Source organism: Lethenteron reissneri, chromosome 52 (assembly GCF_015708825.2).
Source record: "Lethenteron reissneri isolate LAM-NWPU_2019-01 chromosome 52, ASM1570882v1, whole genome shotgun sequence".
NCBI lineage: Eukaryota > Metazoa > Chordata > Hyperoartia > Petromyzontiformes > Petromyzontidae > Lethenteron > Lethenteron reissneri.
The window spans coordinates 2,409,888-2,532,531 of record NC_083830.1 but is presented as its reverse complement, the minus strand read 5'-3'; the positions used below and the strand labels follow the sequence as shown (position 1 = coordinate 2,532,531).

The following is a 122,644-nucleotide window of genomic DNA, read 5'->3' as shown; positions in this document are numbered from 1 at the left end:
TACTACACAAACAAGGGCCCAAACATTTCCTCCATATTGCCGCCCCCCTCCCATCCACTGACTCTGAAACTGTCAGTTTATCTGCGGCCCATCTCTCCTTTGTTTGGTTTTAAGAGGACCAAAATGTGCATCCGATCCTACAGCTGACAGAAGAGAGACAAAGAGATAAGAATAATGAAACTGCAAATAACAACACGAGCCCAAGAAAGACCACACATTTTTTTTTGCACTCCTCGCCTAACATTTTCTTCTCAAATCTCTTGAATTCAGTGGCCGCCCGCTTTTTGTAAATGACAAACGGGTAAGTGGAATCGAAGCTTAATTGCCAAAGGCAAGTCTGATTAGCGTCAAGTTTACTGTGCTTGTTCTATAATTTGAATCTTGAGCTTGTGCACGGCCAAAAAATTGCGTGGGATTTTTTTTTCGCGATGGAATTCAAATTGAACCCAAACGTGGTCATTCGAAGCCAACGCGAAAACACCTGGTCACGTGTGAGCCTCACATAAGCCACGCTAAATGTTTCCCATGTGTGAAAAATCACATCTCAAACATGAGTCACACGCCACCACGAGCTGCCACATGTGTACACTTACGGGTCACTTGGTATTTTTATTTATTTTTCCCTCTCGCACACACCAAGTGTAAGGGGGGCAATGTAGCAAGTACATTGTTGTAGTGTACTTCTATGCTCAAAACGTCCCCCAGGACCCGCACGGCGTGCAGAGGCCCTCATCCAGCAGTGGATTAGCCAAATCTCATCTGTTCGTTAAAAATAAGGACGAATACATTTTGTTCAAGAAATACAGCAACAGCTACGGTATCATGAAGGGCAATTTACCCTTTTATTAAAGAACAGAATGTCCCGTGCATGTAATTGCATGGCACTAGTTTGGTTCATTGGTATTGGTTAGCGATCTTAAATGGTGGATTGTTCCCCCCTTTTTTTTTGGTCAGGAAACAAATTTTCCGTTCAAAAACCTCAAGCAATTTTCTCCATTATAAGATTATTGCACACATATGGGGGGGGGGGGGGGGGTGGTGGCTTAAAAACACTGAGCTATAGTCTGACTTTTTTGCCGTGAATTTTATACAAATCGTCACCCCAAAATGTTTTCACTTTAGCGTTAAGGTTTTATCAATAACAAGTGGTGCAGTGGACTTTATGGCTTAATGTGAATATACATTTTAAAAGTGTATAGCGCAAATATGAGTGAATTGCCAAACACTTTAATGTTATTTATTTTGAGTTTATAATGTATTTAGGGTTATACATTTTTTTTACACGGGACACTTTATGGCTTTAAATATATAAATATTTGCTATTTTTCCAATTCACAAGGATATTTTCACATTTGGTAAGTGTTACATGGCAGGCCAATAGGAAGTGGTTATCTAACCCAAAGGGCGGAGGTCATGGCACAGGAAGTGATCCCCCTTGTCATGTCAAAGGTCACGCCCATCATCACCCACCCCAGTCAAACATTTTTTGTGAATAAGAAAAAAAACCGCCATTGTGCACACTTCTAAAACACAACTCGCAGAACGTTTGAAACACTGTGCCACTGATCGCCCGAGATCGTACTCGACAAATAGCAACAACCACTAATAACGCAACGAATTCATAAGGTGATCATAAAATGATCTGTACTACAACAACATCATTCTCGCGAAGTTTCTTTTCAGCCGGTGTCCTCTTTCACATGCTTGAGCGCACTGTCCCAAAGTTAACCCTTAAGATGACCCGGCCCCCCCCCCCCCTAACTCCCTCCCCTTTACAAGGGATGCACACAGAGCCGGGTCCACAATGGGATGCCCTATGGCAGCTAATTGCAGTGGCCTTGTTTTGTGAGCACTTGACGCCACTGCTAACCCGCCATGGCCCCAACTCTTTAGGAGTTTTTGTTCCATCGTAATCATCATCGTCGTCGTCGTCATCATCAATAGCAGCAGCATCGGTGGTGGCGGATATTTGCCGGTCACGGGGTCGGTTGTTTGACCATACTTCACCCACGCTGTGCCATCATGCTCACCGCGCTTAATCGACTCGCATATCTTGGGATCGGGGCCCACTACTGCAGTCACGAAATACGCGCGTAATAAATATATGCTCGTGATTGTGTGTACATTTTTAAAACTGTTAATGTCAAGCAAAGGGGTAACTTCCGCGTCAGAATGTTCAACAGTCTCGTCATTGTGTTTCGAAGACGTGTTTTTGAAAAGCATTGGGACACTTTTTTGGCACGTGGCGCTTTTATCAATTGGATATTCTCTTGCCGCCACTCTCGTGTCGTCGTAAATGAGACGAGTTGACCTTAAAAGAACGGCGAGCTCGATAAATAGGCAAACGAAAAGTTTTCCCCACACAAGTTCAACCCATCAGCACTCGTGTCAACAGCGTTTTCAATTTTAATTCCTCAAAACACGCGGGCGGAGGAAGAGAGAGAGAGAAAAACCCCAGGGTTTATTGCATTTTAACGGGTTGCCTGCAGCTGTCAAGACTCGCAAAGCATGTTCGTGTTATAAATTGGGGTTGATGGCGATATACACTTAACCGGGCTAATTAAGTAAAACAGCGCAGAGGAAAAAAAAAATAATCGATGGGGGTTTGACTCACAAAGAGGTGGGTTGGGATAGGGGGGGGGGGTAGAAGGAGGGGGTATGGGGTGGTGGGGGGCAACCCCCCCCCCCAAATAATTCAGAACAGATGTAAAGGAGCATGCTGTTTGTTGTTTGGTAATTCCACGCGTGGCCTGTGACAGCCATGAGGTCGGTCCATTGTGAGGTGGGGTGAGGCCCGGGCGGTGGGTTTGGTGCGAGGTGGGAGCTTTGGAGGGTGGGGAGAGGGGGGGTTGGGTGCTGCTGCTTGGGAGATGGTGGTGGTGGTGGCTTACAGGAGATGCTGCTGGGTAGCGGTAGCGATGGTGGGGGTGGGTGTTGCCGGAGGGAGATGGGTAAAGAACGTAAGGAAAGGGGAATTTGCTGAAAAGACGGTTGTGGTTTTGGAAGCGGTAGAGATTGAGGGTGACGATGACGATGGTGATGGCGTTTTTTGTTGAGTTACTCCGGATGGGTGGGATTTGATTTTGTTTCTTCTTCAAAGTCAGATGTGAAAATAAAGAAGAGGAAATTGCCGCTGCTAACTTGCCGCTTGAAGAAATAAAGCGCATCAATTAAATGTAATAGATCTAGTCAAGTTTAGATTAACAACACACGTCCCGCTGTTCAAAACTTTCCACGCGGTTTTGTCTTCGTATGCATTGTTTACCTTTCACTCGTCTGCACTTACCGTCAGGGTGAAGTATGGTCAAAACAGCTCCCGTGACCGATATGACGTGAGAAAGTGTCGATTTAAAGCTTTCGTGACTGCAGGGATTCATCTTCTTGGTTCTTTCGGTAAAGTCACGTAGAAGGGAAGTAATAAAATAATAAAAATAAAACATAATAAAATAATTCTCACGACGTTTCGGCCACAACGCAAGCAGCCGTCCTCAGGTGAAGACCAGGTCTGTCGGGGAGACAGCGTCTTCACCTGAGGACGGCTGCTTGCGTTGTGGCCGAAACGTCGTGAGAATTATTTTATTATGTTTTATTTTTATTATTTTATTACTTCCCTTCTACGTGACTTTACCGAAAGAACCAAGAAGGTGAGAAAGTGTTTTGACAAAGGGCTGTGAATGATATACTGTATGTCTTAAATGACAGCAACGTGGCAGCAGGCCATACTTTCACACTGCCATGTGTGTGTGTGCCTGAAGTGAGTGCCCCATACATAGTTGTTATAAATCGGTACATATTGCAGATGCGTCTCCTCAATACCTCGGTGACTCATCTTTGAAGCCACTGTTCATCATTTAATATCCACAGCCTCTCCGAGTTTCTTTTTGGAAAGGTGGCGTGTTGGGGGGGGGGGGGTGTTTTTCATAAACATCATCAACTTTTGGTCAATCCACTGCCGGATGAAAGCCTCCCCAAGCACGATTTCAGACTCGGGATCTTTACTTTTCCTCGAGAAATCTCATGAAACTATGAAGCTCGCTCTTTGTCGCAGATGTCCAATTAGGGGCAGGTCAGAAGGTTTTAGTTTCCACGTTTCATAACTGTGAATGAAAGACCGAAACAGGAGGATTTCTCCACAACTCTGGCTGTCCGCCTGATGATGCCGGTTGTAAATTACCGGCGAAACGTCACGATACTCCAATTGTAAATGTTGTCGTGGGTGTTTTACTCTCCAACGCATCACGGATAAAGCAGGAACGGCAGCAGCCACACGGTGAGCCTGTGTGAGAGATTTCTCAAGCTCTGTTTAACACGTAAGCTTTGCCGACCAATATTATCCATAAGAGGTTTTGCTTTTGGTTAGATCGCGTGAATATGAATGTGTCGTTAAACCTCGAATTGTAAATATAAGTGTTGTGGGTTTAGTCTCCAAAACACCGGTGTGCTGTACTAGTAACAAATTGTCATTTTTTTGTTTACGTGACAAACCTTACTAATCGGCTGTGTCGGATGGTGGCGGGTTTCACGACACATTTATATTTACGCGATCTAACCCCAAAAACCTATATTATGTGAAGGAAAGACTTTACTTATTTAAGAGGAGCTTGTGGAACGATGCTGCCTAATTGATTAAATAGTCGACGTAACGATGCCATGGGAATAACTTTTTGGTTCTTTCGGTAAAGTCACGTATACAGATAAAATAATAAATTAAATACTAGCATATGACGTTTCGATTGCAACACAAGCAATCATCATCAGGTATAAATTAAATAGAAACACAAATCTAGTATTCTTAGAAATGTAATGTAATACAACGGAGAGTCGGATAACATAACAGTCAACACCCTATCTGGTTGATTACGTTTTTCCTGAGAATGCTAAATTTGAGAGAGAGAGATAAAACACAGAACCAGAGACATATAGACAGACATATAAGCAGATAGATATCACAGAGATACATAGAGAGAGAACAAACATAGGCACACAGAGAAACCACGCCTCTTGGACGTCCTCGTCACTTGAAATAGCTTTCGCAATTTGATGCCGTTGTCTCGAATGCCCGCGGTGTTTTCCAGGACACGTGCATTTTAATTGCAGCACTACCCCCTTCTGTGCGTGATATTCGTTCATATTTAGTTGGTGTACATTTTTATATTTTAAAAAGTTAACATTTTAATCCTATTGACTGATCCATGAGTCGCGTGAAAAGTGTGTATGAGCTTTTCATGCTAAATTTCGAACGGAAAATGTAGTCAAGAGACAAACTTTCTTTGAGTGTGATAATTTGGAGGTTGGTATATACCGCACGACATTCTGCAGAGACATTAAATGGAAACGATGGTGCCGGCGGCTTGGGGAGGCCGTCATCCAGCAGTGGATTGAGCATGGCTTATTGATGATGATGGTGTGAGACAACAGCGTCGAGGCCCGCAGTCGTGACAGCACCAAGTCGCGAGCAGTTCACAGTTCAAGTGAGTACTTGGTGGGGAGTCAAAACCTCATTTCAGTCGAAAGGCTTCAAGTCGAGTTGCGTGGCGATATTTATCGCTGTAGCAATGTCCGCGGCAGTAAGGAGTCGGTCAAAATGTCCGTAGTGCCTGGTGTCTCCCGCTCTGCAGTTGCCGAATCTTCTTTTGTTTTCCAGGGTTGTTTATCTTAAGCCATCTGCCGGAATGCCCCATCTGTTCAAGTGCCATTAAATCTCTGGCCAACTTTGGGGTGTTGTTGTTTTTTTCACTTTTTGTTTTCTTTTTGAAGGACGGCGTCCCAGTGCCAAGCCGGTTTATGGCATTTGAGCAATGCGCCCATCTTTCACGGGCATCGCTACCTCGCTTTCTACAGTCGGCCGTCTAGGGCATCTCGTTAATGGGCAGTCGAGATTTGAGCCCGTTGCAGTAACACCTATACGCACACACAAAAATAAATATGAGAATGGTCTCGTGTGTGTGTATGTATGTTGAACTTATTTCGCATCGTATACGTAGCCACTCGTGTTAATCGGAGGTGCGGGGAAATCGGAGGCACAAAAACCCTGACCTAATTGTATTCAACTTCCAGACACATTTTATTTATTTATGTGGGATGGAGTGGTCATGCGGTGGTTAGTTTCTCGACACCGCCAATGACATTTCACTTTTTCTGTCATATATACACGACGATGTGTCAAATGTACACCGTATGCTAGAGACATAGTGCCTACACAGAGGAACGTAGGATTCTAATGCCAATCGCTCACGATGCGAGTAGTCGGCTTTGCAATGTCAAATAATGCTTTACAGCTGGGGATCACCGCTGTAAGCATTCTCTGCTGATGATACTTAATAGGGGTGAAGCTATTATAACACAGCTAAGACAGTTAAATTGCTACCGCACAAAAAAATGTGTGGTAATGATCGTGGCTGGAGAAATACCTTTTGGGAAAACTGTGGCCCACAAGTGGTTTTTGCGCACAACTTTTATTTGAGTCCCCCCCCCCCCCAACCGACGGCGTCTTGCCTCCTACGCTTGCGTTGCGGCGAAAGCGCAGCCCTGCAAGTGCTTCTCGCGCTACTGCTGGCGAGAAGCACCTTCTACTGCAGGGAGCCTTCCCGAAGAGAGCCGATCAAGGTATTTTTTTATTGGTCCACTTTTCCGCACTGCGCTGGCCAGACACCATGCCCCACCACACACGACCTGTGCACATCGACTAACTGGCCTGCCCAGTTCTCCTGCTGGCTGGACAGAGGTGGATGGACATCAGAATGTCTATCTGTATTCATGCTGGAGGAATGCGATGAGCTAAAATCTATTTTTCAAAGATGTCCAGCATGGGCGGGTCAGAATGTCACAACAACAAACAATACGAAAGCACGATAGGCGTGCAAAGTGTATGAAAGGTAAGCAATTCGCTAAAATAAATGCAAATAAAAAGACACTTTAAAAAAAAATACACTTTAAATTTTACCAGGTAAATCCCACTGAGCTACTAGACATTGTGTTTCAACCGCCGCGCCGGGAAATCAAACCGAAGCCGGTGACCTCTGCATCGCAGGTCCAAGTGTCGCTGTCCATTCATTACACCGCTGTTGGCAGCGTCCGAACGCCGCCGTGTGAAGGCGTCGTTGTTGCAACAACAACGACGACGCACGCACGCGCGCGCATTGTCCCGCGGACCCGCGCCGCTGCCGATTAAAGGGCCCCAGCGACGAGTCTCGAGCGAGCACTTTTTTGACAGCACGCCACATCGTGTCGGCTTCTACTACACACGCGGTCCCTGCCTCTCCCTGCCTGCCAACAACAACAAACACACAGCGCTGCCACACGCAGTTACAGTTTTGAAGGGCATCGCGTATATACACAAGCGTTTCGCACTTTCATACTTCAACTTGTCCACTTTGTCAAGCCGGAGGCGACTTCGAAAGTGTGCGCACAAAAACGTGGCGATTGAAAGAAAACGAGGGACCCTTCCCTTCCTTAAATAAAAGTCGCCGTAAATTTGGTGGAGTTTTTTTTTAACTCTTTAATGTTTTTTTTTATCTCTCTCCCCCTCTCTCCCTCCCTGTGCTGGCTCCCTTTTGTGAATCCCAAATCTTCCTTGCCCGCCCGCCCCCCGCCCCGCGTGGAATTTTACATCACACAATAGGAGGCGACTGCACTGAAAGCAGGAAAGATTTGATTTGAATAAATATGCATGCGAGAGCCGGTGGCATTGATATGCCCCCTTTGAACTGGTGGGCCTGTTACATTCCAGCCCTGTTAGACATCATCACAAATTTTACATGCCAACGTGTTAGCACAATACAGAGTTTTTTATGCGTATAAACATATACATAATTTAAAACCTTGTAATGGCACAAGCACAGAATTCCACTGGGCAGACTTCATTTTAAGGGAATAGGTGCTCAGAGTGATATGTAATTTATTTAAAATAGTGTTTGTGTTGGCGAAGCTTTGGACAAAAAAAGTAAATCGTATCCATGCTTTCCGATGGCAAATGTCTCCCAGATGCCAACGATTATAATTACAAATAGCACCCAGAGTCTAAAAGGACGCCGACTCTGTCAATAAACCTAAACAATGGAGACTTCTACAAAGTATGGTGTCTTCCCTTCTAACACGTATCCGTATCGCCAGGAGCAGACAATTATGAATAGCCGCATGACTTCTCTGAGTTGCGGGTTTATTTTTTTATTTTGTCTAGCACAGTGGCTGTAAAATAAATAAGGCTGGATACAAACCAGGTACGGTGCAGACATCAGAAGAGAATGCCATACCAGTTTATGGACCCTGAGGTTCAGTTTGACGTTTATTGGTCTATCCATCATTTAACCAGCCACTGGCTTTCTTAAGTTCTTTGGGACAAACTGGGTCTTAAAAGGCAAGAGGGCATTTCTCAAACGGTCTGAATAAATATTTTAACTTCCTGTGCCATTCTCTGTGGAAAAAAGGAAACAAGAGAAAGAACAAAAAGAGATTTGAATCTCTTCTTCAGTTGCGCCTTTCTAACAAACAAAAAAACCCCAGAATGAGGGCATATCCACCGGCTGCTTGCCTCCGTGGTGTCTCTCTTTGCCCAGAGTGTTAAAGTTTATACACCGCTTACTTCTGCAGTTTCTTATTCAAGTTTCTTACACCCCCCCCCCCTATCACCGCCTCTGTCCACCCAGCAGTATAAATGGGTGCAACCACAGTCGATCAGCAGATCAACGAATGGTGGGATAAAGTGTAGGTACTGTACTCTCACCTCTTAGATTATGTCTGGCCGGCGTGGAAGAGGAGACAAAATACACGATTGATAGGTCTCTCTAGACGTGGCCTCAATATGGCTGTTATCTATCCAGGGACATTTACGTAATTATCAGCATAACAAGTCTGTCGGGAATGCTGCTGCGGTGTTATGTTTGGCACACGCTACTTGCAATCCAGAGGTCGCTGGATTGATTCGATCTCCCAGCGCGGCAGTTGACTCAATTGGGCACGTTTCTTAAATCCCCCCCCCCCCCCACCGCATTTGTCCACCCGGCAATACAAATAAAAATGGGTACATTCTAGATTTGAAGTTTTCGTGACTGCAAGGATCCATACTCTTTGGTTCTTTCGGTAAAGTCACGTAGGTAAAAAATAATACAAGTTAAAACAAATTTTATTTCATTTTTTTACTTTTATTATTTTTTACCTACGTGACTTTACCGAAAGAACCAAAGAGTATATAATGGGTACACGCACACTTAAAGACGATCGACAAGTGACATGTGGTGGGGTGAAGCGTGGGTACTCTCATATCTTCAAAGACGTTTGACCAGAATGGAGGAATAGGCCGAAGAGCTTATTGTGGGGCTATCTAGAGCTCCCTCTAACGGAGGGCCTGTCTGCCAGCTGTGACGTGAGCAAGCAATTGCAGGGGCTGCACCTTGGCATGGAAACGTATTGTCTTATGCATTTGGGTTCGTCAACGTGCCTGAGTTTTGTTTTTGATTGGCCAGCAACAACAGTTCCGTGCGTTTTATCCCGGGTCGGTGGCCAACCCTTCATTTGTGGAGCTCTGTGCGCGGTCCGTGATCTGGAGACGCCGAGGTGTATGGTGAAGAAAAGTTAAAATGCGCGCGTTACGTAAGGACGGATCAAGTCGTGCACACAACGCACGAGCGCGCGCGTGTATATATATTCGCGGGTCGAAACGGACAATTTATTGGACGGACGGCCGGACAGAGTGACAGACTGGACGGAAGAAGGCAATGATTTAAGAGCATTAAGGATTAATGGCTGTGGTTCAACGGTGATAAATATTTAGCAAAGTGAAACACAGCAGGAGGTCTGGGCGCATTGTATTTGTTGATTTCATTCTTTTTTTATAATCGGCCACTAAGCTCCTTTGCACAGGCAATTAGCCTGCGAAAACAATTACGAAGAATCTGGAGTAACTTGCGCGCAAGCCAGAAGACAAAGATTTGAAAGAGACACATTTACCAACTTCGGGGGAGAAGTGGTTGTGTGCTTGGTGTATTAGGCTAATGAAACTCGGACACCCGAGGTTGATTTCGGGCCATGGTTAACATTAAGTGGCCTTCATCCAGCAGTGGATTTACAAATGGCTGCAATTATTTTTTAAATAATCTTTACCAGCTACGAAGACTATAAAGTGGACTTTACAATGCGACATTTCTTTTTACCTTCTGTGCAACTGAAATAAATCACATTTTGTTTCTGTAAGTCAATATCCAAGCACCATGAGCGTTGATATAATTTAAGAAGTAATTTAAACTCCTTCATCAATTCACTGCTGAACGATGGCCTCCCCATAATGTGTCGGTCAAGGGGGTCGATTGGCCATACTTCAACACGCCAGAGGCAGTATAACGAGAAGGTCCAAGAAGGGCAAAGTGTAGAGGGGGGGAGTTTGGCTTATTATTATCTGCATGGTATGCATGGGGCCTTCTCCAGACACCACCGGCTCCCTTCCACACAGAGGGAAACGCCAGCAGTCGGCTTAACTATCCCAGCAAGGTGATTTCTTACGCCTCCAATAGAGGACACACACTAGAGAGCCCCTCTAGATGGCATTTGGCCTACTCTTCCATGCTGGTAGAAGTACCCACACTTTACCCCGCCACACGCGACCTGACGATCGACTAACTAAGCACACTATGCTGCACCCATTTATACTGTTGGGTGGACAGAGAAACTTGCCCCGTTGTTTCAACTGCCTCGCCAGGAGATCGAATCTGTGACCTCGGGCTTGCAAGGGTCAGCGCGTGAACCATGACGCAACCACTTCAAGAAAATATGTCTTTATGCAAGCTGCAGCGGCCGCACACCACGCAATTAACCCCCTGACCTGAGTTTGATTCCTGGCCACGGCTGACATCGGTGGCGAGTTATATCCGAGCCAGACTTTACCCTCCCACCTCTCCCCCGTTCTCCAAGCGACCCTGAAGTATGGTTAAACACTCCCACTCACAACTGCCACAGCATGGGGAGGACTTCGGCTATTAGTTAATTGACAAATGTCTTTAATTCACCGAATGCGTTTTAGTAAATTATTTGGTGATGCTGCGTTGGCAGTGGTGCACACACGCACAAATAACAACAACAACAACTCAACACATTCCGTGACAGTAACACTGTGGCCTTGAAATAAAAAGTATCTTATTTTTTTTACATAATTATGTTTTATTTTTTTTATTTTATTATTTCCCTTCTACGTGACTTTACCGAAAGAACCAAGAAAATGAATCCCTGCAGTCACGAAAGCTTTAAATTGAAAAATAAAGAAGTATGTAAACAGGTGACGTTTCGGACAATTGCCCCTTTTTCATGGCACGTAAATGGAAGGCAGTGTCGATAGGCGTTGGAGGCGGCACGTAACACCATGGGTCCTGATGATAAATCAAAGTGTTTTCTGATTAACAGTTTTTAAATAACATATATTAAGTAACAGTGACACCCTAATAATTAAAGAACCATTTAACAGACATATACAGTATATAATGCTGAATGCATAGCTCTACTTTTTAAACTATTCATATGCCTATTTAAAAAATGTTCATCAGAGAAAATTTTGAACATTTACTTATCATCCGACCACATGGTAGGTATTCAGCACAGTCTCCAAATGTTAACTATTCATCTGCTATACAGAAGGGCCATTACCCTAAACGTTACGTATTATATATTGTTGTTTCTTTTAAGGCCAAAGTGTCTTGTAACGAATGTTATCGTACATATATATTATTATACAGTAGCGGCGTTACCATTCAATGGATGGATGGCACACAGCGCGACTCCCAGGCGTTGGTCTATGGGAATTTGTTTCAAGTCCTGGGCATTCATTGTGAAGTTGTTGAAACGGGAAAACCACTTTAAGGAGACGTACATGCGTATTTACACACGTCGCCATGGATTCAGCTCAAATAGCCACCCGCTCGTTTGTGCCGTTCCCTGTTTGCGCATATTAATCACGGCCTGAGAGCAAATGCCGAGCAAACAACACCGCGTGCATGTGCCCTCTCTCTCATGAAATAGGCACATCACAAATTTCCACATGATGATATGCGACTTCATTGGGCTGTCATTTGTGGCCAGGTCGCTTCTGAAAAAGAGCTATACAGCTCAGTGGGCCTTACCTGGTCACAAACAATTGAGTGGATAAATCTAAAATTCAACTTTAATTTGATGTTATTAATCCATTCGAAAGAAGAAGAAGATCTGGTAAAGTGTAACGTTTTCGTTGATAACACAACTAAACGGTTATACATATGGGCTCGTCCTCATTCGTACTTCTTACACGAAACACGCGTTTGCTGTGAATGGCAGGATTAGGCGTTGTCTCAATATGGGTTGTGTTCACCCAGGGCGATTCATGCAGTTGTATAAAACGGTTAAAGGGAATGCTGCGAGATTCTACGACTTCACGTGTGTGCGTTATAACGCCACCAATGGCAACGGGCGGGGGGGGGCCGTGAAGAAATTGTTTAGCGCAGTGGACTTGCTATCCAGAGGTTGCCGGTCCAATTAAATCTCCTGGCACGGCAGTAGCGCTTCATACATCAGCCCTGCCACCCTCCTGTCTCTGTAGTTTGCGTGTGGTGGGGTAAAGTGTGGGTACTTCCACCTCTTCTAAGATTGCCTGGCAGGTATGGAAGATTGACCAAACACCCTCTTTGGATGGGGGTTTCTCGGCAGTGGCGTGAGCAGGAAATTACAGGGCTACTCCTTTATCTGTAAGTATGAAAATGTAAAATACGAAATGCAAGTTTCCGCTCCTAGAGATGTGAGCAAAACGTGGACACATTGAAAATGTGTTCACACTGGAACCAGAATAAACTGATGGACAATCCACCAGTTTGATAATGTCAAAACTGAATTTGGTAATGAACACTAACTGGACAATGTACCGAAAGAGGAATGTTTTCAACCAGTGCACATTACCCGCGATGTCATACGGATCAGAAACAAACAAAACACGCGTGCAAAAAAAAATCAAAGGAGGGGCAGAGGCTTGGAATTGCACTGAGAGGCAGAAAGAGAAGAAGATAAAGCATGGATCAGGCGAACAAAGGCAAATTAGAGGCACGGGTCATCGTGGTTACAGGGGACGATGGGCAATGGACGAGACAGATGAAAGAATGGCAGTAGAAGGATGGAATACTCCCAAGAGGACGACCACCGCAGAGATGGATCAATAAGATCGCTTCGGTAGCAAGATGCGTCGTGGCATCATAGAACCTGCGAGAGATGGCGACGGCATGGAGAGGCCTTCATCCAGCAGCGGAGAGAAAATGTATATCGCTAATGATGATGATGAATATCGGAACGTTGAGCCCAGGCACACATTAATATTTCTCCATCGATAACAAGATAACTTGGTTTCCAACATATTACTTCTCCCAACCTTAGGTTTAAAAGTAGTCAGCAAACTAACCGCCGGGTGCGGAGACGGCGTGATCCAGCAGTGGACAGAGAAAGGGCTGCACACACACCAGAGGTCGCAAACGGGTTTTGATTCCTTACCCGTACCCGGCCGCACCAGGGTCGCAAAAGGGGACCCGTGCCCGGCCGGGTACGGGTAGGGTACGGGTATCGGGTACCTGATTGCGACCTCTGGGATGAAGCCATGTTGCAGGCTTGGGTGGGTTGATTCTAGGAACTTGAATTGTGAGAAGAGACAAGACGTTGGGAAATGAGTGACAAACGGTTACTCACCAGTGACTCACGGTCTACCCGTACCCGTACACGGCCGCACCAGGGTTGCAAACGGGTACCCGTACCCGGCCGGGTACGGGTAGCCGGGTATCGGGTAGGGTACGGGTATCGGGTACCCGGTTGCGACCTCTGACACACACAGACAGGCCCATTACTGCTGTCCCCTCGGTGTGAATGTCTCAACGCCAATGAATAATGGACGGCCTTGGTCGGGATGTTTTAAAAAGCAACGCACTTACATTCCGCGTGTGTTTAGGAGAAAGGGTATAGACTGCCAAGTGGGGAGGAGCGGTGGCGCAGTGGTTAGCACACTGCACCGTTAACCTTAGCCGCACACGTTCAATTCCCGGCCGTGGCTAACATCGGCGGCAGTTACATCTGAACCGCTTCTCAATGGGTCCGCAGCCACCAACAGTCGAGTTTTGGAGGGGAAAGGAGCCCAGCACAGCAGCCAGCCAGGAAACTCGATGCTTAAATTTTGTTGTTGTTTAAGAGTACAGGAGGTATGATCGTTGATTAATATGTGTCACATACACCGCGAGTGGGCACATCAACGTTCGATGATCATATTCTTAGGTTTTTTCGGTAAAGTCACGTAGGTAAAACATTTAAATTTAAATTAATAAAAGTAAAATTAAAATAAAATAAAAATCACGACGTTTCGGAGGCAACACAAGCGTCCGTCTTCAGGTGGAACCGTTACAGCACGATAGCTGTATCAAGTAAATGTTGCCTCCGAAACGTCGTGATTTTTATTTTATTTTTATTTTACTTTTATTAATTTGAATTAAAAAATTTTACCTACGTGACTTTACCGAAAAAAACCTAAGAATATGAATACTTGCAGTCACGAAAGCTTCAAATCTAGAAGTTCGATGATCATTTGATCAGGCGAAGGAGTCGCGATGGCAGGCGATAGCCGCGTTGGGATCCATCACCCCGCGCCCTCCAAGTGGATTATTTTGACAGCTGCCAATCTCAAACAGGAATGGGTGTCACGCTGAGAGCGATAATTACTCTTTGCTGCAAAGAAGCGCAACGTGCAGACATCTGCTCTTTATTGTCTATATATCCCGCGTCCCCGCGGCATACATTCCTGGGGGCGGGGGGGGGTGATGGGGGTGGTTGTGAGTGTTTGATATGGGGAGGGGTATATGAGGCAGGTGTATGGGATACATGCACACGCATTCATGTGCACACAGGCATATGCATACCCACTGATATGCGTGCAAAAAAAACAGAGGCAAAGATCCCCAGTGTAGCTTTAACAGACGGCTGGGGCAAGTGCTGTTCGCGAGCATCTGATGAAGGCCGGCACGGCACACGAGGGGGTGGGTGGCCAGCACCACGCCCGGCCGCCTTTGTCTCCCCAATGCCGATGCTTACAGACTGCACATTTCAAGGCTGAGTTTACCGTAGTTTTCCCTTTGGGGTAAAGCGATGGCCAACACAGAGGATATATATTTATTTACATTTTAGTTAATCCAAGCAGATAAGGCCCACTGAGCCATGGAGCTGGGTTTTTGTTTTAAAGCTCCCTATCCCCAAATTAAGGCTTAACGAAGTGGCTTATCATCATCATCGTGTGGACAATTTATTGCAGTCAGATACCCTGAACGCGAAATACGCCCCGCGTTTAAAACGAACAGGGAGCGCAACCGACGGGCAGATTTGACGGATAAACGAACGGGTTCAACCTCAGGTTGGAAAACATGATAACTTTTACACTCAAATAATAAAAAAAACCTAATTTTTATCTGGATTTTATTATGTAAACTATTCAACTGCTTAATACTATTAACTATTTTTTTTTATTTTACCCACTGAGCTATACAGCTCTTTGTAAGAAACGACCTCGCCACAAATGGTTGCTCAACGAAGTGGCTCATCATGTTGAAATCTACAGCAGCCAAACAACTCTTAACGCGTGGCGATGTCGATTCTAAATGTGGACAGGGGAAACCCGGAGAAAAATCCACGCGACCTCGGGGAGAGCGACAGAGAGAGACACAGAGAGAGAGACACACGCCAAAAACAAATATACAACAGGCGTCAGGATCGGAATGGAAACCCACGGCCACTCTACTCTGTGTTTTTTCGGTAAAGTCACGGAGGTGAAACAAACATTTGTTTCATTTTTATACAAAAAAAATAACTAAATTAGTAATTTTCATTTTTATAGTCACGAAAGCTTTAAATCGAAATTTAAATGAGTTATTTTCATTTTTATATTTTTTATTTGATTTTTTATTTTTCCCTACGTGACTTTACCGAAAGAACCAAAGAGTATGGATAATTGCAGTCACGAAAACTTCTAATCTAGAACCCACGGCCACTCGTCTAATACCAGGCGAGGCAGAGTTAGCTTGTGGGTGCCACCGTGGTGGTGGTGGAGGAGGAGGACACGTGCGTAGAAGCGTGGCTTCTAGATTTGAAGTTGTCGTGACTGCAAGGGTCCATACTCTTTGATTTTTTTCAGTAAAGTCACGTAGGTAAAAAAAATTAAATTAATTAAATCACGATTTTTTTCGGAGGCTTCCGTCTTCAGGTGGAACCGTCACAGCAAAATTACTGTATCACCTGAAGACGGAAGCTTGTGTTGCCTCCGAAACGTCGTGATTTAATTTATTTCTATTTTATTTTTTTACCTACGTGGCTTTACCGAAAAAACCAAAGAGTAAGAAGCGTGGCTGCCAATTTTGGGTACCGCACGATGGGTCGCTGTTGTTTTCGGATGTCGGGCAATGGACAAGATGAGAGAGAGAGAGGGCCCAAGATGAGCCAGGGTTTTTGTTGCGTGCCGAGGGGGTAATTGGACATGTTTGAGGATGAGTGCCATGCCCCTTTGATGTCGGGTCGCCAGCAAATGCACACAGCAGCAGCAACATTCTCGCCCAACTGTTTCCACGCAACTTTCACATCTAAAGCAGCATCGCACGGATTGTGAACAAATGTGTTTCATGGTCGTCACCATCATCAACATTAGCCGGGTGATGGCCTCCCCAAGCCGCATCCGTCTCTCACAAGCTTAAGATGCAATAATTATCCACCCAGCTGCTGTACACCAGCTGAATGCATCGCTCCGTCTCCTCTACAGCACGCACACGACTACAGTACACACTACAGTACACACACAACTACAGTACACACACAACTACAGTACACACCACTACAGTACACACAACCACAATACACATCTACAGCACACACATAACTGCAATATACACTACAGTACACACATAACTACAGTATACACACCTCTACAGTACACACCACTACAGTACACACATCACCACAGTATACTCACTACAGTACACACATCTACAGTACACACACCACCACAGTACACACACCACTACAGTACACACACAACTACAGTACACACACCACCACAATACACACACCACCACAGTACACACACCACTACAGTACACACACCACCACAGTACACACACCACTACAGTACACACACCACTACAGTACACACACAACTACAGTACACACACCACCACAATACACACATCACCACAGTACACACACAACTACAGTACACACACCACCACAGTACACACACCACCACAGTACACACACCACCACAGTACACACACCACTACAGTACACACACCACCACAGTACACACACCACCACAGTACACACACCACCACAGTACACACACAACTAAAGTACACACAACTACAGTACACACACAACTACAGTACACACACCACTACAGTACACACAACTACAGTACACACACCACCACAGTACACACACCACCACAGTACACATACCACTACAGTACACACACCACCACAGTACACACACACAAAACCACAGTAGACATCTACAGGTACAAACAGTAGTTTTTATTCGTAAGTCTGGCCACTGTTCATTGCGTGTGTATATCACTACAACGAAAGTACGGATTTTGTAACATTCTATCCAAGCTGCGCTATGGACAAGTCAACGTTGGAGTTCGATTCCCATTCACGGCCAACAGCAATCATCAGTGACGCTGTCCTGGGGTCTGTCCATTTCAGCAGCCCGCAGTGACCAGCGTGGTGAAGTATGGTCAAACAAGCCCAGTGAGCGACACGTGGTGTGTGCCATGCACACGACCAATGCTTTGTGTTGTGTGGAGGAGGGTATACGGCACAAACCATTGTACAGGGTGGTCCAGATGTCTTGTAACCCCCCCCCCCCCACACACAATTAATTGACCCCATAACATTGTTTTCCTTTTAATATATCTGTTTTAGATAAACCTTACTTATAAAAAAAATATTTCGACTTACAGCTTTTGTGACTGCAGGGATTGATATTATGTTTTATTTTATTATTTTATTATTTCCCTTCTACGTGACTTTACCGAACGAAGTAAGAATTATTTAAAAAAATATATTACGTTTTACAAAATGAAATGGGGGGGGGGGGGGTCACAATCAATCTGGACCACCTGCAGGACTCATACGATTTAAGCCCCCACCCCCAAGATCTATGGAATATAACGACGATGTATAAGTACCGTACACATTGTTTCAGAATAGCAGAAGTTATTTACAGATTCTAGTGCAGCATTAACTTCACTTGAATGATTACAAATCAAAGTCGCGACTCGTGTCATTTGTGTGTGACCGCTTTTACGACAAATATTTATTGTACCGATGAACGAAACAAGTTAATGTGGCCATTAGGCGAACGATGCGTAACATTTATGGCGCCCGAAAGAGAGAGAGAGAAAGACGTGCACACGTTTGTTCACGCGGGCTTTAGTGTTCAGCGGGATTATTTTAACCCCTTTGTCTTACGACTGCCATTGTTTCATAAAAAACACAGATGCACCCACAGCCCCACTCCCCTCCAAGATTTAAATGCAATGATTAACCCAGATTAGGGAGAAGCAAAAGTCCTTTATAATAATTCGGAGTTACTGTTGCAATCGCGGACCCCCATTCATATTTGCGGTCCCCATTGTCCAACCCCACTCCTCCTCCCCACAAGACAAACCTGCCCCCCCCCTCTCTCGTTCCCCACTGTTCTTCAAAATTAAATAATTATCCTTTAATCCTCCCAAAAAGAAGAGCGAGGAGAGAGAGAGAGAAAAAATCTCCCCCTCCTCCCCGAGTCATTAATAACCACGTGCGTTCAGCCTGGGGGAGGGGGAGGGGGAAGGGACACTTGGGTTGACTTCTGAGACCGATTTATCTCCAAGGAAACTATTGTTTGAATAGATTCCCGCTAATTAAGATGCGCCCTCACCAAAGGGGAGTGGAGGATGGAATTACTCTTACTGTCGTGACTTGTGGCAAAGAAGCTTGCGACGTTTCCCGATATATGGCGATGCTACATTGATCCATGCACCATACGATAATCGCAATTATTTCTTTAAAATATGTTGCATATGAAATAATAGTGATAATTAACTTTAACATGACCTCGCTTCCCGTAGGCGTCGAGGAGGTGCCGGGCACTGGCTTGGTAGCAGAATGCGTTACAGCGAAGTGTGGCCGAATCTCCATCTGTTCCATCTGCACGGCGTACGAGTGTTGATTTACCCCTCTTCCCACTTAATAAATAATAAATACACTCGTCATTAATTAGCGCTACGCTGCGCTACGAATACGTTGACCCGAGTTGGATTTCCACTCACGGCCACCAACCGGTCCTGGGCCTCCTCTAGGTCGACTCAGCCTCAAATGAGTACCTGGTGCGGTGTGTAAAAACATCGCCACTGGGGAGACAAAGGCGGTCGGGCGTGGTGTTAGCCACACCTACACCCTCGTGTGCCGTGCCGCTCTTCATAGGTGCTCGCCAACAGCACTTGCCCCCACAGTCTGTAAAAGGCTATAAGGGGGCTCATTGTATTTGTGTGCGGACCTCGGCATGTTTTGCGTATTGTGCGATGAACGTTGCGTGAATGCAGCTACAGTACCATATAAAACCTCTGCCGCATATGACGACGATGATTATCAGCCCATTAGGATGATCGGAGTTCGTGCAGGGAGCACACAACCATCACGCGAACTCCGATCACTCTTCGCTGCGGGGATTTGGCTGGGCCATCAAACAAAGACGGTCACCGCATCGCGCGTTGTCACGTGCGCTTCCGAGGCCCTCTGCAACGCTCTTCCGATATTAGGAAGCCACTGGAGCTCTTCACTTGTAAATCCAGATTATTATTTTTTTCTTTTCTTTAGAACTGCTTTTCTTCTGTGTGGTTCGTTTTGTTGTCCTTCCACCGCACCTCCGATGGGCACGTTTGGCGTGGCTACTACGTGCGCTGTTGCTGCTGCATTGGCATTGAGCAGATGTTGGGCAGGCACGTGTCCCCCCATGGTAGGATAGAAAAGTGTAATTGTTTGTTAAGGATACGCCACCTCAATAACGACACCACGTACCGATAGTCTCGCAATAAATTTTAGAATTGACCAATCACTTGTTTTTTTAAGTGTTGTTAATTCGAGTAAAATATGTGAAGTCGGCCAGATGAATTATAAAATGTCTTATGAAAAAATACATAAACTATACTGTATGTCAATCCACTTTTGTAGAGTTGGGGATTATTTGACCATACATCACCACGCTGGTCAATGCGAGTTGGTGAAGCGGTGGGGCAGATCGGGAGTGGGAGGGGAGTTAAGGAGGGGATCCGATTTAGATGCCACTCGCGATTGATGTCACCAGTGGCCCGGAATTGAACTTAGGTAGCCAGGTTCACGCAGCCTAACAAACTCAAATCCAAGACCAAGAATCGCAATCAACTTTGGTATTAAAAAAAACATTCATTTACAACGCAGTGACTCGGAAAATATGTAAACAGTCATATTTGATTTGTTTAAGTGGAATAATAGTTATACGTATGTTTAGAACCCGGTGTACAACTCAAGGAGACATCCACAACAACGTACGTCTACAACGCGCCGCCGTATCGCACCGCAAACATCCGACAAATCACGGTCGAAGAGGAACATTTCAAGACGGAATGAAGAGGCAGACGGTTAAAAAGACTCTGTGATGGTTGAGGGCGGAACACCGACATTAAATGAGACGCGGAATGTCGCCTTCTTTGTTCCCAACCGGCCACTCTTTTTGAACATCTGTGCAGGTAAGGGAACTTCATTTTTCCCGGCGTGTCGGTCACGTAATCTACTCGAGTCGTTGTACGTCTTGTAGCTTTATGTCCCATAGGGGATGGAGAGGAGTAAGTAAGTTGTACGTCTTCCAGTGGAGGCCTCGTTCTCAGCGGAAGAGGGAGGCGGTGGGACTTTTTTTCCGGATTGAATTAGAAACATTGACGGACCTCTCTAACCTTTGACCCGAGTTTAGGAAAAAAGAAAGAACGCGTGACCACCCGCTTAGGGCACAATAAGCGGTGTGCGTCCCCTGCTGGACTGACACTTTTCTTCTTAGACTCAGTGACGCCACCTAGGCAGCTCTGACAGGGTACTGGTGGAAAGCCGCTTTCATCGTGTCTCCTGTCCAAACTTACAGAGTCTTTGCCAAATATTATGCACAGGCCACCGCTTCTGGTGTTGGCATTGGCAAATCTTGAGGAGTGCATTGTGGGTGCTGCAGGGCATCTCGGGAGATGAGCCGTGATTTGATTTTCCTGACAAGCACATTGTTGAAGCCCCATAAATCATGAGAGAGTTGCATCTGCGGAAAGCCGATGATACCTCGGTATGTCGAGGACCGCAAAGCTTGGGAAATTGTTGGCACCGGCATCATCGCAGCCATACACCGCTCCCATACCCCTGACGCAATCACATATGGCTCAACCGCCATCGGTGTAAATGTACAGGGTGTTCTAGATGTATTGTGACCCCAATTTAATTCTTTACAACTTAATTTTTTAGCAAGGTTTATGTAAAACAGACATGAATATGTAAAGGGGGAATTTTTTTTTGCCTCACTTGATACAGTAAATCTAGCTGTGACGGTCCCATCTGATGACGGAGACTTGTGTTGCCTCCGAAACGTTGTGATTTATTATTTTATTTATATTATTACTTTTATTAATTTTAATAAATTTTTTTACCGACGTGACTTTACCGAAAAAAACCTAAGAGTAGGTGAAGGAGACTAAAACCGCACATGTTTGGCAGAGCGCGGTGGTGGGTGACGGCGCCGAGTGGGGCGATTAAAACGTCGCATCTCTGATTTAAGTGGCTCGGGGCCTTTAAGAGAGGGAAGCCTCAATAGGTGCGGCACGCACACCGCCCGTACCTCTGCGATGAGCCCCACGGGCTGCTGCTGCTGCCTCCTCACTGCTTGACCCTTCCCCCGCACGCGCAATTATAGCCGCGTGGAGATTTCCCCTCCACCCCCCCTCCCTAGACGTTATCTGCTAAAATGGCAAATTGCTTCCAGGTGCGTTTTTGTGTGATGACGACATATGTAATATTGCACGTCAAGTCCTCCTGGCGAGGTGGGTTTTTTTTGTACATCTTTTTCCAAAGCAGTAAATTATAGTAATAATAAACATATAATTCGTAGACGCAAACATCGCACCTCCAGGCTTTGACATTCCTACTCCTCCTCCTGCTCGGAGACACGGGTGTTAACATCGGGATCAGAATGTTTATTTATACTGCAGGGATTCGATGAGCTATGAAGCTCTTTTTCACCAGATGTCCAGTGAGGGCACGAGGTCAGAACGTTCCAACAACAAACAATGCAAAAAAAAACACGATAGGTAGTGCAAAGTATAGCAAAGGTAAACAAATGGCTTCAAAAAATACGTGCAAAAAAATATTGTTTATCTTACTAGGTAGAGCAGACGCAGCAATCATTTTTTTTTCAGAGGCGACTGGCCACAAATGATAGCTCCACGAAGTGGCTTATCATCAACTAACTCACCAATGAACTCATCGACTCACCCAACTAATCAGCCACCTACGTGCTCTGAAAAAGGGTCACTGCCAAAAACGTCGCATATTATATTTGTTTCCTCGTTAGGCCACAGTGTTGTGGACGAATGTTTTGAGTTTATTTATTTTTATATACATAAATGTATTTTTACGTGGCATACATGTAAACTATATAATGTGTACATTTTTTAAAATGTGTTTTCGAGTGGTGGCTATGCGTGCGTCAATTACAGACTGGACACTTTTCAAACAAGAAGTTCCAGCCCAAGGGGTTATCCAGATAACATTTTAATTATTTTTATGTAACTTATCCCCCGGCAGAATGTGTTTTAAAGAACTATTGTTCTCCAAGTTGTATTTGAATGTGCAAGTAGTTCAATGCATTTACAACCTTTGTCTCATATTCGTCAACAAACAACAGAGAATGGATTTTCTTCCGAGCAATTAAAAGGGCTTAATGATAACAAAAGATAAAGGCACAAACAGAAAACTTTAAATGATAATAGAACATTATTTTGGATTAATCTGCGGCGTTTTGTATTTTTAAACAGAAATGCAAAACGTCTGCTGCATAATCTAGATTTGAAGCTTTCGTGACTGCAGGAATACATACTCTCTGGTTCTTTCGGTAAAGTCACGTAGGTATAAAATAAAATCAAAATAAATCACGACGTTTCGATTGCAACACAAGCAATCATCATCAGGTTGGAAAACCACTGCAAGAAAAAAATTCAGCAATTTTTTCTTGCAGTGATTTTTTTTTGTTGCAGTGGTTTTCCCACCTGATGATGATTGCTTGTGTTGCAATGAAAACGTCGTGATTTATTTTTATTTTATACCTACGTGACTTTACCGAAAGAACCAGAGAGTATGTATCCTGCATATAATAAACAATACGAAGTAGAAGTAGCTCTACATTCTCTCTGCTGCCACTGAGACATTAAGAGCCACTCTCAACCCTGATCCCAACAACACCACCACCACCACCACCACGTGGAGGTAAAGGTTGTGGCAACATTTCCTCCATTATTGGAACGATCACGGACTCCACCAAACTGCAAATGCGGCGAAATGCAAACCATCAGGCGTTTATCACCGACGACTGCCCCAATACAGCCAAGCGTACTCTGGTGGAGCAAGCAGAGGATTGACAAAGGGCTATAAATTATAGTGATTATTAAAGCCCAGGTCACCCATGAGAAATATATTCCTGATCGCAATGGATTTTTGCTGGCTTGTTAAGGGTCTGACGGCTGCTAACCACTTCGTATCGTGAGATGGAGGCGATGTTGATTGTAGGACGTCAGATTCATTTGAGTGACGTTCAGTAGTAGGTGGACAATAGGAAGACCCTACGAATGTAAGGGCACTCCTTGAACGTAAGGGCATCAACAGCGATCCTATAAGGAGGACACTTAAGGCCAGGTGATGGGACGTGGTGGCAAGGGTAAAGGTGCAGCCCTGCAATAGAGTCCTCTCGCACCTCCGATTAGCACGGTTGGCTATGTAAGGTACTTACACCTATGCAAGAGGGAGCTCTACTGAGTATTTTCAGAAGTTCGTCTACTCTTATACGCCAGACATATTGGAAGTGGTGGGAATACCCACATTTTACCCCACTACATGCCAACTGCCGATCGGCTAACTGTGGTGTATTCTTTGACACTGGGACAGTGGCAGTGGATTTAAGAGACTTGCACCATCGTTGCAGTTTTGCTCGTGTGCTTTTTTCCCCTCTCCACCTGTTTGTTTTTATCTTTTCCGGCTGTCGTGAGAAGCTGGGAGTTCTTCTCGGGTGATGGTGGTCTCTGGGTTTGAGACAACCACGTGGTCTATTTATAGTTTACTTTGGCCGTTGGTGGGGTCCGTGGGGTGGGTGGGGTGCGTGGGGTGGTTGTGGGGTGGGTGGGGTGCGTAGGGTGGTTGTGGGGTGGGGTGGGTGGGTGAGGTGCGTGGGGTGGGTGGGTGAGGTGCGTGGGGTGGGTGGGTGAGGTGCGTGGGGTGGGTGGGTGAGGTGCGTGGGGTGCGTGGGGTGGGTGAGGTGGGTGGGTGAGGTGCGTCGGGTGGGTGGGTGAGGTGCGTGGGGTGCGTGGGGTGGGTGAGGTGGGTGGGGTGGGTGAGGTGCGTGGGGTGGGTGGGTGAGGTGCGTGGTGGGGTGGGTGGGGCGCGTGGGGTGGGTGGGGTGCGTGGGGTGCGTGGGGCGCGTGGGGCGCGTGGGGTGGGTGGGTCCGGTGCGTGGGGTGGGTGGGTCAGGTGCGTGGGGTGGGTGGGTGAGGTGCGTGGGGTGGGTGGGGTGCGTGGGGTGGGTGGGGTGTGTGGGGTGGGTGGGGTGCGTGGGGTGGGTGGGGTTTTGTGCGTGGGGTGCGTGGGGGTCATAGAGCAGACGTGAGGTGCTGGGGGAATCCGTTCCGTCTGGCGCTCATCTGGCAGGACTGCGGTGGTGCTGCTGTTCGGTGTGACGTGGTACGCGATTAAATAGTGAAATTACTCACAGATGAGAGTGGAGGTTCAATCCCGATACAGTGTGTATGTGGCGGACCTCGTGTTTGAATGAGGGGGGTGGGGTGGTGAAGTGGCACAGGAAGAGCCCAAGGTTCTGAGTTTGCCAGGGGGGTGAAGGAATTAATTGAAGGAATTAATGAACCTCATTCAAGCCGCCAATTCATCAGCGGTGCAGCATGGGCTGTGAGTGGAATTATTAATAATTAGCCGGATTAATTCTTAACCGGTGCAGAAAATCGCGTGCATTGTATTCAAAACAGGTGCAGGCTTTAATTTTTATTTGGAAATTAACCAATGGACCGTGCCAAAACCGAGCCCAAATTTCACATCCTGTACAAGGTGGCCCATATGTCTTGTGACCGCCATTGAACTCTCCAAAACTGAAGATGTATCTTAAAAGTAGGGTTCATTTAAAACACAAATGAACATGCAAAGGGAGAACTAATTTTAGGGGTCAATGGAATTGGGAGTCACGACATCTGGACCACCCAGTGTAAGGGAATCCCCTCCCACACAATTAGGACGTGGGGGGGCGGGGAGACCACAGCGACAGGTACACCAGCCACGAACATCTCTTGGCCAACATCCATCTAGCAGTAGAGAGAGGAGCGAAGCCGCGGAGGAGAATAGCCAGGCCGAACGCTGTCAGCGACGTTGCATCACAAGACGCTGGGTGGTCAGATCATGCTGAACGTACGATTTGTGTAGAGTCACACCACCAGGGCCGCGCATTAGTAGCACCCCCTGGGTGGGTTTCAGTGGTTGTCTGGATCGGTGATCGGAGAAGTGCACGAGGTTAGAAGAGGACACTCCATGAGCGGGGCGAGCGCAGGCAGGTCCGCCCCGAGCGTCATCGTGCGGTTACTGCTCGATAACTGCACTTGCCCCGAAAGCTTGTTCAGATTATACACGGAGCGGTGGGGAGGGGTGATTCTTTGTCTTGCACAGGCCACGTGTTGCTGGAATGCGATATTTGGCCATGCGGTCGAGGCAGACGGATGGAGTAGGCAAGCCCGAAGGAAAGAACGCGATCGAGAATGAGTTCACCGCGGACGATGGGAGCGATGACATCGGATCGTGCGCGCGAGCCAGATCGAACTATTTTTCTTGTTTTGCCAGGTAAAGCCCACCTGAGCCATTGGAGCTCTTTTGCAGAAGCCACCTGGCCACATGATAGCTCAACGAAGTGGCTGATCGTGTGGACATTTACAGCAGCCCAATATTCTTAAGCGCGTGGCGATGTTGATTCCAAATGAGGAGGGAAAACCCGGAGAAAAATCCACGCGACCACGAGGAGAACGTGAACAATCTAAATATTCCGCAGGCTTCAGGGTCGGGATTGAACTCACGACCTCCAGTGGATTTTCCCTCCACATTTCGAAAAGCGCGTTTAGAGTATTTGACTGCTATAAATATCCACGTGATAAGCAACTAAGTTGAGCGATCATGTTTTAGCCAGGTCGCTTCTGAAAAAGGAATATTTAGTAAAATAACAAGTTTAGTAAGATGCCGTTTGAAGTGGCGCCACCGTGTGGAAGAGTGCAGGGTGACTGGCCCGCAATTCAAGACCCGCAAGCCTGGTGATGATGTAATCGTGTCGCCTCAAGTAGAAAAGTTGCCTCCCACTCACACGACCTCACCCACCCACCCATACGAGCACTCGTGAGCAGGCTAACCAAAAAAATATCACCGTTACGCCGGCACCGATTTATCGAGTAATCGATTACAAAGTGCTGTTAGCCAGTAGCAACCTACGAAGGCCGGCACAGCACACGAGGGGGGTGGGTGGCCAGCACCACGCCCGACTGCCATCGTCTCTCCAGTGACGATGTTTACACACCGCACCAGGTTCAGATATTCCTTACTGGTATTCTTAGGTTTTTTCGGTAAAGTCACGTTGGTAAAAAAAGTTAAAATTAATAAAGGTAAAATAAAACTAAAATACAAATCATGATTTTTGTTTTATTTTTATTTTACTTTTATTAAATTAAATTTTTTTACCAACGTGACTTTACCGAAAAAAACCTAAGAATATGAATCCTTGCAGTCACGAAAGCTTCAAATCTAGAATTAATTCCTTACCGGTGCTGGTGGCCGTGAACGGGGAATCGAACTCGGGTACGCCGGGTTCAACGCGCGGCGCGCTAACCGCTGCACCACCGCTCCCCACGCAGCAGCAGGCCACGTGCTCTTGCTGCCGCCTGCCGGGAGCGAGGAGGTCACTGGGCTGCTGCGAGACGAGGCGAGGGAGGGCATCCTCGGGTTGCTGCTGCTGCCCCTGCACTCTCTCGCTGCTGTCAGGAGCTCAGCTGTTCTCTGACCACCCACCACCACCTAGCAACTCGTGTTGCCTTGTTCCTCCTCCTCCACCACCACCACCTAGCAACTCGTGTTGCCTTGTTCCTCCACCACCACCACCACCTAGCAACACGTGTTGCCTTGTTCCTCCTCCACCACCACCTAGCAACTCGTGTTGCTTTGTTCCTCTCCCACCACCACCTAGCAACACGTGTTGCCTTGTTCCTCTCCCACCACCACCTAGCAACTCGTGTTGTCTTGTTCCTCCTCCATCACCACCTAGCAACTCGTGTTGTCTTGTTCCTCCTCCACCACCTAGCAACACGTGTTGCCTTGATCCTCTCCCACCACCACCTAGCAACTCGTGTTGTATTGTTCCTCCTCCCCCCCACCACCACCTAGCAACTCGTGTTGCCTTGTTCCTCCTCCTCCACCCCCACCACCACCTAGCAACACGTGTTGCCTTGTTCCTCTCCCACCACCACCTAGCAACTCGTGTTGCTTTGTTCCTCCTCCCCCCCCACCACCACCTAGCAACTCGTGTTGCCTTGTTCCTCCACCCCCACCACCACCACCTAGCAACTCGTGTTGCTTTGTTCCTCCTCCCCCCCCACCACCACCTAGCAACTCGTGTTGCTTTGTTCCTCCTCCCCCCCCACCACCACCTAGCAACTCGTGTTGCCTTGTTCCTCCTCCTCCACCCCCACCACCACCTAGCAACACGTGTTGCCTTGTTCCTCCACCACCACCACCTAGCAACTCGTGTTGTCTTGTTCCTCCTCCATCACCACCTAGCAACACGTGTTACCTTGTTCCTCTCCCACCACCACCTAGCAACACGTGTTGCCTTGTTCCTCCACCACCACCACCTAGCAACTCGTGTTGTCTTGTTCCTCCTCCATCACCACCTAGCAACACGTGTTACCTTGTTCCTCTCCCACCACCACCTAGCAACTCGTGTTGTATTGTTCCTCCCCCCACCACCACCTAGCAACACGTGTTGCCTTGTTCCTCCACCCCCACCACCACCTAGCAACTCGTGTTGCCTTGTTCCTCCTCCTCCACCCCCACCACCACCTAGCAACACGTGTTGCCTTGTTCCTCCACCCCCACCACCACCTAGCAACTCGTGTTGCCTTGTTCCTCCTCCTCCACCCCCACCACCACCTAGCAACACGTGTTGCCTTGTTCCTCCACCACCACCAGAATATGAATGTACACCGGAGGAATCCGATGAGCTGTAAAGCTCTTTTTCACAGACGCCCAGTTGGGGCGGGTCAGAACGTTACAGCGACAAACGGTACAAACACATCATAGGAGTGCAATGGAAAGGTAAACAAATCACTAGAAATATAAATATAGAAAACTAACTAATTTTTATTTTCCCGTGGGTGGTGTTCTTGGGTAATTGTTGCTGTCTGCTAAAATGTGCTTACGAGATGTCATTTCCACGAATTACACGAAACAAAAGGAAACGCATTTATTATTTACTATCGTTTTTTCAACTGCTGCTCTGGGAACTCCAAATCAAGTTCCAGCGGTCGAACCATGCGGCAGTAGCAGCAGTAGTCGTAGTAGCAGTAGCAGCAGGAGTAGCAGCAGCAGTAGTAGCAACAGTAGCAGCAGCAGTAGTAGCAGCAGTAGTAGTAGCAGCAGTAGCAGCAGCAGCAGTAGCAGCAGGAGTAGCAGCAGCAGTAGTAGCAAGCAGTAGCAGCAGCAGCAGTAGCAGCAGCAGCAGCAGTAGTAGCAGCAGAGTAGTAGCACGTAGCAGCAGCAGTAGTAGCAGTAGCGCAGCAGTAGCAGCAGCAGTAGTAGCAACAGTAGCAGCAGCAGTAGTAGCAGCAGCAGTAGCAGCAGGAGTAGCAGCAGCAGTAGTAGCAACAGTAGCAGCAGCAGTAGTAGCAGCAGCAGTAGCAGCAGGAGTAGCAGCAGCAGTAGTAGCAACAGTAGCAGCAGCAGTAGTAGCAGCAGTAGCAGCAGCAGCGTAGCAGCAGCAGTAGTAGCAGGAGTAGCAGCAGCAGCAGTATCAGCGCGTCTGTCCATGTGACGTTCACGAGGGTACCCTCGAGAGAGCAGGCTCGTGTTATTGTGAAATGAAGGCGAGGGGCATCAGAACGTTTTTTTGTCCAGATGTTTATTTTCAACCACACAATGAGGATAACAACCGCATGCAAAACACAAACTATCCCCGAGTGGTACCACTGTCACCTCCAACCAACGAAGAGAATAATTTCTAATGTTTAACCATTGCATGCCGTCGTTTCAACATCTGGGATTCGTAAGCTTGAAGCGATGATTACCGCAAAGCGCTCGCTCTAGCACGGCGGTGTGCCACGCGTTACAAAAGTTGTATTTCGATTTAAAGTTTTCGTGACTGCAGGGATTCATCTTCTTGGTTCTTTCGGTAAAGTCACGTAGAAGGGAAATAATAAAATAATAAAACATAATAAAATAATTCTCACGACGTTTCGGCCACAACGCAAGCAGCCGTCCTCAGGTGAAGAAAAAATAAAACATTAAAAAATAATTCTCACGACGTTTCGGCAACAACGCAAGCAGCCGTCCTCAGGTGAAGAATGACCTGAGGACGGCTGCTTGCGTTGTGGCCGAAACGTCGTGAGAATTATTTTATTATGTTTTATCTTTATTATTTTATTACTTCCCTTCTACGTGACTTTACCGAAAGAACCAAGAAAACAAAAGTCGTGTCGCGTGTGGCACGTGCTGTTCGCTTGCCGGCTTGCACGGTGAATAATTATATACCAACTGTAAGCGCGTGTAATCGATGAGCATCTTTTAGCAGGAATATTCATAATCGTTGCTTATTCTACGAAGATGGAATGGCAAATCCTTCCTCTCTGTCCCCGGCCATGTGTCCATTTGCAGGTCCCCGGCTCAATCGCCACCCATCCTGCCTCATCGCGAGCTTTCTTCGCTTTGCCGCACGGCGTCTTTCTCCAACCCTCCTCCCAAGTTGTCCAGCAGCATCGATCCGAATATTTATTGTCACGGGAGGAATCCGATGAGATGTGAAGCTCTTTTTCACGGCAACTTTACCTTTCCCGTCTCTTGGCCTCTTTCCCAGCATCCTTCATTCCGGAACTTCCTTTGTCAAACGTTCACCGCCTCGAGTGGCCAATCCACATGTTGCCATGTTTATTTAAATTCTCATTCAGCTTCCTTCCTCCCCTCTCTGAAGCTGCTCTAAAAAGTTCATTGTGTTGTCTCTCCATTGCTCTTGTTGCTCAACGCGACACTCAACTCGCATCTCAAGATACTTGCAGTCCTCGCTCTTTCTTTTCTCCGAGTCTCTTAAGTTTCTACCTCATGCAGAACTACTTCTCCACGCTGAAAACATCCTTCCAAAACTTCCAAAAAATCCTTCTCAAACGCACCACCCAGGGACTGCTCCCTCAAGGCAAAAATTAATCTGTTGCCGGTTGCCGTGAAAGCCGGTCATCGCTGGAACTGCCCCGTGGTTTAGGTCACTGGGCATGTCGCCTGCTTGACTACTCTTGAGTGTTATGTTTGTGAAACCGTACATAATAGCGGGTCCTCTAACTACAGTACTGTAATTCTAGATTTGAAACTTTCGTGACAGCAAAGATTCATATTCTTAGGTTTTTTCGGTTAAGTCACGTAAGTAAAACATCAAAATAAAAATAAAATAATACAGTACTGTAGCAGAGACAAACACGCACACACACACCAGGGCCAGATTCATATTTTGCCGATACGGTCAAATTGCTTCACCTTTACCGATTTGACCCCGTTGTCACTTGGCAGTCACGCGGTCTCGGACGTACGTTTTAAACGTATACAAAAAATCGAGTATCTGTTAGTATAATCATTAAGTGGCTTTTTTCACTTTGGATAAGATGTGTCGAACAATTAGGACTCGGAGATAAATGTGTCCGCCTTTTTTGATACGGGAGAAATGTTTGAAAAATGGGCGTCGGACGTACTAAGACGAAATTACTTTTTGGAGTATTTTTTTATTTTTACGTCGTCTTAAAATATTTTTTGTTATTGACTGAGGTCGTTGACCGATAATAATTTGTATTTTTTATGGAACTGCCCCGGTGGTAATGGAGACGTGGGTACGTCGTTGTCAAGAATTGGACGGACGGGAGGCTTTCTTTGAATGTAGCCCCCCCAACCCCCGCTTGCTTGCAGATGCTCCGCTGAATCTTCTCTCTGGAGCCGCTGGTCACTCTTTACTCGTCGTGTTTCTGAAGAACAGAGGTTGGGGAACGAGGAAAGAATTCGGTTTGGTTTTACATTTAGAAAAAAACATTTGCGACCTCTGGAATGCAAGTTGCGTGTGCCCACCATAGCATTCCCTACAAACTTGTTATGCGGATAATTACGTAAATCTCCCTGGATAGAAACCATGCCTAACTCTGCCGGCACAGCAGGACGTGTGCTTCGTGTAAGAAGTCACAGATGTTCCTACTGGACATCTGGTGAAAAAGACCTTCATAGCTGATTGAATTGATAAATATTCTGATTCTGAAGTACAAACGAGCGCTCGCCGTTTTCTCCGCAGATGCATTTAGTTGCATCGGAAAGGAGAGACCCGTACACTCGATTTCAAGTTCGGTGTGCTAAACCATAACACACCACTGCAGTATTCTCAAATCATTTTCACCATATTATTTCAGGGAATCCTCTAGTTACGAACATTTGACTTACGAACTTTCAGAGATACGAACAAACCCGTCCAAATGTCCATATGTCCAGTTGCCTGTTCAGACCAAGAGTCTAAAGTTCCAACCGACATGCAATAGATGGCGGTGGTGGCATCTACATCTGCAGAACGTGAAGAACCAGTGGCATCTACATCTACAGAACGTGAAGAACCAGTGGCATATACATCTACAGAACGGGAAGAAGCAGTGGCATCTACATCTGCAGAACATGAAGAACCAGTGGCATCTACATCTGCAGAACATGAAGAACCAGTGGCATCTACATCTGCAGAACGTGAAGAACCAGTGGCATCTACATTTGCGTAACATGAAGAACCAGTGGCATCTACATCTACAGAACGTGAAGAACCAGTGGCATATACATCTACAGAACGGGAAGAAGCAGTGGCATCTACATCTGCAGAACATGAAGAACCAGTGGCATCTACATCTGCAGGACATGAAGAACCAGTGGCATCTACATCTGCAGAACGTGAAGAACCAGTGGCATCTACATTTGCGTAACATGAAGAACCAGTGGCATCTACATCTGCAGAACATGAAGAACCAGTGGCATCTACATCTGCAGAACGTGAAGAACCAGTGGCATCTACATTTGCGTAACATGAAGAACCAGTGGCATCTACAGGAGATTATACAACTGTTAAAGCCATTCCCCGTGTTTAGTGTCCACGCCGTACAACATGTTTGGAGTCGATGGGAGTAAAGTTGTACTTAGGACCAAATCGACCTACGAACAGACCTCTGGAACCTAACTCGCTCGTTTAGTAGAGGAGTCCCTGTTACTGTAAGAACAAAACAACCTCAACTCTGGTGTGGGCTCACCTTCGTGACCACGTCTCGCGATTTGCTGCGAATCTTGTTGACCTGCGTCTCTGCCATGTCGGCTCGCTCCGCCGCGTCGTCCAGCTCGTGCTGCAGCTTCCGATACTTGGACAAGTTGCTGTTGGCGATCTCCTCCTGGAGACGCAGCCAACGTGGCACACGAACACACAGAGGGGCCGGCCGCTCGGTTTCACGCGAGGTCCACCCGGGCTCGGGATGATTATTTATTTGCTTCCCAAACGGCGGCCCAGACAAAACGACTGATATGGCAGCAGGAAACGTTACACGGGTGGCGGGGGAGGTGGAGGGTTTACGGGGGTTTGCATAGAACCGGCCGGTACGACGGCAGCCAGCGCGTTACATGGGAGAAGGGAGGGTTCACAGGCGTTGCGTAGAACAAACGTCGGGAAATGTTACGAACGAAGAATTACGCACAATGGAAAAATCCTGGCTAGGGATCGAAATATCATGAAGTATTACACTCGTGAGAAGAGCGTAGTGTGTGGCATTTAATATAGCGAGGGTCAGAATGAGTTGGGGGTCAGGCGAGTGGTGAGTGTCTGATGAGAGGTCGGGTGGGGAGCATCTCGGCACAAGGTACTCACAGCTTCTTCGGAATGCCGCTTGTAGCTTTTCACTTTATGCTGCAGTTTTTCGATGAGGCCTTGCATTCGTGACAAGTTTTTCCGGTCCTCTTCAGCCTTAAATTGGACATTGCGTCGGTGATTTAATCGGCAACAGGGTCGTGATTATAATGAAATGTACAGGGTGATCCGTTTCTAGATACTCCACTAATATATATTGATTGCAGAAAACACCTTTATTTTAAAAGCTTCTACAATCTCAATAGGCTCATTCGAAAGGAGAGGGGGAAAAATACGCGGACTCAAATGCTTGTGAATTTTATCTGTGGCGGGGGGGGGGGGGGGGTGATTGGTGGTGTAGCGGTAAGCGCTACGCTGCGCTACGAACCTGGCACTCCGAGTTCGATTCCTGCTCACGGACAACACCAGTGACGATTATTTGAACCGGTCCTGGGCCTCCCCTCGGTCGACTCAGCCTCAAATGAGTACCTGGTGCAGTGTTCAATCATCGCCACTGGGGAGACAACGGGAGGCGGGCGTGGTGCTGGCCACCCACCCCCTCGTGTGCCGTGCCGGCCTTCATAGGCGCTCACTAACAGCACTTGCCCCAACAGTCTGTTAATGACTATATGGGGGATCTTTGTATTTGGGGGTGTCCGGACCCACCCCCCACCCACCCCAGAATCCCCGCGGCGGCTGTGCCCATGGTGACGAGGGCAAGTACCTGGTAGGTGAGCTCCTTCATCCGACGCTCGTACTTCCGGAAACCCTTCAGGGCTTCGGCCCCTTTCCTCTGCTCCATCTCCAGCTCATTGTCCAGCTCCCGCACCTGTGGGATGGAGAGCGGCTGTCGGTAAGCGCCTATGAAGGTCGGCGCGAGGGCTGAGCTTCTCGTTTAATATCCCGATGATGATGATCCTAGAAGGCAATCTCCAGCGAAACATCGTGCAGAACGGCGGTGGAAATGTCGCCTGCTCTTCAGCATTCCTCGTCCGGTTTCGCTGATGAACCAAATCCGATTGGCAAATTTGTCCACGCGATGACTTTATTTTTCATTGGATCTGTCGGGTGGTGGAGGTTTACAGTTAAACATTTGGGGTATTCCTGCTACTACCCACGAGTATATTATGGATGAGGTAGGCCTAGTCCTAGTCACTAGTTAAGTGACAAGGCATTCCTTGACGCAGGCCATCCATTACCAGTCAGTCGGCCTGTCGCTCGACACGACGCGTCGCTCATCAAAAACGCTGTCGCGCGGAAGCCTTTCTGTTCCGCACATATACATCGTGCGTGGATTCGGAAGCCGTCGCCGCCGCCGCCCGACCCTCAGTCTCACCCTGCCCTCCAGCTTCTGGATCTGCTTCCTGCCGCCTTTGAGCGCGATCTGCTCGGCCTCCTCCAGCCGGTGCTGCAGGTCCTTCAGCGTCTGCTCCGCGTTCCTCTTCACGCGCTCCAGGTGAGCGCTCGTGTCCTGCTCCTTCTTCAGCTCCTCGGCCATCATCGACGCCTGCCCACGGACCGTCGTCACACGACGTCGCAGCAACGTCACAACGACGTCACAATGTCGTCACAATGACGTCACAATGTCAGGCGCAGACCTCCCCCAGTTACCGAACAAACGGGGCCCATCGCATAAAATTTGGGTTCGCGCTGACATTTGGCTAAATTCCAGCACTGAATTAAATACAAATCCTTTTCAACCATCGTGCAGTGGAACATCACTCTCATATTGCAGAGCAGGTGAGTAAATGCTGCCGTATTTTGTCTTTGGACCAGAGGTTACTTTTTATTTTGTTTTTTTCCATCAGGTAAGGCCCCACTGAGCTATGTATCTCTTTTTCAGAAGCGACCTAGCTATCACAAATGATAGCTCAACGAAATTGATGTATCATCATGTGGAAAGGTATAGCAGCAGCCAAATACTCTAAACACGTGATGTTTATTCTAAATGTGGAGGGAAAAACCGGCGAGGGAGTTAACATCCCACCACCGTGGCGCCCAGAGGTAGCTCTGTTACGTCCGCTTCCACGAAGGGGATTCGTGCGCCCAGCGACAAACCCCCAAAACGGACTTTCTGTCTCCCGACTCAACGTCGATGAACACGACGGTGATGAAACCGACGACCAAGATAATTTAAGAGCAAACGATGCTCGTCGCGTGAAGCGGTGGGGGCGGGGGGTGTGGTGTTTTGGGGGGGGGGCACTCACGTCCGTGATGGCCTTGTGGGCCTTGTCCTCGGCGTTGCGACACTCCTGGATGGCCTCCTCCAGCTCGCCCTGCAGCTGAGAGGCATCCGTCTCCAGCTTCCTCTTCTGGCCTATCAGGGACGTGTTCTGCGGGCCGGAGACACGCGCAGTGCTCGTGAACGGCAAATTTGGCGGATTACGAAATTGGCCTTGGCAAATCCTTTCTTTTTTCTTTCTATGAATTACCTTAATGAAATAAATATGTAAATGCGCTTTTGAAATACTTGACAATTACTATAATAACACCGCAAAAAATTGGTTATAATAAACGTTAAGTAAATAAAAAAGTATTAAATAGAGGAGCGGGAGGTAGGCAGTGGAGGGTGGGGAGTGGGGGGTGGGGGGGCGGTTGGGGGGTGGGGGGGGCGGTTGGGGGGTGGGGGGGCGGTTGGGGGGTGGGGGGGCGGTTGGGGGGTGGGGGGGGCAGGGGTTGGGGGGTGGGAGGTGGGTGGGCCGGCACCTGCGAGTGGAGGAGGTTGACGCGCTCGGTGGCCTCCAGCAGCTCCTGCTCGGCGAGGCGGCGCCCTCGCTCTGTCTGGTCGAGCGCCGAGCGCAGCTCCTCCAGCTCGGCCACCAGCAGGGCGCTGCGCCGCTCCACGGCCGCCACCTGCTCCTTGTAGTCCTCGCCCTCCCGCAGCGCGTCGTCCAGCTGCACTTGCAGCTCCTGCACGGCCGCACGCGCGGAACCGCCACGGCCGCCGTCACCGCCAACGCCGCCCCCCTCGTGAGAGTCCAGGCGACGCAGGAGATCCCTGGGCGTCGATATCCCCCGGCCTGAAGCTCACGGGGCCGCAACCCCTGAACCACTGATGCGGATAATTTAAAAACTCTCCAGCAGTCCGTGACGACTGTGGTCGCCACCCAGAACTGACCGTGGAACGTTTGACGACTCGATGCCCGATACATAAATTTGAAGGAGGCCTATAACACCTTAATATACAGAGGACCGCAGAGCTTGAGAATCCATAGGTTTTTTTCGGTGAGATCACGCAAATGTAAATGTGTCATTAAACCCGCCACCACCCAACACAGCCAATCAAAAAGGTTTATCACGTAAAATAAACATGCCAATTCGCTACTAATACAACACACCGGTGTTTTGGAGACTAAACCCACGACACTTTGATTTACAATTCGAGGTTTAACGACACGTTTATATTTACGTGATCTAACCCAAAAAAAACCTCTTATGGATAATATTGGTTGGCAAAGCTTACGCGTTAAACAGAGCTTGAGAAATCGCTGCCGTTCCTGCTTTATCCGTGGTTCTTCATGCTTCCTGAGTCGTCGCCTCCTCTCTCGAATAATGTGCGCTTTAAAAGTCCAAACGATCATCGGAGTGATGCACCACTCCGCTACTCGTGACGCAATCATCCGGCTCGAGCACCTCCAAGTAAAACGATAGCCGCTGCTCTACGTCCACATCGGCCGTAGCTGGAAGACTTGGCCCCTGTTGCGTCAATCCGCTGCTGGATGAAGGCCCTGCCTATCTCCCCGCATAGTTGTGAGCAGCGTGGGGGGGGGATTGTGTGGGTCAAGCGAATAAAAGCCCTCTCGAGGTGCCGTGCCAAGTTCAACTCCTGATCGGCGGAGGTGGGGAGGGGGCGGTTGTCCTCATGCACACCCCTTTTGTGTCCACATGCCGTGTGAGGTCGCTTAAACCACATTTGACCGTGCTGCCAGTGATGATTGTTGCTGTAGGCTGCCGTGCAGTCACGGTCGCCCATCCCCAGCGCTACCCAGGCTCAACTCCGCTCCCCCGTCTCCCGACCGCCGCCGTTACCTTCAGCTGGCCCTGCAGGGCACGCGTGAGCTTCTGGAACTCGACGGCCTGGCGGTTGGCGTGGTCGAGGTGGATCTCCATCTCGTTCAGGTCCCCCTCCATCTTCTTCTTGAGGCGCACCGCCTCGTTCTTGACCTTCGCCTCCGCATCCATCGCCGTCTGCATGGCCTCCACCGCCCTTTGGTGGTTGCGTCTGCGGGGAGCCCGCGCCGTGGTAGGGGAGCGGTTAGCGCGCGCTGCACTACGAACCCAGCGATTCCCGCTCGCCGGTGAGGATTATCTGAACCGGTCCTGGGCCTCCTCTAGGTCGACTCAACCTCAAATGAGTACCTGGTGCGGTGTGTAAACATCGCCACTCGGGAGACAAAGGCGGTCAGGCGTGGTGCTGGCCACCCACTCCGTCGTGTGTCGTGCCGGCCTTCATAGGTGCTCGCTAACAGCACTTGCCCCAACGGTCTGTTGAGGCTACACGGGGGAATCTTTGTCTTTGTAGCCGACCATGCTATTACGTATGTTGAACTTCTTTTCGCACTGTACGTAGCCTAACCGTGCTTATTGGAGGTACATTAAATTTCGAATGTGGTGAACAAACAGTAAAACATCGAGTGAACAGCTGCTCACTGAAATGAACTCCGCATCTCCTGGAAGCGTTTCACTGGGTGTCAAAAGTTAGCATCACAATGTGACGTTGCTGTTCGTCCATACGATATCATCACTGTTGGTCACCGTCAGTCACCGACAACCACCGTAATTCGAACGCCCCGTAAAGATTTTATCAAAGTCCTCGTCTGTGGGTTTCTTTGTAATAATTCTCTCAGTCGAGTTGGACCAGAGGCAATAAACATTTATCCCCCTTTTCGACAGCCCTGATCTTGACCTGAGGACGGCTGCTTGAGTTGTGACCGAAACGTCGTGAGAATTATTTGATTATGTTTTATTATTATTATTTTATTATTTCCCTTCTACGTGACTTTACCGAAAGAACCAAGAAGATGAATCCCTGTAGTCACGAAAGCTTTAAATCGAAATTTTACATTTATCCCGCTCCATATCGTCAGGTCGGCCTATAGATATTTATCTTTTGACGAACGCCGGCACCTCAGGTTTTCGATCTCCTCCTCCTTCTCAGCGATCTTCCGGTCGACGTCGCCCTTCACATGGTTCAGCTCCAGCTGCAGGTGCAGGCTCTTGCCCTCCTCGTGTTCGAGAGCGCCCTGGGGAGGGGCACACAACAACAGCGCCCGGTCGGTCGTTGTTGTTGATAATGACGAGGGGGGATGGTGGGAGAGAGGGGACACCGGGGGAAAACAACTTTCTACAACCGAGATTGCGTCGTGGCCAAACGAGGACCTTTGGTCGCGTTATGCTACAAATGCCGACATCGATGTTGGTGCAGACTCGGGACGGTGCCGCACCTACTGACGTTCGTTATTGATGCGTATTTATGCACGTTGAACTTCTTTCGCACCGTACGTAGCCAACCGTGCTCATCGGAGGTTGCGACTTGCTGCCAATGTTGTTGTGGTACGCTGGCGTTAGCACACCGCGCGATGAACATCGTGCCGATTACTACCAACCCGTCACTGACCGGCGTGGTGAAGTATGCTCAGAGAACCCCCGTGATCAACGAGGCAAAGGATTTCCTTAGTCCAACAGTGGAGTGAGTGCTGTAAATTATTGTTATGAATTAATTTGTATTTAATTGTGGTCGTGAAGATCCTGGTGATAATGCTGCTGGTAATAATAACGCTGCTGCTGCTGATGATGATTGAGATGCTCCTAGTTGTCATGAGAGCGATGACCGCGGTGATGAGGATGATTATTCTTATTCCGCATCACCTCTGCCTCTTCCAGCGCTGCTTGGACATCCAACTTTTCTTGCTCTGTTTGTTTTTTCATCTTCTCCAATTCGTGAATGTTCTTTCCGAGTTCCCCAAGCTGCTCCGTGAGGTCTCCAATCTCCTCTATAAACAAACAAAGACTCGCGGCTCAAAGCGCAACGGAGAGAGCGCTCGCTCGCGAGCTCCTCATTCGCTCGCTCCCATGAAAGGGGGCTTTCAAATATCAAACACATGTTCGCGTAAGGGGCAATGCTTTTCTTAAAGCCACAGAAATGTGATTTGCACGCGTGACTAATACCAAACTTTAATTAACAGTGGGTGACCACGTGGCACCGTGGGAGGTCAGGGCGCTGAGCGGGGCCCACCGCCGAGGCCCTCGGCAAAGAATCGGGAATCCGATTATTTATATATTTATATACTGGAGGAATCCGATGAGCTGTAAAGCTCTTTTTCACGGATGTCCAAATGGTAGCCAGCCGCCAGCGATTTAAACCCGGGTGGTCGCGTGTAGCCGTGTTGATGGTCTCAACCCAGAAGGATTTTTTTTCAAAACAAAATAAACCAGCCACCATCAATTTCAATTTGGTTCTGCACTGAATCTTCCTGCCGTCCAGAATTGAGAATGTCACCAAAAATTCCGTTCGACTGTCGTGCAGCGAACGTTGGCTTCGTCCTATGGCTCTGTGGTAACCTTTCCGGGTCTTACCGCGCAGGAAGCTTCTTCGGGAACGCGAATCGAGGAGAGCTTGCTTTCTTTCCCCTCGATTGTGGAGCGAACCGTCGGACATCGCGCCGATCGACATCAGCAACGACATCGAGTGGCGGTTACGGCCAGAATTACACACCGCATCGCAGAGACGCAGAGCACAACCGCGAAAACCCCCCCCACCCAACATTAGCATCACCATCATCAGCCTCATCAGCACCTTGCAGGTTCTTGTTCTCACGCTTGACCGTCTCCAGGTTGTCCAGGGCCTCCTCGTACGCGTTCTTCAGCTTGAAGAGCTCCGTGCCGAGACTGCGAGCCTCCTTCTGCGATCCCTCCAGCTCGCACCGCTGCTCCTCGTGCTTCTGCCTCCACTCGGCGAGCACCTTGTCGAAGCTGCGCTGCTTCTTGTCGAGGGCGGCCGCCACCGCGTTGGAGCGCTCCACGTCCACCATGACGTCCTCCAGTTCGTTCTGCAGACGCTGCTTGGTCTTCTCGAGCGACGCGCACTTGGCGTTGGCGGCCTCCACCGCCTCCTCCGCCTCCTGGAGTCGGGCCGCGAGCTTCTTCCTGGACGCGCGGGCGGGTACAAAATGAAACGAAAGCGGCCGTCGTCGTCATCGGCCTCGGTCGATTCCCCGCCACCCTGCCGGACGAAGGCATCCCCCGAGCCGCTGCTCGCCCCCCACCCCCTTACCCCCCTGTCCCCCCCCTACCCCCCCTGCCCCCCCCCCCCCCCGGCAGCGCCTACTATGTGTGCCCTCACTTGGCCTCCTCCAGCTCCTCGGTGCGCTGGATGGCGTCCGTCTCGTACTTGGTCCTCCACTGCGCCACCTCGCCGTTGGCCTTGGACAGCGCCCGCTGGAGCTCCGCCCGGGCCTCCTGCTCCTCCTCGTACTGCTCGCGCAGCAGGTCGCAGTCGTGGCGCGACGACTGCACCGCGTGCGCCAGCGCCGTCTTGGCCTGCGTGCCGGCGGGCGGGGGGGGGGGACAGTGGAGGAACGAGGAGATGGTGGAGATGCATCATCATCATCATCGTCACTCAGCTTGATACCGCACGCTTTCGCGAGTGGTCAAACAAGTCGAGGGCACGGTTGAACGCGTCACGCGGGTCGTAGCGCACGTCACGGCGGCGTCGTAACGCGACGGACGATTTAACGAAGCGCCCGCCGGGGTGTGCGTGGAGCGGATGTCGCGCGTGCCGGCGGCGGCGTCGTGGTCGTTGTGTGCTTGAGATGGGGGGTTGTGCTGCAATTTTCAAACTCTCTCAAACCCCCACCCTGCCCCTTGCCCCGCGTGTGTGATAGATTTCAGATGAAACAATGTGACCGTGTGGGGGAGCAGATCATGCTCCTCAGATTAGCACGGTCGGCTACGTACGGTGCGAACTAAGTTCTACCCTCCCCTCCTGGAAATCTGGTAAAAAAAAGAGCTTCATAGCTCATCGGAGTCCTCCTGGAAAATAAATATTACGGTTCTGAAAATACTTCCATACATTCCATAGCTGCGATGCAATCGCAGGAAAGGCCCTGTCACCGCCATCATCGCTACCGCGATCGTCCTCGTCGTCCTCGTCAGCACCGATCGATCCGCTGCTGGATGAAGGCCTCCCCAAGCCGCCCCCCCGCCCCCGTCCCCTAAATGCCTCACCTTGATTTCCTCCTCGAGGTGCCTCCTGAGTTCCTCGACTTGCTGAGTGAAGGAACACTTCCCCCTGGTCAGCTGGCTCACCATCGCGTCTCTCTCCTCCAGCTGTCTGCCCATCTCGCCTGTCGGGGAGCCGGGCGGTTAAGAGCAGCAGCAGCAGCAGGTCGGAGTCAACGCAATCGTCATCATCGTTATCGTCGTTTGTTGTTGGAGTCACAGTTCAGTCGACGACGACATGTGGGGTTTTAGTGAAAGCGGAGTTCACGCAGTCATTCTTTTAGTTCGGTCAACGTATGCGGTCACGCATTCAGTTGGACGCTCTTCGTGCATAGAAGTTGACGTGTGGGGAGTGCAATAACCCCCTACGCCAATCGTTGAATTGAGTCAAATATGTACTGATAACACGTGTGTCTTTTGAACGTGTCCGTCAATCCCAGCCAGCCAGCAAAACTTTGAATCATATATAGAGCCCTATTAGGAAGCCACTGGAGCTATGCACTTTAAAATCTAGATTGACAACTCATTTCTTTAGAACTGCTTTTTGTGTTTAGTTTATTGTCCTTCCCCCGCACCTCCGATTAGCTCGTTTGGCTACATACGGTGTGGAAGAAGTTCAATCATACACATACATACAAAAGTACGTAAGACAAAATAACCATTGTTATCCACCCATGACGCTCGCAATTCTCCTGTTTACTTATGTCGGTGGCCATGAGCCCTTCTCCGGCGATAGGAGTTCAACGTGCATTCGTACGTGCGTGAGACACAGTACGATAGCGCCGATGTTACCCTTCTCGTTGTTCTCGAGCGCAGTGCTGTCCCTAGTGAGTGTACTCGGGGTGGGGGCGGAGTGGCCGTGGTACCGTTTTCGGTCTCGAGCTTTGCTTTCTGCGAGGAGAGCTCCGTGACCTGACGCTGCAGCTCGTCCACATTCGCTTTGGCCTCGTGCAGCTGGTCCTCGAACGTGTGGGCGAGCTTCTCCGCGTTTGCCTGCGGGGCGAAACGCGACGCGCGCCACCAAGCGCCACCAAGCCCGCAGAGAAGCGCGTCGCCTCGGGGTCTCTCCTCTTGTTGGTGTTGGTGTACGGTGATTTTTTTCTGCAATATTTTGCTGTCTTTTCTTGGATTTTCTGTTTGCATTTAGTCACATAGTCACTTTAAGATGTTTTTTGTTCCTGTTTTTGTTTTTTGTTTGTTGCGGTTGCACCCGATTCAAGAGCCGAGTGGCTAACAGGGCTACACCTAATACATGAACTTGACCTTGTACCACCCCCTCGCGCGTCGTGCCCACCGTTTGGTTTGCCTTTTAGTTGTTGTCTAGTTTCGTTTTTTTCTATTAAATTAATTTTTTTACCTACGTGACTTTACCGAAAAAACCCAAGAGTATGAATCCTTGCAGTCACGAAAGCTTCAAATCTAGAATTCAAATCTAGAGTTTCGTTTCGCTCGGCGTGCAGCGATCCAGACGGTAGGTGTGAGACGTGCAATACATATGAGACGGTAGAACAGAGCGAGCGCGGAGGCCCAGGACCAGTTCAGATAATCGTCACTGGCGTTGGTTTGCCATGAGCCTGAATCGAAATCGGGTCGCCGGGTTCGTTCCAAAAAACAAAGCTCCCCCGTATCGCCTGAGCAGACTGCTGGGGCAAGTGCTGTTAGCGAGTAGCACCTACGCACTACCGCGCGCGCACGCAGCACAGCGGACGAGACGGCCATCCTCACCTTGCCCTTGGTGACCTGCTCGACGTTGGAGGCCAGGTCGTCCACCTCCATCTTGAGCTCGCTCCTCTCCTTCTCCAGCTTCTGCCTGACGCGCTGGAGGTTGTCCAGCTGCTCGCCCAGCTCGGCGGCGCCGTCCGCGTGCTTCTTGCGCAGCGCCGCCGCCGTCGCCTCGTGGCACAGCGCCGCCTCCTCCAGCTCGCGCCGCAGCTTCAGGAACTCGGCCTCGCGCCTCCTGGCCACCTCGAGCTGCAGGGCGCTGGCGCCGCCCGCCTCCTCCAGACGCTCGCGCAGCTCCTCGAGCTCGCGCGCCACCTCGGAGCGCTGCTTCTCCACCTTGGCGCGCCCCGCCCGCTCCGCCTCCAGCTCCTCCTCCAGCTGCTCGATGCGAGCCTTGGGGGGGGGGGGGGGGCGGTCGACGGAGAGGAGACGGTTGGCCGGCGGTGGCGCACAGGTTTGGAATACGTGAAACATTTTTGAAATTCGTGGGCGTCACGGTGGCTCGGAGATGTTAACTACCTCGCCTGGTATACGGTACAGAAATTGGACTAATCTCCATCTGTTTCCATCTGTACGGGGATTGAGTGTTGCTCCCCTCGCACGCGTGGGTTGTCCCTGGGCACTCTTGGTTCCGTCCCACGTGCATGAATGCTCAATTTAGCTCGAAACATCTTGGTACAAAGAGAACTGCAGAGCTTGGGCAATGCTTGGTAGTGCCGCCGGCTCACCGCCGTGTGGCTGCTGCCGCACGGCTGTGGCTCTTTGTGCTTCTGAGTCTCTGTCTTTGGGAGCGAGCAAAAAAACCTGTGTGGCAAGTTCCAAGCCTCAATAATTGTGATGATTGATTGTGAGTCAAAATGGACACCTGGAGTTCCTTGATCTTCTTCTGCAGCTGCCCAGCCAAGGCTTGCTCGTCATCCATCTTTGAGTTGAGCTGCGAAATTTCAAATTCTTTCCTGCAGGGGAAACGCAACACCAAATTCGTCCAACACATTAACACACGCAATATTACTTATTATATTTTAAGTGCGGCGAAGCACAGCAACAACTTAAGTATCAAGATGCGAAATGCAATTCCTAAGCTCCGGGGTAAACTTTTCCGTCACGACAAACCGTCGCGATCGCGACCACTTGACGTGGCCTCGCCACGTGAAACGTTGCATTGCACAATTGGGGCAGGCTCACTTCTTAAGCTTCTCATCCGTTTGTTGTTTGTCGTTTTCCAGATCCACGACGGATTCCTGCGTCAACTTGAGGTCTCCCTCGAGCTTCCGTTTGGCTCTCTCCAGCTCCATGCGGACCTTCTTCTCTTGCTCCAACGACCCTTCAAGCTTTTAAACAACAAACAAAAGCGTCAACCAGAAAGCCAAACAACATGATCTTAGCGCCAATTTATGAACCAAAAACAGTGATGGTGATAATAATAATAATGATGAATACAAATCATCTTTGCGTTCATCGGGCAATTAAGTATGATTACTTCCAACTTTTCCGAGACGTCTGGCCGCCCATGGAAGAGTAGGCCAAATACCCTCTCTGGAGGTGCAGGGTCTTCTGCCAGCAGTCGCGTGAGCAAAACATTTTCACGGCTGCGCCCTTACCTTTTCACCTAATGTCACGTTATTAGAACCTTAAAAATGAAAAATGAAACAGAAATACCCATACTCACATCATCCACCTGCTGGTCCAGCTTAGCTTTGGCCTTGGTCAGGGAGTTGACCTTGTCCTCCTCCACCTGAAGGTCATCCAGAGTCTGCTGGTGGGCCTCTTGCAGGGCCTTCTTCTCCCTGATCAGCTTGGCAATGACCTCGTCCAGGTTTGCCATCTCCTCCGTGAGGTTTTTAACCTGCGCGGTGCCGCACGACGATGATGCCGTCAATTCCTGGACCGTCCTCCATTTCCCCACGAGGCAATCGCTCAACACGCGCCGTGGCCTAAGCCAAGGTCTAGAAAATGCTCAGCACGGGACGGGGGGCGCGGGGGGTGAGCCTGGATAGAGCACGGATTGGGAGACCGCCGTGGTGCGTGAACGTTGTTGCAAATCTGCTGCACGGCGATGCCGGGAACGGCAAACGCCGTGCAAGCAACGTCGCCCATGCGTCTGCTCTCCCACGTCCCCTGCTGCCCGACCTTCGCCAAACGGCATCGACCACCGCCGTGGTTGCGGACGGCGCAATAACCCCCGCGAGCCGCGCCGCATGCGGGGAGGCCCTCGCCCGTCGCTGAGTTGCACGAATCTATTACTCAGATTAAGTGCGTGTGTGTGTTGAACTTCTTTCGCACCATACGTAGCCCACCACGCTAATTGGAGGTGCGGGGGGAAGGGACAACAAACTAAATGCAAAAATCAGTCCTAAAGAAATTAGTTTCTGATCTACTTAAAGTGCCTAGCTCCAGTGGCTTCCTAATATAGGAGGAAAGAGCGTTCCAGACGGCTGCAGGAGCGCATCTAAAAGTGCAGCGATGCGGTGACCGCCAACTTTGTTCGACGGCTTGCTATGTTCAACATACACACATACGTACATACTGCTTCAACAGTGCCACTGCTGGTCGCTTGACACCTTGGCCCAGTGCCCTGCAACTGTGATTAAGAAAATAAGAGAGGGGCCGTGCATTAAGACGGTGGCTAAGCATGCCAGCGAGGGATGGTGGATTGCACAAATGTTTGCGAAACGCCCCTTCCTGTCGAGCGTCGAGTTGTCACACCCCGACTTGCCAGGGGAAGGCGGAACGACAACAAGATATGGACGTCACCCATTTCTGTCTCGACGGGATCGAGTGTTTCCCCCTCGCAAGCGTGGATTTTCTTCAGGGAGCTCCGGTTTCTTCCCTTAATATATAGAGGATGGCAGAGCTTGGCGAATTGTTGGTGCTGGCTCGCCGCCGTGTGGCAGCTGCCGCCTCCCCATTCATCTGTGGTTCCTCCTTACAGCCTCTGAGTCGTTCCCTCCCACTCTACCAAAGCGCTCCTCCCTCAAATCTCACTTTTTTTACCCCTAGCTCACCCCAAGACCCCTTAATCTCTCCCCCTTATAAAAACTTCCACCGTTCCCGCTCCCTCTTTACAATCTCATTGCATGGCTACCACTCATGCCCCATCCATCCAATCCATTCATCATCATTTTGCTCTCATCAATTTTGCTTTCGCCTTAATTGACGCATCATGGGTTCGCCCACGACTTGCTCTCATCTATCCTAATTCGCCTCATCTCCACCATTACAGAGTATTATCAATGATACGTACGAATGTAACGGACCTTGGTCAAGGCGCTTGTACAACTTACGTTGAGCTGAGATGAGAGAGCGAGCGAATGGCGGGTGGTGGCGGCGGCTGCAGCGTCTCGTTACAAGTTGGCATCGTCGTCGCTAATCTTTGCTGCTATGGATTTTTCCGCAAGATGAGCCACTTTATCTCGAGCGATCATTTGCGGCCAGGTCGCTTCTGAAAAATAAGTGAATGCCTCGGTGGGCTTCGCCTGGTAGGATGGGGATGTTTTAGTGTTGTATATGTTTTTTTTTGGGTCATTTGTTTACCTCTCTTGTACTTTGCACCACTATCGTGTATTTGTATTGTTTGTTACAAACGTTCTTATCCCGTGCCGATACAGATTCTGATTATCCGTAGTTCCTCTTCGCCCCTCTGAGTCGTCCTCTCTCTCTCTCTCTACCAGATCGAGCGAATGGCACGCGGCAGCTCGTTACAAGTTGGAATCGTCGTCGTCATCGTCGTCGTCGTCGTTGTTGTTGTTGTTCGTACGCCACCTCCCGCTGCCCACTTGCCTTGTTCTCCGTGGCGTGCTTCTCCTTCTCCACCTTGGCCAGCGTGAGCTCCAGGTCGTCGATGTCCTTCTTGAGCTCGGCGCACTCGTCCTCCAGCTTGCGCTTCTTGGAGGTCACCTCCGAGCTCATCTCCTCCTCCTCCTCCAGCCGCTCCGTCAGCTCCTTCACCTTCGTCTCCAGCTGCTGCTTGGCCTTGATCAGCATGTCGCAGCGCTCCTCGGCGTCCGCGATCACCTCTTGCTCCTGCGGGGAAGAGCGGATCGTCATCGGGACGGGGGGTGGCTCGTTCACTCGCGCCGCACTGGGCGCCTGCGGTTTCGTCCGAATGCTGAAGTTGTATTTTTTGACCGCAGCTCTCTCTCTCTCTCTGCGGTGCGTTCACGCAGAGATGTTCCCGGCATGTGGAGCGGAACGTCAGACGATGTGCTGAACAACTGAACAGCAGCAGCAGCAGCACGGCGCTTCAGCACAGCGTTGTGATGGCGAGTTCGACGTTTTACTGGTGATCTCAACCTGCTTCTTTAGGCGATTTGTCAGGAATTGTCAGGATTCTGACAAATCGCCGAGGTCGTTATTCTAACCCAAACACCTTTTATTATGAAGAATAATACGCAGCCACCCGATTGTTGGCATCCGTCTTTTGGCGTTCTCTGGTCTGACACTGCTCGTGAGACTAGGCCATGAAGAAGGTTGTCTCTGGTGTAGGCCAATCAGTTTAAAAGACATTGCATATATTATGAGAGCCACGTGTTTTGTTTGCATGCTCACCACAAGTACGTGTGGTTCATGCAGTAACTTGATTCCTTGCAAAAGGTTTCTATTTGGTGTTTGAACATCTTAACACCTCCTGTTTTATTGCCAGAAAGGCTAAACATCTATTCTTATTTTTCATACTTTGATACTGGTAAAAACGGTCCCAGGACAGAGGTAACATTAAATATATTTTCTTTTTTCAAGCAAAGGGACTTTGTGGCCAAGCTGCGCGCCCCCAACACATACATGTATTTATTTCAGGAGCATCACGGTCGTGTGACGTTATCTTCCCCGCCTGCTGTGCAGGGCAGGGGTTCGATCCCAACCCTGACGCCTGCTGTATTATTAAAGTTTCCCCCCCCCCCCCCCCATATTTAGAATAAAAATTATGCGTTTTGAGTATTTAGATTATTTGGCCGCTATAAATGTCCACGTGATTAAGCCACTAAGTTGAGCTATCATTTGTGGCCAGGTCACTTCTGAAAAAGAAGCTAATAACTCAGTGGGCCTTAATTGGTAAGATATTTTTTTTTTTGTAAAATAACATTTTAAGTGATTTGTTCACCTCTATACTCTGCATTCTGATCGTGTTTTTGCATCGTTTGCCATTGTAACGCTCATCGGATTCCTCCAGTACAAACACATTGATTCTGATCAACCCTGGACGCACGGCCTGCAGTTGGAGGCTGAGATCGTTCTTCTCCTGGATGAGGCCGACTTGCTTCTCCTCCAGCTCCTTCCTCCGCGCCTCCGATTTGGCGTAGAGCTCCTTGAGCCTCTGGAACTCCTCCTTGATGTTCTGCATCTCCTTCTCGGTCTCGGCGCTCTTCAGCAGCGGCTTGATCTTGAAGAAGAGATTCATCCAGGCCCAGTTTTTGACGGCCATGAAGGCCCTGATGTTCGCCTGGATGATGGTCAGCGCGTCCCTGTTGGCGTGGCGGAACATTGGAAAATCTCGTCTTAACGTAATTTATGTAGCGCCTCGACCAAGGCCGCTCTAACAGAGAATTAACGACGGTGCGCACGAATGTGACGGTGAGGACGAGGTGAAGAGAATAGATGAGAGGAGGCGATGGGCGAACCTGTGATGCGTCAATGGGGTTTAAAGAAAAAATTACGAGCGCAAAAACGATGATGGATGGATTGGGTTGACGGATGAGTGGTAGCCGTAGAGAGAGATTATGAAGAGGGAACAGGAAAGGTGGTGGTGGTTATTATAAGGATATTAAAGGGGGTTCGTGGGGTGAGGTAGGGAACTCAAAATTAGAGCGGAAACTAAATGCGGAGACTTGGATCTCAGTGCTGGTGGAATGGGAGACATTGAGTGGGGGGGGGGGGGCAGGTTGGTGAGTGGGTGGGTGCGGGGGTGGGTGGGTGCGGGGGTGGGTGAACATTTATGGGGAGTGGTGGCATAGTGGTTAGCACACTGCGCTATAAACCCCAGTGACCCGAGTTCGATGCCCGCTCTCGGCCAACACCAGTGATGATAATTATAATTTTCAGATAATTATCTGAACTGAGTGATATGTGGGTGGGTGAGGTGAGTGTATACGAGGTGCGTGTGTTGTTGTGACCTGTGGCGGCTGCGCACAGTGTGTGAAACAGTCTGCTGGCCGAGTCCCTTCCGCGTGGCTGGAGGCGTTAATGAGCAAAGTTCACGGGAACAGTGGCCACACGATAGGCAATGTCCTTCACCTGTCTGTGCCAACGTGAGATTCTGTCAGCGAGCACTTAGCCGTCAAGGTAAGGGCCGCTTGCGACCCGTCGCCATGCTCGCGTGTCTGACCTTCGGTCGATGATCTTCTTGAACTCCAACCGCATGAGCATTCCGCGCACCCTCGCTTGGATCATGGTTAATATCTTCGCCAGGCGTTCGTCCCTCATCTCCTCCAGTTGCCCGAGCAACCCAGCCTTGAAAATCACCTGCGGACGTGAAAAAGGCGAGTGAGACACACAACAGCAGAATATGTTTTAAATACCGTTACAGGGAGGGGAGGAAAGATAACGTAGAGGTGAGACTTAAAATGGATTGGGCACGTGTTGAGAAGAGACACGGAAGATGTGATTAGAAGCACCATGGAGATTAGAAACCCATAGACTATCAGAGAGCCAAAGACTCAAAGACTCAAAGGGAACCATAGACCCACACAGAGACTCACAGACTCATATAGAGACCCATAGACTTACAGAGAGCCGTAGACTCACATAGAGACCCACATAGAAAGCAACAGACCCACATATAAACACAGGCTCACATCGAGACAGACCCACACAGAGACCAAAAGACCCACGCAGACCCATAGAATCCCTTGACCATGTAACGTTTGGCATAACTCGCAACCCTGATGACACCTTGAGATGTCATCACAATATTCATGCAACCAAATCCGCCTATTTTTTTAAAGCGTCGATGGGTTTGAGAACAACATTCTGGGTCAGGACTCGCCTTGGTGTGCCCAAACTTGTACTGGCTGGTGTCAATGTCCAGCGTGCCCAGAAGCCTCTCGGAGGCCTTGCGGCTGTCCACAAACTTATCTTCCGGGATGGCGTTTGGGTTGAGAATGCGATACCTGGAGAACGCCGTGAGCATGGCCGCACAGGGAACGATGCATTTTACTCGCTTGCACACGAATTTATTCATTCATTCGTTGGCCAAACCACGGCATTGGCTCTGTGCAGTACAACCCAATATCACATTCTCTTTGGCAAGATCATTACAATCTATAAAAAAACTATCAACTTTTTTTTAAGAAAAGAGAGACTGGGCCCTGTACTCACCGGTGCTTGAACTCGGCGTAGAGGACCCTGTTGGGGAATCCCTTCCTGCAGATGCGGATCCCCTCCAGCACGCCGTTGCAGCGCAGCTGGTGCAGCACCAGGAACGGGTCCATGATGCCTGGGTGCAGGAGACATTCATTGTATTATCACTACGCTGGCTTACCCAGGAAAGCGCCGCCGTGTCTTGTGTCTCCTTTTCTCAGGAGATCGCTGCCACGTTTTCCCAGTCCTCATCACCATATATGTGTGTACGCAAGAGATGCATTGCGCATGTGTTGATTAAAGTGGTTGTTGACGGTTTCCGCAGAGTCCTCACCCACCCACACACTCTCTGCTTGCTCACCAGTATCCAGCGGCGTGGAATTAACCCAGGACGGCTGGTGGTGGGTTTGCTGCAGATTATTTATTGGGGAGTGACTTGTCCGGGACAACCTTCCGTGGCTAAAGAGCCCCCATCTGCCCTCTCACTGGAGTTGGCTTATTAATTGAATTAGCTCATCCACCATTTGATGGCATTTCCTCTATCAGGGTCATACATCCCAACCCAAGTACTCGTCAACCCTAAGCACTACTTGGCGGGGGACGGGTTCATTGACCCCCGCCCGATTTGCGGGAAGTACCGTCTACTGCCATTACGGTAGCAGGATCAAGGCTTGACCTGACACACTGACCCACAATGATCCACAGTGGCCAATATTAGGCCAGTTGCCAACATTAGGCTATAGTGACCCAAATTAGGCCACATTATGCCACACCAACCCACATTAGGCCACAGTGACCCACATTAGGTCACTCTGACCTACAGCAAACCCACACTGAACCAAGGTGACTCACAGTTATGCCAATTAGACAACAGCAACCCACACCGTGGACCCACATCAGGCCACAGCGGACCCAACACACAGAGCAAGCCCTCGACAGCAAGGAGACATGGCGATCCAATGATAGGCCACAGCAAGGGCCCACAACGAACCCTCCCCCGCCCCCCCCCCCCCCCCCCCCACCAACGGTTAGGCCGCATCAATCACAACAGAATGGGTTCTTGTTGAGAGTTGTCTCATGTCAGGGGGACGGTGGAGGAAGAGCCGGGCATAGCACCATCAACACCAATACCGCCACACTGCTAGGCCGTGAAGGCCACCCATGTGGTGGACTGTAGCCCGCGGCGGCCGCCGCCTGCGTGGTGAGTAACTGCTGCTACTGTTGCTGCAGCATGGCCCTGCGCCGGCAGCAGTGCAGTCTGCTGGACCAGGATTTGGTAGGCTTGAAAGATCATGTGGTGGTGCGCCAGCAGCTCCGGGTTCACCGAGGAAAGGCCCATCGAGTCTCATGACTCTGTTTTTCAGGAGGGTCCTGCCACGTTTTCGCCGTAGTGGCGTCTGAATGAATTGTGAGCATCGTGCCCATTGAGTAATTTAGAGGTGTAATTTTTCTCATTTGCCAAATTCGGATTGTGACGCCATTGCGCGGTGCACTTTCCACACTCTAACTCGATTCCTGCGACTTATTTTGAGTATTAATATCATTTTTTTTTATATATATATAGATTTTAAAAGAATTATGTGCTTTTAAAAAGTATAGCTGCATTCTTTCGGTGTGATTTTTTGTTAAATATTTATTACGTCTTGGGGTGGGAAAGTGTTCCACCGCAACACATCTCCAATGACACAATGTAAGTGAATGGTCATGTATACGGCATGGCAAGGGTAGGAACGGAGATGTACAGTGGATTAACGGGCATGGAGGGGATTCCCGCCAAAAGAAAGAAGACAGCGGGGGTGGGTACAGGGGAGAAGGGGAGGAGCAGGTGAGATAAAGGAGGAGGTCATCGGGGGGGAGGGGGGGGGGCATTCTGGCGGGGAATGGATCGGGAGCGGGCTATGGGCAAGTGTGTGCTGGGGGTGTGAATAAAGGACGGACTTCCCACCCCAGCCTTGTGTCGGCTCTACTTTACAGTAATATAGGATTCAAGAAATGGAATTTCGCTTTCTCCGGACACCCTTTCAGGAGCATATATCTGTTCCATATGTAGCGACATCGTGGGTGTCACTATGTAATGCCGGCCCTAGAGAGGCGCGGCGTGCGATGTGACGACATCGCGGACTTGGATGTGGGTGCAGTACCGGCCCTAGAGTGGCTCGGTGAGCGCCGATCGATAGTGCTGGATGGCACCACGATTGACGTGCAGTGCTGGCCCCTACAGGATAGGGTGTGGGAGTGTCGGCCATGGAAATGGGGTTGCTAAGGGCCGTGGCACTCTGGTTGACCTCAGAGGACACGTGACCGGTTAAGTCTACACAGGGGCCCCAAGTGGGGGCTTAGGGGTGATCATGTGTCAGGGTCGAGATCCTGATCGAGAATTCTGGAAGGTGGGCGTGGCCAAGGGTGGAGCCAGCCATGCCACAGAGGATATAAGCCGGGTCCCCAGAGGGACCGGCGTTGTTGTTCATCCTGAACAAACCTTCGTCTATGTTCTACGTTCTACAAGTCTCCAACACGTGGACCTGGACCCGAGCTGTTGGTCCTGGCCCATTGTAGCTAATTACATTGTAACTAGTGTAGTTAGCCTGGTGGTCACCACCATAGGTTGTTATTCTGTGAAGGGGCAGTTACCCCGTGTGTTGGTGTTAAATAAATGTGTTGCCTCCAAGAGTACGTCTGCGACTCAGTTGAACCCACTACACATATAGAGGAACTCCTCTACTTACGAACGAGTTAGGTTCCAGAGCTCTGTTCACAAGTCGATTTGTTTGCAAGTCCAACTTTACTCCTGTCGATTACAAACGCGTTGTACGGTGTGCTCACTAAACACGGGTGAATGGCTATAAAAGTTGTATAATCTCCTGCAAATGTAGATGCCACTGGTTCTTCACGTTCTGCAAATGTAGATGCCACTGGTTCTTCACGTTCTGCAAATGTAGATGCCACCACCGCCAATTATTGTGCGGCGGTTGAACTCACGACTCTCGGTCCAAACAGGCAACTTGACATAAGGACAGGTTTGTTTGTATCTCTGAAAGTTCGCAAGTCGAATGTTCGTGAGTAGAGGAGTCCCTCTGTATATCTCGGGATCTCCCGCACGCAACTGAGAACAAACCGGGATTTTTAATTTCCAGGGAAGACGGATTTCCCAGGAGAGTGATCTCATTGACAGGATGTCCACCGGGGAAAACCAGGACAGGTGGCAACCCTGGATGCTTGGGGACTAGGAGCCTCTCAGTGAGGGCAGGGTATTGAGGCCTGGGCACCTGGAGTCTTGGACTCGTTGGGGATGATGCAGCGAACGAAGTGGGGAGACGTCAAGCGCAGGTTGGTCATCAGCTTGTTCAAGTTCTCCTGTTCAACAAGAGCAGAGCGTTTAGCCAAACGTGTCCATCGATCATCACCGTTATTAACATTTCAATGAATGGATTACAGTACGTACAGATGTATGTAAGTTAAGCTTCTTTCGCACCGTACGTAGCCAACCGTGCTAATGGGAGATGCGTCTGTGCTGAGATAAATTGTCATCGTATGGCTATTTCTTGCTAGATTTGGAACTCTATTTCCGGTTTCGTAGGCCCTATATAAACCAACGTTGCACCAACGTTTGGCTGTTTGCTGGCCTGGTGGATCTGCAAGTTGCTTTGGAACGGTAAAGTGGTGCTCGAAGTGCCGGCTGTCTGTGCAAACGTAGCGCGTGGCGCAATGAAGATTCTCTCACCCTGTGAAGGGACGACACCAGTTTGGAATGACGCTCCTTTCTTCCTCTTCTTCTCCCCTCCACTCTTCGCCTGCTCCGCCGCTGACGATGAAGAACATGGAAGAACCACTTTTAAACCCTTTCGCGTTCCGCGACATCTGCAAGTTGCAGGGTGGGGGTCCCGTTCACCGCTGAATCTCGGAACGCGCAAGCGGTTAGGGTTAATTTTATTTAGAGAGGCGTAGCGCCGCTGTTTTTAAAAACATTGTACTCACCGCAGAGAACTGTAGCGACACGACCACACTCTGCGATAGTTGGCGTCAAACTGCCACACTCCCTCACGCATGGCCTTGCGGGAGCCTCAATACCGATAAAATTGTCTTATTTTAGTTTTTCTTCCGGTTTGATTTTTATGATGTAACACATACGTCTTCGGAACAGAATCGTAAGGAAAACCGTTGACGCACACGTACGTCATTGGAACGGGAAAAGGTATTGCACCCAATTTCACGTAAAAGTACTGCACAATATTTTTATTAAGCACTGTATAGGTACAGCCCTGCAATTGCTTACTTATGCGGTGTGCGTAATGGCGCTCTCACCTGCGTCGCAGCTCACGTAGTTTTCGAAGATGGCCCCCAGCAGCTTGTTGGACGCCTTCTGGAAGATGCCGACCACCGTCTCATTCAGCAGATCTTTGTTCTTGTCCAGCCAGCCAATGATGTTGTAAGGAACCTGAATTTTGTAAGAAGAAGAACAACAACAACAACCAAAACGTCCGTAGGATGATGTGTGTGCGTCGCGGACGGACGTAGAGGGCGAGCGAGCGGTGGCACAGCGCTGAGTGCCACCGCGCCATGACGCCGGCCATTCAGGAGTTCGATTCCAGACCGCTGTGGTCAACATCAGTGGCGAGTGATCTCTGAACCGATTCCTGGACACTCTCCCTCCTTTTTTTTACATTTTTATTTGGCAACCCGCAAACTAACCCAGCGTGGTGAGGTGCGGTCAAACAAAGCCCATAAGGTGTGTGGAGAGGACTTCATCCAGCAGTAGATTAACAAAGGGCTCCACTATCATGTGTGTGTGTAGGCGATGAGACTATTAAGCTATTAAAGTTGTAATTACTGGCGGAACGTCATACTCAGATTGTAAATGTTGTGGCTTTGCTCTCCAACACACTGGTTAGTGCTGTACTAGTATACTACACTATACACTACACTATACACTACACACTAGTGCTGTACTAGTGACGAATTGGCACGTTCTGTTGACGTGACAAACCTTACTAGTTGGCTGTGTCGGGTGGTGGCGGGTTTAACGACCCAAAAAACCCCGTATTATGGAAGCAGTTAAACTATTTTTTATTTCATCTTGCAAGGCCGACTGAACTACACAGCTCTTTTTCAGAAGCGACCTGGCCACAAATGATAGCTCAACGAAGTGGCTGACCACGTGGAAATTTATGTTGATTCTTAATGTGGAGGGAAAAACGGGGGGGCCCAGAGAATAATCCACGCGACCACGGGGAGAGAGACACGCAAACTCCAAATATATAACAGGCGTCAGGGTGGGGATCGAACCCACGACCTCTTGCATACCAGGAGAGGTAGTTAACAGCAGAATTGGTGTAATACGGTCACGAGCAAATATGATACAAAAATGTATTCAGTCAAGTCTCAATCATGAAAAAAATATTAAAATTAAGAATATGTTTTACCCTTTCTGCCAATAAAACAGGAGGTGTTAAGATGTTCAAACACCAAACAAACCTTTAGCAAGACATCAAGTCTGCATCAACCACACGCACTTGTGGCGAACATGCAAACAAACGTGCTCTGATAATTGTACGCATTCTCTTTGAAACGGATTGACCTACACCTATTAATATTTTTTCTTCTTCATCATTTTGGATACTGCCAAAAGAAGGTCGCAGAGACACGCTTAACACATTCGACAATAACACGCACTGTGGCCTTTAAAAGTAAAAAAAATATATATATGAAAAAATATGATAATTGGTAAAAAAAAACAATTATTGGTAAAAAAACAATTATCATATTTTTTCTTCCGGCAAATGAGTTTCCAATGGTGTAAAATATATCTATAAACACATCGGGCAATGACTATTCCTCTTACTCTCCCTCTTCACGGTGCGTCGGGTGCAGTGTGCCACCCGCGGTGGTGCCACCCGCGAGAGGAAGGACTCACCACGCCGGCGTAGTGGACGAGTTCGAAGTGTGCCTCGCACTTGTGCTTCTTGTCGGGCCGCGGCTTCTGCAGGTTGGGCGACTTGCCCAGGTGGTTGTCGTACAGCTTCGCCTTGAACGTCATGTCAGACGCCTTGGGGAACATGCACTCCTCCTCCAGGATGGACATGATGCCCATGGGCTGCGCACGGGACACGCGGCAACGCTCAGGGCGCAACGGAGCTGTGTGTGCGTGGTCTTTTTTTGTGTCGGTGGCAGAGCGCCGCTCTGCGGACCTGGCGGCCCGAGTTCGATTCACGGCCAACACCGGTGACGATTATCTGAACCGGTCCTGGGCCTCCTCCCCTAGGTCGACTCGACCTCAAATGAGTACCTGGTGTGATGCGTAAAACATCGCCACTGGCGAGACAAAGGCGGCCCGGCGTGGTTGCTGGCCACCCACCCCCTCGTGTGCATTTCCAGCCTTCATAGGTGCTCGCTAACAGCACTTGCCCCAACAGTCTGTTAAGGCTATACGGGGGATCTTTGTCTTTATTTATGTGCGTGTGTGAAGGGAATCCGATGAGCTACAAAGCTCTATTTTTTCTGCACGTGTCCAGCCGGGGGCGGGTTGGTTACAACAAGCAATACAAAAACAAACACCGATAGGAGTGCAAAATAGAGAAAATGGTAAGTAAGTCACCAGTAACGAAATAAAGCAAACAGGTATAAATACAGATTGCATAAGTACATCAATTCCTGCCGAATTGGCAACACCGAATGCAAACTCGGGACGAGGCAGCAAAAGGACAACAGCAAGAACAGCCCCAGACCACAGCAAGACGACACCTGGTCCCTCGCAATAACGTCGCACTTTCACGTCGAACTATCTGTAATAGCCGCGTTCACCGGGCAGTGCCACAATTTCGGACGTACGGTCCCGCGGCTTCGTTAATAGGCGACGTTTCGGGCAACGGCCCTTCCCCGTCCACACAAATACAAAGATCCCCCCTATAGCCTTAACAGACTGTTGTGGCCAGTGTTGTTAGCGAGCACCTATGAAGGCCGGCACGGCACACAAGGGGGTGGGTGGCCAGCACCATTCCACGGCCGCCTTTGTCTCCCCAGTGTAAATGTTTACGTAACACACCAGGTACTCGTTTCAGGCTGAGTCAACCTAGAGGAGGCCCAGGACCGGTTCAAATAATCGTCACCGGTGTTGGCCATGAGCGTGAATCGAACTCGGGTCGGCGGGTTCGTAGCGCAGCGCGCTGTCACACTATCACGCACGCACACAGACTCAACTCACTACCCACCTTCTCGATGAGGTCGATGCAGGCCTGCAGATCGAGGCCGAAGTCGATGAAGGTCCACTCGATGCCCTCCTTCTTGTACTCCTCCTGCTCCAGCACGAACATGTGGTGGTTGAAGAACTGCTGCAGCTTCTCGTTGGTGAAGTTGATGCACAGCTGCTCGAAGGAGTTGTACTGGAGCCCGTTAAAGTATCGACAGGCGAGGTAGGGAGAGAGGCAGGAGGGCATCGTTATTTTACAAGTAATCCAGGCGAAAGTAGGGATATTACTGCCAAAATATTTAATTGGGTGAAAACCACAGGAACATTTGGCAGACTATACTCGTCTGTGTTCCAAAAACTCGATCATCGCCACCACCATCGCCACACTGGTAGATGCACCACTCAGCTCAGGGTGGCAAACGGGACACGCGTTAGCATGGAGACGAACCCTGGCCCGCATTTCAGAATCGGAATCTTTAATTCAGACCCGAGGAATCCGGCGAGCTAAAACGCTCTTTGTTGCACAGATACGATGTCCAGTAGGGGCGGAAGTGATCTTCCCCCCCCCCCCCCCGTTCCCATCGTCACCGCTCCGAGCACTCACGTCGAAAATTTCGAATCCGGCGATGTCCAAGACGCCGATGAAGAACTGCCTTGGCAGCCTGGTGTCCAACGTCTTGTTGATGCGGCTCACCAGCCACTTGAACATCCGGTCGTACACTGATTTGGAAAGGGCGCCGACCGCGTACGTGACCTGCGATAGCAAAGGCGGCGCCAGATGTTAGCCCTCCGATGGGGTCGTGTGGTGCCGTTCCCCGCAACGTCGATCGCCATTCAGCTCCTCTTCCGACGCGTTCGCCGGTTGTTATCGTCATCATCTTTTGTTGTTGATGTTGACGGGTTTGTTTTTTCACATCGACGTCCGACGCTTTCACTGCTCCACGTCGTGAGAAGCTCCCAGGACTTGGGAGCGGAACGTCGGACACCGCGCTGAGCGAAACGTCACGGTACTGGAATTGTAAACGTCGTGGGTTTACTCTCTCAGCACTCCGGGTGCGCTTAAGTAGTGACTAATTGGTACGTTTTGTTTACGTGACAAACCTGACTAATTGGCTGTGTCGGGTGGTGGCGGGTTTAGCGACACATTTATATTTGTGCGATCTAACCCCAACAAATAAAATCTTTGTTGGGGATACTCTTTCTGTTTGGCGTTTGACGTATTTATCAGTTTAACACTGATGGTGCCATGCCTCTGCCCCTCCCCCCCTTTCAGTTAGGGTCACGCTAAAGACACGCAGACTCCAAATATACAGCAGGCGTCAGGGTCGGGAACGAACCCACGACCTCCTGTATACCAGGCGAGGTAGTTAACATCTCCTAGCCACCGTGATGATGATGATGAGAGAGAGAGAGACACGCAGACTCCAAACATACAGCAGGCGTCAGGGTCGGGATCGAACCCACGACCTCCTGCATACCAGGCGAGGTAGTTAACACCTCGCCACTGAGACACACGTGCAATATTCCGTTGGTGAATCTCACCACGTTCTACGGTAGAGGGCTCCAGGATAATCTGCCCCTGTTCGTTTTTTAGAAAACGTGCAGTGCGGCGTCAACGTTAGCCGTCCGTGAGAACAGGACAATTACCGGCGGTGTCCATCACCCCCCCCCCCCCCCCCCCCCCACTTCGGGAACGATAAATCCAGTGCCACTTTGCGACGATGTCGGTGGTGGTCATCCGCTGTGGAGAGATGAGACTCGCGCACCCGCAACGTAGGAATGTGAACTTGACACCCAGCGGGCTCGCGGGGCCCATCGAAGCCAGGGATCGCTTTAGCCCAGCTCCTGCTCATCACCTGTGCCACGCTCTGGCCCTTGGTCACGTATTCATTGCCCACTTTCACGCGGGGGTGCAGGAGCCCTTTGACCAGATCAGCCGAGCTGATCCCCATCAGATAGGCTGCCTTGTCAGTATCTATACGGGGCAGGGGGGGGGGGGGAGAAGAAGAAGAAACGTGTAAACATTTAATTAAACCGAGATCCGAAACATTCAAGAATTGCGTTTTTCTGTTTTCACTCACTCTCTGTGCCGTCCGTCTCGGCCTGCTCCTTCGCGAGCCTTCTGCTTGAACTTCATGTTGCCGAAGTGCATTATGGCGCCCGTGAGCTTGTAGGCTCCGTACTTCTCGTCGCTGTTGAAGCCAAGGATGTCGAAGGCTTGCTGCGAACGAAACGGTTCATTGAGATGACTTCGGTTTTTTCTCTCTCTCTCTTTCAAAAAATGAATTTGCGTAAACAGCACTGCAGTACCGTGGCAATGCCTGTGCTCGTGAAATAAATATTCAGCCTCTTTGCCAATCTGCTGCTGGGACCGAGGCCCCCAGCCCACACATCATGTCAGTCGTTTTGGGGTGGTGCCTAGGACCACACCCTCACCAGCATGTCGCGAAATGTTAAATACATCGCCCGGTATACAGGAGGCCGTGGGTTCGATCCCGACCCTGACTGCCTGCTGTATATTTGGAGTTTGCGTGTCTCTCTCTCTCCGTGGTCGCGTGGATTTTTCTCCGGGTCATTCCGGTTTTTCCATTCCACATTTAGAATCAAAGTATTTGACTGCAATACATTTACACACGACGATAAGCCATTTCGTTGACCCATCATTTGTGGCCAGTTCGCTTCTGAAACAGAGCTTTATAGCAGCTCAGTGGGCCTTACCTGGTAAAGTAAAAATAGTTTTAGTTTTATAGTTTGGCCCTTTATAAAACACGCAAGTCAGCGCGGGTTCGTGAAGGAGGGAGCGGTGATCTCACGCGCCACTGATGTTAGCCGTGGTTGGCAACTGCGCCAGTAGTGACTTTATGCATTGATATTTTATTTCGATCGGGGGCGAAACGATCGCTTAGGTCCATGAATAATCATAAAATATGCCTCCGTCATGAAGCTGTCCCTCCACGTAAAAGTAGTTTATCCACGCACTCTATCAGCCCCATGGCCCTCTGAGAGTGTCTAATTTCAGGGCATTATTTCACTACAGGAAAACACTGTGTACTAGGTTTCGATATTCAGTGTCTCATCAGCAGAGTCAGGCTCACTTGAACCAGTGCTGGTGGAATGCCAGCAGATGATAGTCGAGCATCCCCCCTCCCTCTCTGTTGCATATGGGTCCTAAGTCCGATGTTCGACTTAAAAGGTGCCACTGCGGCTGTCTGGAAAGCTCTTCCTTCCGATATTAGGAAGCCACTGGTGCTATGCACTTTTAAACAATCCACATTGAAAATGAATTTCCTTAGAACTGCTTTGCGTGTTTAGTTTGTTGTTCTTCCCCCGCTCCTCCGATTAGCACGGTTGTCTGTGTAAGGCGCGAAAGAAGTTCAACGCACACACACAAAACTACTGAACCCAAAATAACCGCTATTGTCAACTCACGACGCTTGCGATTATTCTGTTCACTTACGTCGGTGGCCATGAGCTCTTCCCCATCGTCCAGGTTATCCACGGTCACTGCCCCTTGGGAGCAGAAGTGGAAGTCGTAGGGGTTGGTGGAGACCAGCAGCATGTCTGTCCGTGGGACCGAGACGGTACAACAACAGGTACAACAACAGGTACAACAACAAGTACAACAACAGGGTCTACGTGAAGGTACAATAATATGAAGGCGCAGCCCTGCAGTTGCCTCGCTCACGCCGCTGCTGGCAGAAGAAGCCTCGACTCGAGGGCGCTCCGCAGAGCCCCTGTCGAGGGTTACTTGGCCTACTCTTCAGCCCTTTGTCAGTCCACGGGATGGATGTGGGCCTCACCATGGCGTGCCCGTTGTGGAGGGGGATAATTCACCGAACTTCACACAGGCGTGGGAACATAGATGTATAGTACAACGACGGATTGCGCTGCGAATGTATTTGCCGCCCACAACACGGCAGCAGAGCCTATTTGGTCGGAGGCAGAGTTCCGCACTGCGGTAGGCATTGTAACGCCCTCCACCCGTGGCACACCACGGTAAGGGGAGTGGAGTCAAACGTCAGGACAACAGTCCCCAGGGAGAGACAGGGCACGGCTCTAGATGAGCAGTGGGAAGAACGAAGGAGCAGGAAGGGGAGAAGGGGGAGAAGGAATGACTGGGCCAAGATGTGGTGGATGAGAGGGCGATGATGATGATGCTGAGAGAGTGATGATGACGATTATGATGATCGGATGAAGATGATAATGAGAGGGTGATGATAATGATGATGACAGCGTGATGATGATATTGAGAGAGTGATGATGATGAGAGGGTGATGATGATGATGATGAGAGAGTGATGATGACGATTATGATGATGATTGGATGAAGATGATAATGAGAGGGTGATGATAATGATGATGACAGCGTGATGATGATATTGAGAGAGTGATGATGATGAGAGGGTGATGATGATGATGATGAGAGAGTGATGATGACGATTATGATGATGATCGCGTGATGATGATAATGAAAGGGTGATGATAATGATGATGACAGCGTGATGATGATAATGAGAGGGTGATGATAATGATGATGACAGCGTGATGATGATATTGAGAGAGTGATGATGATGATGAGAGGGTGGTGATGATGATGATGAGAGAGGAGGGAGGAGAGGGAGAAGAGAGATGGAAGGAGCGAGCTGAAGTGAGCTGCAGGGAGTAGCAGCGTCTGTTTTCGCTGCTACTAGGATGGATGGGTGAAATTAAATCGCGGTGAGCTTACCCTGCAGCTCGGGCTTTTTGCCCGAGGTGATCTGGTAGTAAATGTGGTAGCTTCGCTCCCCCGGCTGCTGAAAGATCACCCTGGATTTTTCCAGAAGGTCTGAAAATGGCACAGCACCACCAGCGGTCATCGTGCACGGCGTCTCAGTCACTCCAAGCGCCGTAACATCTCATCTCATCTCTCTCCACCATCGTCATGCCCTGCTGCTGTCCGCGCCAGCGGTAGCTGTCCCTCTGCGGCAGAGGTTCTTAACCTTTACTGCAGCCTTGCACCCCTTTGGTTATAAATGCAAAAAAAAGTGTATTGTTCATAAATACATAGGGGTTTGATCAAACAAAGTAGTTGTACTTATGTGCTAGTGCTTAATTTGTGTTTCGATGATTTACCTTCTGAAAAAATCTGGCCGTGTCTTGAACCCCCAGTAAGGGGGGAGCGGTAGTGTAGTGGTTAGCGCGCTGTGCTTCGAACCCAGCAGAGACCCGAGTTTGATTCCCGCTCACGGCCAACACCAGTGACGATTATCTGAACCGGTCCTGGGCCTCCCCTAGGTCGACTCAGCCTCAAACGAGTACCTGGTGCGGTGTGTAAACATCGCCACTAGGGAGACGAAGACGGCCGGGCGTGGTGTTGGCGACCTACACCTTCGTGTGCCGTGTCGACCTTCATAGGTGCAACTCGTTAACAGCACTTGCCCCAACAGTCTGTTACAGGCTGTACGGGGGATCTTTGTCTTTGTTTTTTTGCAGCACCGGCCAGCGAATGGCTGCGAGGCTGCCAGTAAGGGGGGTGGCGATGATCGCTGCGTAGGGCTCCCAATTCCATCACCGCCGGTGTCATTTTGTAATTTGCCAAAATGGAGCCCCTTACACTGGTACACGATGGCCTACTCCTCCCCACGAATGACGTCGGCGGTGATCTTTCACGTGCAGCGCGAGTGAAGCCGACGGTGCGGTTCAAACACGCCACTGCAGTAATAACCGGGGCGGCCGCTGGATCCGAACCGTGAACAATCTGCAACGAGCAGGCGATTACGCGCTGCCGATGGCCCACGCAGTGCGGGTAGTCGGTGTGTCAGCTACTCACAGATGTCGATATCGGCAGACGACAGCTTTCCCGTGTTCCCGAAATGGATTCGGATAAATTTTCCCTGTTGGGCGGGTAACGAATGACAGCAGCATTGGTGAAATACGGTCAGACGCAAATACGATTTTAAAGAAAAAGTGTTCAGTCAACCCTCAATCATGAAAAAAATGTGAAAAATAACAATAGGTTTTATCCTTTCTGGCACTTAAACGGGAGGTTTTAATATGTTCAAACACCAAATAGATAACCTCTTGCAAGGAATCGAGTCCGCATTAAAATAAAAGGTCCCATCACGAATAAACATTCTGATTGTGACAGTCACCCCGCTCCACATAGCAACTCTCCATCTGAATCGAGATAAGCGAGTTTTGACAACAAAAAAGCCACATTCCTCCCCCAAAGCAGCCTCCCTTCTTCACTTCACGTTCAACCGACCGCGAGAGTGGCTGCCCCCCCCCCCCCACGCGCCGACGCGGCCCCCCACACTCACGAAGCGAGAGGAGTTGTCGTTGCGCAGTGTCTTCGCGTTGCCGAAGGCCTCCAAGGCGGGGTTGGCCTGGATGATTTGATCCTCCAGGGAGCCCTGACGACATTCGCAGAACAAAAATGCCGCCACCGACGCAGACGGACAATCAACGCTGCTGATGCTGATGCTGCGGCGGCGACGACGCGAATTCAATAAGACGTGACAAAGGCAAAGCCCCCCCCCCCAACCCCCGTGTAGCCTTGACAGACTGTTGGGGCAAGTGCTGTTAGCGAGCAGCTATGAAGGCCGGCACGGCACACGAGGGGGTGGGTGGCCAGCACCACAAAGACAAAGATCCCCCGTGTAGCCTGTAACAGACTGTTGGGGCAAGTGCTGTTAGCGAGCAGCTATGAACACGAGGGGGTGGGTGGCCAGCACCACGCCCGGCGGCCGCCTTTGTCTCTCACTCGTGGCGATGTTCACACACCGCACCGGGTACTCATATGAGGCTGAGTCGACCCAGGGGAGGCCCAGGACCGATTCAGACCATTATCAATGTTGATGGCGGTGAGCGGGGATGGATCTAGGGTCACCGGGTTCAATAAAACACGCGCACAGACACAGGCGACTCTATCTCTGCGGTGGCCTTGAGTTCGCCAAATTCCGGATCGTACAACTGCTTCGTTAACTCGCAAAAAGTTGCGGTTGCCACCTCTGAGGTCCAGAAAAACCAGGACACGCGATGTGGAGAATATCTCACGATCACGGAGGAGGAAACAACTCTGTGTCAATGCATCGTCGCGAGCGGTGAGTTTGTGATTGTTTAGTATTCGGCAAGACGGAAAGTTTAGCAGCGTCGGAAATAAAAACGATACTGGGAAAACCAGGACGGGTGGCAACACCTCGCATGAGAGGTCGATACATTTTGTTTGATGTGCGTAGAGAGGAGACTTCCATAACTCTGCTTGTGTACGAGTAAACAGTATGTTTCACAATGTTTATATTCGATCGTTTGCTTGCTGCTTGAGAGAATGAATGAACCCGTACTCACCCCAGTCTTGGTTGTTGGTTGTTGCTGTAGTCGTCGAAATGAAAAAAAGGATAAAGAAAACAGAAATGTTAGTCGTCTTAGGGGCACGAGTTTCATATGCAAGTAAACAAACCAGCGGTACAATAGTCAGGTTGGCACGAAGCAGCGACACTACGATGTTTTTATATGGTATATATAGTGCACGATATCATGTACACGATCATCTTGATTTGAAGTTTTCGTGACTGCAGGAATCCATACTCTTTGATTCTTTCGGTAAAGTCAGTAGGTAGAAAAATAAATAATAGATCACGACGTTTCGATCGCAACACAAGCCATCGTCTTCAGGTACAAAGATACAGCAGTAGACCTGCTGAACAAGAAGAGTATGTACACGATAACGATATCGTCCCGTCACACAAAGTCTCGTTGTGCCGTCAAACGTCACGAAGCCCGACTCGCGTGAGCAGGAAAACATGTTCGCTTAGAGCCCCAGAATGGGCAAACACCACCATCATCATCATCACCAGCATCATCATCATCATCACCAGCACCATCATCATCAGCACCACCATCACCAGCACCATCATCACCATCATCACCATCATCACCATCATCAGCACCAGCACCATCATCACCATCATCACCAGCACCAACATCACCATCATCACCATCATCACCACCAGCACCATCATCACCATCATCACCACCAGCACCATCATCAACATCATCACCAGCATCACCAGCATCAGCATTATCACCAGCACCACCACCATCATCACCAGCACCATCATCACCAGCACCATCATCACCAGCACCATCATCATCACCATCATCACCACCGTCACCATCATCACCATCACCATCATCACCAGCACCACCATAATCACCACCAGCACCACCAGCACCATCATCACCACCAGCACCACCAGCACCATCATCATCACCACTACCACCAGCACCACCACCACCAGCACCACCATCATCACCAGCACCACCACCATCATCACCAGCACCACTAACACCACCGGCACCACCAGGACCATCATCATCACCATCATCACCAACACCACCATCATCACCCCCAGCAGCACCATCATCACCACCAGCACCACCGCGAGCATTGAGAACTCCGAGCGCGTGCGTGTACATGCCTGCGGTAGCGTTGTGTATTCATTGTTGTGTATTCATTGTTGTGCATTCATTGTTGTGCATGTATTCACATTCTTCTTGGACGGGTGATCCCCCAGCGCGGCTATGGTCGCGAAGTACTGGATCACTCGCTTGGTGTTCACCGTTTTACCCGCACCGGATTCTCCGCTGTTGAAGAAAAATGGACATTCTCATCATCATCGTTGTTATCATCATCAGCAGCAGCCATGATCAATCCACTGGTGGGTTAAGGGCACCCCCCTCCCCCCCAAAGAAATTACCATGACTACTATAGCTACTACTATAGTTAGTACTATAGCTATCCCTCACGCTCTGTGCAGTGCCAATAGCGTAAGGAGTAACATTATTTTAATGACCATCGTCACCACCACCAGCACCATGATCACCATCATCATCACCATGATCACCAGCACCACCTTCACCACCATCGTCACCACCACCACCACCACCATCATCACCAGCACCACCACCATCATCACCAGCACCACCACCAGCATCATTATCACCAGCACCACCTTCACCATCATCATCACCATCCCCACCAGCACCAGCATCGTCACCACCATCATCATCACCAGCACCACCACCACCAGCACCAACATCGTCACCAGCAGCAGCTGCACCACCACCACCATCATAATCACCGAGGCGCATTGAGACATCAGTGGAAGACACCTTACATGTAAATGATTAGTAGTAGTAGTGAACGATGGGACGCAGCGCGACACGCCGCCGATACTCACGTGATGAGCATCGACTGGTTGTCACGATCTGCAAAGAACAACACACGCCGAGTCAGTTTCATCTCGGTGAGGCGAGGTACCAATCGCGATGCAGGTTCTATTCTCTCGCCTATGATGGCGATCTGTTCAGGAGCTGCAGGTGACGATGTCGCACGGCAGCAGACATCGCAACGACGTTTTCACTCAGGGAGCGGATTTCTTTTTTTTGTTACCAAAATTGAAGTGCCGAACCAAATTTAGAGGGGAATTTCATTTTTCGTGTCGAGCAGTCATCGCTGGCCGGGCTGAGACCGCCGTCAACTCCCTACGCGTGAGAGCGCAGTTTCGTATGTATGTTGTATGTATGCTGTATGTACGTTGTATGTATGTTGTATGTATGCTGCACTTCTTTCGCACCGTACGTAGCCAACCGCGCTACTCTGAGGTGCGTGGGAAGGAGAACAAACTAAACACAGAGAGCAGTTCTCAAAGAATGCGTTTACAATCGAGATGACTTAAAAGTGCATCATAGCTCCCAGTGGCTTCCTCATAGCGTAAGGAAGAGCGTTCCAGACGGCCGCAGAAGCGCATCGATGAGGTTGACCACCGCCGTCTTTGTTCGACGGCCAGCCACAAGCCGCCTCCACTGACGCGAGGATGATCATCATGAAGGCGACCTTACAACACCCGGATCGCAACGCAGGCTCGCGGAGGTCGCCGGCTCTGCCCATCTCGCTGACCCCTTCCCCGTCGCCAACTCGCCCCGGGGTTTGCTCACCGCGCAGCATGTCGTGGTAGGCGTTGTCCGCGACCGAGAAGATGTGCGGCGGAGCCTCGGAGCGCCGCTTGCCCTTGTAGGCTGCCACCACCTCCGTCTTGTAGACGGGCAGGTTCTTGTAGGGATTCACCGTCACGCAGAAGAGGCCCGAGTAAGTCTGCGGTGGTGGTGGTTGTGGTGGAAGAACAGGCAAGAGGCTCAATGCGGGGAAGGAGGAGGAGGGGGGGGTAACGCCGCTCGTTGCGAAGGGGGCCCCATGATTAAGGGCCATTAGCCGAAACGTTGCAGATCGCTGGGTACACTCCGAGGGGCTGCGTGTGGAGGTGACGAATGTGTTTGAGGTTGTTGTCGTTTGCGATTTGTGCACCACTGCCAAGGCAGAATCAGCGGGTGTCGTTGTGTTACACGAAGACGGGGATCGCCCGAGCTCCCACCAGCAGTGGTGTGGGCGAGCAATTGCAGGGCCGCGCCTTTATCTTTGACTGGCGGGGTGGTGGTGGGGTGGGGGAGGTAGGTGGGGTGGGGGTGGGTGGGCGAGGTAGGTGGGGTGGGGGTGGGGTGGGGGTGGGTGGGTGTTGGAGGTAGGTGGGGTGGGGGTGGGTGGAGGAGGTAGGTTGGGTGGGCGAGGTAGGTGGGGTGGGTGTGGGTGGGCGAGGTAGGTGGGGCAGGCGTGGGTGGAGGACGTGGGTGGGGGTGGTACAACGAGTGAGTTGCAGCTAAAGGAGGCGCTGCTGGCGCATTGCGGAATGTTTGTGCACGGGACTTGGTCGTAACAGAAGCCGTGCGCTGGGGGAAACCCAAGTGGGATGATAACAATAGGCCGCGTTACTGTGTATAGCTCCCCTGTGCTTTGTCTGGCCCAGAGACACCTGCTCGCGTCCGCTATTCATAGCGACGCTGTAATTAGAGGCGGGCGGGCGGGGGGCGAGAATCTGCGCTTTAACTCGGCTCCGCTTTTGTTTGGCTATATTTAGCACGTGGCAGGCATGGCCGTGAAGTCTGCCCCGTGACTCATTCACGGTCTCTCCCTTTGATCGCGCCCGAGTTCGAGTCTCCGCTTCACGACCAACAACGCTCGTGGGGGGCCCCCTCCCCTAGGTCGACTCAGCCTTAAACGAGTACCCCGGGTGCGGTGTGCGAAACGTCAGCACTGGCGAGACAACGGCGTAGCCAACCCGCGCAAATCATCGACGCTTCTCGCTCACGGCGCTTGCCCCAACAGCACTTGCCGGCCGAGACGGCCTTGAGAAAAGGAACTTTGGGGCCGTCCATAAATGACGTCACGCGATTTTTGACGATTTTTACCCCCCCCCCCCCCATCGTCACACGGCGTCACAAAAAGTCAGACCCCCCCCCTCAAATATGACGTCACAAAGCTCTGCCCCCCCCCTTCCAAAAATAAAACATGCTTCAAATCGCTTAAAACTATTGTCATTGTAGTGCGTCTTTAATGTGGCGCTGCACTCTGATATTGTAGGAGAAAACATTAATTTAAACGTCTATTTCATTAAGTAGAACGTGTTGTCTATATTTATTAAAAGTTGTGCATTTTGATGTGACGTCACATTTCTCAACCCCCCCCCCCTCGTCACACATCGTCACAAATGTCTGACCCCCCCACCCCTTAGGTGCGTGACGTCATTTATGGACGGCCCCTTTCTCGGCTCGACGGGCTTCAATTTGACGATCAACTTGTGATCTGCGTCTGATGGAGAGACCACATCTCGGGACGGACGCGTCGGGGAGGGCTCTGCGTCTTCCCACTTACGTAGATCATCCAGGCAGCGTATCGACTCCGCAAGTTGTCCAGCACCGACGCCTCGTTGAGGTGCGTCAGCATGGCCATGTCCTCGATCTTGTCGAACTTGGGAGGGTTCATCAGCTGCATGTCGTCGACCTTGATCACCTTGGTCTGGAGTGCGGGGAGGGAAGACGCCGAGGGGTGGGGGGGTCGGTAACCTGGTCTGGCTCTGCCAAGGCAACCGCAGGCGGGACTCGAAATTCAATAAATCTCGGAGCAAACGTGGAAAAGCAGTTGCGGGTAGCAACATCATCAATACCAGCTAACATCATCACACGCCTCACCAAAGAGAAGCAGTTCCAGCCATCGCATCAGGGGCGAGTTAATTAAATGTTTGACCAAATATAACGGGCTAATTTTTAAGTTGATAATTTTGTATGGCCCGCGAATGATGTTAGAAATATCCAAATGGCCCTTGGCAGAAACAAGGTTCCCCGCCCATGCTTTCAGGGGCCTGCTTCGTGCCGTAGTGTCACGTGTGCAATGCGAGCACGTGCATCGCGCCTCTTGAAATATTGAGGTGTTTATTTTATTGAATTCGAAAAATAAATGTCTCAATTATTGTTGTTTTAGTTGCCGACCCCGAGCTACTTACCGAGCTTGTTGTGGCTGCGGAATTAGTATTTTCTATCGTGCGTAGAACTTTAACGACCGATATATTTACGATTCACAGTTTCTTCAGGGTTAGATCATCGTCTAAGGTATATTGTTCATTTTCAAAAACTAAGAGGAGGATTGTTGAAAAGGGAGCGAGATTTTGACGATATTTTTCACGTCGGTTTTGCTGGAAATTTAAAGGGCGCCGTGGTGGTGAGATGTTAACTACCTCGCCCGGTATACGGGAGATCGTGGGTTCTATCCCGACTTTGACGCCTGCTGTATATTTGGAGTTTGCGTGTCTCTCTCCCCGTGGTTGCCTGGATTTTTCTCCGGATCCTCCGGGTTTTCTCTTCCCATTTAAAATCAACATCATGTGTTTATAGTATTTGGCTGATATAAATTCCCACGTGATAAGCCACTTCGTTGGGCTATCACTTGTGACCAGGTCGCTTCTGAAAAAAAGCGTTATGGCTCAGTGGGCCTTTCCTGGTCAATATAAATAGTTTTAAAATAGTCGATTACATCCAGAATAATCTTGTCCGGCGTTAACAGATGCTCAGCTCTCATCGGGGCTCTTTGCTTTCCAACGATAACTCCAATTTTGCTGAAAAATCAAATCAAGTGGCTTATTTACCCACGCGGCAACGTTAATGTTTCTGTCGGGTGTTGGAGGGTTAAGGATTACACACAGATGTCAACTTTTTTTACATTATACCGACATGATGTAACCCAAAAGAAACGACAGTAATTACGAGTTATAGATATTATCAGCGCACCCAAACAATGAATTGAAGACGACGCGAGAGAAATGACCGTCACGTTGCCGAGATGTCTGTAGAGTGCGGATTAACGTTTCATTTGCGAGCAATATCGTGACCATCATCATCAGCAGCAACGAGATGCATCTATTGCTGGATGAAGGCCCCGTAGCTAAGGGCGGCACCGTGGTGAGATGTTAACTACCTCACCTGGTATACAGGAGGGCGTGGGTTTGATCACGATCCTGACGCCTGTTGTATATTGTGTCTTTCTCCCCGTGATCACGTGAATTCCCCCCCCCCCCTCCACATTTAGAATCAATATGCGTTTACAGTATTTGGCTGAGTTACATATTTATTTTTCAGAAGCGACCTGGCCACAAATTATAGCCCAATTAAGTGGCTTATCACGTGGAAATTTCTAGCAACCAGATACTCAAAACGCGTGTTTCTAAATGTGCTGGGACAAACCAGAGGACCTGGAGAAAAATCCACGCGACAACGGTAGAGAGAGAGAGAGACATGCAAACTCCAAATATACAGCAGCAGGCGTCAGGGTCGGGATCGAACCCACGACCTCCTGTAGACCCGGCAATGTGGTTAACATCTCCTAGCCACCGTGATGATGATGATGAGAGAGACACGCAAACTCCAAATATACAGCAGCAGGCGTCAGGGTCGGGATCGAACCCACGACCTCCTGTAGACCCGGCGATGTGGTTAACATCTCCTAGCCACCGTGATGATGATGATGAGAGAGACACGCAAACTCCAAATATACAGCAGCAGGCGTCAAGGTCGGGATCGAACCCACGACCTCCTGTAGACCCGGCGATGTGGTTAACATCTCCTAGCCACCGTGATGATGATGATGAGAGAGACACGCAAACTCCAAATATACAGCAGCAGGCGTCAGGGTCGGGATCGAACCCACGACCTCCTGTAGACCCGGCGATGTGGTTAACATCTCCTAGCCACCGTGATGATGATGATGAGAGAGACACGCAAACTCCAAATATACAGCAGCAGGCATCAGGGCCGGGATCGAACCCACGACCTCCTGTACATCAGGCGAGCTCGTGAACATCTCACCACCGCGGCGCACAATACTTCACGGGCATCATTGACTGCGGTGACCCTGAGACGCGGAGCCAGGCTAGGTGCCCGCTCGAAAAGCCGTGCAAGGCGATTGAGGCGGTGCCACCTCGCTTCAAGTGTCTCTGCAAAGTCTGCGCGCACTCATTGACGGAACGATGTGAATGTGCTGCAGCAGCAGCGGCGGCGGCGGCGGGATGACTACGATGACAATGGTGGCCGCGGTCCAGACGTGGAGTTGCCAGATCACGCTGCCCCATTCACACCGCTGAATGTGCTAACGGATGCACAATCCATTTTCGTTGTTCGCGCGAGCGCCTCGCGTTACCCACCCTGCTCTACCCGTGCACGCCGCGGTACAACGCAGCACAGCTCCCTCCGCCGCCAGTGCCGCGAAGGCTTTCGCGGTTGTTCCGTTACGGTCACCGCATCGCGCGCTTTCAGATGCGCTTCTGCGGCCGTCTGGAAAGCTCTTCCTACCGATATTAAGAAGCCACTGGAGCTGTTTACTTCTGCATCTACAGTGAAAACTAATTCCTTTAGAACTACTTTTATGTATTTAGTTTGTTGTCCTTCCCCCGCACCCCCGGTTAGCACAGTTGGCTACGTACGGTGCAAAAGAAGTTCGATGTACGTGCATATGTCCGAGACTCAAAGTTAATTGCAGGCGCAGTCAAGCCACCTACACCACCACCACCACCACGGATTCACCTACCTCTCCAGCCTTGGTTTCCACGGTAACTTTGGTACCCTGGGTCTCTTTGATTTCCACCTCCACGTAGGCTTCCTTCTCGTCCGGAATCCAGCATCTCTTCTTGCCTGTGCACGGTCGTCGCAAGAGACGACGCAGCAACAAGTCGCCCTCAGCGAAGTCGCATCCCTGCAAGTTCCTCGCTCAAGGGCCTCTTCGGACATCTACGTAACGGCAGAGGCGCAGCCCTGCGATCGCTCGCTCACAACACTGCTGGCAGAAGGGCCTCCCCTCCACTCGAGGGAGCTCGAAAGGGTGCTTTGGCCTACTCTTCCACGCCGTGCCAGACGTCTCCGATAAGGTGGGAGAACCCGCACTTTACCCCACCGCATGTGGCCTGCCGAACGGCTTTGGAGTGCCCACCGATGATGTGGCTACGCAGTACGAGTGCAGGTGGGGTTTTATAACCAGCCGCGTGGCTTAGCGGTGGAGCGAGGGGCGTGCATTCGGAAAGCTGCGAGGAGTTTACCGGACATCCGTGAAAAAGGGGCTTCATAGCTCATCGGATTCATCCAGTATAAATACACATTCTGATTGTGTTGAGTTCAAATCCTGGTTGGTGGATCACTCGGCCCGTCATCTCTCCAGGGTCGATAAATAGGTACCACTTTGTGGTGAAGTCAACAGCGGTGGCCAATGTGAAGAGATTGCCCCCTCACCCCCACTATAGAAATTAATATTTCCACTACAAAAGGAAAACACTTTGACTTTGGACCATTGAAATGAAAGTTACACCCGTGCACATTGCTGCACTGGATCACAGTGCGAGTGATGCTCTGCTAAAATCACCATTGGGGCGGTACTTGTTTCCCCTTTACAGCCCTGAGCTTAGTGGTGACAATTCCACGTTCCTATGGCGGGCTCGAGTCTCCCCATGGGACTACCACTGTTAACTTCTTCTTGGTTATTTCGGTAAAGTCACGTAGAATGGAAATAATAAAATAATAAAAATAAAGCATAATATAAAATAATATACTATTATATAATAATATAATATATTTTATTATGTTTTATTTAATTTCTATTATTTTATTATTTCCATTCTACGTGACTTTACCGAAAGAACCAAGAAGATGAATCCTTGCAGTCACGAAAGCTTTAAATCACTGTTAACTTGCTAACTTCGCCATTGTCATCGTATCGACCCTAGAGGGATGGCGGGCTGCGTCGGGGCCTCGCCACGATGTTTAACTCGGGAGACCTCCTCATCGCGAGACGCTCACTCTGGCCGCTGCGTCGCCTGTCCGGCACGGGCGGTCAATTGGCCAGAGTGGTGAACCCCGTGGCTGCTTCGCGTGGCCGGCCTAAATTCTCACCGTCGAATGGGATGGTCTGCGCCATCATCATCTCCTTCTCGCTCTTGCGGAGGAAGGGAGCCGCCTCCCCGAATTCACTCATGGTTTGCATCTTTGCTGCCTTGCGGGAGACGTCACCTCGACTCAAAGAAGCGCTTGCTGCTGCTGCTGCTGCGACACAGAGAGAGAAAATGACAACAACAATCAGAGAACAAAACGAAGATAAGGATGCTGAGAGAAAATAATCTAATTCGCACGTGGCTGTGACGCGCAATTCGATTTCAATTGTCCCGTATCGATAAACATCACTGGCTCGTGTTAAAATGCATGAAAACAACTTAACGTATTTTTTTTTACATGAACACGGCATCAGAGCATTAATTTCAACGAAAAAGGTTTGAATTTAAAGTCTTAACATTCTTACATATACATTCCTTTCAATGCAGCACAGGCTTTAACATTACTTAGCTTGAATTTAAAAACGTTTACGATTTAACCAAAATAGTAATTTCCTCCCCAACAAATAAGCGTGAATTGATCCACACAACAAACACATTTGAGCAGTATTCCTTTCTTTGTTTCAACATATCAACAAAACACTTTTTAAAATGTTTAATCCAGTCTGCCGATTGGCTTTCCAAACCAAACTATTCCAGCAGCAGCATTTGTTTAACAAGCAAAACTCTTGACCGGTTTCGATCTTCTGGGTCTCATCGGCAAAGTCAGGTGCTGGTTAAACAAAGCGCTGCTGGTTTGCCGCGTGTAGTTGGCAAGATTCTGTGATCTCGGTCACGACGCTGAATAAAAAAGCAAGTGCGTTTACCACGATCAGCTGCCTCGCACACCGTCAAGACTAACCACCGCTCGACCGGCAAAGCCAACGAAAGAAATTGTCCTCTCGGATTCGGCAAGAGCTTGGGTTTTTATAATGCCGGACCGTGGAAAATATTTGGGCGATGCCGCAATATATTTATCACAATTACTCATTGGCGAAGAGGCCGTTAGGTGGTGTGGGGTGAGCAAACAATGGCACACACTCAGCGCAGAGACATCCCAGACACGCCGCGCCACTGACAGCCACACACCACCCTCTCCCCTGTAGATCATCATCATCATAAAAAAACAAAGACCCAATTCGAGAGAGACGGAACATTTCCATGCTCTAATGGCAAAAATTCCCGGTCTATAAATATACAAATATATACATGGGTATGTGCATGGACACGGTGCAGAGGTTCACGCGATGTGCTTCAAACCTGGCATCCCGAGTTAGATTCCCGCTCACGACCAATAACGGTGACGAATATCTGAACGGGTATTCGGTCTCCCCTAGGTTTACTCAGCCTTAATGGCTATCCGCATGGTGTGGCGTGTAAAACATCGCCACTGGGGAGACAAAGGCGGCCGGGTGTGGTGTTTGTCCACTCACCCTGTCGTGCGCTGTGCCGGCCTTCATAGGTGTTCGCGAACAGCACTTGCCACCAACAGTCTGTTAAAGGCTATACGGGCCATCTTTGTCTTTATGGACACAGATACAACAGAGAGCAATCAACATTTGTCGTAGATGCTGGTTCATTGTTACATGATGACACGGCGTGTAAGGTTTGCATGCATGCACGAATTAATGCCCATGCAAAGGTAAAGGCGCAAAGCTGCAATGTCTTTCGTCCACTAGAGGGAGCTGGAGCTCCTGGTCAGACGTCTTTGGAAGAGGCGGGAGTGCCACACCTTTTTAAATCCTTTATATTAGGTTCGCGTGCTTGCTTGCTTGCTTAGGACCGTGCAAATCTTTCTGTCGTTTTTTAACCCACTTCCCGTGATCCAATCGAGCTGACATTTTCCACACAGGCCCGTTGTGCGTAACAATTAATGTTCGTGAAATTTTTTTTCAAAAATTTTACACTTTTTAGGACAAAAATATTATATTTAATTACCAATTGCTTAATGGTGCAATGCAATCATCTGACCCATAGGTGGCAGCCATCTCAAGCCAGAGGACGAGAGGACTCTAGCCGCCACGCATATAAAGGATTTATAGTGAAAAACTTTGTTTTTACGGGTTAATTTTTTTTAAATCCTTTATATTAAGTTCGCGTGCTTGCTTGCTTGCTTAGGACCGTGCAAATCTTTCGGTCGTTTTTTAACCCACTTCCCGTGATCCAATCGAGCTGACATTTTCCACACAGACTCGTTGTGCCAGACAATTATTGTTCGTGAAAAAAAATTCCCAAAATGTAACACTTTTTAGGCAAAATTTTTTTATTTTACATATATTCAAATAGAACGCATTCATGGCTTTGGCTGAACATCACAGTGCAAGAGCCCAGAGCGTAACCCCTCCACCAGGCCGTGGTGGAGTAGCGCAGTTAGTAGCGCCCTCGCTTCCCATGCCAAAGGTCGCGGGATCGATCCCCGCGTCCTCCACAGGCGAATATATTTTTAAATCCTTTATATTAAGTTCGCCGCCACGCATATAAAGGATTTATAGTGAAAAACTTTGTTTTTACGGGTTTACTTGTTTTCAGTTTCATTTATTTGGTATGACCCTGTGAGCCATGCGGCTCTTGACTCGGGTGCAACCGCAACAAAACAAAAACATGAACAAGAAACATCATAAAGTGACTACACGCAAACAGAAAAAGCCTGGAAAAAACAGCAAAGTCTCCTAAAAAAGCACCGTATTTCAACGCTGTGTGCAAAAATCCCAGTGGGTTGCAATTCAAACACTAACAACCATAAGACAATTTAGATTAAAGTTATCAGGCTAACTCTGTACTACAACAAACAAACATGGCTAAGCCAAAACGTTTTCAACATCACCAAAATTAAGCTATAAAAACAATGTAACAATGATCATAGGAACTGTGACTCAAATTTAACAATAAACGATATACATAACATGTACGACCAAACTTTGCAACCTTACTCCACCGCACCGCGAACTGCCCATCAACGAACTGTGGTGGGCGGACTGGAGGAAATCAGCAACTCTCACCGTTGTTTCAAATGCCGCGCCAGGAGATTGAACCAGCGACCTTTGGCTTGTAAGTCGAGCGACAATGCACAACAGCAGCGCGTCCGGGTTTATCGTCCGTTTAATTTCCTTCGTGTCCGTGCCGTGTTTAATCGATGAATGCGCTGCGCTTGCAAAATATGTATTTGCGCATTTTATGTGCTTTGTGTTGTGCAGTAAATATTCGTAGTGATTTAGAACCCTGTGGAATGAAACTGTGGGATGAAAAGGCCTCTCCCATAGCCACGTTGGTTATGGGGGGGGGGGTTGTTTGACCATACTTCAGCACGCTGGTCAATGCCACTTCAGCTGCCATGCACTGCCCTCTACCACCTCCTCCTCTTCCTCCACCTTCCAGTAACCGCCACCTCTCTGCCACGTTTCAAACATCGCGTGGCCCCAGCCAGCAGATCCACATCCACAGTTCCCTACGGGCTGTACGTGTACCGTGCGTGTACAATCCACTGCTGGATGAAGGCCTCCTCGAGTCCCCCATGATGCTGTGTCAGTTGCCACCGTGGCTCCAGGACCTTGGGAGCACAGCAAAGGCTTTTGCTGCCCTCTGTAATTCCGCACATGGTTCTGTAGCTATCCAACTTTAACAGCGCCTGCTCAGCTCTGCGAGTGGACCATAAGCAACTGCAGTATGGGGGGTGGGGGGGGGGGACTGGTAAAGTTGCATGCCCGTCCCTTTATCGTAGCCCCTATCACAGTGGGAAGTTGATATATGACTGTGTCATTCCGTGGACGGTGTTGTGAGCTGTGCCAACCCTTGCCCGCTACCTCTCATATATCCCCACCAGACTCCGGATTGAGCGGTTTGACCAGTGCCGGATTATCCTCGTAGCAAAAGTTGCTAGATATGTAGTAGCTACTACATATGCAGAGCCTACTGCATATGTAGCAAAAGTAGCTACATATGTAGTAGCTACACATGTAGTAGCTATGACACATGTACAAATGTGTCGTAGCTACGAACCCCGCACTTTCAAGGGCCCCGCGCTAAATGCTTTCAAGCTATCGATTCCGGTTCAGTGATTCTGCACTTGCTCTAGTTACTCTAGTACTATACCGCCTTCAACTTGTATGAACGACTGGCTGTTTAAGGCTAGCGATTTGTCGTATTCTCTGGCTGTATAGCAAATGAAAAAAAGCCATACAATTACTTTCCTGTGCAAGTTAAAAATCAATGTGCTTTAATATTTACTTGTTAAAAAAAAAAATTAGTGCCCCTTTATAACAACATATGCCACAGGCCCCGCATCAGCTTCATCCGGCACTGGGCTTGGCGCGGCACGCGACTGGCGCTGGGGCGGCGGCGGCGGCGTGGGAGTTCAGACCTCGGTCGACGATACGAGCCGCGCGGCATTCAGTCAACGCCCGTCGCCGCCGACGCCGACGAGGACAACCGCTGTTCACTTCATGACGGGCGCGAGCCGTGCTGACGTGCCGTGCCGGGGGGGAAGGAATCCGCGCCCCACGCACCAACCCCACCCCCCCCCCCCCCAGAAATATATTGACCGATGTGACGGGGGGGGGGGGTGGGGGTATTGTATACGTGCAAGCAGAGCCTCTAACATCTGACCTTCGAATTGCTGTGTGGCCGTGTCAGCGTTCACAATGGGGGGGTCCGGCATCGCCTGCACGCCGGTGAAGCGGCAACGACATTGGACGTGACGACGCGAAGGGAATTGGAAATTTAAGGATATTTATAGAGTGCGGATTAACGTTTAATTTGCGAGCAATATCGTGACCATCATCATCAGCAGCAGCAACGAGATGTATCAATTGCTGGATGAAGGCCTCGTCACTAAGGGCACCACTGTGGTGATATGTTAACTACCTCGCCTGGTATACAGGAGGTTCATGGGTTCGATCCCGACCCTGACGCCTGTTGTATATTTGGAGTTTGCGTGGCTCTCGCCCCGTGGTCGCATGGGTTTTTTATCCGGGTTCTCCGATTTTTCCCTCCAAATGTAGAATCAACATCGCGCGTTGACAGCATTTGGCTGCGATACATTTCCACACGATAATGATAAGCCACTTGATTGAGCTATCATTCGTGGCCAGGTCGCTTCTGAAAAAAAAGAGAGCCGTATGGCTCAGTGGGCCCTACCTGGTAACATAAAACAAATTTTTTTTTTTACCCTTTTATCTGCCAACAAAACTGACACCTTTTTTTTACGAGGAGTCATGTTTGCATAGACCACAATACCTGCAGTCATAATGCAAACAAAAAATATAACTCTAATAATGTATGCACTGTCCTTGAAGTTGATTGGTCCACACCCGAGACAGCTTTCCTTAGAGCCTAGTCTCACATGGGTTGGACCAGATGACGCCAAAAGGCGCTCAACTTTTTTGGCGTCATCTGGTCCAACACCATGTGAAACTGGGCTCTAAAGAAAGCTGTCTCGGGTGTGGACCAATCAACTTCAAGGACAGTGCATACATTATCAGAGTTATGTTTTTTGTTTGCATTATGACTGCAGGTATTGTGGTCTATGCAAACATGACTCCTCATAAAAAAGGTGTCAGTTTTGTTGCCAGATAAAAAGGTAAAAAACATTTTTTATCATGTTTTTGACTGGCAAATGAGGTACCAATGGTATAAAACAAATTGTCCATGGTGCGTGTCGCAATGCCTCCTGCACACGATGTGATCCCACCGCTCCAACTCCGCGGTGGACCTCTTCCTCGAGCGAGTTTCCCTCCTTCCGCTGACACTTCATCTCGACCACCTGCTCGCAAGTCGTTCCTGGCGACGCGTCCTGCAGAGCACCACACTTGTGTACGTTATCGTGTTCATGCTCCAAGTGAATCTAACGGGTAAAATATTCTTAGGTTTTTTCGGTAAAGTCACGTAGGTAAAAAATTTAAATTAATAAAAGTAAAATAAAAATAAAATAATATAATATAATAGAAAAAAACCTAAGAATATGAATCCTTGCAGTCACGAAAGCTTTAAATCTAGGGTAAAATATTAGGATGATGAATATTATGAACACGACTTTTGTATAGGCGTCGAGAGGATAGCAAGATTTGGATTGCCCAAAGAAGGCCAGTGGGCAGAATGGCCGAAGTCTTGCTGAGAATCTGTATTTTTACTGGAGGAATCCGATAAACTATAAAGCGATTTTTCACAGATGTCCAGTAGACATCTTGGTACCTATTCAGTGACGTTACAGATCGAACATGGGCGTGAAGGTCAAAAGTCAACACAAGAAACCGGAGCTGTTCAACCGACTCACTCACCCACCCACACACTCGCCCACTTACCCACCCACCAACCCACCAACTCACCCACCCACTCACCCACTCACCCACTTGCCCACCCACTCACCCACCCACCCACCAACCCACCCACCCACCAACCCACCCACTCACCCACTCATCCACTCACCCACCCACTCACATCGCACCAGATACTCATTTGAGGCTGAGTCGACCCGGGACCGGTTCAGATAACCGTCACTGGTGTTGGCCGTGAGCGGGAATCGAACCCGGGTCGCCGGGTTCATAGCGCAGCGCGCTATCGCTCCCCACATACACACACGCGCACATACGCGCACATGCGTCTGTGCGCGCGCGTGTTGTTTGTTTTTGACCTAGTTCTGCAGAATTTAGCCCAACAAACATCAACAACATTCCCCACACGTGTTATCTGCAGGGCCCGTCCGGACACTCCACGGCGCTGCTGCTGTTGCTGCTGCTGCTAGCTATCACTCGGTCTCTTTCGCAGAGGCCAGGCGCGTTGTTTGTGGGTCGCGCTGGTGGTGACAGGGCGCGGACTGCGTCCGTCGGTGGCAGTCGCGCCGCGGAAATGTCGCGGGGTCACGCGGGGTGAGAGCGCGATAACTCCACGCGCGTCGCACAGTAAGTATGTAGTGTACGTTGAACTTCTTTCACACCGTACGGAGTCAACCGTGCTAATCAGTAGGGGGAAGGGGGGCATGCTGCTATGTATAATCCCAAATTAATTATTTGCAGGTATTTTTTTAAACAACGGATTATTTGTCCAATACCATTTACAATGTGTGTGTGTGTGTGTTTTCCCCATAGGAGGAAACCACCATGGCGAAACAGGGGGAGTGAACACAGAAACTCCACACAGAAAGTTTTCGTGGCTGCAGGAATCCATACTTTTTGGTTCTTTCGGTAAAGTCACGTAGGTAGTGGGGGGAGGGGGAACGTAGGCGGTCTACCTACGTGACTTTACCGAAATAACCAAAGAGTATCCACACAGAAAGCCGCCCAGGTTTGGGAGTTGAACCCAGGCCCCTTCATTGCGTGAGGCACGAGTGCCACCTTGCCACCCTCTGCGCCACAGCTCCAACCCCACCAGCTGTTGACTCACAACTCCCACCCCTCCCCCCGCACAAAGCTGGTACCAGTATTTGTTTTATCGGCCCTTTGGGGACGGTAGGCCGAGTAGATGGCCGATGTCACCTTCAATGCCACGCGTGAGCTTGTAACCCCATCACGTGATCGTTGAATATTTTGCCAACAAAAAAAATACATGCTCAGTGTGTATATGTCACCGTGACAAGGGGACACTTGATTTAAGAGGCCGGTGGGGTTTTTTTTTGCGTGTTGCAAACGATTGTGCGGTGAGTAGATAAAATTGGCCGCACGTGCAATAGAATGAGCTCAGTCAAGTGTGGGTTCACGGCCGCTGTTTTTTGCGTTGATTATATCAAAGCGCGTGAGAGGTCTTAGAATGCGTGGAGCCATTAACCACCAGACGCTGTTGGCGTTCGTTGGAAAAGCGGTGGGTAGTGTTTGCAGTGGCTCTGCTGCGATATGGATATTTCTACGATATGTCATGCCAAATAGGCTTGGCACTGTCCCCGGCACGGTTTGGTTATGAGATACCAGATTTCCATTTTATTTTCAGAGATCTCTGAGTTTTGATCTTCGACGAAGCTCACGGTCCACCGCAAACCGCATCCACTGCACAAACCATGGCAGCAGATGTGTCGTTAAACCCGCCACCACCCGACACAGCCAACTAGTAAGGGTTGTCACGTAAACAAAACGTGCCAATTCGTTACTAGTACAGCACACCGGTGTGTTGGAGAGCAAATCCACAACATTTAAAATCTGAGTATATTTACACGATCTAACCCGAAACACCTATACGTGTTAAACAGACGCGGTTAACCAGATGCACAAATGGAAAATAAAAAAAACTCTCCAGTAGGGTGCGACTGTGGTCATCCAGAACAGACGGTAGAACATGGAACGACGCAACGCTCGATCCACACTTGCGAAGGAGGCATCACGGCGATGACGCGGCTGTCTGGGCTTCACCACCTGCATGTGAAATTGTAGCCGTCGCTCTGCATGGACATCGGCAGCCGTACGACAAGAAGAAGAAGTAGAGTCCACGGAAAGCTGCTGTGGTTCCATTTGTTCCCCCCTGGTGGGGCAGTTATTGAAACAATGGGGTCAAGTTCTTAGGTTTTTTTTTTTTCGGTACCTACGTGACTTTACCGAAAAAAAACCTAAGAATATGAATCCTTGCAGTCACGAAAGCTTCAAATCTAGAATTAATGGGGTCAAGTTTCTGCAATCTCTCCCGCATCGCCTCTGTGACACCCAGCAGTATAAATGGAATGCAAGCACAAGTTAGTTGCGTGTGGTGGGGTAAAGTGTGGGAAATTCCCAAATCCTCAAAGGTGTCTGGCCCACGTGGAAGAGTAGGCCAAATGCCCTCGAGAGGAAGTTTCTCTAAAGTTCCCGATAGCGATTGCCCATACTTCACCATCCCGGTCAGTGTCGGTTGGTGCAATGGGAAGACCCAGGACCAGTTCGGATATCTCTCGTCATTGATGGTAGCCGTGGTTGAGAATCGAAATCGGGTGGCAGGGGTTCACAGAGCAGTGCGCTAACCACTGCGTCACTACTCCCTCGTGTTTCCCTTAGCCTGCTGTCCACTGAGGAAGTGTGTGTGAGCGCAGGCCTGAGTCTTCCACTTAAAATACCCACAACGTTGCACGACTGGCTTGCAGTAGGAATTCTCGGCGTAAGGCACTACCACTAGATCATAAGGGAGACGTATACATAATGCTATGAATGTACCCCGTATGCCTATAATCATATCAGAAATTGTATCCGAATATATGGCACAACGAGGACAACATTACGCTAGGTGGAAGCGGCATTCCAAAAATATCTCGGCACAAATTAAGTGCTGTGTTAAGGTCCCAGACGCGTAGCAGTGGATTTTGCAGCACCGCCCTCTTCCTCGCTTGCCTGCAACGTAGCCCAGCAGCACGACTTGAGCTACTAGCGCCTGTGAACCTCAGCGCAGCCAGAAGCCCTCGCATTTGAACTCCCAACCCCACGGTCCGCTTGCCCCGTTCGCCGGGCAGCGTAGCCTCCGTTGCACCCCCCCTGCCCCCCACACTACCGAGGCTATTTTCTGCAAATAGAGGCCGCTATTAAAATTCCAGAAAGGGGCCCACCGCGGCACACCCGTCCATTCCAAATAGGGGGGATGGTGGTTGGGCCCCTTTGAAAATGTCACGGGCGGGGATGGCCGTGACATGAACGCGCGCCGCCGCGCGTGCACGTGCCGACGGCGCGCGCGCGCGTGTGTGTGTGTGACACGCGCGTATTTCCACACCACGCCAATTAACAGTGCCAATTTTATTTACCCAGGAGAGGCAAGCCTCGAGGTAAAGGAGCAGCCCTGCAATTGCTTGCTCAATAAAGGCCACCGTTGATGGAAAGGGCTTCTTCCTCTGGAGGGAGCTTTTGGAAGGGCCCCACTCTGGCGGACTTGGAAGAGGTGGTGAGTAGCCACATTTTGCCATCACACGCAACAATGAGATGAGTGGGCAGTGACTATGTGTGTTTGTTTATTCTCATGTAGCCAACACTCAACAACTATATGCAGGCTGTCGTAGCACATTTGCTGAGTTGCCGTGAGATCACGTCTCACGATACGAACCAACATAAATGTTTCACCATGTGAAGATCATCCCGGTATCGTTTCCCCACAGCTCTGTAATAGTATTTGTCGTGTTTTAATGTTTATTTTTGCGCTTTGCTCTACCCTCCGGTAAGAATCAGGATGACTGGAGTCACATTTGAGGGTTTTCGCAGCCTTGATTCAAGTCAAGGAAGCAGCGCACGCAGTCAAATGAAGTTTAAACGTCAATTTTATTTTACTTCAGTTGTTCGGCTGCAGTTCACCCAACGTAACGGAATACGTTTCGCAAGGCACCCAGTGACTTCGTAATAGCTATTGATTTTTTAACACTCATTATTGTACGCGTCATTTCATATTTTCCCAGGAAACAAAATGCGGCAGATATAATAACTACGTTATTGGTGGTGGGAACTTTTTTCCAGTATCCAAGCATGACAATAAAAATAGGGTTGTACCCTTTCTGGCAATACAACTGTGAAGATGTTCAAACACCAAATAGATGCCTCTTGCAAGGAATGAAGTCTGCATTAACCACACACAGTACTTGTGGTGAACATGCAAACAAACATGCTCTGATAATTATAATATATGCACTGTCTTTGAAACTGATTGGCCTACACCAGAGACAGCCTTCTTCATGGCCTAGTCTCACCACAAGTGGCAGACCAGAGAACGCCGAAAGGCGAACAGGACAAAGACAATGCACGTATCACAGCATTCATAGCTCGGAGTGAAAAGCGATACCATGGGATACGTTTTGCCATTTATTGTCAACAACCACTTGCGGACCCAGGAGACATTTCTTCTTCATCAGACACCTTGGAAGATGCGTTCCGCGTTCTAACGGCGCGCGTGTGCGAAAACGTATTCTCGAATGGAAGAACCACAGCGTTATAGCGAAAACGCGTGATAGTTTGCACGCCACGCGTTAAGCGAGGACTTACCGTAAACTGCATTGGGGGGGGGGGGGGGTGGGGGGGACATTGAGAGAGCGGGGAGGGTGTGGACAGGTGGGAGGTAGGGGGGGTCACGTGCGAAGGTAGGGGGCATGCAGGTGGGGGAGGTGGGGGGGCACTCAGGTGGGGGGGGGGCACCCAGGTGGGGGGCACCCAGGTGGGGGGGGGCACCCAGGTGGGGGAGGTGGGGGGGGCATCCAGGTGGGGGGAGGTGGAGGGGAGCGTCCAGGTGGGGGGAGGTGGGGGGGGCACTCAACTGGGGGGAGGTGGGGGGGCACTTAGGTGGGGGGAGGTGGGGGGGGCGTCCAGGTGGGGAAGGTGGGGGAGGTGGGGGGAGGTGGGGGAGGGGGCACGCAGGTGGGGGAGGTGGGGGGGCACTCAGGTGGGGGGGGGCACGCAGGTGGGGGAGGTGGGGGGGGCACCCAGGTGGGGGAGGGGGGGATGCTGGGGGTGGGGCAGCGTCGCGTCCTGCAACGGTTCCTTCCACTTCGCTCTGTGGTCTTTAACTTTCACTGCAGCCTTGCACCCCTTGGGTTCTCAATAGTTAAAATCTTTGTAATGTTAATACATCGGGGTTTGATTAAACAAATTAGTTGCACTTCCATGCCCGCGCTTAACTTGTGTTTCCGATTATTCACCTTCTAACCGCACCCCCAGAAAGGGCATCTCAGGTTAAGAACCACCGACTTAGTCCATATTTAAAATCACAGTATTACAATTACAGTATATGTATTACAGTCAAATTATTTAATCCATTGCATAAACAAAGAAAGTAATAAAAACGTGCCTACATTGAAGTTAGAAAATACAAAACTAATCTAAAACTTGGGCCCAACAGTGCAAAACATCCGATATCATAACAATTGAATTCAAAAAGGAAATCGTGCTCTCCGTGGAATCCCTGCGGATTCACGAACCTCGCGTGGGCGAGCCCCATCTCCCGGCTTTACCGGAATCGCCCTCTATTGAGATATCGGTGTCGGGAAGTCTTCCGAGGCTTTCTGGAGCATTAAAAGTCCCAGGTTTTATTGTTGTTGTCAGATGCGCAACAACAGGCAATGCTCTTCTTGGTTCTTTCGGTAAAGTCACGTAGAAGGGAAATAATAAAATAATACAAATAAAACATAATAAAATAATTCTAACGGCGTTTCGGCCACAACGCAAGCAGCCGTCCTCAGGTGAAGACCAGGTCTGCCATTCAGACTCTGTCTCCCCGACAGACCTGGTCTTCACCTGAGGACGGCTGCTTGCGTTGTGGCCGAAACGTCGTGATAATTATTTAATTATGTTTTATTTGTATTTAATTTTTTCCCTTCTACGTGACTTTACCGAAAGAACCAAGAAGATGAATCCCTGCAGTCACGAAAGCTTTAAATCGAAATTTAATAGACAATGAATTCACAAGTTTAGATATTGTCAGATATCCATCCGTATTGCTGTACCATGATACGTCCCGGTTTTTGTTTAAGGGCCGTCCATAAATGACGTCACGCACCTTGGGGGGGGGGGTCAGACATTTGTGACGATGTGTGACGAGGGGGGGGGGGGTGAGAAATGTGACGTCACATCAAAATGCGCAACTTTAAATAAAAATAGACAACACGTTCTACTTAATTAAATAGACTTTTTAATAAATGTTTTCTCCTAAAACATCAGAGTGCAGCGCCACATTAAATACGTACTACAATGACAATAGTTTAAAGCGATTTGAAGCATTTTTTTAGTGGGGGGGGGCAGAGCTTTGTGACGTCATATTTGAGGGGGGGTCTGACTTTTTGTGACGCCGTGTGACGAAGGGGGTGGGGGGGGGGTAAAAAATCGTCCTAAATCGCGTGACGTCATTTATGGACGGTCCCGTAGACACAAGTGAGCTTGGCTGCATATTTGATTATTATCAACGCAAAAATGATAACAACATTTCCAACAAAAATTATGACAAAAAAAAACAACACATTGCATGCAGTGGCTGACGGATGATGTCAGGAGATGGCTCTGTCCTGTCCACACGAACAATACAACGAAAAAGTCAACGTGGTTTCCTGCGCATTGCTGCTCACATTCATCCTGTTTACAGATGCCAAGCCAGTGGCACAGAAGTTAGCACGTTCACTACATTTTCATTTGCCGCCAGAGATCAAGATAATTAAGATTCCCCAAATCGCCTTAACAGACTGTAGGGGCAAGTTCTGTTAGCGAACGCCTGTGAAAAGTGGAACGGCACACGAGGGGGTGGCTGGCCAGTACCACGCCCGACCGCCTTTGTATCCCCAGTGGCGATGTTTACACACCGCAACAGGTACTCATTTGAGGCTGAGTCGACCTAGGGGAGGCCCAGGACCGGTTCAGATAATCGTCAATGGTGTTGGCCGTGAGCGGGAATTGAACTCTGTTCGTGGCGCAGCGTAGCGCTAACCACTACATTACCGCTCCCCACACAGAGACACACACACAGACACACACTCACACACACACAGACACACTCTCACACACACACAGACACACTCTCATAAACACAAACACACACATTCTCACTCACACAAACACACACACAGACACACACACAGACACACACTCACACACACAAACACAGACACACTCTCACACACACAAACACACTCACACACTCTCAATCACACACATTCTCACTCACACACAAACACACACACAGACACACTCTCACACACACAGACACACCCTCACACACAGAGACACACTCTCACACACACTCTCACACACACAAACACACAGACACACTCACACTCAAACACACACTCACACACTCTCACACACACAAACACACTCACACATTCTCACTCACACAAACACACACAGACACACTCACACACTCTCACACACACAGACACACTCTCACACACACACAGACACACTCACACACTCTCACACACACAAACACTCTCACAGACACACTCTCACACACACAAACACTCTCACACACAAACACACACATTCTCACTCACACACACACAGACACACTCACACACACACAGAAACACTCTCACACACAGACACACTCACACACACACACACTCTCACACAAATGCCAGATCCTGGGACTGACCCGGAGGCGATTTTTTTTATTGAAAAATCTCGAAAATAAAAGCCACCACCGCCGCCACCACCATCGCCACCGACCAAGACACACGCGACACATCCGGTAACACCCATCGCATCGCAGCTGGTTGGACTTAGACACCCCCGCCCACCCCCTAGTCGACGGCAGTGGCTGTAGCGATAACAAAAAAAATCGCCCCGACAAGAGAATCATTAAAAATAAAAGCCACAACAGCAGCAGCAGCAGCGTTCAGTGCCATCTTTGTCTCGTTGAAGGCGACGACGACGACTGCGCATTTGGACGTGGCAGCAGGAGACGGCATAACACGTGAGGGCAGACACGGGAAGACACGTGCGTGCGTGTGCGTGCGTGTGTGCTTGTAATCACGAGCAGTTACGAACTTTACCATAAAGACAAGTGACTAAAGAGTTCTACTTAGAAGAGAACGTTCGTCGTGTACAGGACGAAATGGTGTCGGGGTGAAGCCGAAGGCGCTTAGATCAATAGGCCTTTGCCTTGTACTGTGTACTGCACATGTGTGTGGGTGTGGGGAGCGGTGGCGCAGCGGTTAGCGCGCTGCGCTTGGAACCCGGGGACCTCGAGTTCGATTATCTCGCTCAGAGCCGCCAATGACGGCGATGAATTATCAGAAGCGGTCCTTGGCACCGCCCACACGCCTAGGTCGACTCGGCCTAAAATGTGGCCTGGTGCGGTTGTGTAAACAACGCCGCGAGAGAGACAAAGGGGGCCGTGGGTGGTTGCTGACGGCACTTGTCCAATTTAATGACATTAAAGCTACACGGAGGAGGGGGTCTTTGTAAGTACAACTTGTATTTACCTTGAGACGCATGCCTCGTTGTGCAAAAGTGAAGTCACCTTCCGTCGTGCAGCGTTTAAGTGACTGTGTTTGTACCACGCACTGTGCACATGTACTGGATTACTCATTGTTGTTGTTGTTGTGTGTGTGGTATAGCGATGTGTGTCAAGCTGTGATCACCAGGCGAGGTAGTTAACATCTCCTAGCCACCGTGATGATGAGAGAGCGAGAGAGACACGCAAACTCCAAATATACAGAAGCAGGCGTCAGGGTCGTGATCTAACCCACGACCTCCTGTACACCAGGCGATGTGGTTAACATCTCCAAGCCACCGTGATGATGATGAGAGAGGGACACACAAACTTCAAATATACAACAGGCATCAGGGTCGGGATCGAACCCACTACCTCCTGTACACCAGGCGAGGTAGTTAACATCTCCTAGCCACCGTGATGATGAGAGAGACGCAAACTCCAAATATACAGCAGCAGGCGTCAGGGTCGAGATCGAATCCACGACCTCCTGTACACCAGGCGAGGTAGTTAACATCTCCTAGCCACCGTGATGATGAGAGAGACGCAAACTCCAAATATACAGCAGCAGGCGTCAGGGTCGAGATCGAATCCACGACCTCCTGTACACCAGGCGATGTGGTTAACATCTCCTAGCCACCGTGATGATGAGAGAGACACGCAAACTCGAAATATACAGCAGCAGGCGTCAGGGTCGTGATCGAACCCACGACCTCCTGTACACCAGGCGAGGTAGTTAACATCTCCTAGCCACCGTGATGATATAGCGAGGTGGACGCGAGGATATTGTCGTGCTAAGCTGTGGGAAAAGACGAATTGCACGGCACATAATGACCATGTCTCAATCGGACACCTTAGGGCAGTGTTCTTCACTAATTTTCAGAGGTTGGAGGGGGGCAATTTCGCCAATAATACCTCATTAGTGTGAGGGCCGCCACGTTGTGTTAGAAGCCATTTGGGCCAGACATTCCAAGGCACTGTTTGGACTGCCTATGATTAAACAGGTTCTCAAGTGCAGCATGGTCACCGATGACTGCATACAACTCCCGATCAGGACCATTGCCTAAAACGTCGCCTTATCTTCTCCATATATATAAAAGGCAAAGTTGTGATTATGCGTGTCTGTTCAAAATGTTTAGCGTACTTCCCGTACTTCCCGACATGCAACAAACTGCAAATTTGCCATGTGGGTACTTTCCAGACTGTACATCATCATGCAAAATTTTTAAAAATACACTTTTGTTCTTTTTTTAGGGAGGAGGGAGCTCAATAATGCATTTATTTTGCACAACCAGTGCGCTGTGACGTCACATCTGTCATGTGACCCGCGCACGTGGAAACGTAACGCATTGTAGTGTAGCGGGTAGCGCGCTACACTACGAACCCGGCGATCCGAGTTCGATTCCCGCTCACGGCCACGGCCGGCGACGATTATTTTAGCCGGTCCTGGGCCTCCCCTAGGTCGACTCAGCCTCAAACGAGTAACTGCTGTGGTGTGTGAACATCGCCACTGGGGAGACAAAGGCGGCCAGGCGAAGCCGGGTAGTACAGCTAGTTGTTACAAATACATACTGTACCTGTCAACCCCTAATCAGTGCTATACATTATTACAGACAAATTCAGACCTTATTGATCCACCCCATGCCCTTATACATCGCAACGTTCATCCCACAAAGTCTCGTCACAAGGGGAGTAACACAAAAAATAAAACATTTTTTTACTTAATTTCCTTGTTCAAGAATACGGGTAAACCGTATGTGTTGACAGGTATGTATATATATTTGTTACTAGGCCACAGTGTTATTGAAGAATGCGTTGAGTTTTTGTTGCTGTTTGTGTCTGTACTTAATTGTTATAAATTCGAGCTCTGGGAATTAACATACCTATTTTCCTTGTCGTTTTGACGAAGGAAGCTGCCCCCTCTCCTCGTGTGTGGATCAGGAAGTGTTGCTGCCGGGAAATGTGTGTGTGTGTGTTTTACACTTTGGTTTGAGTTTTATCAGAAGTCGTTCGGTTGTGCCATTCCTGTATCCCCCCCGCCCTTCCCATGTGACCACCCCCCCCCGCAGCTTGAAGAAAAGCCTGTGAACCCGATACACCTTTCCCAGGGACACCAACAACAGGTACAGTTCAATCAATAATTTAACTGAAGGATTGAATTGCGTGAAGTCGGAATTTTTGAGCATTGGTGTTTCGACATTTTTTAGACCATTTCTCAATGAAATACGGGAAATAAAACGCATACAAAGATATTCGTCAGCACAGACAAAGACAAAGATCATCCCCCCCCCCACCCCCCCCCCCGTATTGCTGTGCTGTTAGCGATATCTACACTGCACCAGATACTAATTTGAGGCCGAGTCGACCTAAGGGGAGGCCCAGTTACTGATAATCATCACTGGTGTTGGCCGTGAGGTGGGAATCGAACTCTGGGTTTGTACCTGCCCACAAACACAAACACATGTACCACCAACGCAAACAAATGCACCCACACAGGAAAAGTTTTACTTCCTCCTTACCTCTGCTGCTTTATATTTCAGGATTGGCACGATGTCTAAAGGCGATAAGTTAGAGCTGCTGCTGGAGGAGTATGAACCCAACACAGATACCCCACCGTTTCCCCAAGTCGCCCACCTCTCCTTGAGTCACCATCGAAGCCCACCTGAGTTTCAGCCCCAACGATCCGGAATGTCTGCAACCTCAGCCGACGAGCAACGAGGCTCCCTCTTCAAGCAGGACTGCCCTCCCGGTGAATTCCTGCCTTACGCCGGCCCTCGGGAGTTCGGCACCGTCGAGTCTGCTCCGCCGGGGACCTACGTGGTGGGGATCTTGTACCCCAAGACCCCCTGCAATATAGGACTGCTGCCTCCCGGCGTCCCGCAGCCAGCCGGCAAACCCGAACGGCCACCCCAGGGCGAGGAGGGGGAGGACTTGCGGGGCTCTGGCCCCACCGCGCCTATGGGGCCACCGGCGTACCCGTGGCCGATCATTCAAGAAGGTGAGTTTACAACAACAAAAAAGACCCCCCCCCCCCCATTCCACTGGTCAACACACTTTTTGTGGCATAAGGTATTCCAACGGTTTTAAGGTAATTATGGGGTGCTGATTCCAAATCTGGCATCAGTTTGTGTCCATCACATCAGGTTTTTGAGATATCAAATATTGCATTTTCAATAAAAACTGCAGTAGAAAAATATTAAATAAATGTGGATATCTACATAAAATGATATTATAAACACACTATCCTAAAAATACAGCACCATATTTTAACACTAAAGCAGTCACTGACTTGCAACAACTTGCAATCATAAGTGACAGAGTTAATTTCGGGTAAAATCAATGAACATGGGGTATGCCGATAGCATTAAATGAGATGTGATAGAGCAAATCTGAGATCAGAATTGGAATCAGCACCCTGAAATTAGTCTAAAACAGCTGCAAAAGTCCAGGCCAGAAAAAATGCTTTTTTTTTGTTGACCAGTGTTATGTTTAGCATTGAGCATTTGGTTAGCGGTTTAACTTTTACCATGTTGTGTGCCCCCCACAATCGGGTTGCATCAAGGGTTGCTGCTTCTCAGTCCTCTCTAAGAACTTAAAACACCGATCACTGCCTCACTGCTACTGCTGCTGCCCTTGGTTCCTGCAATCACAGGCCAGAAAAATATGTTTTGTTTTTGTTGACCAGTGTTATCATTGTTGTCATCATCAGCATCAGTAGCGGTAGTTGGGCGGTGGTGGCGCACGCCCTGTAACCCAGCGCCTGTGGAGGCGCGAGGTTGGTGGATCACCCGCGCAGACATTGCGAAACTCCCCGTGAGTGTCAAGCCGGCGCCCGCACCCTGGTCCGCCGATGCGGTAAATGTGGATCGCCGCCTCTCCCATCTGTATGGGATGGAGTGTTGCCCTCTCGCACACGTGACTTTTCTCTGGCTTCTCCGGTTTTCTCCCACAGCCAATTAGTACGGTTTTTATATGTATATATGTTGAACTTATTTCGCAACTGTACGTAGCCAACCATGCTAATTGGAGGTGCGGGGGAAGGACAACAAACTGAACACAAAAAGCAGTTCCAAAGAAATTAGTTTTCAATCACGTGACCGGAAAGTACCAACTTATTACGACTTCAGCACCACCGAATTGTGCCTTCGGGAGAAAAACCCGCAGCGTGTGACAATCTGGTACGCTGACGATTGCAAGCAGCATTGCCATCAACACGGGGCGTTTTTTTTCCTTCTTGCGTGAATGTGTTTGACAGTTGTGCAATGCGAAGACCCCCCTCCCGACTACGAAGCGGCTCCCGAGATGTTGGCGGTGTCCTCGTGGGAGAAGGCCGTACGGAAGGCCTTCATCAGGAAGGTAGGAGAGGAGTCTCTGACCCTTTCTGATGTGTCATGGGGTGTGATAGCGGGGGTGACCAGGAAGAAGAAACTGTCTTTGTTTATTTTTGAAGATTTGTTTTTGGTCACGGTTTCATATTCCAGTTGTGCTCTCATCATGGTGGTGTCGTGGTCGTGTCATCGTGAGGCAGAGGATACTTTCGGAACTCTTGCGTCCTCGCCATCGTATTCTTCACCACTATCACCATCGTCGTTATCGTCGTCATTTTTACTTCCTCTGCTACCACCACCATCGTCGCTGCCACCACCACCACAATCACCATATTCACTCCTTTCACTATTATTGCCATTGTCATCATAATTTTTTACACAACCACCACCATCATTTTATTCACTACCACCACCACTATCATCACCACCACCACCATCATCAGATTATCACCGCCATCACCATCATCTCCTCCAGCACCTCCATTGCCACTACTACGACCACCGCCATCACCACTGTTACACCTGATCGACGCCTCTCCCTCTCCCGCCACCCCACACCAGGTCTTCCTGGTGCTCACGGCGCAAATGCTGGTGACCCTGATGGTGGTGGCCGTGTTCACCTTCGTGCAGCCGGTGATGCACTTCGTGCAGCACCACCCCCTGCTCTACTACGCCTCCTTCGTGATCTATGTTGTCAGCGCCGTGGCGCTCATCTGCTGTGGCGATTTGAGGCGCACCTTCCCCTGCAACATCATCACTCTGGTGAGCTAGCAGTCGCTAGCAGCAGCGAATACAACGATGTTCTGAAGGCCGGGAGGCCCCGCGACCGCCCGGTCACGCCACCGCTGGCGTTTGAGGCGTCTGCGAGAACGAACTCGAGGGGTGTTTTGGTTCGACCGTTCTTCGTTGACCGGAAGTGCTAAAAACGATCTTGAAAATTTGAATAACCGAAATGTTTAAGGTTTCTATCTGAAATTCGCCCATAGACGCATGACAAGACAACTTTCGCCCATGTTTAAGCTCTTGAGTTTGTAAATTATTAAAACCACGATGTCCGCTCCACCATGAGGTCCTGACTGTACTCCTCACAGTAAAAGCTAAAGGTGCATCCGTGCAATGTCTTGTTCACACCACTGCCAGCGGAAGGGCCTTCACCACTACAGGGAGCTCGGAATAACTATTTCACCAGAGAGTACTCACACTTTACCCCACCATACGTGGCGGCTGATGATGAAGGGCTGTGAGGTAGGCAGGTATGTAATGGCGGTACAATGTATGGGTTCATGAATGCATCTGTTCATATCCTAGAGTGCTGTTCCCTTTCCTCCTGCATGAAACAAAACTCTCAAGAGAATTGAGCAAACATCTGCAAGGCAGGACCCTCCTGAAAAAAGGTCCTGAGAGTCATTGATGCCCTCCGTAAAATGACACCGTTCACATCATTTGTACAACCAACGGGCAAATCTGTAAAAACACAGGGTCATGAACATAACACATACCACGGCGTGTGAAAATTCCTCCACTTTCTCACCGCTTTATCTCAAAATGCATATGGTGTAAAAAATAAAATGTGTGAATGTTATCTCCGGGGGTTCACATAAGCCGTGTGTTAAGATGGTACTTTTGATATACTTTGTGCGGTTTGCAAATTACAGAATTCTCATAGGGGTTTTGCTTCCGGCACCGTAGAGTGGACTGATATTACTCGGTTCGTAAAGGTTGGGGCTGCGGTAGATGCCTGGGTGAGTTGCGTGGGTGAGTTGCCTATGAAATCCGTATGAAGGAAGCTGCGCACATTGCAGTTAAATAGAACAAGACCCAAGCTGTCAAATTGAAAGTATAAAGTAGTAGCAATGGATTGTGAGTTCTCTCTCCATTACAATGCATTTCCATCCAGCTACGTGCCCACCTTCAACCACTCGCGCCTACCCACCCACGCACCTACCCCAGTCCACCCAGCCCACCCACCCACCTGCTACCACCGACCCACCCGTGCCTACCCACCCACCCTGTACGTGCAAATTCTAAATCCATATTGCCCCTCCCAGGGCATCATCACCTTGGCGGTGTCTTACATGGTGGGCACCATCGCCAGTCGCTACACCACCAGGTCCGTGTTCACGGCTGCGGGCATCACCCTGGCGGTCTGTTTCGTCATCGTCCTCTTCTCCATGCAGGTAAGCGACCGCGTGCGTGGTCATTGCCGTTCGCCGTGTCCCCCGGCATCTCGTCACAGCTTGCAGCGTCCTCGCAATAGACATTTTTCCGAGATGCGATTACGGGTTGCTGCCTCGGTGTTGTGGCGGTTGGCGCGCTGGAGCGCAATCCAGGTCACTGGGTTCGAACTCCCAAAGCGGTATCTGCAACGACGAGGGCAAAGTTGATTCCATTCCAATTGCCCTCTTGTCTACCTTCTTCTTTTGTCATGGCTGTTGTAGATGCAGAGCAACAACTACAATTGCGTCACATTTCAGGTGGTCAAGCGAGATGACCGCGTCAGGAGGGGCGACTGTATCATCGCCGTGACGTCTCCTTCCTATTTGTGGATCTCGGCATTGCGTCGCTACACGTTGCACGGTCTGTTCTGGATGACCATAGTCGCACACCCCTACGGTGTTGCCCGCTGTTCACATGGCAGTGGATACACCACAGTTAGTTGATTGGCAGCTTGCGTGTGGTGGTGGTGGGGGGGTATAAAGTGTGGGCGACTCCCACTGCTACCAAGGTATTTACCAGCATGTAGGAACAGGCCAAATACCCTGCAGACTCAAAAGGGCACTCTGTATGTTTAGATTTTAGTATTTAGTTTTATTGTCATTCCCCCCGCACCTCCGATTAGCGCGGTTGGCTACGTACCGTGCGAAAGAAGTTCAACATATGTCCAGATATAGAGCTCCCTCTAGTGGAGGCCCTTCCACCAGCAGTGGTGTGAGTGAGACATTTCAGGGTGGCTCCTTTACCTTTAAATGTATCAAAATGTATCGGTTGTAAAAAAAGATTCTTGGATTCAAGGCTGTGAGCTGTCTAGTCAAGGTCAGTGCAGGCCGATGCCTGGTGAGCCAAGTCCTGGGACCAATCCCCTTCTAGGTATTGAACTCGGAACCTTTCGATTATGAGTTGAGCCTCCGAGCTAATCGGGAGCCTCGCATGGACTCTTTATAAAATATATCTTCTCCATAGGTGAACTTGGGCATTGTGATAAGTCGGCCCAAGTTTACGGGACCCACCCTTCGAGCACGCTCAACGTGTGTGCAGCGATCCGCCAACCCTCGCGCTCACAGGGCCGGATGACGGGCGGTGCGCAAAGCCACCGCCCGGCTGTAAATGTTTCTGGAAGTGGTCTTGGTGCGAGTCTTTCGCTATGACCGTGAACGCACCGTGACGCGCTGGGCACCCTGCCACAGTGTGCAAGTCCCTTGCCAAGCCACCGTGTAGCACAACGAATTAATTCGGCAGCAATGCCCAGAGGGGTATTGTTACAAGAATGGAGCAAATCTGACACTGCCGCCACAGTCGACATCTATAATTAATTTAATTGCTACTTACGTTTCAGACATCGGACTTTATTATTTCACCTGGTGAGGCCCATTAAGTTGAGCTTTTTATTTACGTTGACGACCACAGCCGAAGGCTTTCGGCAGTGTTGGCAGTTGCAGGACATCGCAGTAACATGGAGTTATTGAGAGATCCGTAGAGTTACGCAGATATCTATAGAGCTACATGCAGATTCGTAGAGTTACAAAGAGATCTATGGAGCTACGTGGAGATTCATAGATAAGAGGTTTTTTGCCAATTCGTTACTAGTACACCACACCGGTGTGTTGGAGAGCAAAGCCACAACATTTACAATCAGTACGACGTTTCGCCAGTAATTACAACTAGCTTCATCAGGCGTCAGACAGATTTGTGGAGAAATCATCCTGTTTATTTCTTTAAATAGAGGGGTAGATGTGATTGGCTGTGTGGGATGGTGGCGGGTTTAACAACACATTTATATATTTATGCGATCTAACCCAAAAAACCTGTCCTATGGATGATATTGGTCGCGAAAGCCTATGTGTTAAACTGACATTCATAGAGTTACATAGAGATCCATAGAGTTGCGCAGAGATAATAGAGTTACATAGAGAGCGCCGGCAGTGGGGGCAGTTACAGGAGAGGGTTGCACTGCTGTGCGAGAGATCTGAATGGATACTTCATCGCATGACATGATGCCTATTTTGGACAATGTCGATGAAATCCCACCTATATGAGATGAGGAAACTGGACATCAGTCGGTCTGCAACCGACTTGCCATTATGCACTCGTTGCCCGGAAAGTGGGTGTCTTGCATCAACGTAACAACAATAACAATCGCATATTTATCCAGGAAAGCTACGCTTGAGTCCGATGACTCATTTTCAGGAGGGTCCTGCCGCTGCTACATTGGCATTTTTATTTGAAGACGTTTTCAGCCAGTTTGTGAGTTGTTTTTACACATTTGTGGTTGGGGGGGAGGAAACCGGAGCACCCGGAGAAAACACATGTGTGCGAGGGAGCAACGCTTCATCTCCATACACGGATGGCGATTAATCCACTCGCTGTACTACCGTCTTCTCACGAGCTCGGGGTATGGCGCCTTCCTCAACGCCCACCCACAGGAAGTTGACAACATCTGCGTGTGCGGTGATCCACCAACGCTAGCTGCTGCCTCCACAGCGCTAGATCACAGGCAACGCCACGACCAGCAGCGTAGCCGCCACCACCACCGCCTGACTTTAATGATCGTGCTTTCAGAATGATCCACCAATGACCCAGCACAGTCGCTCTATATCAAGGACAAAATTTGGCCATCGCGCCCGACAGCCCGATTTGGATTTTATCTCCGCGGCATCTGCACCTTGACCCCGTTTGTTCAGTGACGCTAACTTAAGGTGCGGGCACAATAGCAGAGGGACAAAGACGGCAGGGCCCCGTCGTTCCATTTGCCCCGGACAATGGTTCACCTTCAGGACACACGCTCGCCAGAACTTTCTGGGTTTACAAATTTCCCCCATTTAAGAGTGCACCCCGCACGCTTATCTGTGCTAGGAGCTCATTACAAAAAAAAAAAAGATATAACAATAACACGAGTGTTTACTAACCTTGGATTAAGGTGAGACAGTCAAATGTGGGATCGCCCATGGGGCGGCGGTGGGTGTTATAACTGAGGAGGGGCTAAAAGTAGCACGCAGCAAGCATTCCCACCGAGTATATGTTTGTATTATATCTTTTTTCCCGCCTTAACCAGTGAGGTCATATGTCACGGTTACTCCCCCCCCCCACGCACTTTTGAAAAGTGAACCGAGCCAGCCCACTGAGGTTCCAGGAATGGCCCAAGTGTCTGGTCCGTCCTGAAAGACGGACCGCACCGAGACAACCCGGCGCAACCACTGTTTTCATAAGAATAGGTGTTTCCCCTTTTTTTCTGGCAACAAAGCTGAAACCTTCTTACAAGGAATCATGTCTGCATTAACCACAATGCTTGTGGTCAGAATGCAAAGAAAAAACACACTCTGATAATGTATGCATTGTCCTTGAAACTGATTGGTCCACACCAGAGACAGCTTTCTTTTGAGCCTCGTCTCAAACGGTGTTAGACTGGAGGACGCCAAGTGGCGTACATTGTTTTCATGTTGGGCAACACGACTCAAGTCCCCCACGGCCAATAGGCAAATGATGGTGGTTAGAGGGAGTAATGGGTCGGAGGCTGTAGTGCGTAAGATTAGCTAGTCGTAACGTGTTTGAATTTTGTAAGTATATACATCTCAAACAACACGCTGAACCGGTTGGGTCTCGGCCGTTAGGGTGGGGGGAACCTTTCCGGCACTGAGAAACGAATTTGACTTTCAAATATCCTGGGTGGGTCACGCTTTCGGAACCGGCCGTTCGCGTATTGAATTTGGGGCGCGGTGGTATGACACTCGTGCCTCCAGCAAGAAGGGTCCTGGGTTCTGTCTGCTTTTGTGTGTTATTCCCATGTTCCTGCCATGGGTTGTTTTATTTCTCTTTGGGCCCTTTGGCTTCCTCCCAGAGCAAAAAAAAACGAAATCCATACAATGTAACCGTTATTGGATTAAACCATCCCAATGCTGAGAAATGAGTACCTGCAAGTCGCTCAACTGGGATGACACACAGCGGCAACATCCCTCCCTCCCTACTGCAAAAAACGTGGCAGGAAGCTCCTTAAAATAAATCTTGAGACTCGGCGGCGAAGTTTACCTGGGCAAAGAAGCGGAATTAAAAAGAATAAAAACGTAATCTGCCAATCTATCATTGCCTCATTCTCTACTGCAGCTATTTAGGCTGAAAAGTGACACCTGTTGTTCAAGATCCCCCCCCCCCCTCAGATATAGGGTTAAGCACATGTTTGTTTTGGGAGTACAAGGGCACATTTACACGCATAAGAGTGTCGACTCAGCCCACCATCCCTTTAGGATGAAAGAATAAATTATCCACGGGTGTTGGCCAAAAATCCCAATGCAAGACCCTCCCATGTGGCTTCCCTGGGTTAACATGTTACCGTTATTATCATTATTACTATCATGAAGGATGCTGGGCTGATGGCGAAGTGCACGTTTGCCGACTTCTTCCCAAAGGTGGAGAGACATTGAACGGCCACTGTGGATGGATTCAATGAGCATCTCACCGCCGCCCGCCTGTCATGTTTTTGTGTTTGCCTTAACAACATCCTGTTGCATCTGACGACTTCATAGCCACGCTTGAATACCCCGTGTGTGATGCTGCTCATTGGACTAAAGCCACGGGCAAAGGACACGTTGCAGAGCCTTGCTCCAGAATCGGCGAATAGAATAATTGGCTATTCCAATACAGGTTTCCCTCGCTCTACGCGGGTTAGGTTTGTGCAATTTCATGCTGTTAAATGCAGCTAACCGATTTATACCCAGAATTCGCTTTCATGTGCGGTTTGAATTCATTCTCTGTATGTACTGTGTGTGTACTGTGTGTGTACTGTGTGTGAAATGCTACTCTGCAGAAACCTGTCTCCTCGTGCGGTTTCGCTTTGTGCACCATTTTCATGGAATGCATCTACTACTACCGCATAAAGCGATGGAAACCTGTATATATATATTTTGTCTTCCTAGGTTATTCCAGAAGCCAGTTTTGACCGTAACACACAGCATGCTAAAATTAGAAACAGTGTTGCCACTGTTCCCCCTCTGGTAGCCAATCAGCGTGACTGATAGCTTGCTGTGACCGATTATAAGCATCGTTTGTGGGGCTGTTTTCAAAGTGGCAAGCCTCGCGTGGCCATGAGCTGTGTGACAGAATCCGTAGGTCGCTCGCCTGCCTCTGCTGTAACTTGATAACAATTGCCCCCGCAATTGTTTGAGCAGAAAACCTCACTTTTGAATTAAATATCAGCTGTCAAATGACGCTTGTGATTTTTCTGAAACTACATTTCTTTGTCTCTTGCATTTTCAGACAAAGTATGACTTCACCTGCTGCATCTGGCTGATGCTGCCCTTGGGGACATGCGTCTTCTTCGCCGCAATGCTGGCCATCGTCTACCGCAATGAAATCATGTTCGTCGTCTGGGGCTCCTTGGGAGCCATGGTCTTCTCCTTGGTGAGAGCTTACGGATTGTCCAAACGAAGTTGCTCCAAGGTTGGCGATTTTAGTAACCTCGTGGGTTCCACGCGGCATGCGTTGCCAACGTTCCAGGGACCATGCTTGGCTCCTGTCACGTGGAATTCCATACCTAGTCAGATAAGGGACTGCCTGACCATCAAAAGTAAAGAAAACGTACCTGTTCAGCCTATCTTTGACAGCTGATAGATGAATAATTTGTGACTAAATGTATGGTTGCAGATCAACCCAAGTGCAATTTTAATTGCATGGAATTAGCGTTGTAATGGAGGATCATTTTATGTACAGAGGGCTTTAAAAAGGTGCCTTTTAAAGAAATGGCATAGCAAGCCAGGGTATGGCAACTCGTGAACAGCACTTCCCCTGACAGTCCGTTAGAATGATAACTGGTGGATCTTTGTCTTTTGTGTGTCCTGTTGACCTTTGTGTGTAGTTTCTGGCGGTGGATGTGCAACTGATCATTGGGAACAAGCAGTACAAACTGAGTCCGGAGGAGTACATCTATGCAGCACTCTGCTTGTACCTGGACGTGGTGAAGATCTTCCTGTACATTCTCATGGCCATCGGTGGCAGAAAGTGATGGCGATGACTGCCCAAGTATGATTATGATGATCACGATGATGATGTAGACGATGATGATAATGATGATGATGCGAGTTTAATTTCTCATGGAATATTTTCCAGGCCCCTCCTTCCCACCACAAAAGCAGAGGAGGAGAGACAAGGAAATATATTTTCTGGAGCTGAGCCACGGACAGTTCCAGCTGAAATTAAGGCCCTGATGATGATGGATGTTGATGACAGTCCTGTAGTGTGGTTAATTAGTGTCTCGTTAGTTTAAACTTGTCAACATTCACTGCATACTGTATGCTTATTTTTTATTAATGTTTCGTGCTTGTGAATAATTCATTTGTCAATGCTGACTAAAGGAAAATTACAATCTGGCGTTGCGACGCAGCACTCCATAAACATTTGCCTCAACAACGCAGTGTCAAAATAAGATTAACAATCAGTCATTTGCAGATCTTTCTCAGTCCACCGCTAGATCAACTACTCTCCCCACCGTGTCGGGTCACGGGGGTTGTTTGACCATACTTCACTACGCTGGTCAGTGCGTTTATTAGCGAGGGAGCCGGGGCCAGTTCGGATTTCACTCGCCACCGACATTGGCCACTGCGGCTGGGAATTGAACTCAGGCAGCCAGACTCACAGAGATGGGACACGATGGAGTTCAAAGTGCAGTGCACTAACCACTGCTACCGCTTCCCCCACAACGAGGTCATTGTGGTGTAGGCAATTGGCGCGAATCGTATTCCCTCGTTATTCACGAACTTGCTATCCGCAACTGTGGTTATCCGCGAATCGCGTTTGGAACTCTACACGACTACATCGAGAGAGAGAGAAAGTGATGAGAGAGAGACAGAGAACTTCTCAGACGGTAATTCATGTTTGAAAAAACTATAGGTTATCGTCGGCCAATATTAACCACTAAATTTTATATTCATGACCACCTCCAGAATGTATCCGTCGCAAATAACGAGGGAATACTGTACGTCCCGAGTGCACGACCAGCACAGAGATGGAACAGTGGCACCGGCTCCTGCACAGAATGCAGACGAGTGGCATTCCAGGGCCTCGAGGGACAGCGACAGTATGGGAGAGGCCTTCATCCAGCAGTGGATGGATTGTGGACAACGACAATGATGATTATAGTGGCAAGTGTATTCAAACATAGAAAACATTTGGACACTGGGTCAAGAGTAGCCTAAGGGATCGAACAAGTTCCATGGTGGATTTTCAATTCCGGGTCCATTACTGTAATAAAGGTTTACATTTGAAGCACTGACGCAGGAATACAGGTAAAAATATATTTGCGGAAACACATACACCATCTCTACCCGTGTATCCAAACCATGTCACGGCACCAGTTGGTTTTCCACTGTCTCTTTTTGCCGAACCGCGCCGGTACCATTCCACGATACGCTGATGGCTTCACCAAACATCCAAATCTGTTTCAGGACCAAAGCTGGCCACAGGCGGCGGGGATGCCGTATGCACGTATGTGGAACGTCTTTGGCGCACCGTACGTAATCCAACCGTGTTAATCGGAGGCACGGGATGACTCGTTTCGTCGCGCGCGACGTTAGCCCACGTACGCTGCGAGGGCACGCGGCGTCTCGGTGCCATCTATGAACGTCGGCTGGCACGGGTCGCCTGCAGTGGAAAAACGACCTGGGGCCTCCTGAGCCCACGCAGTGCTGATGTGGCAGCACAGCCTCGATGCAAGCTCGGTTGTGCAGTGGAAAAGATGACAGCCTTCGTAAGCCAGGCCCAGTCTGCTTCAACCCCCCCCCCCCCTCCCCAAAGGCTTGGACGACGAGAAACGTATTTTCACGTAAACCGCGTTTGTTCATAATTAGTTGGTATTGATGGTAAAAAGAGATTAAACGCCTTTTATACAATGCTTTAATTCCCATCTTTCCGTTATTTTTGGGACTGGATTTGAGGTAAGTGGAATATTCTTTAATCACCTCACTATTTTTGTTATTTTTGGTGGGGGTTTCTTTGTCTATTAAAAGCTTTCCAAAATTGCAAATTTGTCGCGTAAATTATGTCTGTAATTTTAAAATTGTACATCCCATTGCCAGTCCACTGCTGAAGCCCTGCACACCATGTCGGTCATAGGATTTGTTTTATATTGTTTTGTTCTGAAGACCATACTCCACCTTCCAACACACTACGGAAACAGATCCCATGCTTCACCTTTAGATTGGGGCAGCCTCTGTTAGCGAGCACCTATGAAGGACCGCACGTAACGAGAGTGGGCAGGTTGGGCCAACAGCACTCCCGGCCGCCTTTGTCTCCCCCTGTGTCGATGTCGATAATTTGTCGACATTGGCCTTCAAATGAGTTAGATAGTCCGGCGGTGGACTATCTGTTTTCTTAAACACGTTCATATTATTAATCCTTGATCGTTTTTGCGTGGATTAAATATCGGCCGTTTTATAGGATTCAGGGGGTGCGTTAGGCGTACGTACGCAGGTGGGGGGGGGGGCCTCAAGTTTTGACAGCTTTTTGCGAACCTACTAAATGGATGGCCCCTAACCGTGGCAGAGAATCCCAAATGGGGTTATTGGGTTTATAGCAGTGTGTGAACCTCTGCACCACACGGCTCGACTCGCCTTATGGACCGTAATACATGTACTGTCAAACAAATCCCGAAGCTCAAATATTACCCTGCTTTAATTCTTTGGAGCATAAGCAAGATTACAGTAAATGTAAATTTATACTGGTAGGAACCTCCTGGTTACACCAACCCACAGGGATTGTTGTGTCAGTCGTGCAGGGAGGGTTGGGTGGGGAGGGGAGGGTGAGAAGGGGCTGGGTGGGGAGGGTGGGGAGGGGCTGAGTGTGGAGGGAGGGGCTGGTTGGGGAGGGAGGGGATGGGTGGGGAGGGGCTGGGTGTGGAGGGTGGGGCTGGGTGCGGAGGGGAGGGTGGGGCTGGGTGGGGGGTGGGGCTGGGTGGGGAGGGGCTGGTCACCCCGTGGTGCCCTTATAAAACTCAACGTTTAACCTACTCACGCCGGCTTGTGCCCGCCCTCACAGTCGGGCATATTTGCGGAATACACCACGCCGCCGTTGACCCTGGCCATTGACCGAGCAACCCAACGTTCCTACCAGCTCCCTCCGCAGGAATGTGTTTATACTGTTTGTTGTAACGTTCTAACCCCGCCCTTACTGGACATCTGTAAAAAAAGAGCTTTACAGCTCATCGGATTCCTTCAGTATAAATATACATCTTCTGATCTGTCAACCACTGATGACTTCCCCCGCACAATGTGGTACCGATTTTATCGACCCCGGAGGGATGATGTGCTGAGTCAACCCCCAACCAGGAATTTAACTGGCAACCTTAAGATTGAGCTATACTTCTGTTGATAACGCAAAATAATCGTTAGCATCGTTGATAATGTGACCATCGTCAACGGATACGTAACGCCTCCATATATTTGTCGCTCTAAAATATTAAAGATGTATTTATCTTCTTGGTTCTTTCGGTAAAGTCACGTACTGTAGAAGGGAAATAATAAATTAATTAAACTAAAACATTAAAATACAATTATGTAAAAAAAATTATTTTTGTATTATTTCCCTTCTACGTGACCTTACCGAAAGAACCAATAAAATGAATCCCTGCAGTCACGAAAGCTTTAAATTGAAATTTAAAGATGTACTCTATTTGTCAATGCCACGGGATGGAAAGATGGGGGGGGGGGTATGACGTCAGAACGCCAGTGGCATGTGTATGACGTCATCACGCGGCGGGGGGGGAGGGCGCCGTATGACGTCATTACGCACACAAACGCGGCGACGTCACGAGTCGCGCATGCGCACTTGGCCGAGAAGCGAGCGCATCAAGCCAGGAGTGCGGGCATGACTCCAGCCGGCAAATCTTTGTTTGTTTTTTCTCTCAAGTTGGACACGCAAACTTCATTGTCACGTCGACAAGGAGCCGAGCTGCGTTTTGTTTGGGTCCTTTAGAGACGCCACGAGTTGCGCCCTCAAAGAAGAAGACGCTCAAAATAAATTAAAATAGTCGGCGCAGTGTGGTCCAGATGTCTTGCGACCTCCGTTTAATGCTCTAAAACTTTACATATTTTAAGTGGGGTTCATTTAAAAGATAAATGAATATGAAAATAAACCAATGTTAGCGGTTCATTAACGGTATTTATATTGTATTCCTAATACATGAATACATTGTGTTACAATAGTTATTTTTATATGGTTAATTAGTAATGTTCACAGCCCATTAAACCGTAATTTGGTTAATTTAATTAAAACTGCTACAAGATGACAACTCTCTGAATGCTAAATACGCAACGCAATATTCATTGACTTCTAACATTTCTTTGCCGAGTACAGTACTGCAGACATCACGAGCGGTGGCGCATGAGGCTGGTGAGCGACATCGAAATCTCACGATAAGATCTTCTCAGTTTAACACGTAATAAGTAGGAGGCTTTTCGCGGCCAATATCATCCATAATAGAGGTTTTGTTTGGGGTTAGATCGCGTAAATCTATAAATGTGTCGTTAAAACCCACCCGACACGGCCAACTAGTGAGGGTTGTCACGTAAACAGAACGTGGCCAATTCGTCACTAGTACAGCACTAGTGTGTAGTGTATAGTGTAGTATACTAGTACAGCACTAGTGTGTAGTGTATAGTGTAGTATACTAGTACAGCACTAGTGTATAGTGTAGTGTATAGTAGTGTAGTGTATAGTGTAGTATACTAGTACAGCACTAACCGGTGTGTTGGAGAGCCAAGCCACAACATTTACATTGGAAGATATTCTCATTTCACGACACAGCGATTTTGCACAAGTGTGTAAAAAAAAAACAAAGATCGTGATCCAGTCATTTGGACGGTGCTAGGAAATGTGTAGGAGCCGGACTATGAGAGCAGTAGGCAGACAAGATAGACTCAAACTAAACTTGTTATTCTACCAGGTAAGGCCCCAACTGAGACCTGTGTAGTGCTTTTCATCAGAAGCGAGCTGGCAATTACTAACGATAGTAGCTCAAAGGAGTGGCTTTTCATCACGTGGACATTTCTAGCAGCCTAATACACTTTGACGAATGTTTCTAAATGTGGCGGGGAAAATCGGAGGACGCGGAGACAAATCCACGCGACCACGGGGAGAGAGAGACACGCAAACTCCACATATACAGCAGCAGGCGCCAGGGTAGGGATCGAAGCCACGACCTCCTGTATATCAGGCGAGGTATTTAACATCTATACACCGTGATGATGAGAGAGACACAAACTCCACATATACAGCAGCAGGCATCAGGGTCGGAATCGAACCCCACGACCTCCTGTATACCAGGCGAGGTCGTTAACATCTCCTAGCCACCGTGATGATGATGAGAGAGAGAGACACAAACTCCAAATATATAGCAGCAGGCGCCAGGGTCGGGATCGAACCCCACGACCAGCTGCATTGCAGGAGAGGTCGTTAACATCTCCTAGCCATCATGGCGCCCCTAAAGATAAGCAAGGATGGATAACATTTCCTTCTTGAGGGCCAAATAGGCTTAGCACAGCCCCGGCACGGTTTGGTTCGAGTGGAAAAGAGGAATGAGGTACCAGGAGTCCCGTTCCTATTTTTATTGATCCACCTTTTAGAGATCCCAGAGTTTTGATCTTCCACGAAGCTCACGGTCCACCCTAAACCGCATCCACTGCACAAACAGTGGCAGCAGATGCGGATACCCTGTTGATGCACGAAATGGAAATTAAAAACTCCCCAGTGTGCGACTAGTCATCCAGAACAAGACCGATAACGACGCAATGCCCGATCCACAGATACGAAGGAGATATTTACAGCGATACACTCCGCTGCTTCTGGCACCGTTGCCTCGGCTGACCACCTGATTGTGACATTGCAGTTGTTGCTCTGCATGTCAGACTGGCAAGGTGCAAAAAAAGAAGTTCAACATAGGAAGAGAAATGGGAAGTCAGGTTTCACAGTGCGTAGGGCGGGGATATCTTTCGCGGAATTTAACCGAGTAGGGTCCAGTGAAGGCTCGTTGTGATCACAGTAATCTATGGATCTATGGCATTGGTTGCCAAATCGTGGCTCCTGGGCAGTACAAGTTGCTGGATTGAGGCTCAGCAAAAAGTTTTCTACTTTTCATTACTCATTGTCCTGCATTTCCATGAACTCTCAGTGCTGTATTTTCAGACTCTCAACTCAATCGTCCACCAAGGTTGATCTCGCGGTGCAGCTACGCAGGACCACGAGTGCCAATGAGGCCTCGGTCTACCAAGCCCCACCACTCCACCAATCCTCAAGTCTGTTGGCCATCGCCGACACGCCGAGACTCTTCGACGCCCTCGGATGGCCGCCACCACTCAGGTTTCACTCACAGCGGAAAGTCCAGCGCGGGGATTGCGTCCGAGAGGGGAGGGTTACCTCCGCCGCCGGCAGGCAGTGTGGTGCGCACCTCTCTCGCTTCCAGCGTGCACCAGGCGCTCGACTCGTTCCTGCGCCGTTCGCGTCGCGTCAGCAGACACGAGCGTGCGGCGTCTTCGACGAGCATGAATGTGCAAGAGCGAACGTGCGCAGAGACGTTCGGCAAATCGGCATGCCAGGATGTCGACGAGAATCTCTACGAGGAGGTGCAGCTCGCACCGTTGATCAGCCGCAGCAGCTCCTTCGCGGTGAGGGATGTGTCGCCGTCCATTGCCCGGTCGCAGTCGCTGGAGAGACTGCGCGAGACGATGGACTCCTTCGACAACGTCGGCAAGATGAAGAGGTACTTTGAGCGGCGGAGCGAGAGTGTCGCCAATGCAGGACGCCGGCAACACCAGGGTGATGACCGTGACCTACATCGTGATCGCCACCGCCGCCACCACTACCAATGTCATCAACATCAATTTGATGATGATTGCAGTGGCGGAGATCCCTCCGCTTCTGCGGACTCGTCCAGCCTATCATCGTTCAGCGACGTTTATGGAAAAGGCTCAACGCGTAGCGAGCACCGCCGCCGCAGCAGAGGCATCGCAGGGGCCGACTCGCCCCTGGAGGAGAGGTCGTTGAAGTCACCGTACTCCCTGGGGGGTGAGGACAACTCTCCTGCACGATGGGACCCTGAACTAGAGGGCAGGTTCACCTGGAACGCGAGAGAGGTAGTCAACGCAGTGGAAACGTCATAGCTCTTGCTTCCATGAGCTTTATCTCTGCATTTCAATGCACTCAACACACATATACAGTCATCTCGTGATTATCCTGGGTATTGGGTTGGGAGGGTGGTCCCAGATGAAAAAATAGTTTTTGTTTCAGTAATTGGTTTAATTGCCAACATATCTGCGGTCACGTCAGCACTGAGTCACTGACCCTCGATGTGTGAGGAGCAGATAAGTATGGGTTGATCTGCAACCTGGATAATCTGCCTACGGACGGATAATCCAGAATCAACTATATCCACAATTATCCTCTTAATAATGACAGTGATCAGTCAGGAGTAAAAGAAAGCTCTTCGTTACTGAACGTGCAATGCATTTATTCACTTATTTTTTATGCTTTCATTCACCTCCCTCCTTGATTATCCACTCCCCCGCTCTATGCACGACTCTGTTCAACCACAGCCCATCCGTTCATGAAAACATTTAGTTTCATTCACTCATCTGCAAGCGCTTGATTCCTCAAATTAAGATACCTAGATGCCTGTCGGAGCAAAGTACGTGCACATTTTGCCGAGATATATTGCAAGTAGGTTGGGTGCTTATTGGTAAAGACAATAACATAGATGGTGCACAAAAGTTATTTGACAGTTGAAATGGACCCCAAGCGTGATCCTTAATCCAATGCCTTGTGGACAGTTACACGATTTAGGATGCACATTGCAGACACTTTGAGGGTGTGTGTGATCACGAGAGCTCATCACGAAGTGTCTATTCGCTCGTGCATAGTGTATCAACAAATTGGGACTTTGTCCACTTTTCTTGATATTCGCTGTGGTGTCGGGCGTATTCAGATGAACTCTGGGGTGGCGATGGTGCAATGTATTTTCTTGTATCTGTTAAACCACTGATGCATTACATACGTAAGCCATATTTTCTAAAACTATCGATCAGTACCTTTAATATGCCACCCTATATGTGTCTTTAGGATGATTAAAAATTTTACTATGAGGTCGACTAATTTACATGCTTGGTTAATTACATTTACAGACATCCCCAGATCAATTCCTGCACTTCAGGCCCCATGGTCCTGTCTCTTTTGGGCCGAAAGGGTCGAAGGGCAATCGCTGTTCAACCTTGCACGACAGCGGGCCGCACAGAGACAGCTCACCAGATCGCTGCTCCCCCAGGAGAGGCAGAAGTTCGAGCAGACGAGATGAGCGTCACGGCTGCTCAAGCAAGAAATTTGACATCAGATCTGAGGTTATCACTTTTACTATGATTGTTTTCCTAGGAAAAGCCTCTCTGAGTCTCAAGACTCGTTTTCAGGAGAGTCCACTCCAGTATTTCTTTTAGTCGGGGGCGATGATTGCTATGTATAATCCAAATTGAAATTTTTTACAGGTACTTTTTATAATTTGCACACAATCGCCTGCCCTCACGAATGGCATCACGGCATCATTAACTTCCACTGTGCAGCAGACAGCGTGTGTTTTCTATGGTTAGCGCACTCGCAATAGCAACAACCAATAGTAGCCGCTGGATTCGAACTGTGAACCTCTGCAACGAGCGCTGAAAATCCTCGCACCCGGCCGTGTTACCGCCCAAGGTGCGAGATGCGAGCAGGGGACACAGCAGCAGTGGCGGTGGGGGAATTGCAGCCAAGTCAAGACAGCCGTAGATAACGCATTATTGTCAATAACACATGTAAGCAGAATTCCCTTCTGTGTCTGCACGTGCAAGATGTGTCAGTACGTCAGCCTATCAGCTTTCCAGACCAACATTATCCGGCAGCATTTATTTAAGCAGGCAAACTCTAGGACTGGTATCAACTTTTCTGGGTCTCCTCATCAGAGTCAAGCTTGTTAAACAAATGCTGCTGCTTAATATTGGTCTGGAATGCCAGTAGGCCAATGACTACAAACGTTGTATTTGTATGTGGAGGCACGGGACAAGAGTTATGTTTATACTGTACAGTACATGGAATAGCTCCTGTTTGTCTGGTGTGCTTGGTTACATTTTCAGACCTCGCTGGAGGAACCGATGCGACTGAACCGTACAACCAGCATGGGAAGGAAGGGATGTCTCCGTGCAACCCTGCAGCGTAGCGAGTCGGAGGACAACATCGTTTCAGCTCAGAGCTTAAACCAAAAACTGGGCAGTTTATCCGAGGTAAGCATCACAGTCAACTCTTGATTATCCGTAAAAATAAAGCGGGTCGAGGCGGATGGTCTGGATAAAACTATAACGCGGATAATGCAAATCGTATGGAAAATAGGCTTGAAAACGCATTTATTGTTTATTTGAGGGATGCTGCCATAGTGGGGTAATGGTCAGCACACTGGACTTGCAATCCAGAGGTCATTGGTTTGACCTCCCGGCATGGCGGTTGAAACAATAGGGAAATATATATATTTTAAAAAATCTAGAATAGGGAAAGTTTATCATATACCCCCGACTCTGGCCATCGAGCAGTATAATTGTGTACACCACAGTCGATCGGCGGACTGCGTGTGGTGGGGCAAAGTGTGGTATTCCCACCTCTTCCAAGACATTTGGCAAGTGTGGAAGAGGAGGCCAAAAGTACCCTCCAGAGGGGCTCTCTAGGACTCCCTCTAGTGGAGACCCTTCCGCTAGCAGTAGCGTGAGCAAGCAATTGCAGGGCTGCACCTTTATCTTTTAATAATATAATTGAACCAGTTTGCACGTAGTCAATCCGCGGATAATCGAGAGTCAACTGTACTGTGATTGCGGGAACCAAGGGCAGCATCAGTAGCAGTGAGGCGCTGGTCTGTTTTAAGTTCTTAGAGAGGACTGAGAAGCAGCAACCCATGATGCAACCCGATTGTGGGGGGGGGTACACAACATGGTAAAAGTTAAACTGCTAACCAAATGCTCAATGCTAAACATAATTAGTAATGCTACGATCTGCCCGCGTCTTCTATCGCGCTTTCTAGTTCTCACTCTGTTTGTATGAGGAGACCCTGGACACTATTTGGTTATGGGATACTGATGGATTTTGAAGAAAAGTCGCCACTGGTGTTAAATATTGTATCAATATTGTTTGACGTGACAATAAGAATTTAGACGGCGGGGGATGGGGGAGGGTATATATGATGAACTTCTTTTGCACCATACATAGCCAACCGTGGTAATCTGAAGTGTGGTGTGAGTGGTAGAGCCATAAGTGTGGAGGGGGGGGGGGCCCTCTCAGCCCTCTCCAGCCCTCCCCCCAACGGGGCTGGCGGGCTGAGTCCTAATCGCTTTCTTGATTCTGTTTGACAGGTGTTCCTACAGGAACGCAGCAAGTTCAGGCCTCTTAGCGCTACGTCCAGGATGAAAGCGTATCTCTCCTCAAACTCGCAAGACAGCGAGTCAGACCATAACGCTCGACTGGCTTGCCGCTCTCCCAGGATGGGACAAGGTTTCACAAGGCACACCGAGACCCACGGGCATGGAGCGAAACGCTCAAGGAAGCTCAAGAGTGGATCTGAAGTACGGGGTGGAGGCTGTTAAGTAGCGGGTTTTTGCAGTGGTGGTGAGACACTGCTGGTTCCCATTATCGTCAAGTGCTTAACGTTCTTCCATATAATTAATGTTAGGTTGGGTATATACGAATGTATAAAATGACAGTTTACACCATGCACGATTAATAGCTAGTCATCATGTCAGTAGAGTTGTCACCTGGGAGGCATGAAAAGGCAGGACATGTATGTAATGTTGAACCTCTTTCGCACCGTGCATAGCCAACCGTGCTAATCAGAGGTGTGACATGTCACGGTAATAGGATTATCTCACAATACTGGGAGAGGGGAGATCTAAATGTAAATGTATTGTCTTGAGTGGTGTATTATTCAGCAACTGACTAAAACCAGGAACTTAATTGATTCATGTTACCAGTACAGCCACTTCAAAAAAGAGGATGTTCATGGGAACACTAGGAGAGGTGGCAACCCTTCAAGGCAGATATGTGATGCTTGGATCTGTGATATCGCAGCACAGACAAATCTGTATTTATCGTTCTCAGGCTAGGGCTTCCTCACTGGAGAGACTCACCTCTCGGCTGAAATTACGGGACAAGGTGAACCGACTTGCCACAACGGGATTCGACGGAAAAATCCAAACGGAGGAGGCTGACGTTTCCTGGCAGCGTCCGTGGGAGCGGTACAAGCAGAAGCACCAGCAGGGCCAACAGGACCATCAGCAGGGCCAACAGGACCATCAGCGGCGCCAGCAGGAAGAGCGCCTCTCGCGGCATCTTTCCCGGGACACACCATGGATGCCCCGTGATCAGCACCTGGCTTCCAGGCGTATAGGCCATGGTCAGGCGAAAGACCTCGCCTTGGGCCAGAGACACAGGGATCATTACTAGGGCCAGTGATACCTTCAAACGAGTCTTAGGCGAAGGTTCAAAGCTGAGTTGTGACGAACGTGAGGTGGTTAGACCGACCGTTGTGTCGTAGAGTTCTCAGTTCATCTCAGTAGCGGGAAAAGTGTAAACGTGTTATTGGTGATTCAATTTGGTGATGAAGTTTGTTTGTATCATCAAAATTGATTGATTTCATCAGATATCTGAAGCTTTGCACAGTGGAACCTGGATATTGTTTGGAAGGGTGACTTCCATATGTACAACAGGTTATTAAAGGCTGCTGCGGGGCTACATGGTGGGCAGAAGAGAGAAATGCTTAAAAATATATTGTAATACTGTATGTCTATGTTCCCATATCTATCCTTCCCACCTTCACCAACCCGTACTGACCAGCGTGAAGTATGCTTACATAACCCCCATGACCTGCACGGCATGGGGTGGCCCTCATGCAACACGCGATTAATGCAGGTCAAGTGAAAACCATCAGGCGCGTGTCACCGATGACTGCCCAATACAACACGCGTATTCTGGTGGTATAAGTGGTCTCCACTCAAATGCCACAGGGAAGATTTTTTTTCTTAACATAAAACCTTGTATGGTGCATAAGTGGAAAACAATGCCACGTTAGTGAAATGGGTTTCCAACAAATGTCGGCCGGTGTGTTGTATCATCATTTCGTATTGACACTACACCTCCCATGCTGTACCGTAGACCACGTGGTGCCCTGTGGCAGGGGACACCCAGTGGCAGCTGTCTCTGTGAGGGGAAAGCAGCACTGGTCAGCGAGTGCGCATTCTGCCTACCAGTGTGGGGTGATGTTCTCGCGTGGCTTCCCAATAAACTACAACAATTTTGGAGTGTCTTCTTGGTTCTTTCGGTAAAGTCACGTAGAAGGGAAATAATAAAATAAAAATAAAACATAAAATAATTCTCACGACGTTTCGGCCACAACGCAAGCAGCCGTCCTCAGGTGAAGACCAGGTCTGTCGGGGAGACAGCGTCCCTTTTACGTGACTACCGAAAGAACCAAGAAGATGAATCCCTGCAGTCACGAAAGCTTTACATCGAAATTTTGGAGTGTATTATGAAATCAGTCAAAATTGGCCCTTGACGCCGGCACACATCGCCTACTCCTTGTTGAATAACGTCCATAGGACGTTGCACTGAAGCACACAGCAACGTCGTGATTGGTCAATACACCGGCAGTATTAACTAGGGATGGACCCCTGGCCGCGAACAGCAAACCTCTGCATCAAGCGGGGAAATGCGGCCCCTGCTGGGCAATGGCAAGAAAGATACCATTTTTTAACTACACTACTAAAATCCGTACTTTAATAAAACCACGACTTACAATGTTAAATCCACCTGCCTGGAGTAACGAGTTATGCGTTAACATTGTTCACAATTAAGCAATTCATCCCGCGTGTAATGTCAAGTTAAATCCCGTTTTAATTGTACGTGCCAACAATGCCCTTTTGTCAATCCACTTTTGTGCGGGTGGTTTACTTGGACACGCTGCCTCACCACGCTGACCAGTGCGGGTAGAAGGCAAGTGAGCAAATAGACGGGGGGGCATAGTAGAGTACTGTACAATGGGATCTGTTCAAGGCCGTAATTATAATATATTGGGGGGGGGACACCCCCCCCCCCCCCCCAATATATTAAAATATGCTCAAAATGTCCCCCCCCCCCAATATATTGCTATAAAATAGATTTCTATTTATATGATTGTGGTTATGGTTGTACTTTATTAATCCATATCTGCCATTACATACAATTTAACAAGAAAAGGTAAAATAAATAAAAAGAGCAATGTAATACAATACACTACTAGACATTATTGTAAGAAATAAAGAAACAGTCCATCCTATGTGTTAAGTGAAATTTTTTTATATTTTAGGCAGGAAATGAGTTTTCAAATTTAGATTTTTTTTTTATGGGAGGGACCCCCAGACCCCCTGGAAGATTTGGTCCCCCCCAATGACTCCATGGCTACGGCATTGGATCTGTTAGCCTATCCTCTACTGCAGTACTATAGAGTGACTCTCGCGTCCTGTCTGGAATACTGCTGCCGATGCCGTGGTGTAGTCTCCGCGCTGGACTTGCAACGCCGGTTTGATTCGATCTCCAGGGGCGCGGCAGTCGACGTGACTGCTGTACGTGACCTACACACGCACGCGGCTCCGGTCTCTCCACCCAGCAGTGTCAAGGGGCCGTCCATAAATGACGTCACGACCCTTAGGGGGGGGGGTTAGATATTTGTGACGATGTGTGACGAAGGGGGGGGGGGGTGAGAAATGTGACGTCACATCAAAATGCGCAACTTTAAATAAATATAGACAACACGTTCTACTTAATTAAATAGACGTTTAAATGTTTTCTCCTACAACAGAGTGCAGCGCCACATTAAATACGCACTACAATGACAATAGTTTAAAGCGATTTGAAGCATGTTTTAGGTTTTTTTGGGGGGGGAGGGGGTCTGACTTTTTGTGACACCGTGTGACGAGGGGGGGGGGGTCAAAATCGTCCAAAATCGCGTGACGTCATTTATGGACGGCCCTCAAATCGAATGGGTAGCAGCACGGGGGGGGGGATTAGCAGGGCAATGCGTGTGGTGGGGTAGAGTGTGGGTAACCCGCACTGCCCACTGTAGTCCATTATAATACCCTAGTATTGTTGTTATCTATATAAATATAATGCTCGGCTAATGTGTTATACGGTGGAAGTTTAACGGTGACGACTGTTGTGGAAAAATATTCGTTTTAAAACCGTTAGAAGTTTATTTTGCCACACAGTTGAGGCGCTTTTATTTGATGTTGATTTGAAGCTTTCGTAGCTGCAGTAATACCATACTCATTGATTCTTTCGGTAAAGTCACGTAGGTAGAAAATCAATAGATCACGACGTTTCGATCGCAACACAAGCATCCGTCATCAGGTGTGAAACAAACAGCACCAGGTAGAATTGCCTACGAATGATTTTTTAATTTAGCCAACCACAAAAAAAACCCACAACCCAACAGATTGTGTACAAATAACACCACCGATCATTGCCGCGTTGAGCAATCGTATTAAACACAGGTGCCGGACATTCTTGCACGGTGTTTAATAATAAACGGCAGCCAATCGTATTAAATACAGGTGCAGACATTCTTGCACGGTGTTTATTAATAAGCGGCAGCTTTTAATTTCGTGAGCTTGACTTAAAGGATAAAGCGATTGGAAGCAAGCCCCATGGCCACTTCTTTAAAGGCGTCGAGACGCGTCAACGTGAAAGACCCAGCTGGAAAACAAAGGGCGTCTAACCAGGTAAAAGGGGCATGGACATGATACTGTTGTTGTTATTATTGATGCGTGTGTTTCAAGTGGAACGCGACGAAGACACATTTATAATGACGTCTTTTTAACACGTAGGCTTTCGCGATTGCTAATCCATAATAAAGGTGTTTTGGGTTAGATCGCGTGTGTATATAAAGTGTCGTTAAACCCGTCGCCCTCAAGATTGTAACTGTGTATTTACTCTTCAACACACTGGCAGTGCTGGACTTCTAACAAATTGACATGTGTTGGTTACGTTACAAACTTTACTAATTGGCTGCGTAGGGTGGTGGCGGGTTTAACGACACATTTACGCGATCTAACTCCCCAAAAAACTTATATTATGAATGCCGTCTTTATAACAGTATTGTTCGGATACTATAAATACATTTTCAGTAATGTAGTATTGCATTACGTGTTTATAACAGTACTGTATTATGTCTGATGAAATACAACGCAGCATTGAATGGCTATTACTGTACCGTGCCGTGTTTTATTTTGCACATTGCAAGGTACCGTACAGTTTTAAATAGTTTCTAAACATTTCGCGAGGAGCGGTGGTGCAGCGGTTAGCTCGTTGCGCTTTGAACCCCTCGCATGGGAGTTCCAATGCCGGCCACGACGAGTTCAATACCATTACAGGATTCAATTGGGATTACACGCAGCAAAACATGGCCCACCCTAGATTTGAAGCTTTCGTGACTGCAAGGATTCATATTCTTAGGTTTTTTCGGTAAAGTCACGTAGGTAAAAAAATTAAATTAATAAATTTGTTTTATTTTACTTTTATTAATTTAAATTTTTTACCTACGTGACTTTACCGAAAAAACCTAAGAACATGGCCCACCCGCTACTGGCCGACTCATTCCTCTACGATGCAACCATCAGTCGAGCTCCAGCACACGAACTGATTGATTTCATCAATTCGTCCGCTGGTGCTGCAAGCCCATTGGGACAGCCACCCGCTTAATTAACAGTCGATTTGATGTCTCTAGCCTACGGGCTCGAATCAATGTGTTGCTCTTCTTGTCTCCGTGTAAATGTTTACTTTTTGGCACACGTATCTGCTGTTCCATGTTTCTGATCAGATGTCTCTTACTGGTTCTTTATCAATACAAATTGCATTGTGTAGCACACGGACTCTCTTGCCTATTTTTTCCCCCTTTTAACACGTGTGCATTTCAAGGCGAACAAGCAGAGCGAGGAGACGGGTCACGCGGACGCAGCGGCGGTGAAACGCAAAGTGACCAAGAAAGCCGAATGTGCCGTGACTCCGACAATCGTGGAACCCACCGCCAGCTATCAGCTGGAATCTTTCCGGCGTTTCAGAGAAGACCCCGTCACAAGTAGAATCGATAGCATCCTGACGGTGTGTGTGTGTGAGAGATGAGTGGGGGGCTGTGTGTGTATGTGACAGGGATCGTTGCGAATTGCATAGCGGTGCATCTTATTGGTTCTTTCGGTAAAGTCACGTAGAAGGGAAATAATAAAATAATTAAAATAAAACAATAAAATCATTCTCACGACGTTTCGGCCACAATGCAAGCAGCCGTCCTCAGGTGAAGAACAGGTCTGTCGGAAAGAAACGTCGTGAGAATTATTTTATTATGTTTATTTTTATTATTTTATTACTTCCCTTCTACGTGATTTTACCGAAAGATCCAAGAAGATGAATCCCTGCAGTCACGAAAGCTTTACATCGAAAAAAATGCATAGCGGTGGTTTATTGAAAGTGGTTACAGTGTCCGTGTCACATTTCTGGCTGTCGCCTGATGAAGCTGGTTGCTGCACCAGCGAAACTTCGTACTCAGATTGTAAATGTTGCGGGTTTACTCTCCAACACACCGGTGTGCTGTACTAGTAACTAATTGGCATGTTTTGTTTACGTGACAAACCTTACGAATTGGCTGTGTCGGGTGGTGGTGGGGTTAACGATACATTTATATTTCCGAGATCTAACCCAAAAAACTTCTTATGGATTGTTTAGAGGACTGTATGAAAATTGTGGGTTCAAAAAAAATAAGAATTTGATTGGCTGTCATCATCCTCATGAGCTAAGATACGAGGATGAGGTTGCTGCAATACTTATAGGTTGCCATTTTTCAGCGAGGCGAATGTCCTTGCCTTGTAGATAAATTTTGGATAACAGAAAGAATAACCCTGCAGGTTATGGGAATATTCTCGTATTGGGCCAGGCCAACGATTAAAATGAGTTTCACCGTGTACAATATTTGAACACAATCACACCTCACGATTCTTTAAAGAGTCTGGGAAAACAAACGGGGAATGGTAAGGCTTGAGAGCGGTGGCATGGGTTACATCATGTGACTCATAAGTAACTGGTTGACATGAATATACTGCAGCTGTTCAGCCTTTGCTTTGGCACTGCTCACGGTTGCCATCGATTGTGTTAATATACGGTCGTGTGTGCTTTAACAAATTGGCATATGATCCACTCTGTTTCAGAATAAGTTGGCTCACGTAGAGTATGATTCAGAGGTGTGTCGCTCCCTCACTGTGACACTGACGGATGACATCTTGGCGATGGTGAAACAGTTTGAGTTTGACCGCTACAAGTTCATTGTCAATATGTTTATTGGCGAGAAGAAAAAACACGATGTTCTGGTAAGGACCCTCGTTTTTTAATAAGTGAATGATGAATGAGCTGAACGTTAAGAAATATAACATTTCTAAATCAACGAGTGATGCATTTTTCAGATGCTCATTCTTTCAATGTTGACCTTCATGTGAACGTCCTAGGATCACAGTGAATACGTAACACACGGTACCACTAATACTGCTGTACCGTGTAGGTTTAGGTTTTTGCATATTTGCTATGCGGCTCTCCGATGGGGTTTTGGGGTTGTACCAAATACAGGGAATAGGTTTTCCCCTTTTTTTCTGGCAACACCTGTTTTGTTTCCAGAAAAAAGGGGAAAACCTATTCTCATATTTTGGTACTGGCAAAGGAGGTCCCATGATGTACCAAATACTGTTCAGTACGGTGTCCGACGTTTCTCACCACGTGCTGAGAGCTCCTTCAGAGGAACAAAATTGAGCAGCTCACTGATTCGCCAGCGGCAAGAATCGACAATGGAAAGATCCTCAAATCAGTTCCTGAAGAAACTCCCAGACCATGGAGAGAAACGTCGGACACCATATTGAACAACACGCGGTAAAACCCGAATACACATAGGAGAGCTAAACATACTCGTAAAGCTACAATTTCACGTATATGTTTTGTTAAGATAAATCCGAGTACTTGAACTGTAATAAAACTGGGAATTTTGGAAAGATGAATCATCCTAGAAATGCATATGACTCATCCAGAAATATCAGTAATGGAACTTGATTTTACGAGTCAATTTAATTCGAGTACAAAAATGAAAATTATATTTTTAAAATGTGATATCGCTGTAGGCCTAACATAATTATTTATGACCGTCTTATTCTCTTGAAATGTTTTACTTTTATGCAAAAATAATTGGTCGTCACTGCTGGTACTGAACAGTATTATACATACTAGATAACATTTAAAGAGGAAAATTACACCGTTTTTTATTTAAAATGTAATACTGTAATCTTTGCTTTCATTGTTTAAATCATCAATATGACTGTTGAGGCAACTTAGAGGTCAGAGGGCTTGTCAGGCCACCTTGGAGATTCTGGGTTTGAATCCAGAGACCAGCCTGTGATTAGAACCGACGTCTTAGGTATAGTTACTTAGTTGGTGGTTTCAGCCAGGTCACCAATGACTCCAAAAAAAAAACAGTCACGTAAAATTGTATTCTTCACTTAATTTGGATACTTTCCAGGTCGGAGAATAAAATATTGGTTTTACTGTTGTGCACCAAGCATTACTCTCATATGCAGAATGGGTAGAAAAGTCATATTCTAATCCGGCTGTGACGGTCCCACCTGATGACGGAGACTTGTGTTGCCTCCGAAACGTCGTGATTTTTGTTTTATTTTATTTATTTTTATTAATTTTGACGTTTTACCTACGTGACTTTACCGAAAAAACCTAAGAATATGAATCCTTGCAATCACGAAAGCTTCAAATCTAGAATTAAAAAAGTCATGTTTTCTACTGTATGGACTAACCCTAACTGCCGTGCGCCAACCATTCCTCTCATATGCAGAGTGGGTGGGAAAGGCTTGTTTTCGCCTGGTATGGATCAAAATATCACATTGAGGGATCCCATATTTAGTTCTGTGATATCCACATTCGTAGGTTGTTCGCTGACACTAATCATTGGGATAGGTCTGTGGGAAAATGACAAAATAAAATTATATTAACGTGACTTTGCTTATCAACGCTTGTTTTTTTTTTTGCAGATTGTAAGCCAAGGGCTGTGGGACATTGAAAGAGATGGCTGGGCCTCGGCTTCGTTTGAGAACTACAGCATCTATGCCACTGCATCCGTATACGCCTTTTATCTTGCGTAGCATGAACATAGTCTGCCAATTTAAAACTTTAACTTCATTAGCTTTCCGCAGGTGTTATTAACCGTTACTAAAATGCGTCTTGGCTGCAAGTAAAAGCTGACATTCACGAATTTCAAGCATTGTATTTTAAATGTGTTGTTCATGGTATGACATGGCAGTTCCTTATCTCTGAGATGATTTCTGGTTGTATCACAGTTTGTTCGACATGGTGTCAGATCTTCGCTCTCCCATGTGCTAGGAGCGTCTTGGATGCCTCCAAGTTCATTCACAGGACGCCCGTGAATTAGAGCCTCCTAGCAGCGTGAGCCCTTGCTGCTGAAATAAATCAAACCTAAAATCGCAGCACGCGGAGCCAAATATCGGGTATCACGGGGTACATTAAGCGGTACAAACAGAAAACAAATCAGAGAGCGATTGTTCTTTGTAGTCATTAAAATTAATTACTTCACCACGTTGCTGTAATAAGTATCATACATCATTTTAATTCACAGTTTTGGCCATGAGCCTTCATTGTCAAGTGAGCAATTATATAGCTATCTCGCAGCCAGGACGTAACGTAATTGTATATCTCTCGCAGCCAGATAGAACTACAGGACTGTCAATGTACGAATTATAGGCGCAATTCACATGGTCATTTACAAATAAAATGTCTTTCTTACGCGGGCGCCTGTCTGTGTTGACTTTGTTCCTTCTTCCCCTATCCTGCATGGGGTTCGTCAGGTTTCTCTGGTTTCCTCCGATTGACAAAAAAAAATACAATGTAATTGATATTGGCCACACATTCTAATGCGTAAACTTTTCCTGCAGATGTCTCAGTTGGGATTACACGTAGCAAGATCGCCCCGTATACTCAGGATATTTTTCAGGACCCTCCTGAAAAGGATTATTGAGACTCGGTGAGGCTTTCCTGGGTCGACGAGCTTAATGTAGCAATAATAATGAAAGGTGTCCAGGGGTTCTTGGTTGTAAGTTAGGGCATCTGTAACCAGGTCAACCAGGCTGTTTAGAAGCAGCGGGCAGGGTGAGACTCGGTGTGTGAGGCTTTAGTTTGTGACAGGACAGAACACACGAGAGAGTGTGCACACACAACACAGCGAGGACAGAGCCAGAGAACGTAGACGCGAGGATAAGCAGAGAAGAAGAGACAGACCTGGAGATAGAGACTAAGACCCCCTCGGAGAGCCTTCACAGACTGTGGGTGCAAGTGCTGTTAGCGAGCACAAATGAAGGCCGACACGACACACGAGGGTGTGGGTGGCATGTATGCTATGAAGAAGAGCCATTGCCCGAAACGTCAGATGTTATGTATATTTTCCCTTTGAAGCCACAGTGTGATTGACACGGAACGATGTCAACCCATACGTTTTACCCGTATTCTTGTACAGGGAAATAGAGTTTTCAGGTGTCCATACAGCGTACATCCGTTTCAATACGGGCAACACATTTTTTTGTGTCTATTTGTTTGTGTTTCTCCCTTGTGATGGGACTTTGTAGGATGAACGTTGAGATTTAGAAAGGAACGGGGTGACCAGTAAGGTCTGAATTGGTCTGTAATAAGGTAGGGCACTGATAAGGGGTTGACAGGTATGTTTATGAACAAGATCAAGGTGTTATCGTCACGTTCAGATCTTTATGATGTCACCACCTCTCGCCCTTGAAAAATAACTTCTCGGTGGGAAATCAAATCTCACTTCGGATTCTGTTACATTGCTTATGGCTTTATTTTGGTGATTTCGAAAACGCTATTTGGTTTGGCCATGTTTGTTGTAGTACGGAGTTAGAATGATGGCTTTAATCTAAGTTGTCTTGTGGTTGTTGTTGTTTGACTTGCATCCCACTGGGATTTTTGCACAGCGTTGGT

The 122,644-nt window shown here is 48.8% G+C and overlaps 3 protein-coding genes and 1 pseudogene across 5 annotated transcripts; 3 read left to right on the top strand and 1 right to left on the bottom strand.

Annotated features, from left to right (window-relative positions):
- Positions 1 to 30,014: 30,014 nt before the first annotated feature.
- Positions 30,015 to 75,047, bottom strand: LOC133355966 (myosin-7-like; annotated as a pseudogene).
- A 13,156-nt stretch (positions 75,048 to 88,203) lies between these two features.
- Positions 88,204 to 103,550, top strand: GRINA (glutamate ionotropic receptor NMDA type subunit associated protein 1). The gene is made up of 8 exons (XM_061573318.1): positions 88,204 to 88,475; positions 91,067 to 91,120; positions 91,538 to 91,995; positions 93,253 to 93,353; positions 93,887 to 94,087; positions 95,374 to 95,502; positions 100,790 to 100,933; positions 101,388 to 103,550. The coding sequence occupies exons 3-8, from the start codon at positions 91,548 to 91,550 to the stop codon at positions 101,532 to 101,534; spliced, it is 1,170 nt and encodes a 389-aa protein (XP_061429302.1). The 5' UTR covers positions 88,204 to 88,475; positions 91,067 to 91,120; positions 91,538 to 91,547; the 3' UTR covers positions 101,535 to 103,550.
- Positions 103,551 to 105,373: 1,823 nt separating this feature from the next.
- On the top strand, positions 105,374 to 113,605 carry LOC133355969 (uncharacterized). 3 transcript variants are annotated; one of them, XM_061573432.1, is made up of 6 exons: positions 105,374 to 105,913; positions 107,705 to 108,651; positions 109,696 to 109,908; positions 110,671 to 110,817; positions 111,931 to 112,140; positions 112,673 to 113,605. In XM_061573432.1, the coding sequence occupies exons 2-6, from the start codon at positions 107,770 to 107,772 to the stop codon at positions 113,015 to 113,017; spliced, it is 1,797 nt and encodes a 598-aa protein (XP_061429416.1). In that variant the 5' UTR covers positions 105,374 to 105,913; positions 107,705 to 107,769; the 3' UTR covers positions 113,018 to 113,605. The 3 variants fall into 3 exon arrangements, with proteins under 3 accessions (XP_061429416.1, XP_061429417.1, XP_061429415.1); XM_061573431.1 differs by lacking the exon at positions 105,374 to 105,913 and adding an exon at positions 106,435 to 106,741; XM_061573433.1 differs by lacking the exon at positions 109,696 to 109,908 and having other exon boundaries at positions 107,705 to 108,278.
- Positions 113,606 to 115,617: 2,012 nt separating this feature from the next.
- Positions 115,618 to 121,443, top strand: LOC133355959 (dynein light chain Tctex-type protein 2-like). Its single transcript, XM_061573418.1, has 4 exons — positions 115,618 to 116,325; positions 117,521 to 117,703; positions 118,801 to 118,959; positions 120,673 to 121,443. Exons 1-4 carry the CDS (start codon positions 116,251 to 116,253, stop codon positions 120,781 to 120,783), a joined length of 528 nt encoding a protein of 175 aa, XP_061429402.1. The 5' UTR covers positions 115,618 to 116,250; the 3' UTR covers positions 120,784 to 121,443.
- The last annotated feature ends 1,201 nt before the right edge of the window (positions 121,444 to 122,644 follow it).

What these genes read in the sequence shown, in the direction of transcription:
- LOC133355959 (XM_061573418.1), top strand. Translation starts at nt 116,251, where the DNA reads ATGGCCACTTCTTTAAAGGCGTCGAGACGCGTCAACGTGAAAGACCCA. An exon ending in AACAAAGGGCGTCTAACCAG is followed by an intron (nt 116,326 to 117,520) that starts GTAAAAGGGGCA and finishes GTGCATTTCAAG; the next exon opens with GCGAACAAGCAGAGCGAGGA. An exon ending in AGAAAAAACACGATGTTCTG is followed by an intron (nt 118,960 to 120,672) that starts GTAAGGACCCTC and finishes TTTTTTTTGCAG; the next exon opens with ATTGTAAGCCAAGGGCTGTG.
- LOC133355969 (XM_061573431.1), top strand. Translation starts at nt 106,606, where the DNA reads ATGTGGCGGGGAAAATCGGAGGACGCGGAGACAAATCCACGCGACCAC. An exon ending in CCTCCTGTATATCAGGCGAG is followed by an intron (nt 106,742 to 107,704) that starts GTATTTAACATC and finishes CTGTATTTTCAG; the next exon opens with ACTCTCAACTCAATCGTCCA. An exon ending in AACTGGGCAGTTTATCCGAG is followed by an intron (nt 110,818 to 111,930) that starts GTAAGCATCACA and finishes TCTGTTTGACAG; the next exon opens with GTGTTCCTACAGGAACGCAG.
- GRINA (XM_061573318.1), top strand. Translation starts at nt 91,548, where the DNA reads ATGTCTAAAGGCGATAAGTTAGAGCTGCTGCTGGAGGAGTATGAACCC. An exon ending in GTGGCCGATCATTCAAGAAG is followed by an intron (nt 91,996 to 93,252) that starts GTGAGTTTACAA and finishes TGTGTTTGACAG; the next exon opens with TTGTGCAATGCGAAGACCCC. An exon ending in GGAAGGCCTTCATCAGGAAG is followed by an intron (nt 93,354 to 93,886) that starts GTAGGAGAGGAG and finishes ACCCCACACCAG; the next exon opens with GTCTTCCTGGTGCTCACGGC.